General features: G+C 36.9%; 6 protein-coding genes and 1 pseudogene across 8 annotated transcripts; 5 read left to right on the top strand and 2 right to left on the bottom strand.

Annotated features, from left to right (window-relative positions):
• Positions 1-17815: 17815 nt before the first annotated feature.
• On the top strand, positions 17816-20761 carry LOC131525671 (uncharacterized). Its single transcript, XM_058753562.1, has 2 exons — positions 17816-19335; positions 19758-20761. The coding sequence occupies exon 1, from the start codon at positions 17816-17818 to the stop codon at positions 18767-18769; it is 954 nt and encodes a 317-aa protein (XP_058609545.1). The 3' UTR covers positions 18770-19335; positions 19758-20761.
• A 17843-nt stretch (positions 20762-38604) lies between these two features.
• On the top strand, positions 38605-44757 carry xkr8.3 (XK related 8, tandem duplicate 3). The gene is made up of 3 exons (XM_058754368.1): positions 38605-39243; positions 41463-41650; positions 43561-44757. Exons 1-3 carry the CDS (start codon positions 38906-38908, stop codon positions 44304-44306), a joined length of 1272 nt encoding a protein of 423 aa, XP_058610351.1. The 5' UTR covers positions 38605-38905; the 3' UTR covers positions 44307-44757.
• Positions 44758-44915: 158 nt separating this feature from the next.
• LOC131526207 (XK-related protein 8-like) lies at positions 44916-53441 on the top strand. The gene is made up of 3 exons (XM_058754369.1): positions 44916-47343; positions 49284-49477; positions 50708-53441. Exons 1-3 carry the CDS (start codon positions 47042-47044, stop codon positions 51442-51444), a joined length of 1233 nt encoding a protein of 410 aa, XP_058610352.1. The 5' UTR covers positions 44916-47041; the 3' UTR covers positions 51445-53441.
• Positions 53442-56541: 3100 nt separating this feature from the next.
• Positions 56542-59138, top strand: LOC131526108 (XK-related protein 8-like). Its single transcript, XM_058754217.1, has 3 exons — positions 56542-56859; positions 57381-57598; positions 58213-59138. The coding sequence occupies exons 1-3, from the start codon at positions 56552-56554 to the stop codon at positions 58929-58931; spliced, it is 1245 nt and encodes a 414-aa protein (XP_058610200.1). The 5' UTR covers positions 56542-56551; the 3' UTR covers positions 58932-59138.
• A 5429-nt stretch (positions 59139-64567) lies between these two features.
• Positions 64568-68440, top strand: LOC131525923 (XK-related protein 8-like; annotated as a pseudogene).
• Positions 68441-68583: 143 nt separating this feature from the next.
• eya3 (EYA transcriptional coactivator and phosphatase 3) lies at positions 68584-85514 on the bottom strand. Of its 3 annotated transcripts, none has more exons than XM_058753924.1 (19): positions 85376-85514; positions 82218-82332; positions 81880-81929; positions 80980-81086; positions 80624-80707; positions 80474-80543; positions 79328-79437; positions 78953-79090; positions 78651-78730; positions 78065-78245; positions 76927-77096; positions 76598-76681; positions 76418-76507; positions 76284-76342; positions 75924-76084; positions 73064-73178; positions 72754-72875; positions 71348-71448; positions 68584-70596 (listed from the first exon to the last, which is right to left on the bottom strand). In XM_058753924.1, the coding sequence occupies exons 2-19, from the start codon at positions 82248-82250 to the stop codon at positions 70516-70518; spliced, it is 1836 nt and encodes a 611-aa protein (XP_058609907.1). In that variant the 5' UTR covers positions 82251-82332; positions 85376-85514; the 3' UTR covers positions 68584-70515. The 3 variants fall into 3 exon arrangements, with proteins under 3 accessions (XP_058609907.1, XP_058609908.1, XP_058609909.1); XM_058753925.1 differs by having other exon boundaries at positions 80474-80540; XM_058753926.1 differs by lacking the exon at positions 78953-79090.
• A 4052-nt stretch (positions 85515-89566) lies between these two features.
• On the bottom strand, positions 89567-95604 carry si:ch211-195b13.1 (STKc_SGK domain-containing protein). The gene is made up of 12 exons (XM_058754337.1): positions 95183-95604; positions 94391-94466; positions 93429-93536; positions 93275-93332; positions 93103-93186; positions 92882-93013; positions 92666-92778; positions 92439-92562; positions 92083-92178; positions 91819-91974; positions 91642-91731; positions 89567-91267 (listed from the first exon to the last, which is right to left on the bottom strand). The coding sequence occupies exons 1-12, from the start codon at positions 95250-95252 to the stop codon at positions 91100-91102; spliced, it is 1275 nt and encodes a 424-aa protein (XP_058610320.1). The 5' UTR covers positions 95253-95604; the 3' UTR covers positions 89567-91099.
• Positions 95605-144179: the final 48575 nt, after the last annotated feature.

The following is a 144179-nucleotide window of genomic DNA, read 5'->3' as shown; positions in this document are numbered from 1 at the left end:
CTCGTTTTTAATATACTGCATGTTTTGCAACTGTTTTCTCATCTTTCATTCGTTGATCTGTACTTACAAATGCACTTCCAGAGTTTTCATTTACGCTTTTTAAGTTTTCGTTTACGATTCTGAAGTTTTCGTTTGCCATTCTGGCACAAATCTCTCGTGGGGGCGGGGCTAACAGCGGTGTGTTCTCATTGGCTACTGAGTTTTTGATTGACAGCTTCTTGACCTGGAAGTGAAGGCGTCAGTATCGTTGCGCCTGTGTGGATGTGAGCGTCTGTTAGCGGTTTCCTATTTCATTTTAATGATATAAAGTTAGGAGTTTTATTTTTGAATTCAATCTTTATTTATCTGTTGCTACTACTCTGTCAACATAAGCTTTTAGGAGCACGAGAAAACGCGAGAGAAAAAGGTCATATTGAGGTTTCATTATTAAAGTACTGTAATACTGGAAATATTGTATAATGTCCAGTGTTCTCTTATGATGTTTGTTTATTGCTCTTGATTCTTTTGCATTATAGGGTCTGATTAGGTTGAGCTGTTACATTTGAAATACAATACTATACTGTGATATTCAGATGTCAAGAAAGTCTCACTCCAACCAGGCAATCAAGCTTATTTTATTACATATCCCACACAATGTTTTTGCTGCCAATTGTTTTTATCATGCTGATCATTTTGTTTAGTTATTTTATTTAGTTTACATCATCATCTAACATTTAAAGTTTGAAATACATTTTTAACAATCATCAACTCAAGTGTGACTTTTATAAACCACTTGAATGAATGTAAATGAAAATATGAATTAATTCAAATAAATTGACATTCTTTATTGTCACTATAGCATATACACAAGTATCAAAGTGAAAGTCTTGGATGCAATTATGTTGTGACAGGAAAGACCAGAATCCACAAAACACTAACTGCATATATACATAATGCACAGTATTATTATAATTTACATTACCACACAAAATGCACAAGAACATAACATACATAGTTACAAAACAGTGAATGAGTATGTAATGTACTGGAGTGCAATATCAGTCTTTACGGGGATAGTCCACGCCAAAAAAAGAAAATTCTTTCATTCACATAACACAAGTGAACTGTAACCCATGCACATTTGACAGTTGAGTGGAAGCGATTATTAATAGTCAAAAGTTTATATTATTAATGTTTTTCTTATCTATTGTTTCACTTCAAAAGATACTGATTTAAAAACTAAGGTCAGATGGATTACGGTCACGGTCGCTGTGTGTGGTTTTTAAAGCATCTTTAGGACTCACAGAGATTAATTATTTACCTAAAAATCTTAACTTGTGTTTACCTGTCCAGTGAGCATGAGGGTGAGTAAAATTTAAAAAAAATATATATTTTTATTTTTGAACTATCCCCTTAACAATCATATGCTGTTGGTATGCCAATTCAAGATCAGCATAGACTAATAAGAATAAAGTGCAACCTCTTGTGTACTTGTGAACAGTGTTTGTTTTATCTAGAGCTCCAAAGAAGTAAAAATATTTGCATAATATCAGGTGTCTGAAGCACAAGATCCCAGTCATTCAAAGGTGATGTGTCTGAACACCATAAGATTCTTGTCTGATGAGGGCTCTCTGGTGCTATCACTACATCCTCTGGGTCAGCATCAGAAGTTTATGGAAGAGTTGCTCTTCTCTCTGGAAACAGAGAAAGGACATGTATCATAGTCTAACAATACAAACTGCTTTGAACTCCCATGGCACATTTCAATCTTAAAATATTTCAAACAAATAAATACACAATATAATTATTTAATATATATATTAGTATTAACTTGGAACTAAAATACCTCAAAGTTATGTACCATTAATCATCTGTAATACCGCTGTGTAACCATTAGATGGCTCTGAATTGGCCTAAATAATCATGACTATGTATACCCTAGTTGCTGGAAACCCTGTTGTTTTCAGTCATAATTATTTGCATGTATTAGGTTTTGCATTTGGATATATATTTAGGCATTATTTGTCAAAGTTTGTTTGTTTTCCCCCCGAAATGTTCATCTGAAGTGACTATTTTTTCATTAACAGAAAAAGCATGGTAAAAAGGCTTACATTGCTAAAGCTGACAGCGCAGTGATTGACAGCGTGCTTGTAAAATAGCATTGGTTATTGTCAGATACAGTAAATTTAGTACTGTACACTCTATGTGCTGGGGGAAAATATGAACTAATCGAAGCTAGGGATGCAACGATTATAGATTTTGTTGGTACGATTATAGTCTGAGGAATAATCACGGTTTCACGATTATTATGCATTTATTCATTTCACAACATAAAATCACATAAACACTCTTTAGATATTAAAGTGTTATTTATTGCTGCCTTTTGAAACAGAAATAACACAGTAACCAATAATACAGCACAAAATAATAATACTAAAGAAAAAAAAAAGGTGACCTCTGCTCTGTAAACATCCATGTCAGTATTTCCTTTGAAAATAACAAATGTATTTGGTGTTTTCATTTCATTCTTCTACATTTCTTTTGGACCTGAGGTACAGAACTTGGAAAGATGGTGAAAATAAATTGACTTATGAATAATACTATAACAGGGATGATAAATCACAATATTAATGAAGTATTATTAATATATGACTAATATTAACTTTATTTATCCCACAGAGGACACTGTTACTAATGAGGGGAATAAACTAAACTATTATTGTAATCAACTGTCATCCATACTTATTCATTTTAATAATCTTTATTCATCTGATTTTACATAAGGCCTGAGAAAATCATGTCTATTATTTTGGTTTGTGAGATCGAGATCGAGCTGCCCACACAAACATTTAGGAGGACAGAAACCTGTTGTCAACGCTGCCCAGCGACTTTCATTAATAAAATAGCTTAGATACTGGATCGCTACATTATATTAATCAGCAAAGAGGGGGTAAAATGACTGTTTAAATAACTAAACTCAAATCTTCATTGTTTGTAGTGACGCAGATGCAGGTAGGCTAAAGCCTCGTTTATACTCGCGCCTGGCTCGCTCGCGAGCCTCCGCTGACTGCGCGCGCTTCACACGCGCGCGCTCTCTCACTGCACTATTTCATCTCTGAAGCGGCAGAATGTTAGCGCTAACGAACGTCGCGTCAGGTGGTCCTTGCCTTCACGTCGTGCATTAAAATCGTTTATTGCACAGCCAGAACAGGTTGGCTAGCTGTGCATTATCCCTTATGTATTCGCTCTTTAACAGCGATTTTTACGGCAATATTGATGTACCCAAATTTAAAATGGTCCCACACTATCGACTTCTGTCATTTCTCTGGTGGAAATAAAGGATCGCTGTTTGGTTCCTCTGTCATAGTTAATCTAGTAGCCTCCGTGTCTCTGATAAGCACGGCATTTTAAGCTGGTGCACCGCTAGTGTAACTTTGTTTTCGTTTTGCTCTTGTTTCAACAGTTCCATTCCATACAACAGAAACACTCGGTGTAGCAGAGCCTTTACGATTAATTAACCGTGACGTTTTAAAGCGCGGTTAATCGTAAAACCGGTAAATCGCTGCATCCCTAATCGAAGCAAATATGATCTAATTGAAGACTGTAACTGTGTGTAGATAACCAGGTCCTGTGATTGGACTAAATCAAGACAACTTACCGTGAATATCCTGATAACGACGATGATTGATGATCATGATGATTATATCATTCATCTGTGCTATTCCTAAGAAATCATCTCATCAATGATAACAATTCTGTAGCAGCAGAAAAATACTGATAAAATAATAATAATAAATCTTTATATATCATTTTATATCATTAAAATGAAATAGGAAACCGCTAACAGACACTCACATCCACACAGGCGCAACGATACTGACGCCTTCACTTCCAGGTCAAGAAGCTGTCAATCAAAAACTCAGTAGCCAATGAGAACAAACCGCTGTTAGCCCCGCCCCCACGAGAGCTTTGTGTCAGAATGGCGAACTAAAACTTCAGAAGCGTAAATGAAATCTTCAGAAGCGTAAACGAAAACTTTAGAAGCGTAAATGAAAACTCTGGAAGTGCATTTGTAAGTACAGATCAACGAATGAAAGATGAGAAAACAGTTGCAAAACCTGCAGTGCATTGAAAACGAGGTCAAAGATTTTGCCTGTAATTTATTTATTTTTTTAGTTTCAAAGACATTTTATTCAGTTTCACTTGATATTTTCATACGTTTCTTGAAAAATTACATTCATTTTATTTGGCACAAATCTAATTCCATACAAACAACAAAGGTAATGCAAGTCCAGTCAGTTTAAAGGTGATTACCGTATTGACCCGAATATAAGAATGTTTTTTTCTTGGAAATACATCTGGAAAAACGCGGTCGCCTTATATTCAGGGTCTATACTTTGACATGTCAATAATACACCCACAACAATAGGTGCCGCCAAAAACGCATAAGACGAGTGTGCCATGAAATATAATGTGTGTTGTAAAGACCGCGAGTGAAAACGAAAGAAAAAGAAAAGCTTACAGCGGCATAGTCATGTTAGCCTGATGGGACCAAACTTCCTCTGTAAGTGATTTTAAAACATAAGACAGTACCCAGATTTGAAGACTACAATAAAATTTAACTTCTACGGTTAATACAATTTTGGTAAGCTTACTAAGCTACTATGAGATGGATAGCCTAAATGTTATATAATTCAGATGGGCTACCTGTTATTTTTATGGTATATCAAAAAGTGTATATTTTTCAATGTCATTGTTGGTACATTTTACCAGCATTTACCATACTTTCAAAACAAAAATTAAAATAGGAAAAATATGCAATATGAAAATAATTTAAGAAAAAATATGTTTTACAGAGAGGGAGGAAAAAAAGTTTTCAAAAAGCCTTTTTCTAAAGGGTACATCTGGAAGGGGGCGTCTTATATTCGGGTCAATACGGTAGTTCAAGGCTGCAGGATGTGAATCAACTATATAAGGCAGCTCTACCAACCCTAACTAAGCGAGCCCAACTAAGTTGATCCCTAGTATCAACATTTAATTTGTAATTTAATCAAGCTGGAAAATTGTGTAAACTTCATTAACATCTCTAATAATTTTCACTTAAGTAGGGATGTCACGAGAGCCAATACTACGAAATTAAGTCGGTATAAATTTAAAGTCCCGTTGGTACTGACGATACCGACGATACTGAAGGTAGCTAGCAAGGCTGCAATTGACGGTTCGCAAAGACCCACCCTCCTTAGTTACGGTTGCCATGACCGACAAACGATGCGGCTCTCACACAGTGAAAATACATCGGAGCAAAGAGGAGACTACCAACACGCCAACAGAAGATGGAGCAGGTTACTTCTGATATGAAACAAGGTCTCGGGACTCTCAAGCTTTTAAATTGTGTCATTAAAGAAATTCAAACAATAATACTGTTTCGTGGCTCTTTAATGTGTCGTGACAGATCACTGTATTACCTCAGTTCAAACACATGAACCGATCGCCTTTTCATATTTACTTAATGCATGAAATAAACATCAGAAAGTATTTTGTTTCAACTGCGGAACACACCATTTTTCAAATTCAAGTCCACTGAAGTTTATCTACTGTCCTGTCTGATTTGTGGTTAAGGCTAGAATGGATTCAGCTGCGGCTACTGGCCATGCTCATTTACATATTTTCCGAGCCAACAATATAACGTGAAACCTATGAAAATGGTTTTAAAAAGCACATAGCGCATAGTTTCATTACTCTAGAGCAGTGGTTCTCAAAGTGGTTCTTTTTTTTCCTTTTTTTTTTTTTTTTTTAAATCAAGTAGACCACTTTATTTAAAAGTGAAATAACATTTAAGTACAGTAACTTAGTTTAAGTACGATACATTTTCATTTAATATTTAAGTACAGTTTTTAAATATTTAAGTACAGTTTGTATTTCACTTATTTAAAATATTTTAATTTAATAATTACGTTTTTTATTTACCTGGAAGTATGCACAGTGCAGTGTTAATGTTCAAACTGTATTTACAATGTTTTAAGAGGCTGACAATAAATATACTTATTAGGAATAAAAAATATTAGAGGACTATTTTTTTTTTTTTTTTTTAACTGTGCATAGTGATACTGTATTTTAATGTTGATCATAATGGTGGTACTTGGAAAGCCAAATATTTTCTGAGGTGGTACTTTGTGTAAGAAGTTTGAGAACCACTGCTCTAGAGTGTCGCAGTGACCGTCTTTTTGCAGAAAAGGACCAGTCATGGTTTAATGAGTGGGAAGACATGAAACAACGGGAGGTTAGCGGCATTGAAAACATAAGCGTACATGTGCATATACACCTCTCTATTGGGGCGAAGTTCACGGGGTTTTGTCCACAGAATGATAGGAGCACACGTTTTAACATCATTTTATTTTTTAACACTCAGTATTTAACGTAAGCACTGTAAGCCATGTATACAGCGCCGGACATGACAGGTTTACTGGTACGCAAAACAAGTACCCAGGTAGCCAGCGGAATCGGGCCGAATGCGGCTGAGTGTCGGCACACTCGGCTGTGTGCTGGCAGCGGCTTGCCAGAAGTGAGCCAGGTCCGGCCCAGTAATGGTTGCCAGATTTGGCTAGGTTTTGGATCTGTGGATCTGGCCCGATTCTGGTTGAAAAACGGCGCATTGAGCCACATTCAGCCTGACTGTGGACCACAAGTGTCAGTCCTAAACTGTCAAAAATTCAGGTTTTACTCCTTGTGTGAATATTTGGTCCTCACAATGGAGGTTAAACCTGTACACAAACAAACAATCAATTAGGCTGAATAATAAAATTACAAAAATATATATTTTTTAGAGTTGTCTTTAGAGTTATCAAACCTTTTGCCTGTCAAAGTTATTTATTCAGTTTTATTATTATTTTAATTAATATTTCTATTAATTTTAGGCTGACCTCAAATGGACTTTGCTTGTAATTGAAAAATGTTCCTTAATCTAAATTGACACTTTCTGACTGTGTGTGATTGCAAAAACTGATACCTCAGTAAGTGGTAAACTTTACAAAATATGATTTCAGATGTTATAATAATGATTTTATTATGTCCAAATAAAAGTACCACAGCAAAACTTAGGCTAGTGGGTAGAATGAGCCAATAAGTGATTCTCTGCTGCCATCTTCTGAAATCAGTGAGTAAAACTTTATTATTAATAACTGTAACACTTATATATATATATATATATATATATATATATTTATATATATACACACACACACACACACACACACTGTCACGGATCCACCCACAACTTCTTCCACACCAACCACCTGCACCCGCTCACAATCACCAGAATACTAATTACCACCTGTCATCAATTACCAGCCACTATATCAGTCACTCACCACATTCCCTCGTTGGCTGGTCTCGAGGTCGCAAGCTACTTACCTTCTACTCACCTCATGGTATTCCAGGACCTCCTGTGCCGTACGCCTTCATGACCGACCTGTCTCTAGGAAGAGGAAAAGCCTGGGTGTTGGACTCATAGTCTATGTTTACCAATCTCTTAGATCGTCGTTTATGTTTTATTTGAAATCCTTTGAGTTTGAGTTAAGTTTGTGGAAAGGAAATAAATTAAGAAAAGTACTTCCACTAACCTTGTGTCTGCCTCTCCGTCCACACCTGACACACACCTGACACACACACACACACACCTGACACACACACACACACCTGACACACACACACACACCTGACACACACACACACACCTGACACACACACACACACACACACACACACACACACACAAAAAAAAAAATATGTATGTGTGTGTGTGTAATTTATTTTATTTAAGTTTTATTTATTTTGCCAGGGAAAATATAACATGAGGTAATGACTTAAATGTACATCTCACATGATTAAAAAAAATAAAATCAATAAAAGAGATATAAATGTAACTTTGACTATTTGACACCTCACGCAAAGCCCGCGAAAGAACCAGAGGTTATATAAGCTGCGGTCGTCACATCACGCGCACAGCCGGACTCTGAGTGGACATCGCCTGACCGGAGAGCTTTCACGAGGTAAAGTATATTTTGTATACATAAGTATAAAATCAACGGATCTGTCATTTAAATGTACCATAAGCCTAATGTTCACATAAACGAGTCTTTCCGTTTTTATTTTTTACGGCCCGCTCTTCAACACCGTTAATTAGGCTACCGTTAATGCCGTTATATCTGTGTGACGTCATTTGCGCAGATCTGCTAAAATTGAGAAAACCTCCTTTCGTTTCACATTCATGTCGGTCAAGGTAACGTTAGTTTATATATTCATTTTACAATTATTATTAATAATATTTTCACATTTAAGCAGTGTTGTCTCACAGATTTGTCTGAGTGAGAGCGCGCGACACTGACGCACACTGAACGCGCTCTCTCTCTCTCTCTCTCATCGTGTGTGGTAGAGCGAGCGAGCGAGAGACAGAAGACTCACACAAGCCAATGTAGCCTATTCTTATGAGATAATAACAATAAAAATAATTATGTTTTTTTAAGAACAAATAATTACAATAAAAGTAAAACATGTATGCATGTGTATAAACCAGGGAAGAAATAAAAAGGCATATTCAAATATTTATTCTTTTTTCTTTCTTTTTTCAGATTGTCATCCAATTGTTCTAAGTGATCAGTCTAGCAGTCATCTTGCATCTTGGATTTGTTCAGTTTGTACAGACATATGCATTATCTGATATTGAGTGATGCTTTTTCTTTTTCTCCCTTTTGTTGTCAGTAGCTGCTGCACCCCAAAGGCTCCACAGCACTTGTCACAAGTCTTTGGCTTTGTAAGTATATATTTAAGCTGACTGTCAAACATTTTCTACATTTTTTTTTATTTAGGTTCATTAAATATGTGTGACCCTGGACTACAAAACCAGTAGGCTCGACACGAGCCTGAGGTAGCTTGCAAATTGAGGTAAGACTAGTTAATGCTGATTAGTTTGCGCATTCGGCGCTATTTTAGACTTTGGGGTGAAAATTTACACGATAATTTCTGTGCTTCATGTCATGTTCTGTTTACTTAAGTGAACCACAAACGGTTAACTTAGGCGCGAATCTTTTATAAACATGCACACCGTGCGCACTGTTTCGGATAATGTTAGTCAAGCTACATGTCGCAGTTACACTCTTCTCCTATTGTGTAATTTTACTTATATTTACTCTATATTATGATATTTACTGAATATGGTATTATCTTACTTAAAATATGATGTATGATCATGAAAGCAATTCATATACTGACTAATATGCTGAATTATTCCAATACTAGATGTCTTAATACAGATTGTGAAGAAGCCATCCATTGTGCAGTACTGGTGTGGGAACAGAACCATAAGGGGAACATTTTCAAGGTTGAAAGTAATACAAAACAACACCACTGTTTCGTGAGAAAGCACAGAGAGAGTCTATCCCATAGACTTTTGAATACTGGTGTTTTTCCATTTTCGTGTAAACTAATTAAATGTTGCAGATTTGATGTAACCATTTTGATGTAGTCATTCTTAAACAATGGTGGATCTGTCCAAATCCCACCAATAAGAATAGCCCAAGTGGGCTGGTAATAAATTGTAGCAAAACCAGACAAATTTGGTTAGTAAAAAGGTATAAAAAAGATGTATGGACAGACATAGAATTAGAGGCAGTGGATGAGGCGGCGGTCTTCTCGGCTTTGTTACTTTGTTTAATAAAGTCTTATTTTGGCATCTGAAACTCTGCTTTTTGAGCTTCTCTGACTCCATTGAAGAAATCTACTCTCTCGAACCACGACATAAATTGGCGTCACGAACAGGATTGGATCGAGGTCTGGCGTCCATGAGAGCTGTTGCGGGCGGGGGGCTTGGTTGACACGCAAACTAATCAGAAATTAAAGGCGCCTAAAAAGGTAAGCAATTTATGCTTATATTGGAAATAAGATTGTTTGCGTAGTTGACTAAGAACACGCCTGTGATGGTGATCTAAGACAGGGCTTCACCAATCAACGAATTTAAGATTAATAAATATAAAGTGGGTGAGTATGGATTAAAGAGTTTCAGATGTCAAAAGATACGCCTATTAGTAGAACAGTAAAAAGAGAGCACAAGAGGTTCTAGTAGAATAGTAAAGAAGCACAAGAGGTGCATATGGCCTAAGAGAGGCATAAGTAAGCACAAGAGGTGCATGTGGCCTAAGAGAGGCATAAAAACCTGTGGTTACCGCTTCCTAAGTGGGAGACCAAGGGATGCCAGGGAGCTGCTTGTTGGTGAAGTGTGGCCCTGGTGGACTCCCCTGACAGAAGGGATGCTCGGACGGGTGTCTGCAGACTAGTTAGAGTTAAACTGTTAGTCTTTGTCTGTCCATTATATGTTGAGAGAGATATTTATGTGTGTGAGTGTTGATGCATTGGATCCTTGAATGAATGTTTGGATGTATCACTAAACATGCTGGCTGTGTTGCGTTGTGTTTACTGAAAGTGTATAATATGTAAATGTTTTTTTTGATTGATTTTTCGTTCTAGTTCTGTGTAAATAATTGTGAAAGTGTTAAAAATAAAGACAATATATTGAATGGAGTATGTTAACAAAATTATAAGAATTGAGAGAACAAAAAATACTCCAAAAAATTGACTTTGTCGGCTATTTGGACATCGTCCAAGTTGTCGACGATGTGATCCAAATTATGAAACTGAATTATTGTTAAAGAAAAAGGAATAACTGATTGTTTTTATTCCTGAAAGGAGAGAGGGAGAGAAGGTGGGGGCTTTGTGAATAGAAGCGTATGAGCTCATTGTGTGTGTGTGGATACATGAACTGATAGTGTGTATTTGCTCATGAGCAGAGTGTAAGTGTGTGTGTGTGACTGCAGCTGATAGCGAAAGTAGGAGCAGTAAAGGAGGGCGAAGCAAAGAGAGAAGCTATTCGGGTGATCACTTTCTGTGCCTGTCTCATCCAAAATAGAATGAAATGTACAGAGAAAAGAAAACATCTTGATGAAACAGATGAATGGGAAAGTGAGAGAAATTATCAGAAATTTCAGGAGACCTTGATAAAGACACAAGGGCTCCACAACCATTTTTGGTTGGAATCGAGTTTTGTTGATGTGGATGGACAGGTACAAAATTTGACAGAATTTAAGAAAAATAATCTTCTTGGAAAGCTGATTAAAATCACAAATTTGACAGAAAAATCAACTGAATGGCCAGGAATACCTTGGGAAAATGTGATTTTCAAACATATAACAATTTGTAAATTGGCAAATAAATTGTTGAATGCCTTAACTGGAAGCTGGTCTACCAAGTTAAGAGTAACTTGGTAGACCAGTGGTCAGTACTTGAAAGGGGAGCTACGATTCTTGGCAACATTCGTCTCAGAATAACAGTTGACACAAGAGAAGTGATCTGGACATCTAAGATATTGTTTAAATCAAAAGAAATAGGAAATCCACAGCCAATTTATATTACTGGCAGAACTGTGAGACATTTGTTGGTGACGATTGAGATAAGAACTCAACCACAGTACATGCAACACTTGTGGGTGGAGATTTAAAAAGAAAGAGCAGAAACATCACAATTTGACATGTTGAAATCACTGCTTAATTAATTCAAGATAGAGACAAGAGACAAAACAAATAGCGAAATGACAGAAGTAAAAGTAAATAAGAAAAAAAGAGGGGGAAGAAAGGGTAAATAACTTCTAACGATGTAGGAAAAAAAAAAAATTATTGCCTATATGGAACCCCTAAACCTAATGTGGTGTACAAGAGATGAATTGAACATTAATGTGTTCAAGATAAGAGAATTTTGCATAAATTTAATGCCATCTCTTACTCAATTTGGGCAGGAGGAGTGACAGCTACAGGTCACAAATTTCATTTGAGGAGGCTGTGGAGTTTTGAGGCATTCAGCTTGGGAGAAAACATCAGATGGACAAAAAGTAATCTTCAGAGGAAAGAACCACAAGGCCTTGTGTTACCCTTTAAATTATTAACTAGAAAACATATTGTGATTATTTTGAAATATCTGAGACAAACTAACCAGCTTTCATAAATAAGGTGATAAGTCCTCTGCCCAGCAAAAGTCCAGGTGGAAATCAGGGGTCGGATACTTTTAGTGATCCTCGTCTGATGAGCTTGGTGAAGATTAGATAGTAATTAAAATGCTGGGATTAGAGAGTTAAATCACTTTACAAAAATAAATAAATAAATAAAGAACTATTCATTAAACAGACTGATAACTCAAAATTTCAAAAATTATATCTACTCCAGTAGAATTATTGACTTCCAAAAATCCAGCCTGTAAAGAAGCAATCGGGGATCTATCAAAAAAGTGGGCAGAGAGAACAAAGATATTGGTTACCAAGTGGCCAGCGGAGGGAACATTTGATGTGATAATGTGTAGAGAAATGGAGGTCTTGTTAAAAAACTACAAGACTGATGACAAATCCAAAAAGCGAAATGGAAAAAGAGAACAGGAATTAGGGGTATTGACCTTGTTCAAACAATATGGAATTCAATTATTAAAATTGGAGAAACAAGAATGAGATAATAAAAACAATGAAGTAAAAGAAAGGCCACCTCCATATGCTCCTTCCTGTGATCAGACTGTAAACCAAATGCCTTTAGTACAGGGAACAATAGATTTAAAAGGGCCAATAGAATTTGAGGGATATGTACATGATTCAAATATAGAAACTGAAATAAATGAGCAGAGCTGCAAAGATGAGTTGAGGAGAAGAGCAGACGACAGGGAAGAAAGACACACAGACTCGCACAGCCATGAGGGAGGGGCAGGAGCCACAGGAGGTGAAGCTGAGAACATCCACACCATTGCTACAATCAAGGCAAAGAGAGAGAGAGAAAACACCCTACAAGGAGGAGCCAAGGATTGAAAGAAGGGGGGCCAGGAACTACAAAGAAGAGGAGAAAACAGGTGAGCCACTCACATATCATCATCTTTCAAGAATGCTTGAAGAATTGGAAGACTGCCACAAACATCAGACATCAGCTTGTGGAGGAGTGGAGAATTATCAAGAAAAAGAACCTGAAGAAGCAACTGAAGGAAGAGTGACACCTACTGACTCTATCCAGGAAGCACTGGATGATATGGAGGAAAGGTGCAACAGAACAAGAGAGAGTCTCAAGCAAGCTGTCAACATGACAAGAGAAGAATATGACCAAGCTGTGAAGTCATTGCGACAAGAGATGGATGAACTGTTGAACAACAGTCAAACAAAGCAACCACACCCAAGCTCACATGATCATGTCCAACAGAAGCAGGTCAAGCAAGTAGCTGGTACATTGATCATGCAAGATATATAATATCAGGATGACCTGCTGCAATCCTGCCAACTTCCAAGAAGATCAACAAGGATAAAGAGTAAGACTGAAGCTCCAAAGTATGAGTGCCCAATTCTCATCAAACAAGGACACGCCCAGTACATACCCTGGGCAGCTCAAGACTTGGACACTTTGGTTTCCTGTCTTCCAGACATTCATGAAGGAGCTGGAAAATGGATCAAAACAGTTGAAGAAGAAACAACTGGAAAACTTCTGGCTTTGGGTGACATCAAAGCTTTGCTTGCAAAGTGCTTGGGAGCCTCCAAGATGAATGACATTCTCAAGCAATCTGGCCTTCAAGCAGTAGACAGACCTCAAGCAGATGGAGCCTCCTTTAACAAGCATCGACATCACATCTGGAGGACACTGAGGGCTGAATACCCAATGCAAACTGATCCAAATTTCCTGGAGGGGGAGCCAATGGGAGAAACTGAGAACCCCACCACCTACATCCAGAAACAACTGAGAAGATGGAAAGAAGAACTGGAAAGAGATCCAGAACAAGACAGAGTACTGACAGCACTCTTCAGGACCTCCATTGTGGAAGCCATGCCTGCAGCAGTGAAAGTGAAGATGGAGGATGTAGTAGGTCTGAATTCAAAATCACACAAAGAATTCAGAGATCATGTGGTCCATGCTGTGGAACAATACAGAAGACAAGAGCTAAAGATGAAGAGCCAAGAAAAGGAGCTGCAAAGAAAACTAGCTCAGATGCAGCTGGAAGAATTACTCAAGAAGAAAAAGGTCCAAGCAATACAGAGGGAAGACCTCTCAGCAGTGATGGCACCTGTCAATACTCCAGTGCCTGTTAATCCACCTGCACCAATGAATGCGCCTGCTCCAGTAAATCAGATTGTAACAGCACAGGCGCCACCTGCTGGACAAGGACCAGTACCAATGGTCATCTATCTCAAGCCAGAACCGTCAAACCGGAACTGGAATAGACAACAACAACAAGGAGGACGTGGCAGAGGAAGATATAACAACAATCAACAAAGAGCTGGTGGCCCACCAGGAGTATGTTGGGGATGTAATCAGCCCGGACACAACCGAAGAGACTGCCCCATCAATCCTTGGCAACAGAACCAACCAATGGCTGCAGGAGTCAACTATGGACAGCAACAAATGCAAGCCCAAACTCTAGGTCCTATCAACCCATGACGTGGCCCTGACCAAGGTTACTAGGGCTGCCCAGAGAATCCTACGGGGAGGAACCAGCTTCCAAAGATATCATTTGATGCTGATCAAGAACCAATGCTGCGAGTTATGATCGAAGGAAAACCCATTACTCTTATGCTTGATACTGGGGCTTCATACTCATGTTTGAATCCAAGATATGCTTCACACCTTCCCATGTCTGGAAAATATATAAAGACAGTAGGATTCTCGGGGGTAACTCAACTACTTCCTATGACGGCCCCTGTGACCATAAGCCTGAAAGACACTGAAATAAGAATACCAATTTTAATCTCAGAACACACACCTGTCAATTTGTTGGGCAGAGATGCCATATGTAAACTAAAAATGCAGATATGGTGTACTCCAGATGGAATTTATGTAAATGATAGGGCAATAAGACAAATGAATGTCTCAGAATTACAACAAGCACAAGAGCCATGTGCTAACATATATATTGGTTAGGTAATCTAAATGAAGATGTAGAAAAAACAATTAGCAAATGGGGAAGATACATAAGAGAACAGCTTTCTGAACAAAGCCTACCAAAACTGAATTTCATTGTACAATGAAGTATGATGAAAGCAGAGACCCAAACTTTGAAAAAAAAAATGGTTGAAAGACACAAAAGAGTTGAAACTCTCTATGATATCACAAAACATAGTTGTAGGTCCAAAAGGTGCAGCTCTGCAGATAGATAGGGAAAAATTCATTGATGAATGGTTTGAGGTACCAAATTCAGTTCCCCATGTTACATTATATGTGAATAAAGATTGTGTTTCTAAGGACTTAGGCCCCATGATGCAAAAAGCAGAAAAAAGCAAGTGGGAAGCTACAGAGAATCCTCTAATTTTCCAATCAGCAGATAAAGCATATCTTAAAATTTTGTGTGCTACCCCAATGATGGGAATCCCCAGAATGATTATAAACACAAAAATTGAACCAAAAGTTAAGGGTTATCAAACAAAGCAAACTGAATTAATAAAAAAATATGGAGAAACAAGTACCATTAGAGCTATGGTCAAAGCATGATACAGATGTAGGTTTAGTAAAATCAGCTAATCCAATTAGAATAGCACTCAGACCTGGAGCTAAACCACCCAGAAAAATGCAATATCCTCTGAAAACAGAAGCAGAACAGGGAATAAAAAAGACAATTGAGGGATTGATTAAAGCAGGAGTGCTTATTGAAACTAATAGCTGTTGTAATACCCCAATATTACCAGTAGCTAAGGCAGACAAAACAAAATGGCGTTTGGTGCATGATTTGAGAGCAGTGAATGAGGTGGTGGAGGATTGGCCTGCTGAGGTTCCAAACCCGCATACGTTGTTAACCAATGTTCCATCTGCTGCTAATTACCATACCGTGATTGATCTCTGCTGTGCCTTTTTCAGCATTCCATTAGCAGAAGAGAGCAGACCATTGTTTGCATTCACCTACCAAGGTAAAACACTTACATACACGAGAATGCCACAAGGCTTTAAACATTCACCCCATGTGTTCAATCAGGTGCTAAAAGAAGATCTAAGTGATCTCAGGCTACGTAGTACATTGATACAATACGTTGATGATTTATTATTATCTTCTATGACTCTGGAACAATGCCATCAAGATTCGATTAAGGTACTCACTAAATTAGCTGAGGGGGGACATAAGGCCTCTAAAGAAAAACTCCAATATTGCTTACCACAAGTTGAATACTTAGGACGCACAATATCACATGGGATGAAAGCTATATCTCCCAGTCAATTAGAGGGTATTAGTAAAGCACGCCAACCACAAACAGTAGGACAAATTATGACTTTTTTGGGGATGACAGGTTTTTAGTGCAGATTGGATTGAAGATTATGCAATTAAAACAGCACCTCTAAGAGCACTAATGAAACAAGTGGGCCATCAAAATCTTAGAGCATCACTGATGTGGAGTACTGATGCATTAATAGCATTTGAATCATTGAAAAAGGAGTTACAGACTGCTCCTGCCTTGACCACTCCCACATATGATAAACCATTTCATTTGTATGTTGCAAACAGAAAAGATGGCTATGCATCAGCAATATTGATGCAGGAAACTTGCAGTGGAAGGAAAAAACAACCAATTGCCTATTATAGTACAAAATTGGACAATGTGGCTGAAGGTTATCCACCGTGTTACCAACAAGGGTTAGCTGCAGTATATTTTGCATATGAAAAAGCCTCAACAATAACCATGGGTTACCCAGTTAGAATTTACACTCACCATAAAGTAGCAGAACTGATCTGCTGATCAGTCTGAGATCTGCTAGTGAGCGACGCCTCGTGGTACCATCACATAGAGGCTCAAAATCACTCTCCAGAACATTCTCGGTCACCATTCCTGGCTGGTGGAATGATCTTCCCACCCATATTCGGAGTGCTGGATCCCTGTCAATCTTCAAGCAACAGCTGAAAACTCATCTCTTTCGACACTACTTGACTTCACCCTACACATAAAAAAAAAAAAAACCTCCTCCTTATTTATTCCTTCCCTTGCTAGCTTGTACTTATTTAAACAATGCCTGAGACTTGGTGTTACAAGCACTTTGTTTGTCGGATTGCCTCTTCAAGATGAATCGCTTTATGTATTCCCCAAATTGTAATTGATTATTTTGTAGATGGTTCATGCATTAGAGACCATTTGGGTAATCATGCTTGATTTGCAATTGTGAGACGTACTGATGATGATTTTGTCCCAGTGGTGGTGCAGCATTGTGAACAACCATGCTCAGCACAACTGGCGGAGTTGAAGCCTCTCATTGAAGCCTGTAAATTGGCTAAAGACCTAACTGTAAATATTTACACAGATTCTGCATATGCACATGATGTATGCCACCTCTTTGGAGCAGTCTGGAAGCAAAGAGGTTTTAAGAAAAGTGACGGCACGCCTGTCCAGCATGGTGACCAGATAATTGATTTAATATCAGCCATGATGCATCCTAAGAAGTTGGCTATTATCAAATGTCAAGCACACAAAAAAGGCAAGGGTTTTGTGATTGGGGGCAATAATATAGCAGATCAATATGTTAGACAAGCCTCTGGCTGCACAACAGCAATAATGGCTCCCTCTGTTCTAATTCACCCTCAGCCTCAATTGGCAGATGTTGCACGAATGCAACAACAAGCCACTCCATATGAACTCAGTGTGTCTCCTACACCTTTGCTTACAATCCTGATCTCTGACGCGCATGGTTTTGACCATTGCGCGAGGGAGGAAGTGATTAGAAAGGTAAAGCGCCAAGGTTTTTAGTCTCCTTATTTACAAGCAAGGTGGATATATAATGATGAGAATGACACCCTAATTTATGACATGGAATCATACCTAAAAAAGGAGGGGCTGTTAGATGCAGCCCATCACAATAATTGGTTTAAATGGGCAGAATATACCGCAGAGGGAGTAGGAATGTCTAGCTGTGTGCTTTGTTCCCAATCCCCTCTTAAAAAACTTGTAGTTGTACCAAGCCCATATGATTATATGCACTGTGGTAGATTTTACTCCCAGTACTGTGAAGATATCACTGGAAAAGTGTATCCTTATTGCCCAGCAGAATGTTTGACTATGCTTGGGAACAAACATTTCCACCAATTTTACAGACAGAAAGGGTGGGGGGATGAGTGTCAACGAATGGACATAAGAATTGATGTTAGGAAAAGAGAAACCCCAGTAGCCTATGTAATTGATCGCACGTTGAACTTTGAGTGCTTCAACAAATCAAAAGGGAAAAATGACATGGGAGAATTCAAAGGGAATTGTGTGGTGATTTGGCATTTAGATAAAGATATGTATTATGACTCAAGAGTGCTTAAATCATTCAGTCTGATTTATGCTACAGCCACTGTAAAGACAAACATGACAGTCATAAAGGTTAAAGATAATTGTACAGAAGCTACCATTAGCTTTCCCCTAATTAGCACCATGGAAGACCAATTAGAAGCAGTGGCAGATTACTATTGGGTGTGTGGAGGAAAAAGATTACGAGCCATACTTCCAAAAGACTGGAAAGGCATTTGTACTAGAGTAAGATTGTTACAGGGAATAACAATAATTGAAGAAGACATAGATGATGTGGAATACCCCCGACCAAACAGAAACAGAGTAAAAAGAGCTTATGAATTAGACCCAGATGTGTATTTAGACTCAATAGGCCAACGTAGGGGAATACCAGAGGAATTTAAAGCTAGAAATGAGATAAAGTCTGGTTTTGAGTCTATATTTATATGGATAACCCCAAATAAGAACTTAGAATGGATCAATTATATTTAATATAATCAACAGAGATTCATTAATTACACTGATGATGCCTTTAGATGCTCTAGGAAAACAATTGGGCCCCACAAGTAAAATGACCTGGCAAAACAGACAAGCTCTGAATTGGCTCTTGGCCGAGAAAGGAGGAGTTTGTGTAATGCTTGGTTCTGACTGTTGTACATATATCCCAAATAATACAGCTCGAGATGGATCATTCACCAAAGCAATGGAGAAACTGAAAAACTTGACAGAAGAAGTGACCAAGAACGCTGGAGCAGATAAGCATATTGGGGATTGGTTTAATTCACTTTTTGGGGCTTGGGGACAATGGTTAACCCAAGTGGGCATCATAATAGCTATTGCTGTTGTTGTGTTTTTTGTGTTTTTCTGTTGTATTGTGCCTTTCATCAGGTCCATACTGGCCAGTGCTGCAGCCAAACAGGTGATTAACGTGCCAGTAAGACCAACAGGAATTGACATTGGGTACACTAATGTACCTACGGTGGGACCTGGACTGGATGAACTGGATGATTTTGACCTGGATGACTTTGTGTAAAACCTTCCTGAAAAACAACGGAGTGGTAGGGAAGGGGTGCCTGTTTATTTTTTGTTATTTTTTTATTTTGATCTTTTATAGTAGTATTAGAACCCCTTGGATAGAGTAGGCAGAAGGTTAGAAGTACTTTGTATTTTACTTTGGCATATGCCCCTTCCTGGAGTTATTTACTCCTTAAATCATTTGTGTTGAAATTGTTCATTTACTAAATTAAATCAAATGTAAAATGTGATTATTGGAAGAAAAAGGGGACGTTGAAGGTTTTAAGTAGGTCACTGTCCATGTTATGAGACAGTGCAAACAGAAAAAGGGAACGATAAAGAAAGATTGTTCGATATCTGTGAGGTGACTGAGGGTCTGACCCATGTCAGGAGTGTAATAACAGTGTTTATTCATTTAGCCCGGCCTGCAGAGAATAATGTAATTAGTTCATTATACATTATATAGATTTGTTTCTTTAAACACTGGGAAACATCACTAAGAAAGTATGAAGGAAAGAGAGGATCGACGAGCACCTCAGTGCTTAGCAGCATGAGTAGATTCAACTGGAGGTTTAAAAACCCACCATCTACTCCAACACCAGATAGTGCTGGAGGGCAATGAGACTTGCCTGAGAGCTCCTCTGGCAACGAAGGAAAGCATCACCAGATAGCGCTTCAGGCTACCGGAAATGCCTGGAGTTCCTCTGGCCTCGTGGGATGAACCAGTGAACCATTTATTATGTCATTTTTGATTTTTGATCAATTTAATTATTTGACTAATCATTCATATACTCTACATAACCATGGCAACCATGAGCAAGGCTAAGATATCTCATGCACATGCTTTAATACATATTGTTGATTTGACTGATTGTTCATTGACCCCCAAGAGTGTATAGGTGGGGAAGCAGATTATTTTACTCTTCTCTAGTCAATTGTGAGGAGAGATGTTTGGGTCTGACTTCCTCTGAAGTGAAACATCATGAAGAAACCAATTGTTAAGCGGTAATGAAGGACCATTATTGGTTGACAGATGGATAGACGGATGGGTGGATTTATGGTGTTGCACTATGGGCAAATAGATTAAGTGGTGAGACTTAATAAAGTCTCAGAGGGGGGAATATATTGTGTAATTTTACTTATATTTACTCTATATTATGATATTTACTGAATATGGTATTATCTTACTTAAAATATGATGTATGATCATGAAAGCAATTCATATACTGACTAATATGCTGAATTATTCCAATACTAGATGTCTTAATACAGATTGTGAAGAAGCCATCCATTGTGCAGTACTGGTGTGGGAACAGAACCATAAGGGGAACATTTTCAAGGTTGAAAGTAATACAAAACAACACCACTGTTTCGTGAGAAAGCACAGAGAGAGTCTATCCCATAGACTTTTGAATACTGGTGTTTTTCCATTTTCGTGTAAACTAATTAAATGTTGCAGATTTGATGTAACCATTTTGATGTAGTCATTCTTAAACAATGGTGGATCTGTCCAAATCCCACCAATAAGAATAGGCCAAGTGGGCTGGTAATAAATTGTAGCAAAACCAGACAAATTTGGTTAGTAAAAAGGTATAAAAAAGATGTATGGACAGACATAGAATTAGAGGCAGTGGATGAGGCGGCGGTCTTCTCGGCTTTGTTACTTTGTTTAATAAAGTCTTATTTTGGCATCTGAAACTCTGCTTTTTGAGCTTCTCTGACTCCATTGAAGAAATCTACTCTCTCGAGCCACGACACTCCAAAGTACAGTGCAGAGAACGATCATGCAATTCAGCATTTTGCTGAACTATATTTTTTGGACGCGTATGAAAAGAACCGTTCCAACACCAGAGATGTGTCTGACGTGCGCGATTCATATGCAAACGTTTGTTTACATTGCATTATAAGGGTATATGGTTTGATATATGACAAATGGAGCTTCTGACTGTAGCTGCTTGCTGGACTTTATTTAAAATTGACGACTATTTGCGTTTTTCTTGACCAACAGCTGACCTCATGCTGGTGAAAATTCAATATCAATGAGTGAAGAAATTTGTGGAACTGCTTAACGATTGTGCATTCCATGCTTCACAGAAAAGGCTTAAGCCTAGTCCCAGACTAAAATTCATGTTATAGCTGTCTTAACTAAAAGCAATTTGCAGACATGTCTTAAAATATGTCAGTGCCATTGTGTTGTCTCAAGATGCACTTCAGTAATGTTTTTTTTTTTTTCTAAGGCACATTTATAAAAGCTATTTAAATGTTTTAATTTAACTAAGGTTTAGACCTGGCTTAATCTAAGCCCTGTCTGTGAAACTAGGCCATTAAGTTAGAGCAAGATGAGACAGTTAATATTGACTATTTGGACAAGGCCTGCTTTCATGACCATTTAACACAATCTGATCAGCCACCTCTCAACTTGCTCACCCCTGTTTTTGTTCTGCAAATAATTTGAGCTGACATCTTGTCATTGTATAACTGTAACATGCCAATAAATAATTGTTTATTTGTTTTTTGAAGATCGTCTTTGTGGATTCATCCCCTGTTGAGATGTGTGATGCCGAGTGATCATGTGTGGCTGGAACAGCACTATGCAATCATAATGTTGCACTTCTTTACCAAACTGTGCACTATTCCCAACTGAACCTTACTGCAGTCACCCCCTTACTGCAAAATAATAAAATTATAAATAATGATACATTTTTGCTTTTTACTTTTCTTTGTATATTTATTTATATATTTATTTATATTTGTGCTTTTATATTTCTTTGTACATTTATTCATTTATTTCTGATTATGTCAGGGATGGCATTCCATAGTAAATAAGAGGCTCATTGATTATAAAGGAACTTTGTGAGATCTCGATAAACTGAAGTGACATCTTTTTAGTGATTATAAAAGTAGGGCTATTTGTGCCCTATAGTAAATAGTTTTGCAGCACTGCAACAGTTATTTTACATAGCCTAACTTTATGATAAAAACACTTATGCTGCATCCCAATGTGCCTACTTATACTACGCCCTTAAAGTATGTACTCTTTTGGTGAAGAAAAAGTACACACTTTTGAGTGTGTAGTATAAGAGTAGGCAAGCTTTGGGACATACTATCATGTCACACAACTGTGTCTTTAACAGACCGCTCTGTCGCACCTGTTACACGCATCCTGTCACTGTAAACTGGCCTGTCAATCATCTTGTAACTGTTAACATCCTCCACATTTCATTTCATTTAACTTCCTACCGTATTGGAGAGAAAAGAAGTTGCTCGTTGATCTGCCAGCCGCGGGTCTTTCATGCAGAAAACTCTGCTCATATTTTCTGCATAATGATGCATTTAAAAGTTAACGACCAAATGGATGTTTATAAAAGTTCACATTGCTGTTGCAGATGAAATATACCATGGATAACAATAAATAAATAGTTTTACAAGTTTAAATGTTGATTAATAGTAACTCAGACCCCTTTTTGTAAACCGTTTTGTAAACGTTTTCTAACGTTTTATTCGTGTTTGTAGTTCTGGACCGAATCCTTCACCAAAGCGCAATGGATTGTGGGCAAATTTAGCCATTAGAGTGTGCACGGATCCACACTTCAAAAATCGACCTGAAATAGTAGACCATCCGGGGACTTTTGGCATACTCTTTTCAACATATATGCTTTGGGACACACTTATTGTAGTCTCACATACTATTTAGGATGGATAGTATGAACACTGGGACGCAGGGCCAATGTCCAGATGTCAGACAAAACTCTGCTGACAGGTGTTTTATGTAGCCTAGGCTATTTTTTGTATCAATAAATTATAACACAAATGGTCTTTAACGTTGTGTTTCGTGCAGTTGCTTTGGCAAAGTTTCCATCAAACGAAGCGTAATATGGCTTTACCCCCTCAAGTCTGTTTGGACTGCTTGTTTCCAGGGAAGCGCACACTTTAAAATACTGTACAGGCAGAGCAAGCTCACTGTTCATTGGAAGGTTTATATGAAGGTATTTCTGAACTAAAGGGAACTGACTTCAGAGAAGTTTCGATGGCATTTTTCCCTATTATCATGCTGTTCCATAAGCGTCACCTGCTGTTAGATGTTACTGCTCATGCTACATGTGTGTAACATCTATGTTTATATTGTGATTAAAATGCAGTGGTTGGTTCTAATTTCAAATGGCATTTTTTATTATTAAATATGGTTACATTACAAAAACAGTTTCATGGCCAGGAAAAAATATTTATGGCCGGTAAATTTTCTCAAATCACCAGAAAATTTTGCTTGTATATCATGATTAAAATGGCAGATGTGGCAAAAAGTTTTAGGCCCTGCTTGCGAGTGTAGAAATTAGGACAAAAGTATTGTAATTTCCCTACCGTAGAATAAGGTAAAATAATATACCTGTGAAATACTCATTTTCATTTATTTTACAGAATTGAGACACTATATCACCCCTTTAAACCTCAAGTACATGTCAGTTCACCAGCTTTTTTCTTTGTTTAGTTTGAACACTGAACCTGTATTGGCGCTCTTAATTTTGAACTCTCAAAGTACACCAGATAGATGACTTTAACTTTAAAATGTACTAAATCTTATTAACAGGGGAGCATGCGCCCGGACCCCCCCTAGAGGGACCGCTGTGGGAATTCTCACTCGAAGTTGGACTCAAAAGCTGGCAGCCCTGTATATGTGATATTTGAATGTCATGTGTGTACAGCATATATGTGTATGGGTTACAATTAGGGCCCTTAGGACTTTTAAGACAATAACCAACCAAATGTATGTTTTGTGGAGAATCACTAATTTCATTCCTCCTCTTTTGCTCTGTAAAAGCTGATCTAATATGAGAAAGAACAGCATGAAAACTCATTTACCACCATGTATTAATGAGGAATTTGGTCATGAACTTGCTTCAGAACAGCAGCAGTGTGTGATGAGATGCTATAAGCTCACAGTTTTCATTCAAAAGCCTGATAATACTTTCAACTAATTATAAATATGGTTAAGCCCAGCAAGTGCCATACATTTCTTGAAGCTTTGTTGAATGTTGCGTGTCACGTGATTTTGAACTTAACACATTAGCTTTGAAGTGTTAAACCAAGCAACACCAAATCATGTGACTGCTATATTTTCCACCTTAACTACTGCCTTTTAAGGTAAGCAAATGAAATTGGTATAAGCATAAAGGATATGACATGCTGCTATACTTTGTCCACTTTCAGCTCATCTGCTAAGAGGAGAGTCTTAAAAAGACCACACATTAAAAACACACACAGACAGCTTCCATCATCTATACGACTGAGGGAAAGCCACCCAAAAATGTCTGAAAATATTTACGGCAATATAAACACTGATAGAACATGGGACATGGACAGACGCACCCAGGGAAACCATACACCTCAACACACAGGTAAAATACAAGCAAACTTTAATTTTATTGGGTGTAGAAATTAAGAAACATTTATCTTTATACCTGTCACCTTCAGGAAGTGATTCAGTGCAGATCAGAAGCTTCAGAGCAGCTGCAGTGTGTTTGTTGCTGCTGTGTGTTCTTCTGCTGACTGCAGTCATAGTGCTGTGTGTCCACATCCACACAAACAACACAGAAGAGACACACCAGCTACTAACCAAGATTAACAACCTCACAGAACAGAGAGACCTGCTTCTAACCAAGTACATAAACATGACAAATGAAAGGGATGGATTATTAATCAAGAATGGCAACCTGACTAAACAAAGAGACCAGTTCAATCAAGAGAGAAATCAACTGCAGAGGATTCTCAATGAAACGGGTGATCTTTGAACTGCAACTAAGCAATATGCTATTACTAAAAGAAAGATTCATTATTCAGTGTGCTGTAGGTGGGAATAATGAGCTAATAACTGAACTGGTTGTGTTTACAGATTTATGGTTACACTCTAACTTAAACTTTTACTACATTTCCTCACTGAAGAGGAGCTGGACTGAGAGCAGAAGTTACTGTAAAGAAAGAGGAGCAGATCTGATCATCATAAACAACAGAGAGAAACAAGTGAGTGAGTATGTTTGTGGTGTCGAATGAAATGTGTCCCTTGTCGGTTCATGATATAAACATATAATTGCTTAATCTATTTAGGATTTCGTTACAAAAATTACTAATAAAGAAGAATTCTGGATTGGTGTGACTGACAGCGAGGAAGAGGGCAGATGGAAATGGGTTGATGGCACCAGCGTGATATCTGGGTGAGAAATCACTGAGCTGATTATTATGTAATAAATGATTCTCACAGTCAGGATCATATCACAGAGAGCAGCACTGAACATCTAATGCTGATCTGCTGTTGCAGGTTCTGGGCATCCAGTGAAACAATAAAAGAGCCAAATGGAGGAAGACTAGAGAATTGTGCTGTGACTTATTTAAAAAAGAACCCTGAATTAATGGGGTGGCATGATGTTATTTGCGATAATGCTTATCAGTGGATCTGTGAAAAGAGTACATGGCCCTAAGAACAGCACACGCTTATTTCACAGGTTTTTAATTTTGTTATGTGCTTTTATGTGTTTAGCTCAAATAAAATGTTTAGTTAAAATTAATGTTTAGTTTAATGTTTTTTTTTCTTCAAGTTTTAGTTTTAGCTAATGATAATAACCCTGATAAAACACATCTTAACCAGCAAATCAAGGTCTTCGGGATCACTAGAAGATTCCAGGCAGGTGTGTTGCAGCTCAAGTCTTCAGGATGGTGACCCTGCAGGAGCAGGACTGAACACTCCTGATCTAGAAGTAATACCTGTTTAGGCCTACAGTATTCATTTGTAGTCGCTTCCTAAAAACTGTTGTATTTTGCTACAAAAAATAAAAATAAAAAATCACCTGTGCATGTACGTACATTATTTAGATCTTTGCTTTTTTGAAAGCTAAACCCCAGATTGCTTTATTTTATTTACATTTAGCATGTTTACATGTTACCCTTATTAAAGATGATGTACGGCTCCACACTGGTCATTGTCAGTCTTGTGTTTCTTAAGAATCAAATACACATCTGTAGAGGATTTGATCTTTTGCAGCGCACTGTGACCTGCTTTAGAGACATGATTAAATACATGAAATAACAGAGGAACTGAAGCTCCAGAGCAGCTACAGTGAGTTTGTTGTGTTCCTCTCATGCAAAAACCTGGTGTGAATGTTGTGAATTTTGAAAAGTCAGAAAGAAGTCACTTACTCTAGTTATGTTAAAGCAAAACGTTTCTTTTAGCTTCTTTGAGAGTCGCATGTCATGTGACCTGGGCGTCACACAACTGTCCTCAGATCAGTGAAAGGATGTCACATGCGTTAATACAATGACATATTTTTCCACCCACTGGCCTCACCTGGGTCATTCTTCATTTGCGGTGGCAAGTTGTGTCCCTCTATTTTACGACAGTTGAAATAAACTTTAAATACCAATAAATTATAAAATGTTTGCATGTTTGTATTCTGTAGGGTAAACACAATTTGTGCACTATTAATAGTTACATTTTTGTTTTAAAATACATATTTAATTGAGTTTGAGAGATTGCATTTGTAACAAAATATGGGTGTTCCCGCTGTACCTTAGAGAGGAATCATGGAATGTAATCGCAACAATATAACATTTTAACACAAATTATAATGGTTATAATGTGAATATAGATTTTATTTAACATGTACAATTTTATTAAATTGTTTTAAAAAATACATATTTTGTTATATTTAAGAAAAAAGTTGTGTCCCCCAAATTCATGTCTGTGGTGTTAGCACAATGGATTTTGCCCCTTTAAGAAAAGGGGGAATGCTATTTGGACTACTTCCTGTGTGTAAAGGTCACTGCAGGTGCTGGATGATCTGAGGGGTGCATGGGGAATACATTCTTTCTTATTAATTTTCTTAAGTTTAGCTAAATTTCTGACAATTTCATGTGTCTCACTTTATTAGTGTCTGTGGTGTTATGTTGATAACTTGCAGATTTTACATATTTTAATCAAAATTTTGATAAATATATACTTATTAATATTTCCAAAATGTCCCCTGATCTTGAAATCATCATGATGGCAGCCTCCATTTGAGAAAAGTCTAGATTTATGCCGATTTGTCTGTGCTGTTACTGTCTGTGGTGTTACTGTCTTTTCTGGAAGCACCACAGAGCTTATAGTAACTTGCGATATAAAGTCTGTGGTGTTACTTCAAAATGACATAGACATACAGTAAGTGGCTTTGTCACCAGTGTTTGATTGAAATTATTTAAAAATCAAAATGTCCTTAAGCTTTCATTTTAATGGATATAGCATATTAAACTAATTTTAAATGCATAGCAATATATTTTATATATATATAAAAAAATAACAAGCATTTTTTAAAATTCTGCCTCTCATTTGCCACCCCAATTGAAGAATGACCCTCCAACTGAAATTATAGTCTCAAAATGCAGAGGACTACAAAAACACACAGAGCATCCACCATTTGCATGATGGAAATCATGGGAACAAAAATGTCTCAGCCTGACAATATAAACACTGATGGAGCATGGGATATGGACAGACGCAGCAAGAGAAATCAAACACCACAAACACAAGGAACACAAACTTTAGGAGAGTGAGAAAATGGTTCAAATTTAGTTTGGGATCAATTCTCAATATTAACTATTGGCATGCATTTTACTATGGCTGTTACCTTACTATTACTAACTACCTTACTAATTATTCATAAGCAGCAAATTAGGAGGGTTTTTTGGGGGGGTTTTTTGTTTGTTTTTTTGAGGCAGAAGTTGTAGTTAATTTTTACATTACATTTAGGGCATTTAACAGATGCTTTTATCCAAAGTGGCGTATAAATGAGGACAATAGAAGCAATCTAAACCAAAAGAGCAATCATATGTAAGTGCTGTGATAAGTCTCAGTTAGTCTGACGCAGTAATAGTTAATAGTGAGAATTGGTCACCAAACTAACGTGTGACCAAGAAGAAAAAAAATATATATATATATATCTGTCAGTGATTCAGTAAAGTTCAGAAGCTCCAGAGCAGCTGCAGTGTGTTTGGTGCTGAATGGTTACACTAACTTCAGCTTTTACTTCATTTCCTCACTGAAGAAGAGCTGAGCAGATACTGTACAGAGAGAGGAGCGGATCTGATCATCATAAACAAGTGAGTAAAAGAGAACGGAAGACAAAAGTAGGCCTATTTAATTTCCAAACTCCGTTTATAATCACTAAAAAGCTGTCACCATTCGTAGTTCATCGCGATCTCACAAACTTCCATTTTAATTAATGAAGCTCTCTACACTGCACACTGAATCTATTATTTACATCTTCTCTGCACTTTGTAATAATGAATGTCTGGATTCACGATCTGTGCTGTGAGGAGCAGGAGGCGCATCGATGGGTCAATTATGAAAATCTAGCCTAACTACAGTACAACACTGCTCTCTATTGGTCAGAAACAAATATGCAGATCATTAAAACTTTAAAACGACTCTAAAGCACTTTTACATAAGTGCTAAAAAATAACTACATCCAGGCTCTAATCATTTGTACAAACCCGATTCCAAAAAAGTTGGGACACTGTACAAATTTTGAATAAAAAAGGAATGCAATAATTTACAAATCTCATAAACTTATATTTTATTCACAATAGAATATAGATAACATATCAAATGTTGAAAGTGAGACATTTTGAAATGTCATGCCAAATATTGGCTCATTTTGGATTTCATGAGAGCTACACATTCCAAAAAAGTTGGGACAGGTAGCAATAAGAGGCCAGAAAAGTTAAATGTACATATAAGGAACAGCTGGAGGACCAATTTTCAACTTATTAGGTCAATTGGCAACATGATTGGGTATAAAAAGAGCCTCTCAGAGTGGCCGTGTCTCTCAGAAGTCAAGATGGGAAGAGGATCACCAATTCCCCCAATGCTGCGGCGAAAAATAGTGGAGCAATATCAGAAAGGAGTTTCTCAGAGAAAAATTGCAAAGAGTTTGAAGTTATCATCATCATCTACAGTGCATAATATCATCCAAAGATTCAGAGAATCTGGAACAATCTCACAATTTTCTCAGTTTAAACATTTGATATGTCATCTATGTTGAATTCTGAATAAAATATTGAAATTTGAAACTTCCACATCATTGCATTCTGTTTTTATTCACAATTTGTACAGTGTCCCAACTTTTTTTGGAATCGGGTTTGTATTTGTAGTGTAGTCTTCTGAATCGTTTTATTAGTATTTATATATGTATTTTGAATTTTCTACAGTAAACATTTCTGAGTAAAAGTATGGAAGCCTGTTTCCGCCACCTTGAGAAAAAATATAATTATGCAAGTCATAATGAGAGTTTTCTTTTTTTTTTTTCCATCTTCACAGGTAAAAGATTTACATGTGTGTTTAGGCTGGAGAATCTGACAATGACCATTGCGAACCACAAAACTGGCATATGACTCCACCACAAGACCCCACAAAATTTTCTTGGGGACATTAGGGGTAGTTTCAGGCAGGCGTTCAGGGGGAGCGGACTCTTGCGGGCGCTCTGGAAGCACGGAGCTGGACAGGACCAGCGGAGACTCTTGGGGACACTCGGGAAGCGTGGGCACTGGAGGGACTGGCCCTGGAGAAGCGGGCACTGGAAACTGGCGTAGCGGCAACTGTTGTGGTTTAGGTCGGCTGTTCTGTCACGGGTTCTAGGAGCCAGGGAGACGAGGAATACTTTTAACAACACAGACTTTAATGAATAACATACGTTGGGGTCACAGGAACACAGGAATGACACAGGGCTCATAAACAGAAGGAAATCAAACGAGGAGAACTGAAACAGGTGGGGAACAATCAAACACGGATGGAGACTAATCAACTCATAATGACAGGAACAGGAAGACCAAATATGGGCACGAGAGGAGGGGAAAGACAGGAAGACAGGACTGACAATATAGTTTAGTATCCAAAGCATTGTTTTGATGCAAGTATGATTTGTTATGCTTGAATGAGTATAAGATTAAAATATACATGTTTACAAGATCACTTGAACAGGTTCTGTTTTATTTTCCACAATACTTACAGATGGATGCTGCAGCAGGTGATGATACACACGATTGCAGTGGAGAGAACCCAACATCAGAGAAAAAGAAGATCTACCCCAGTGCTAAGATTAATAATGAAGAATCCCTATTGTCAATTTTATGTTACGCTCTGAGGCACAACACAACGAAATCTTCCATTAGTGACTTACTGGACCTGATTAATCTACATTGTCCAGAAGGAAACAATGGAGTACCTTTAAGTATTCTTCAAAACATTTGATTGCAGCTCTTTTGAAATGATGTACATCTGCCCTAAATGTCATCAGAATTAACCATGCAGTTCTTACAGAAAATGGGGCAGTGGTACTTGTGAGATCATTTGTCGATGTGGGGCTTGACACAGGCTACAGCTTTATCGATCCAGTTAGCACTGACAAATTGACCATGATTAAAGACAGACAAACAGGGGCTATTGTCTCTGGGATAGTCAAGGAGAGCTGTATTTTGAGTGAGGTCAAATTAATGAAATGCACTGAAATAAAAACAACTTGTGTTTACTTAAAAAATGTGCATGGAGTACATAATTTACTCTGCATTCAACCTAACAAATGGGAGGTTGATTGAATAGCTGTGTGAATGGTGATGCATGTATATAATGTTATATTGTATACTGTTGTACAGTCATTTGTATATATCTGTCATATATTCATACTTTTTATTTATAAGTTATAACTTTGTTTTAGCAAGTACACTTTGGTTACTGTATGACTTTTTTTTATTTATTTTATTTAACCTTTATTTTACCAGGAATTAATCCCATTGAGATTCAGAATCTCATTTTCAAGGGAGTCCTGGCCAAGACAGCAGAATAAAGATCCATATTTTATATATATATATATATATATATATACAGTGAAAACAACAACATTTAACAGAAAAAGACTTTAACATCATCTCAACATAATTACCAGCATCGCTCAGTAACAGCACATGTGCATTTGGTACTCAGATAGTCCTTTATCCTAATTTTAAACTGTGTCATTGTTGGTAAATAGTCCAATTTTAGCTGATTCTGCAATTTATACCAAGATAAAGGTGCAAAAACTTTAAAAGCACTTTCACCAAAGACAGTTCTCGTTCTTGGAATGTCATACATGATTTGCCCATCTGATCGAAGATTACATTTCCTGGTAGTGACTTTAAGAATCAGAAGTGAACATAGATAAGGAGGCAGTTTGTACAGTATGGCCTTAAAAAGAAAGATATACCAGTGCTCTAGCCTGCGATTGTGCAAAGATAGCCAACCAACACTCTCATACAAGCTACAATGATGAGTACGAAAACTAGAATTAGTTACAAATCTTAATGCTGCATGATATACTGAATCCAGCATTTTCAACGAAGATTGATTTGCATGCATGTATAAAATATCACCGTAACCAAGCATTGACAGAAATGTTGCTTGTATAAGTGTTTTTCTCGCACTAAAAGAGAAACAGCCTTTGCTTCTATAATAGAAACCCAACTTTACTCTAAGTTTTTTTTGTTAAACACACTATATGCTGCTTAAAGGACAAACTTTCTTCTAAAAGGAAACTGTCACGGGCCAGGGTGCCTCCCTGGCTCCCTCTGCTGTCTGTGTTGTCATGTCCTTTTCGGCAGCTCGTGACAGGTGCAATCAGCGCTGATCTGGCGGTGGGGCTGCGCATGTCACGAGCTGCTTCTATTCCACCTGTTGCTCATTACCCTTTCCTTTATATTTCTCTTCTGACTAGTTCCTGTTGTGAGTAGATTGTTTTGTGTTCTGTGCTTTGGTATTACACTCACGTCTGTCTGTACCCCAGAACGCATAGAGAGAAGGACTGCCACTCTCTGCCTCACTCCACTCTTTAGTCCTCCTGATCCCGATGGAACGAGTAACCGTCGCGCTGAACCACGGCTCAATCCTCCTGCCCCGTACTCGGGTGAGCCCAACACATGTCGCTCCTTTTTGTCCCAATGCTCTCTGATTTTCTCGCTGCAGCCGTCCTGTTTTCCTACGGAGCGGTCTAAGGTAGCTTTCACCATCACGCTCTTGGTGGGGCAAGCAAGAGAATGGGGAACGGCCATGTGGGATAACGAGTGGAGCTGCTGTTCCTCCTTTGAGAGTTTCTCGGAAGAGCTGCGCAAGGTGTTTGATCACTCGGTTCAAGGAACTGAGGCGGCACGAGCCCTGGCGCTGCTATGGCAGAGAGAGGGTTCAGTTTCCAGTTACTCGATCAAGTTTCGTACGCTCGCGGCGTCCTGTGGCTGGAACGACAAGGCTCTTTGGGATCACTTTCTCCACGGTCTGGCCGAGCAGATCAAGGATGAAATCTATTCCCTTGAATTACCCTCGAGCCTGGATGGGCTCATCGACCTCGCCATCGGAGTGGAGAACCGGATTTCCCTCCGTTCTCGTCATCGGAGGAGCGTGTTTTCCCCTGAGTTCGTCACTAGAGCCGCGTCAGGAGTGTCTCGTTTTTTCCGAGGAGGAGCCAATGCAGGTCGGGAGAGCACGGTTGACCCTAAGAGAGCGGCGTTATCGCCTGGACAACCAACTATGTCTCTACTGCGGGGAGGGAGGTCATGTGGCAGCGTCGTGCCCGGCAGTGGGGCGGCGCTCACCGCTCAAGGGAGCACGAACGGTGAGTGTCACTAGTACTCAACTGCCCTCTGGTGGTCGTTGTGAGTTCCAAGCCTCGTTACTGTTCAATGGGGTTGTTCATCAGGTTTTGACTTTGATTGACTCTGGAGCGGAGGGCGATTTCATGGATTCTGGGCTGGCCACACGCTTGGGACTTCCATCTGTTGCCCTGGCCGAACCTATATCGGCTAGAACACTTTGTGGCACCCTTCTCACCAGGATTACTCATGCCACTAAGTTTGTCACACTCACACTTTCCGGCAATCATGTTGAGGAGATTCGTTTCCTCCTCATCCATTCACCCACCGCTCCTGTGGTTTTGGGACACACCAGGCTGGTTAAGCACAACCCCCACATTGACTGGGCTCTTAACTCCGTGTTGGCTTGGAGCCCTTTTTGTTTAGCTCAATGTTTGGGTGCTGCATTTTCCCCTATAATGTCTTGTTCTGGGTTGCAGGAGGAGCCGGTGAACCTGGCGGATGTACCGGAGGCTTACCATGACTTGAGAGCGGTTTTCAGTAAGTCCTGAGCTTCATCTCTGCCTCCGCACCGCCCGTACGACTGTGCGATAGACCTGTTGCCTGGCGCTTCTCCGCCCAAGGGGCGCCTTTACTCTCTGTCCAGGCCTGAGAGGGAGGCCATGGAGAAATATATTCACGATTCTCAGGTAGCAGGCATTATTCGACCCTCTTCCTCTCCGGCTGGGGCGGGGTTCTTCTTCGTGGGGAAGAAGGATGGTTCGCTGCGCCCCTGCATAGACTATCGGGGGTTGAATGACATCACGGTGAAGAATCGTTATCCTTTGCCTTTGATGTCATCCGCCTTCAAGCTCTTGCAGGGGGCAACCATCTTTACGAAGTTGGACCTCCGCAACGCTTATCACTTAGTTCGGATTAGGGAGGGGGACGAATGGAAGACCGCCTTTAACACCCCTACGGGGCACTTTGAGTATTTGGTCATGCCGTTTGGGATTTCTAACTCCCCGGCGGTCTTCCAGGCACTCGTCAATGACGTGCTCAGAGACATGGTCGATCGGTTTGTTTTTGTTTACCTCAACGATATCCTGATCTTCTCCCAGAACGAGCGCGATCATGTCCAGCATGTCAGGCGAGTGCTCCAGCGGCTGCTTGAGAATCGTTTATTTGCCAAGGTGGAGAAGTGCGAGTTTCACGCACAGTCGGTTCCGTTCCTGGGATTTATCCTCTCTCCCGAGGGTATCCGTATGGATCCTGCCAAAGTGAAAGCAGTTACGACATCGGGAATAGGGAGTTACTTGCTGTCAAGCTGGCCCTGGAGGAGTGGCGTCACTGGTTAGAGGGCACGGGGGTTCCTTTTATTGTTTGGACTGACCACAAGAACCTCGAATACATCCGCACCGCCAAGAGACTAAATTCTCGGCAGGCTCGCTGGGCATTGTTTTTCGGGCGGTTTAGGTTTACCATCTCTTACCGCCCGGGGTCCAAGAATGGTAAACCCGATGCGTTGTCGCGGATCTTTGAGACTGAGGCTACTCCCACCCTCCCTGTGCCCATTCTGCCTCCCAAACGGGTGCTGGCAGCGGTCACCTGGGGGTGGAGTCAAATCCGCCGCAGCGTTCTGGCGGCACTGCTAATTCCAGCGGGATGCCCAGAGGGTCTGTTGTTTGTGCCGAGTCAGTCTGAACTAGCGTCCTACAGTGGGGCCACTCGTCCGAACTAGCTTGCCACCCAGGAGCGACTCGTACCTGCATGTTGATCAAGCAGCGGTTTTGGTGGCCGTCCGTGGCGCGGGATGCCCGTTTGTTCGTGTCGGCCTGTCCAGTTTGCACTGCGGGGAAGGGCTCCAATCGACCCCCAGCAGGGCTACTCCAGCCACTGTCAGTCCCTTCGCGGCCCTGGTCACACATAGCGATGGACTTCGTCACTGGCCTACCCCTGTCTAGTGGCATGACGGTAGTCCTCACTGTGGTGGACAGGTTCTCTAAAGCGGCTCATTTCATTTCCCTCCCAAATTACCTTCAGCGAGGAGACAGCGACTGTTGTCTTGGATCACGTTTTCCGTATTCATGGCCTCCCGGTAAACGTGGTTTCTGACAGGGGTCCCCAGTTTGTGTCTAGGTTTTGGACAGAGTTCTGTCGACAGCTGGGGGCGACTGCGAGCTTATCCTCAGGTTATCACCGCAGACTAACGGGCAGGCCGAGCGTGCTAACCAGGACTTGGAGAGGGTTCTGCGCTGTGTGGCGTCTGCCGAACCGTCGTCTTGGGTTCCAGATTAACCATGGTGAAATGCGCACATAACTCCCTTCGGTCTCGTCTACGGGTTTGTCTCCTTCCAGTGCTGTTTAGGCTACCAGCCACCATTATTCCCTCCCAAGAGTCCGGCTGTTGTTCCGTCCGGCGCATGCGTTTATTCAGAGATGCCTCCGTGCCGGAGGATCGCCAGAGAAGCCCTCACCGGACTGGCGAGAGCAACAAGGCGTCAGCGGACCGTCACCGTACTAAGCCCCACTTTACGTGTGTGGTCAGAAGGTCTGGTTGTCTTCTCAGGACCTCCACTTCAGACTCCCCTCACGTAAACTGGGACCCAAATTCGTTGGACCGTTCATCATTTCTAAGGTGCTCAGTCCGGTGTCGGTGCGACTTAAATTAACCCCCCCTTTTCAGAATATTCACCCGGTTTTTCATGTATCTAAGATTAAGCCCATTATACGCTCCCCCCTTCAGCCCCAGACCTCTGCCCCCCCGCCTCCTAGACTCATCGAGGGGTCGCCAGATTATACGGTACAGCGGCTAATCGATGTGAGGCGTAGGGGTAGAGGTCACCAATACCTGGTAGACTGGGAGGGTTATGGTCCGGAGGAGAGATGCTGGGTTCCGGCTCGCGACATTCTGGATCGCGCTCTCATCGACCAGTTCCATCGGCATCATGGTGAGTCCTCCGGGGATGCCAGGAGGCGTCCCTGAGGGGAGGGGTACTGTCACGGGCCAGGGTGCCTCCCTGGCTCCCTCTGCTGTCTGTGTTGTCATGTCCTTTTCGGCAGCTCGTGACAGGTGCAATCAGCGCTGATCTGGCGGTGGGGCTGCGCATGTCACAAGCTGCTTCTATTCCACCTGTTGCTCATTACCCTTTCCTTTATATTTCTCTTCTGACTAGTTCCTGTTGTGAGTAGATTGTTTTGTGTTCTGTGCTTTGGTATTACACTCATGTCTGTCTTGTCTGTACCCCAGGACGCATAGAGAGAAGGACTGCCACTCTCTGCCTCACTCCACTCTTTAGTGGTTAGTCCTGTGCGAGCGCTGGGTCTTGGGCAGTGATCCGCTCGTTGGGTCCGCATCTCACTGCCGACCGTAGCTGGATTACCCCAGAGACTTGCTCGCTGAGTTTTGTTAGTTTTATTTGTTTTGTTCACTTTTGGTAAATAAACTTGTACTTGAATCTATCCTCTGCCTTTGAGTCCTCTGTTCTCCTCGTGCCGTCACAGAAACCAAGATATTTATAGGCTGATACTCGTTCAATTACTTTCTCATCTAATGTAACAATTTGACAAGCATCGTCTGTTTTCCTTGATTTAGAAAAGCACATCATTTTGTTTTTTTCTGAGTGTAATAAGTCTCATTTTATGAAGATTCTTCTGAATAAAGTTAAAAGCAGACAGCAGATCTTCTAAGGCACTTGTTAAGGATGAGGCAGAACTATACAAAACGTTGTCATCCGCATAAAAATTACACTTTGCTTTTGTTACATTCTGACACAAGTCATTTATATAAATATTAAATAAAATGGGACCCAAAATGGACCCCTGGGGGACACCGTTTTGTATAAGTAATGAGTTTGAGGACACACCATCAACCTGAACACTTTGTGTTCGGCCACTCAAATAGTTGCTAAACCATTTGACAGCTTTTGGAGACATTCCAATATCCACCAATCTCTGAGCCAGGACATAGTGGTCAACTGTGTCAAACGCCTTTGAAAGATCTATAAATCTACTTTGAGGTCACACTTCTTGTGGTTTTGCATGTTTCAGTCTATTCAGTATGTAAAACGCGTTTTATTGGTCTGTTGATGGCTTTGGTTATTGATTAGACAGTCTATTTAGTGTATTTGTATGTTTTTCAATATGCATTTTTATTAAACATTGACAAATAATATTTTAAATGTCTATATGCGATACGTAATATGTTTATAACTTTTTAAAATATTTACAGTTTTTTAATATATTTACAGTTATGTATAATATGTACAGTTAATGTGTGATACAATAGATGCATGTATGAAATTATTTTACATGAATATATACATGAATGTGGGAAGAATGAAAAATTCTGTACAATGCAATATATCAAATCCACTGTGAAATAAAAGTGCAAGTAATACAACTTGTACTGTGTATATGTGAACAACTTGTTTGTTTTAGATATTATGTCAGTGAAATTTTTATTATATTTTTTATTATGAAAGTTTTATTACATTTTTATTAGTAAATTATATAATTGCAGGTATGTACTTGTGTCCATGTTTTAAACACTGTAGGCTACAATACAATATACAGACAGTAGGTTTATCCTGCAGGAATAGTGGCCTGTTTAATACGAGTCCTGCAGGAATGAGCAAGATGATTCCTGCACAATGCTTAAAAAAAATCAAAATTTTCCTACAGATATATATTGAATCCGTAGTGGGGCGGTCCTGCAGGACAAATGGGTGGACGATCCTGCAGGACACCTGTAGGAATGTCTCTGTCCTGAAGGATTCCTGCATGATTTTTTTGTAATGGCTTTCTGTAGGAAAACGCTAACGTGCAACTTTGGACGTTGTGTTCAAATTCTGGGCTCTTATGCTTGCCTGTATGCATGATCAATAATATTGTATCCTGAATTAGTCATTGTACTTTAAGCCACATTAAGCATTTTTCACGTTAACATCTGTAAGAAGCGGTGTGGGACGCTGAAGACCAAGCGGTTGCCGTGCACGAACAACTACTCTTTGTGCAAGCGAGATGAGATTGGGTTACTGTAAACACTGTGGGCCTATGCATGTGATGCATGAAAGTGACAGCTAATAAAACTATCAAATCATCGAAATGAACATCTGTTCATTAAGTGTATATGTGTAATGGCAATGGCTTTCATTTCTTTATAAAATGCGTGTGATTTTTGTTGGAATATTCCTCTATATCTGTTTGAAGCCATGAACTATTGTCTGGCAGAGTGACTTGTTGGTAGGGTAAGTGTTACAAATTAACAAAAGACTACATGCAGATAATCTATCTGAAATCGTTATTTAATGACAGATTAAACACCTTAGATTACAGAACAAAGCAATGTTTGCGGTGTTCCTGCATGGCTTTGACCAACAGATGTCGCTAGCGTGCGGTCACTCATGTATTGCGCAAAATAAGTCATTATTATGAGAAAATAAGTCATTATTACGAGAAAGTTTCTCATTATTACAAGAAACTAAGTCATTATTATGAGAAAGTATCTCATTATTATATTTTTTCTCAAGGTGGCAGAAACGTGCTTCCATATTAAAGTGTATTCATGAAACTGACACAATTACAAACGATTTTAAATGTAGCCAACTCCTTGCAAAAAAACAAAAAACATCAACAACAAAAAAACAAAAACAACAACACTGAGTCTATTTGTATTTAAATGTATTTATGATAATGAAACTATTTCCCTGTTACCCGTGTGACGTCATGCGGGCGTGACTTAAGTTCTAAGTCTCTGAAAGTTTGTGACTTTTAAGTGCTAGAAAATATCATCGTGTTTCTGCTGCTGTAGAAATGGCTCGGAAGAGACGTGTTTTCTCGCGGAGTTCTCGTTTGTGTGGATCAACAGTTAAGTGATGATTAAACCGTTCCTAGAATTTTATGTAATTTAATTGCAACCGTATGTGTGCTAACGGTATACGGCTACATGCATGCCGTGGCTGAACTTCAGTCCGCTGCTTCGGCTTTGAAGCTCATCCCATGATGAACTGCGCGAGGTTTCCCAAGTATTCCTTGCTGGATCTGTTCTTCACGCTCATCGGCGCGTGCATGTTTCTCTTCGACGTGGGCTCGGATCTGTGGGTGGCGAAGGAGTTCTACATGCATGGAGAGTTCATGTGGTTCGGGGTTTTGCTGGGATTCATGCTCATGCCATCTGTCGTCGTTCAGCTCTTCAGCTGGTTTTGGCTGCAGTATGATCGCGATTTGAAGGACTTTGAATCTCAAGCGTCCGCCGGGAACGTAGTTTTGTTCAGTGGAGCGAAAAGAGTAAAACTGTTGCTTTTCCTGCATGTGTGTCAGCTGGGCATCTTCATCAGGTGAGACTGCAGCTGCCTCACGAGAGTGTTACGAAAAGATTTATTTACCCAGATTTATTTATTAACAAAAAAAAAAGTGCGGTTTTCAGATGAAAACAACATTTCAGTTAAGTGTTTTAAATAAAATATAAATACATTTAAATATAAATCAAGTTAAGTGAAAGAATAAAAGCTTTTATATTTGTTTATATTTATTTAAAGACTCTTTTTTTTTTTAAAGACTTTTTTTTTGTCGTCGCTGAATCTGGCACATTTCTATTATGTAATAGCTGTCATTTATCTACTGCCTGATAACGGCGTGCGCTTGTGCATGTAACCTAGGTAGTGAGCTTATTTTCTTTCCTTTTGAATTTTTTTTTTTTTTTTTTGGTCAAAACATAAAAAATCTTTAGATTTGCATCCTTAAATGAGAGCCTACTTACCAATAAATAAAAACAATGGCAGTATTAAAATTCAGTGATGTATTGGATGATAGTATCGTGGAAACTGAATGAGCCTATATTCATATGCTTTCACATAATACTAAAATGGACTAGAAAAACATGGTAATGCGATGACCGCATAAGTTATGTTGACATTTCCCCTGATTTCCTAATACATGTTGCTCCGTTTATGTCACACTGATATATATATATATATATATATATATATATATATATATATATATATATATATATATATGTATGTGTGTTTAATTTAACACATTGTGACCCTGGAGCACAAAACCAGTCATAAGTAACATGGGTATATTTGTAGCAATAGCCAACAATACATTGTATGGGTCAAAATTATAAATTTTTCTTTTATGCCAAAAATCATTAGGATATTAAGTAAAGATTATGTTCCATGAAGATATTTTGTAAATTTCTTACCGTAAATATGTCAAAACGTTTGGCTAAGAACTTCATTTGGACAACTTAAAGGCGATTGAGGTATTTGAAGCTGCTCACTCTGTTCACTGGGGTCCCACCAATGATGAGTGGGGTGTAAATCTGCTGCTGCCGCCCCCTGAAGTCCACAACCAGCTCCTTGGTTTTACTGACATTCAGAGAGAGACAGTTTGATTGGCACCATGATGTCAATTTCTCCACCTCATTAAGGTAGGCAGGCTCATTGTTGTTTGAGATGAGGCCCATCACCACTGTATCATCCCCAAACGTGATGATAGATGTGGAGCTCTGAGGCCACACTGTCCTTATGAGGCTCCTGTACTCAGGGTGATAGAGTTGGTTTGGATGTTTTTGATAAGTCTCTCAAAGACCTTCATAATTAACGATGTGAATGCCTAAATAGTCATTTAAGCAAAAGAGCTGCTTTTTTTTTGGCACAGGAACAATGATAGATTTTTTTAAAGCATGTGGGGACCACTGACTGAGCAAAGGACTAAAGATGGATGTAAACAAGCCAGCCAGCTGATCGGCACATGATCTCAATACACGACCAGGAATGCCGTCTGGGTTGGCGGATTTCCTGAGGTTCGCATGCTTCAGAGCATTACGAACCTCATCCTCCGATATGGTCATCGTGCGCTCGTCACTGACGCAGCTGTTCCCTTCTCCAGTTTTGACGGACTGTTGGTAACGCCAGAACAGTTTGCCTCGAAGTGCGTGTAAAAGATGTTCAGATCGTTGGCTAAAGAAGAGTATGCTCTCACCGCAGTGGATGGTTTACTTCCGAAATCGCTGATGGTACTCAGTCATTCAGTTGGAAATGAGACTCCACTCACACTCTGTACTGTTGTTTAGCAGCTTTCACTGTGTGCCAGAGAGCATAACACTCTTTGTAATAGCTCATGTCTCCCGACAAGACGGCTGTGCCATCTCTATTGCCTAAGCTTGTTGGCTAGTTTTAGCAGATCTTCCAGCCTCACCGTAGCTGGTTTAGCTGGCTGGTTTTCAAAGGGTTTTGATCGCTTTTTTAGCTGGTCAGGCTGGTAAAAGAGTTGACAAACCAGCTAAACACCAGCTTGGCCAGGCTGGGAGACCAGCTTGACTATCTTAAACCAGATATGTAAACCAGTTAAATGGCATAGGCTGGATACTTCAGAAAAAATACTATGGCATTGTTTAAAAACCATTGTATAATGTACAAATAAAAGAAAACAAAACACTGCAATACCATGGTACCCTATTGTATATATTTGTTTGGTTCAAACTGCTGTTGTGAATATTCATATTTAAATCATATCTTCTGTTTTGTTTTGTTTTTTCTTTCCCTAGGCACATATCAGCTATCTGGCAGGGTTTTCGTGTGTGGTGGCGAAAGGGGTGTGGGTCTGAGTATGCAGTTTATCTGACCCATGACCTTAGCATGCTGCGGCTCATTGAGACGTTCTGTGAGAGCGCACCGCAGCTCACCCTCATGATGTACATCATGCTGTGCAGCAACCACGCAAGACTGGTCCAATGTGGGTAACCACCTCTACTCTAATGATGCTTATAACCACTTCACTATAAAACATATGACATCCAATCAGCTCAAAAGATGACCGTCCGCATGAGATTCATCCATTGTTTGTTAATACCATCATTTACATTAAAACTAAAAAAACTTCCTCCAAATTATGCCCAATTACCTCTTGACAGTTTGTGGTAAAAGCATTTCCTCTTAGTTGAAAGTCAGTTTTTTTCCAGTCTGATGCGAGAACATTGACACACAGGAAGTGCAGTAATGTGTGGTTATCTGACCCACTTTTTAAGACCGGTTCAAAGTGGTGGTCGACTTTTTTTATTTATTTATTTTTTTCTAGGCTTGATTGTGTTTATGGAGTGCAGTCTAACATGTGTTAATGTTTAGTTTGTTAAAAAACGCATTATTTTTCACATAATTTACCTTTATTCAACACCACTCTGTCCCTTCTCTGATAAATGTGCTGATCATTTCCTGCTTTTATGAAGCCCCTCCCTCAGAAATACGCAATGGGCTCAGATTGGTTAGCTTGCCCAGTGTGTTGTGATTGGTTAAACCGCCTCTAGTGTGCGTCTGAACGTCCCGCCCCTCACCTCATTCTGGGTTCTTGACGTAACGAACCCGGGAAGTAACTCGTTGTACTCCCTACCAGTCGTTTTTGTAGGCATTAAATTGCCAGAATTTTAAAAGATGATATCTTGGTTTGCATTGAACTCTCAGCTTCGTAACTTTGCAGATATTGTTTATGCTCAAACAGCAACATTACACACAAACTAACGTTAAAAAAAAGTAAAATCGCAATCAACCACCCCTTTAAGAGTGTACATTGGAATTCAAATGCTGTACCAATCTAGCTGATGTGTGTAGGGTGGGGGAGCAAAATGTCAGAGTGAGAGTTGACCTAGTATCACAGTGAAGAAGAAAGCCTCATTAAAAAAAGGAATTCTTGAAAATAATTTTTATAAAGATATTTTAATAAAACGGCCTCACTGCATGTTAGTATTTGAAAAACATTAGTACCAATACAAATACTAGTCCTAAGAATTAGTATTTGTTAAAAAAATTATTTTGTTTTTTGTCCACCAGATCAAAGTCGTGTGGTGAGACTAACAGTCAACCAAACCACAGGAAAAAGCCCTGATCCCCATAGACCCTCAAGACTGTATATCGTATCTAAAAATGTTAGTTATTTCAAGGTTGTAGCATGTCATTTGGTGTGACTCTAAAAATATATACACTTTTTTTTCTTTTTTTTTAATATATAATTTTTTTTCATGTTTTTGAAGTAAACTCTTTGGTGTTCAAGCTGTAAGGAAACTTTTTTTTTTTTTTCTATTTATTTTTTCTTTTAAAAGTTAATGAGCTTATTTATGTACTATTATAGTATTTATTAATATTTTGAATTAACGGTTGTTTTAAAATATTTATTTTTAGCTATATATTTAGCTAATTTATATCAGTTTTAGTAATTTTCAGTTAGAAATTATGTATTTAATTTTATTAAGTCAAGTCAAATTTATTTGTAGAGTGTTTTTCACAATACACATCATTTCAGATAATGTTCATGTTTATAATATATTAATATCTTCATGCCTTATAGTCACATTTTTCTGATTAGAGCTGGGGGGATAATATAGTGTACATCTAATAATATGGTTATTATAATAATATAGTTAATATCGTTTCTATGATACAAGCAATCAAGCGGTTGCGAAATATGAGAATATGTACAGTATGTTCTCATGCATATTCTCTGGATATATCTAACTTAAATAAAGAGCTGGGTGATTTCTGTTAACGTTATTGCGTGTTTCATGTTTTCACATTGCCTGCAATCTGTGACTCAGGATTAGAGAACCACTGATGTAAAAGAAACTGAAGTATGACACTGATGTTTCTGTTCTGCAGATGTGAGCGTGTGCGCCTCCACTACCTCAATAGCCTGGATGGTGGTGGATTATCATCGGTCGCTTCGTTCGTTTCTGCCCGACAAGGACAAGCAAGGTTGGTTGTCATCTGTGGTCTATTTCTTCTGGAACCTATTTCTGATTGGTCCACGTGTGGCTACGGTTGCTCTTTTTGCCTCTGTGTTGCCCTGCTTCATCGCGGCTCACTTCCTGCTTCTGTGGCCCGTCTTTGTGATATGGGCCTGGAGGCAGGGCACCGATTTCATGGACAGCCCAGCGGGGGAACGGCTCTACCGAGCCACCATAGGGCTCATCTGGTACTTCAGCTGGTTTAATGTGGCTGAAGGAGGCACCAGAGACAGGAGTCTGATCTACCACACATTTATAATCGTAGACACCAGCATCCTGTTGACCACATGGTGGTTGTACCGAGATGCAGAGATGACCCAGTCGTACGCCTTCAGTCTGATAATCTCCGTCCCGCTTTGTTATGTCTTGGGCCTGTTTATAAAAGTTCTCTACTATTGCTGTTTTCACCCCAAACTGTGGCGGCCTGCAGATTTGAGAAAAGCTAAATATGATGTAACGGATGGAGTGGAGCTGCCTGTTGATGTTCAGGCTGACGGTGCTTCTGTTCAAACCTTTAACAAGAGGATGGGCCGACATGCTGCTAACTTTTACACAACAAACACCTCGTCTGCAGTTAAAACAAATGAATGTGAAACAACTAATGCATCAGTACTGTAAAAATCAGTGGTATTTAGCTTGTTTGACTGTTACAGATACGTTATTACACTGCAAAAAGTGATAAGTTGACTTAACTTAAAAAATATTGAGGAAACCCATTGCCTTAAAATTAAGTAAATAATAAAAAAAAAAAAAAAAAGTTAAGTGAACTTATCGCTTTTTACAGTGTATATTTGTAAATTCTTCTACATAGTGTTGTTACAAATGATGTTCTTTGGATAATGTTTTGTTTGTGTTAAAGAAACCGCTCGCCCCAAAATAAAAATAAAAATGATATATGCTACAAATATACCCATATTATACCCATTTACTTATGACTGGTTTTGTGCTCCAGGGTCACAATGTGTTAAATTAAACTATATATATATATATATATATATATATATATATCAGTGTGACATAAACAGAGCAACATGTATTAGGAAATCATCTTTTGCTAATCGTTACTTCATTCCACATCTGTATGACTTTTCTTTTTTTTTTTTTTTTTTTTTTTTATGGAACACAAAAGGAGATGTTGGGTGGGCTGACAATCTCCAAAAAGGACAAAACAACATAAGATTCATAAAGGTGGTTTGTTACAACACATGCGCTGTATTTCATGTCTTTTAAAGTTTTCAGATGGAATCCGATTCTGTGTGTGTGTGTGTGTGTGTGTGTGTGTGTGTGTGTGTGTGTGTGTGTGTGTGTGTGTGTGTGTGTGTGTGTGTGTGTGAATTAGTCATGGTGTCAAAACTAAAATATATATAAATGTGTGTGTGTGTATATAAATATATTTTGCACATATATCTGTGTCAGAAAATTGTTCACAGAAAGCTAATGTAATTTTGTCAGAATTTAAAATCATTCACAATGGGATCAAACAGAAATCATCTAATAATCAAGAAAAAACTTCAACCCATCCTATAATCTTTAATTCTTAAATACATAGTTCATCTAAAAATGAATGTTCCAAACCTGTATGACTTTCTTTCCCATGCAGAACAAAAAAGAAGATATTTTTAGGAATGTCTTATTGTTACCAGCTTTCTTTAAAATATTGTTTGTGTTCCACAGATGAAATAAATTCATACAGGTTGAAGGTTAGTAAAAGATGACGCTAGATTTAAATTTTGGGGTGAACTATCCCTTGGTTCAGGATTTATCCCATTAGGATTTATTTTAAATTCTAAATTATTGGAATTATTTCCAATTATATTATCATTCCTTAAGTGTTTTTTTTGTTTATTTTTAGTTTTTTTACTAAAGTATGTTGGTACTTAAGCTATTTACTTGTAAAAGATTGGAACTAGATGCACATAAACAGCATATAATGCTACATTATCGATCGCATGTTATTTGACTATTATACATTGTGAATCTTCCTATAATCTGGACTGAACTGAAAGTTCATGCTTATGGTCAACACCTCCAATCTAAATTTCACTACATTAAATGACTCACTGTTGTCAACACAAATGTTTAAGGTATTTTTAGAAGATCATGTAGTATTGTAACATTACCCAATAGTGAATGTTCCCTTAGGTAAGTTATGTATTTAGTGTTTGAGGCTCTAGTTTCACTTTGATCTCAGTTATATGGAAATGCCTGCCATAGTCTGGAGATATTGGTTAGCCCTTTCAAACGTGTCTTGTCATGCAATGTGGATGCAAACTAATACATCATGGGTTCTGATGTTGCATCACTGTTCTGTTCAGCAATAAGGGGCTTTTTGACAGGTCTCCACTGAACGTTTTGTTGATGTATTAAACTCAACCAGACTATTCAGTGTCCTGTATTGTGCTTCCCTGTTTGTTTGTGCTCTTTGTTGTTTCCAAGTAACTATAGCCATGTGCTGCCTATTGGGTTACTTGACAGCAGATTTTGTTTACAAGCTTGCTGAGAAGCGCAGCTGAGAATGTCTTTTTCTAGCTACTGTAGGCTTAAGCAGCTAAAATAATTCAAATTATGTCTGGGACTTCTGGTATTCCTTTAGATCTCTGTTAGAGCGTTTAATATGTGCCTGAGGCAAACATCACTTTTCATTAGATTATGGCTGTTAAATTTAAATATTGAACTTGGTGCATGGCTCATTTGTGCCATGAGACCCCATATGGTGCAGTTTACTGAGGTTTCATAATACTTTCCTAAATACTTATTGATGATTTCTACCTGGTGGATAATAATGAACAATAATAAGGAAGAAATACCATTAAATTGGAGGAGGGTTTTGAAACCAAGTCGTAGAGACACAGTAAATAACCACTCAGAACACCCACTTTGCTTCAGGACGTTAACAGAAGTTAACAGAACATACTTCATGTCAGATTTGTACATTTTATGCATTTGGTGCCTTTTATGCCAATTGAAGTACATTGCATTCAAGGTCTACATTTTAGCAATTCGTATTCATTTTTGGCTGAGAATCACTGCCTACCACTTGGGCTTTCTTTTTTCAGAATATGGGATTTTAGATTTAAATTAAACATTGTGACCAAATATTTGGCTTTTTCACTGATCTCTATTATAGATTAGTGGGCATTCCCTACTTTGAACCAATGCGTGTGAGTCTGGTCACATGTTGAAGTGACTCACTCACTACATTCTAATCATTAAAAGACGTTACTTGGGAGGAGTTATGAGTGAGTTTACTTTCTGTTTAAGATATTTTTAGCAGTGTGTATGTATATATCCATGGCAAAGGGAGGTTTTTGTCTTTTTATTATCATGCTGTAAGGTTTCCGACACTCGGAATCATGGAGGAGAGCTTCCCTTTTCATTACTCTTTACTGGAATTCCTGTTTACTTTGGTGGGACTGTTATTGTTCCTGCTGGATATAGCGCTGGACATTTGGACTGTTGTGTCATTTTATCAGGATGGAGCCTATGTGTATATGGCAGTGATGATCTTTCTGCTGCTGGGCTCTTCGGTGCTGTTACAGGTGTTCAGCTGGCTCTGGTACTCTGATTCTAAGACTGAGACTAAGGTGGAGAAATTTGCAGACCGGCATTTATTGATCAAACCATTCCACTTCCTGCAGCTCGGAGTCTACCTCAGGTCTGTGACAGATTCACTTCTCTATTTTCCTTGAATACTCTTGTGAAAAAGAATACACAATAACTAAAAACATATGGTTTGATGATCAAAACTGATGAGTTGCTTCACAGCGAAACTGTCAAACTCTTCACAACTTCTAAACATTCTTTCATTGACATGCAAAATGATTTCCCAGAAATGTCCACCCCTTTCCAACCCTACTTGCCATTGTTGTGAAATAGAATCACAGTCTTGCCATCAGCCAAGTTTGGAAGCATATATTATGGAGTTTGTCTTGCATAATCACTGCCATTTTTGAACAAGGAATGTCACAACCCTAAACAGCAGCTATAAATTTATATTTATACAGTACATTTATCTGTAGAAATGTTACATGTAAACTGAAAATTCACAGTTGCTTGTTGTGGAAGAGCAATAGGTAGATATAAAGAATGTGTGGTGTTGGTGTAGGGGTACAACAATGAAGTGTGTAAAATGAATAGGCAATGGTGAATAGTTTACATATAACACATACCTACAAAAAATGTACTGTATGAAAAAAAAAATCATTTTCTTTTTGTGTACTACAGTATTAATTTTTCCCAATATATTTTTATGTACTGTTGAAATATGTAATTTAAAATGCCAAGTGATACACAAACAAAAGTGACATTATTTTATAGGATAGAAAGATGTCAACATGTCAACATAGAAGCAGAAAACATTTGCATATAACAAATATGAAATTAAATTGCATATAACACAATTAAATTTGTACATGAAATGCAATTTGCATGTAGCATTTCTACGGTGAAAATAAAAAAATCTAAACATTTTGACCTGTGTGGCTCACACAATGACAAAAACTGTTTTTATTTTGGTGGCATTGGCCGAGTCACTAACACAATAACTAGGTTTTCAAGCATGAATTAAATATTTTGGGTGAGTATACGTTTTGCAGACATGCAATCATGTTTTGATGTTATAGCAAACAGTTGTGACAAATACACTTACAGCTTAAAGAATGTTTCAAAAAATGTGCCGAAATTATATATATATAAAAAAAACCATAAATGGAATTAGTTGAACTAGAGCGCTTTTTGGCCCACTAAATCTTAATACAGTATGTAATTGAAATATGGTTAACTTTTAAGATTCAAATTATTGTACACGGAAAGTGCACATTTAGTGCAATTAAGCACACTTCTATTTCACAAGAGTAATGCTAAATGAGATAAATTTATGAGCACTTAGTCATTGTTCACCCAAACTCTGTCATCGGTTACTCGTGTCTTTCTAAACACTTTTGCTCATCTTCAAAGCACAAATGATTATATTTTTAATGAAGCCTTTCACCCAAAACTTTGATACTTCAGTATGTTCATAAAGACATCGTAAACATAATCTATATGAATTAAGGAGTTGGTAACACTTTACAATAAGGTTCATTAGTTAACATTAGTTAACAACATTAGTAAACATAAACTAAGAATGAACAATACAGCATTTATTAATCTTAGTTAATGTTCATTTCAGCATTTACTAATGCATTAAAACCACAAGTTGTGTTTGTTAACATTAGTTAATGCACTGTGAACTAACATGAATAAACAATGAACAACTCTATTTTCATTAACTAACATTAACAAAGATTAATAAATAGTGTAATAAATGCATTGTTCATTGTTTGTTCATGTTAGTTAATGCATTAACTAAAGTTAACAAATGACACTTTGTTTAATCAATTCTTTCTTAAGAGACACAATCACTGTATATGATGAAAAAAATAATAATTTAGGCTTTTATTCACATAAACTTTGATCAATATGCAACAGATGTGATTGAGAACTGGTATAGGAACAGCACTCAAACTGTTTGCACTTCTAAATCAACTGTGGCCTCACTGTTGTTTATTGATTTTTGTTGTTGTTGTTGTATTAATTGTCACTGTGTGTTCACAGGTATGCTGGGGTGATAGAGATTTCCACAACACATTTTCTTCAGCACACTAATAGTTTCACAGAGGGTGTAGCTGTATACCTGAACCATGATCTTCAGATGCTTCGTCTATTTGAGACGTTTTCTGAAAGCGCCCCACAACTCACACTCATGATGTCTATAATCCTACAGAGAGGAGAGCTGCGGCTTATTACAGGTCTGTTTCAGATCCAGAGCACCTACTTTTTTTCAGATCATAATTCTTATGTGTCTCTAAACCGCTTAAAGCGATAATTAACCCATAATGGAAAATTCTGTCATCAATTGACTGTCTTTGTGAGTCATTGGTTTATTCACTCAACCAATTCATTCCAAACATCAAACTATGGCACTACTGTGTTGCTCAGAATCTCTAGTGATGGAGAAATAAAGCTTTTCAGAACTTTGAATTAACTGAAGCAATTGCTTCAACAAAATGATTCACTTTTTTGAAGCAGCTGAAACACCACACAAACAACTTTTTAACCAGTTTCAAATGTTTATTGATAGTGTAATCTATTAAATGCAATTAATAAATCATACAATACCATATATTACTGTATAATCATATAATACCATATATTATATCTTTATAATATTATTTTATACAAAGTTCTGTCATGAAACTCTAGATGGCGCAGGCCAATCTCATATAATTACATCATTCACACGGCGCAACCGAATGGTTTGTTTTCGCATCCACAGCCAATGAGCTCACTGCTCAACATTCAAATACTTGGATGGTGCTTGCTGTAGCAGTTGCAGCACAGTTCAGAAACCCTCCACCTCCTCCAGCTCCACCTGTATAGATCTGCTACAGGGTAATTTCATGTATGATATATATGGGAGTAGCAGTATTTCCTACATGCTCACAGCAACATGTCTGTGAAGTCTTAGTTCTTATTCTGCCACAGCCGTGTAGCAGATCTGTTCCACCAAGACCAAATACATTAACATTGCCATATATATTACCATGATAAACTCTCCAAGAGTTATGACAGAAATTAATTTGTAGGGCTTGTTCTGTTTGTTTTATAGAGAGCTTGGTTAATCAGAACAAGAAGACTAATTCACTATTCCTTTTTTTACTGGAAAAATGCCTACAAATAAAACTGATCTGAGATCAAATGAAATATAAACAACACTGGTTCAGAAACATTTCAAAACAGTTATGAAGTACGGCTTGATTTGGCAGTTTGCCAAAATACTTACAGACATGATTTTGACAGTTAGATTCAAACTCTGAGTCACTGGTTCAAAACAAATTATTCATTTCAAATGAATCAAAGGTTTTAAAGTTTCACAAAGCAGAGTTTGAAAGCACCCATCGCTAGCTGTGATTATTCTGATTATTCACTACTGCAGCATGTGATATTGTTTAATAACATGCAATTTGTTTTTGTTTCAGGTTTTAAAATCCTCACATCAGCTGCTGCAATTGCCAGTAGCGTTGCTATGTACCACCGCTGCATGCGTGCCTTTCTTCCTGAAAAACGTAAGATGAGCTGGATCTCCACTGGCGTCTACTTCCTGTGGAACTTGTTGGCGATTATTCCCCGTGTAACTGCTCTGGCACTCTTCTGCAGTGTATTTCCATGCTACATCATAGCACACTTCCTGTCCCTGTGGATGCTGCTGGTTTTAGTGGCCTGGAGCCAAAAAACAAATTACATGGAACATGGTGGTTGGGAATGGCTCTTCAGAGCTGCCATTGGACTCATCTGGTACTTCAGCTGGTTTAACGTATCAACAAGAAGCATAAAATCAAAGTCGATTTTCTATTATAGTTTCATGTTTTTGGACACAGTGATGCTGCTGGGCTTCTGGTGCTGGAAGGTGTTTGAGTATGCAGGCTGCTGGAGCTCCTTAAATCCTTATATGGTGATCCCGACAGTACTAGGTTTGTACGTCATTGGAATACTAGTGAAAATGATATACTACAGATGGTTTCATCCCAACTGTGATGAAAAGAAAATCGCTGAGCCCACTGAAGAAGGGCAGCTAAGACTAGCGGCAGCATGTTATGACATGGAGACAGACTCGAATCGAAGGGCTTCACTTCAAGCTAGAGCTGCAGCTCCTGCTCAACCTTTCACTGGAGTTCCTAATAGACATAGGAAAATGGCTGCTAATTTCTTCTCTTAGTTCTTGGTTCTACCTTTAAAAGACTCTTCCCCTATCCCCTAATTTCATCAATTTATTAAAATTAATGTTTTATTTATAAAAATGTATTTATAATCCATTTTTCTACACGGAATACCTCGTTTTTTTAACAAAAATATTTAGATAAAATAGCATTTTACATAATAGGCTATATTTGAATAGATTAAATTTTTCTGAAAAAATAAATAAAACACTTTTGATGGATTGGCTCTATCGCTCTCTCTCCTCTCCACCTGTAGCTGGTGTGTGGTGAGCGCACTGGCACCGTTGTGTTGTGGCTGCCGTCACATCATCCAAGTGGATGCTGCTCACTCGTGGGGGTTGAGGAGAGATCCCCCCGTATGATTGTAAAGCACTTTGGGTGTACAGCATTTGAAAATGTTTAAGAGAGCAAGATGGGTAAATAAACTGATTCTGACTATTAGAGAGCAAAAGGCACTGTAAAAATAAATAATAATAATAATAAAATAATACACTGTAAAAAGTGATGTTGACTTAACTTAAAAAAAATTTAGGAAACCCGTTGCCTTAATTTTTAAGTTAATGATAATTAAAAAAATAAGTTAATTGAATTGTCAAGTTCACTTAACTTTTTTTTTTTAATTATGATGTACTTAATCATTTTAAGGCAACAGGTTTCCTCAGTTTTTTTAAGTTAAGTCAACTTATCACTTTTTACAGTGTAAGAGAAAGAACAACAGAGGCTAAATGAAGCTATAAGGAGCTGTCTTTAATTACTCGGGAAAGACCAGGGTTCTCCAACCCTGCTCCTGGAGAGCTACCTTCCTGATTCAACACACCTGTCTGTAATTAAGTTGCCCTGAACACCTTGATTAGCTGGTTCAGATGTGTTTGATTGGGGTTGAAGCTGAACTCTCCTGTATGGTAGCTCTCCATGAGCAGGGTTGGAGACCCCTGTTAAAAACATTTGTTGATACAGCAACAGTTGATATTAGTGTCGTTTCATTCGGTATGTCACTCCGAATCTAATGAGATTAATCTTATGATTTTTGGTCAAACTGTTTGAAGTTATAAACCAAAAAAATTTAAATTTTGACCAGTAGGTGGTGCTGTGCCAAAACTACTCATGTACCCTCAGATCATGCTTGTTATAACACGTACAAACTTTGGTCAGAATCCACTAAAGCGGTGCGAAGATACAGTATAGTGTCAATGTCCATTTTTGCATGAATTTCGTCAAATTCGTTAACACGCTTCACGAGAACACAGTTTGGTCTATCAGAAATGACCCTTAGAAATGTACATGTTGGTTGGCATTTGACTCAGCATGAGCCAAGGAATCAGAGGAAAAATTATTTTGCTTCTTGAACTTACAGTTCAAAAGTTATAAGCAGAAATATGAGGCCAAATTTGGCCTATTGGTGGTGTTTGAGATAGAGACTCCTAATTTGCTATGATTAATATTGAGACTGTCCTCTATCTGGGTGCCAAATTTCATAACTTTCCCGCAAGCGGTTCTATGGGATGCCATAGACTTTCAGAGCGGAAGAAAAACGGATACAATAGGTGCCTTTGCCCCTAATAACAATAATGCTCTGATTTTGTCACACTAACGGATATTTAAGACATTGTGACAGAAATACTGATTAGAAGGATAGTTCACTCAAAAATGAAAATTCTGTCATTATTTACTCACCCAAAAGTCATTTTGAAGAATATTGGTGACCAAACAGTTTCAGTTCCCATTACTGGAAGTCAGAATATTGTGCTAAAGGAAGAAATTCACTTAAATGGACATATGTCTCATATATATTAATATCTCTGTGTGTTCAAGTGTATCATGTCAAATAATCATGTTAAAAGACATTCTGTTTTTTAGGTAGTAGTTCAGCACTTTGTGTGTGTGGATTTGGATTTGGATGTACTTGATGCTGTATGTTCACAGTTTTGTAATGTGTTTTGAATTTAATGTAAATCCTTGTTGAAAAAAAAGAGAAAGAAATAAAATGTCTAATGGATAAAAATGAATTGAAAATCTTTGATTTCACAATATTTGATTCGTAAAGGGATAGTTCATCCAAAAATGAATATTCTGTTATTTACTCGCATATATTTTCAAACCTATATGACTCACTTTCTTCTGTGGAACATAAAAGAAGATCTTTGTCTCGGAAAACCATCTTCCTTCAAAATATATTTTATGTATAAGAAAGTCACACAGGTTTGGAACAACATGACGGTAAATAATGATGCGTGCTTAATTTCTGGATGAATTATCACTTTGCAGGATTTGGGTTTGATTCCATTAGGATTGATTATCTAAATGGTTAATATTTCCAATTCTATTAGCATTCCTTCAGGGCTTCTTGACAAAAGTGTGCTGGTAGTTGTCAAAGACTACACTGATGATACTCTAGGGGTGTCCCCGAATAGTCTACGATTCCATGCTTCGATTCGAGGAGCCTGATTCGACTCCCAGTCTCACAGTCGAATATTCGCGGGGTGTTATGATCATACCATTTGGCTATATGGGGGTGCTCTGATTTCACATCGAACTACCGGTTTTCTCCCAATAAGTTAATATACAGCCTATTATGATAATGCTGTAAATAAGAATCTTAAAAGAAAGAAGCTTTAAATAAATATGTTAACGTGCGTGAATAAATCCAATTTATCCCCTATAGATTAAAGTTTCGCTTTCTAATCCGTCACCTACAGAGGAGCATCTTGGCGGCAGGGATTTAAATCTTTAACAAGACTCAAATTGACACAGGCAGAGTGGAAGACTTCATTTTTTTCGATCAGGTAGGGTACAACAAGTGATTTCAAAACGTTTCAGTCGGTTTATTTATATAGTGTATATATTATTTATCTCGTATGCGTTGAGTTACGCTGCAATAAAGCGCGGTGCGAGCAGAACAACAATGCAGAATATTTATAACTATGACTGGCACTGTCATATAAATAGCATTATAATGAGAACACTATTATAATAAAACGCTGTAATAAAATGATGATAATTTTTTTTTAGTGTTTAGTTGTGTTTCTGCATGTTATTGTGCGAAGAACGCATCCAAAAAGGAATTCATTCAGAGCCGCGCAGACGCGTTCATGTGTATTAGGGACATTTTGTGCAGATAGCCTATAAGTTGTAATATTAACGTTATGTTATATAAATAACGAAGCGTATTCTATGTGAGATAAATTAGTTAAATCCCATTGATTAAAAACCTGCTATCATATGCTTCAGCGCGCGCAGCTCAAAACAGAAATGCAGAACGTTATAACTATATCATATACATAACGTTATAATGAGAGCACTATTGTAAAAAAATGTTGTGAATTCTTAAAGGGTTTCGCTGACGTTTAATGTTAACTATCTTTTAATCAAAACATAAAACATTATTTACCCCGTTTGTATCTGCGAGGCGTCCGTTACACATTTTCCCTGTGTATTTATGACTGTCGAGTGTCTGACTTGACTCTTAGTAATGTATTTTGCTCCGTCCCCAAATATATGATTCGACTATCGGTCGACTATCGGCATGATTCGAAAATTCCGATTCGACTGTGAAAATCCTTAGTCGGGGACACCCCTAATACACTCATTTATTTACCTCATCTGTAAATGCACAATGACATTTTTTTTCCAAAAAGATCTCACTTCTATTATTGGTCTATTTTATTGTGAGTACTGTATCTTATGAAATTCCTGTAATTTTATTTTTCACTGAATGGCACTGTGAATAAATTGCTTATGCTCACTTCCTGTCTATTTTTGACTAAAATGTCTGATTTATTGTCAGAACAAATGTTTGAGGTATTTTTATTACCCAATATTGAATGTTTCCTACTGTAAGTTCCTGTATGTAGTTTTTGTGGCTCTAGTTTCATTTTGATATCATGCGCATTGAAATGTCTGGCGTCACGAGTCTGACGCGTTAGATATTGGTTAGCTCTTTAAAGTGTGTCTTGTCATGCTTGAATGCAAGCTAATACATCATGGGTTATGATATTACATCAGTTCTGTTCAGGGATTTTTCTGACAGGTCTCCACTCAGTGTTTTGTGGATGTATTAAATAAATTCAGCCAGACTATTCTCAATGTCTTTTATGTGCCCTGATGGTTTATTTACTTTGTTGTTTCTATTGCCATGTACTGCCTGTTACTTAGCTGATTTTGTTCATCAAGTCTGATAGGAAGCACAGCTGGGAATGTCTTTTTCCAGCTACTATATGGCTGGCACATCTGTTATTTCTGTGGCTCTCTGTTACATAACTGAGCATTTAGTACAGAGAATATGTGACCCTGGACCACAAAACCAGTCACAAGGGTCAATTTTTCGAACTTGAGATTTATACATCATCTGAAAGCTGAATAAATGAGCTTTTCATTGATATACGGTCTGTTAGGATCGGTTAATATGTGGCTGAGATACAACTATTTGAAAATCTGGAATCTGAGGGTGCAAAAAAATCAAAATACTGAGAAAATTGCCTTTAAAGTTGTCCAAATGCATATTACTAATCAAAAATTAAGTTTTGATATATTTACAGTAGGGAATTTACAAAATATCTTCATTGAACATGATCTTTACTTAATGTCCTAATGATTTTTGGCATAAAAGAAAAATCACTAAATTTGACCCTGACAATGAATTTTTGGCTATTGCTATAAATCCCAGTGATTTAAGACTTGTTTTGTGGTCCAGGGTCACATTAGTGCTTTTTTTCCTGAGGCAAGCATCAGTAGCCTATTGCTATTGTTCATTAAGTTATGGATTTTAACAAGTCTATTCATATAAATATATATGAATAGTCAAATAAAAATCCCAGCAACACAGAGAATCACTGCTCAGTACTGGACTGTAGATTTATAAATTAAACTTAATGAATGAATATTTGACACTTCCCACTTTAAACCAATGCGTACGAGTTTGGTCACATGTGACATCACTCATTACAGTCTGACACATGACAGGTCATTCAAAGAAGTGACATGGGAGGAGTTTATGACTGGACGTAAAGTTTATTTTCTGTTTCAGATCTTTTAAACAGCATATATATGTATATCTCTCTCAACAGAAAATCATTACATGCTGTACGGTTTCTCACACTGGACTGAATCATGGTGGAGACTCAGGAGTGCTTTCCTTTTGGTTTTTTATTGAAATACCTGTTTACTTTGGTGGGACTGTTATTGTTCCTGCTGGATATAGCGCTGGACATTTGGACTGTTGTGTCATTTTATCAGGATGGAGCCTATGTGTATATGGCAGTAATGATCTTTCTGCTGCTGGGCTCTTCGGTGCTGTTACAGGTGTTCAGCTGGCTCTGGTACTCTGATTCTAAGACTGAGACTAAGGTGGAGAAATTTGCAGACCGGCATTTGTTGATCAAACCATTCCACTTCCTGCAGCTCGGAGTTCATCTCAGGTTTGTGACAGATTTGCTTCTCAATTTTAGTACACTTTAGGCTACCTTTAAAAAGAGTCCTTATTACTGGAATAAGATACTTCATCAATTACTCACTTCATGTATTACTTTTCAAACCCATAAGACTTCAAAATGACACTGATGACAATATTTTTAATGATACATTAGAGATTTTGTTGCTCTATTTACTCAAAACTTCAAAATATTCATAAAAACGTCTTCTGAAGTGACAAAAACACGTTTTATCTTCCACAAGAACCAATGATGACAGATCCCTTCAATATTAATTTTGAATCAAAATCAAATAGAGCTATTTTCTTAATTCTTAATGTGAACAATTGTATTGGGTTATCATTTAAAAACAAGCTCTCAATAAATGTGAATGAGAATTGGTATGGAAACAGTCTGGAGTCAATTTTAGTTCATAATGTAGAACAAAATCCAAACTGTGGCCTCACTGTTGGCTGTTGTAAAGTTTTGTTGTATTAAGTGTTTAAGTAAATGCAAGAATGTGTTCACAGGTATGCTGGGGTGATAGAGACTTCCACAAAGGATTTTCTTCATCGCATTAATAATTTCAGAAATGATGTGCAGCATAGTACCAAAGAGGATGGGAATGCGAAGCTGAAACATGATTTTCTGATGCTTCGTCTATTTGAAGCATTTTCTGAAAACACCCCACAACTCACACTCATGATGTCTATAATCCTACAGAGAGGAGAGCTGGAGCTTATTACAGGTCTGTCTCAAACCCGGAACACTCTCTTACTTTTAGGTCATAATTCTCATGCATCTCTGAACCACTTAAAGTGATAATTCATAGTTTTCAGTCATGTGACTGGTCACAAATTAGAATACGTAGAACTTCAGTACAGACCAGTCAAGTTTCCATTTGTTCATCTCTCAAAAGAAGAAAAACAAAGATATGTGAACAAACTGCAAGTTTTGGGCACTTGTAATCCATATACAGAACTCAATCAATAAAAACAGCAGGACAGGTGGCTTAATGTATTAAGTCCGTAGGTGCCTCCCATTTTGTGTACTTATGCACTATCCCATGCCATTTTTAGTATAATTAGTGTGATTGTGAATGATTAGTGAGATGTACTATGATTAGTGTGTTCACATTGAAAATTCCAAAAAAAGAAAAATTGGTGATATGGTAACAAGTCTTTATTAGTGAGTCGTTGGTTTATTCACTTAACCAATTAATTCCAAACATTGATTCATTCAGCAACACCACTACTGTGTTTTGCTCAGAGCCTCAGCATCACCATGGCTGTGATTATATACTCACTCGTACATTCATGTGATATTGTTTGATTACATGCAATGTTTTTTTTTTTGTTTCAGGATTAAAAATCCTCACAGCAGCTGCTGCAATTGCCATTAATGTTGCCTTGTACCATCGGGGCATGCATGTCTATGGTTCTAAAGGACGCAATATGAGCTTGATCTCCACAGTGATTTACTTCCTGTGGAACTTGTTACTGATTATTCCCCGTGTAACTGCTCTGGCACTCTTCTGCAGTGTATTGCCATGCTACATCGTAGCACACTTCCTGTCTCTGTGGATGCTGCTGGTTTTAGTGGCCTGGAGCCAGAAAACAGATCACATGAAAAGTCCTGGTTGGGAATGGCTCTTCAGAGCAGCTGTTGGACTCATCTGGTACTTCAGCTGGTTTAACGTATCAAAAAAAGGAAACATAAAAGTAAAGATGGCTCTCTATTATACTTTCATGGCTTTGGACACAGTGATGCTGCTGGGCTTCTGGTGCTGGAAGGTGTTTGAGTATGCAGGCTGCTGGAGCTCCTTAAATCCTTATATGGTGATCCCGACACTAGTAGGTTTGTACGTCATTGGAATACTAGTGAAAATTATATACTACAGATGGTTTCATCCCAAAATGGCTGAACCCAGTGAAGGGCAGTTTAGACAAGCTGCAACATATGACGCAGACTCGACAGACTCGAGAGACTTGTCCCTGGAAGATGCAGCTGCAGCTCCTGCGCAGCCTCTCACTGGAGTCCTCAAGAGGAGCAGGACCATGGCTGCTAATTTCTACTTTTAGTACTTGGTTGAACTTTTTGAAGATTCCCCCTCCCCTTTCAAAATTAAAGTTTGTATTTATAATGTATTTAAATTTACAGTAAACCACAGTGCAGAACCACAGAGTTTACAGCAAAACAGTATATTTTATTAACTGACATGATGTTAATGTGTTTTGATGTATGTTAATGTATTTTTGATCTGGAAGACTACTGCAGCAATATATAATAGGGCACAATACCACTCATGTTTCATTTATTTATTTTTTCCTTTTTATTCGAAACACTCCCAAACGCATTAACTATATCATGAAATATATCGATTTTCAACTTTATAGATTATGTTAGTTTATCTTTAGTGGGCGATGATCAAGTAGCCTAATAATGTAGTCTATTAACTTACTTAAGTAACTTAAGTAACAGATATGGGTGTCTTGCCATCAGAGGTGTAAAATACTTGAGTAATTTTACTTGATTACTGTACTTAAGTATTATTTTGGGGGATTTTTACTTTATTCAAGTACAATTTAAACTGACTACTTGTACTTTTACTTGATTACATTTCTGAAGAAAAAACAATACTTTTTACTCCTTACAATTTTATTTCAACTTAAAAAGTACATTACATTTTTATGTTATCTTATACACATTGAATATGGGAAACGGAAGCTCAAACGTGCGTGCTTGACATGAGAAGCAATGATCATTGTTTTCACACATCAAGCACACACACAGTTCTGCTTCAGTTATGACTTTCATCAGGTCAATGTTTGGCTTCAAACATTCATCATCAAATCTGAGGAAGCATGTTGAGGTAGCAAAGTTGCGTTTCCCCCCCAAAATGTTTATTCATTATTCTTTGTTTTGATAGAGCCATTAGCTGTGTAATACATTGGCTGAATGCACAAGATTGAGTGCAAATAAAATCATTGATACATTTTGTTTTTAAATATAATTAATATTTTTATGGGAATTCCTTTTTTTAATTAAATGTTATAAATCTCCAAAAAAGTGTTTAAATGAACATTGTACATTTACTTAATTATAATTCATGTTTAGTGACGTTCTTACCAGGTAGTGGATAAGTTGTATTAATAATATATCATTATATGACGCATTGAGTAGGAATTTGGACTCTCATTGTATATTTTCTTAATCTTAATAATTACACAATTTGCTCATTAATTCATATAATTAGTCGCAAATAATTATGTAGCAATATTTCCTGAGAAAAATCCCCCACAAAAAAATTCCCCAAATAAACAATTAAAAGATTAATTATCCTTTTAGACAGTGACGTAGACGACACACAAAAAGTGGCCTTTCAAAACGTTAATATTGTATGTTTTAATTCTATGACTCTCTTCATTAATTCAACCCATTCTTGCATTCTGTCTGGAATATGTTTCTAACCTCTGCATCACATTGTTATTAAAAGTGATATTTCACCCAAAAATTAAGATTCTCATGTCGCCCCAGATGTTTATGACTTTCTTTCTTCAGATGAACACAAGTAAAGATTATTAGTCCGTATAATGCAAGGGAACAGGACCACTTCAGAAACCACACAAAGTGAACACGACGGTCAAGTTTAAAATATTAGTATTTGTAATTTTCATTGTTTCACTTAAGAAGACACTGATTCATTAACAGGGGTTGTATGAGTTACTGTCATATTCACTTTGTGTAGTTTTTGAAGTGTCATTTTTGGACATCCCATACTTGTTATACGAAAAAAAGATGATTTAGTTTAGATGATTTAGATCTTAGTTTGTGTGTTCATCTAATAAATTAAAGTCTTTATATATATATATATATATATATATATAAATAATTTAACTGCATGATTTTTACTGTACCACCAATAACCTACTCCTAAATATAATGTAGAAACTTAAATTTTCTGTAAAGCTGCTTTGCAATGATTTGGTACAAGTACTTCTACTTTTTTAATACTTGAGTACAATTTAAAGTTGTACTTTTTTACTTTTCCTCAAGTATGTTTTTGGCCAGACACTTGTACTTTTAATTGAGTAAAATTTTCACTGAGTATCTTTACTTTCACTTGAGTAAAATTTTTGAGTACTTTTTATACCTCTGCTTGCCATAACATATTTTTAATACGACTAACTTCATATTTAATGTGAATTTAACATTGAAAGTTAATGTGAATAAAAACATTGTAAGTTAGGCTACTTATCATAACACATTCATTGTACAGAAAGAGAGCAAAGAACATACATTATCAAAGCACATTTTCACTGACCGTCTAGAGTTCAAGCACTCTCAAAAACTCCCATTAAAATCACTGAAGCTGTTTACACTATGCAATGAATATCGTACTTACAGATTTATACACACATCTGCAGTTTGTTGTTTCTAACGAGAGAATTCGCCAGAAAGAGGTATTCAGTCAACGAGCGAGTGAAGAAAACACCGGCATTTTAGCGATGACTCATCTGAACACCTCTGATTGGTTATTGCATTCATAAGCTCAACAGCATCGTGTGTGATTGGTTATAATGCGCAGTGCTGTAAAAACTCTGTCTCAGCGCCAGCCAGCAAATGCAGATTTGAATTTAGCAGCTGATGATAAGACGTGATCAACGATTTAATAATGCTGGTGTGACTGTATCAAATATAGAAAATATTATTTGGCTATTTTTTGTCTTTTGAATGCTGCATTCAAAATCCACTTGGCTCAAAAGTCTGAGGGGGCTCGATGCAGAGATGACCCAACTGTACACTCTCAGAAATAAAAGGTACAAATTGCTGTCACTGGAGCGGTACCTTTTCAAAAGGTACATGTTTGTACCTAAAGGGTCCATTTTGGTACCTTAAAGGTACATATTAGTACTTAAAGTGTACACATTTGAACCTAATAGGTACAAAAGTGTACCTTTTGAAAAGGTACCAGCCCAGTGACAGCTTTTGTACCTTTATTTCTGAGAGTGTAGTTGTAGAAGTTTGGGAAAAGTTATATGACGTATCGGATTGGGTGGAGCCACCTGTTGATGTTCAGGCCGACAGTGCTTTTGTTCAAACCTTTAACAAGAGGATGGGCCGACATGCTGCTAACTTGTACACAATAAACACCTTGTCTGCAATTAAAACAAATGAATGTGAAGCAACTAATGCAACAGTAAAAATCAATGTTTTGTTTGTATTATATCTGCAAGTTATTGTATTGTTACATTAATTAATTAAATGTTTTTTTTTTTGTAATGTTACTGTGTCATTTGCTCACCACCTGGCGTTACACACCTTGTGACTTTTCTGTCTTCCATGGAACTCAAAATGAGAGTAGGCTGACAAACTCCAAAAAGAGTGACAAAACATATAAGATTCATAAAGATAGTTCATTACGACACATGCACTGTATTTCAAATCTTCTTCTTCTTCTTCTTCTAACAATCTATTGCATAAAAATAAACTGAAAACCATCCAACCATATTTGATTCTTAAAGGGATAGTTCACCCAAAAATAAATATTCTATCATTTACTCACGTTTTCCAAACATGTATGACTGACTTTCTTCTGTGGAACATAAAAGAAGATATTTAAGGAAATGTCTTGTGTGTTCCCTATCGAACAGTCTCTCCGTTGCATTATCACGCTTATGGGGAAACTCCTGTTTAATCTGATAATAAAGCCTGATTTGTTCAATTTTGTGTAACTGCACGAACAAATGGTGCTTCAGCCCGCCAAAAGAGGAGGAGCTGACTGCTGTATAAGTTGTCCCAAAGCACCATTCATCAGAACTTTTCTCTTTCAGCGATGAAGATCATCTCCTCGCTGGACTATGAAGAAAGAAGTCAAAGCAAGAAGTTAAGCCTGCTCGCTGGCATATCACTGATCAAGCTTTCCCCTGTACAACAAAATAGAATGAGTTTTGGTGATAACTAAACAAATATTTAATTACTATAATACTCATTACTAATACTCATATAATACTCATCAGAAATATACATTTACGCACAAACTAACCACCAAACGCAACTTCCAGCCGCCATCTTTATTTTTTAGCTCAACCGTCTCGGAATGGAACACACAGGATTGTGGGATATCAAAGGCAGCGAAGGATACATCTATGCTGCCTTCAAAAAATAAATCGATCAGATGAAGGCATCTCAGGAGACAGGAAGTGAAGCTAACTTTGGATTTGGACGTGCCTTGATGCCTTCCTGCCTTGGAATGCTGCCTCCGAGCCTCACTTGTGACACTTCCACAGTGCAACAGAATGACAGTGACAGGACAAAAACAGGACACAGATAATAAAAGAACAAGTAAATAGGGAATAACAATATACAAATTGACAATTGTATATACAGGAATAGACAGTTTTGTATGTACAGGTATATTATGTGCAAATTTGAAATGTAAACCAAGTGTGTGTTAGATAAATAAGTGTATAAATAGTGTTGTGTGTTCCACAATTATTGTCAAGTGTTCATAAAATGGATTGCCTGAGGGAAGAAACTGTTCCTGTGCCTGGTGCTTCTGCACTGCAAAAAATGCTTTTCTTACATAGATTTGTTTGTCTTGTTTCCAGCCAAAATATCTAAAAATTCTTAAATCGAGAAGGTTTGATGCCCTGGCCCACGAACTTATCCCACGACTTATCTATAGTCCTCAGGGCCCTATGTGGCCTTCCTTTGAGCAGCTCCAGTCGGCCAACTATAGTCCTCAGGGCTCTAGGCACTTGACGCTTAAGACCGCCCTCCTTTTGGCATTAGCATCGGTCAAGCGAGTAGATCAGTGCTTCATACATTGTAACTGCAGCAACTTAATGTTTTCTTTCTTTAAAGTTTTCTTTCTTTAAAGTATTCTTTTTCTTTAAAGTTTTCTTTCCCTGTTTACTTTAATGCAAATGTGGTTCTCAACACGTTTTGCTTCAGGAACAGGTTTTTACAATGGACTTTGCTTGTTGTACAGAAATAAACAGAATCAGGGACATGCAGGGAGTTCCTCAGGGCAGGGACTCAAATGTAAAATAGGGGCAATGCAAAAAATTTAAAAAGGTTTGGATACATTTTATATTTTTGCAAGAAGCCACTTATGGTCATCAAGCCTGCATTTATATGATCAAAATTTAAATATACATTTTATGTAATGCAGATTCATTATTAATGTTGGAAACCTGTGATACTTTTTTTTTGTTAAATTGATAGAAAAAGTGATTGTTAAGATTTATATTGTTAGAAAACATCTCTATTTTGAATAAATGCTGTTCTTTTTAAACTTTTTTTATGTATCAATGAACCCCCAAAAAAGTATCACAGGGAAGTACTGATAAAAAAAAAAAAAAAAGAAAAGAAAGAAAGAAAGAAACCAACAAAACTGTTTCCAACATTGATAATAAATCAGCATAATAATTTCTGAAGGATCATGCACTGAAGACCGGAGTAATGATGCTGAAAATTCAGCTTTGCATCACAGAAATAAATGATATTTTAAGACTTTAAGACCTTTCTATATTAAAATAGAAAAACAATTTTTTAAATCAAATAAATGCTGGCTTGATGAGCATAAGACACTTTCATAATGCTGCATAATGGTAATAAACTAAAGTCCTGTCACATCACATTCCGCCAGCCTACACTTCACATATAGGCCTGTAGGTGGCACTGGGCTTCATTAACGATGATGGTTTCACGAAAAGTAAACGTGTATCATAAATGAATACTGCTACCATTATTGCGACTTTTGGTGCTGCAAGTAGTTGTAGTCATTCAGCATCCATTTTCTTAGCGATGCAATTTGATTTATAAAATGAGACAAACCGCATATCCAGATCGCTCCACAAATGTAAGCTCGTTTTGTCCCATGTAATTTTCGGAAACGGAAAATGACCACTCCACTTCACATTATTGTTCAATGAAATTTGAGCTTGTTGTGCTAGAATCTAGATCATGATTGGTGTATTATCCACGACATACTGCTGCTCAGCGCCTCAAGTCGAGCACACCTGGCTTCTGGTGCATGACTAATCATTCAAAGCAGTCACATGGGAGGAGTTTATGAGTGGATGTCAACTTTACTTTCCGTTTCACATCTGTTTAAAAGTATCTCTCTCTCTCTCTACAGAAAAAACATTACATTATCATGATGTAAGGTTTCTCACACTGGACTGAATCATGGTGGAGACTCAGGAGAGATTCACTTTATTTCATTTATTGAAATACCTGTTTACTTTGGTGGGACTGTTATTGTTCCTGCTGGATATAGCGCTGGACATTTGGACTGTTGTGTCATTTTATCAGAACAGGGCCTATGTGTATATGGCAGTGATGATCTTTCTGCTGCTGGGCTCTTCGGTGCTGTTACAGGTGTTCAGCTGGCTCTGGTACTCTGATTCTAAGATTGAGACTAAGGTGGAGAAATTTGCAGACCGGCATTTATTGATCAAACCATTCCACTTCCTGCAGCTCGGAGTTCATCTCAGGTCTGTGGCAGATTTGCTTCTCTATTTTCAGTACACTTTAGTGTATATTTTTAAGAAGAGTCCTTATTACAGAAATAAGATGCTTCATCATCATTTACTCACCCTCATGTATTTCCAAACCAATTAGACATTTGTTAGTCTTCAAAATGATTAAAATGAAGATATTTTGTGTTGGCTATTGTAAAGTGTTGCTTGAGTAAAAGCGAGTACCTTTTGTTCACAGGTATGCTGGGGTGATAGAGACTTCCACGAGGGATTTTCGTCATCACACTAATAGTTTCAGAGAGGGTATAGCTATGTACCTGAACCAAGATTTTCAGATGCTTCGTCTACTTGAGACATTTTCTGAAAACGCCCCACAACTCACACTCATGATGTCTATAATCCTACAGAGAGGAGAGCTGGAGCTTATTACAGGTCTGTTTCCAATACAGAACACTGTTTCTTTCAGATCGTATTTCTTATATGTCTCAAAACCACTTAAAGTGATAATTCATAGTTAGTCATGTGACCGCTGCAGAGACCTGGGGCCAGTTGCATAAACTGTTTAGACTAGTCTTAAAAAGTTTGTCATCTAATGTTTTTCTTCAAGACTGGTCATAACTTTTTTAATTCAGTTATGAAAAGGTAGATTGGTCTTATTTGTATTGGAAAAGTAAGACTGATTTCCCCTTGGCAGCTGCTGGTTTGTCAAACTAGTTCTTAAGACACAGTCTTAACTTGGTGGATAAGTTTATGCAACTGGCCCCTGGAGGGCAAAACATAGGATTCCACAGAACACATAAGGCTTCAGTATAGGACTGTAGTGAAATATTTTTATTCTGCTGTAAAAGTAGTTTTCACATGTCAGTAGTCTATCAGAGTGTTTTTCTTTAGAAAACTTTACTTCACAACATTCCAAAGCATAATATTTGACTTTTTACTGCACTACGTTTCATATTAAATATAATTTAATACTCAATTACATGAGTAAATTAAGAAAGTAATAAATTATTAATGGTAAAAAAACAAATGTAGTGCAGTAAAAAATATGACATTATGCTCTGGAATGTAGTGAAGTAAAGATTTCCAAAGAAAACCACTCTGATAAACAACAGATACTTTTTAAATTTACTCGATTAAAGTAAAAATACTTCACTACTCTCCACCTCTGTACCGATCAGTCAAGTTTCCATTTGTTTCAAGCCACAAATATTTTAGATCATCACTCAAAAGAAAAAAAAATAATAATAAGTGCGTCTCAATTTGTGTATTATTATGCACTGTTCTATGCCATTTTTAGTTTAAACAGTAATTAAATGTGATTAGTGTGTTAACACTGAAAATTCATTGTCCTCAAATTTAATTGTAAAAATAGCCTTCCAAGATCATCCCACTCATTCAGAAAAAAGTACCTATTTAGAAAGTATGCGATTTCGGTGGCAGCTATTGTTTTTATGAATGAGTCACTGGTTCATTCACTCAACCAATTAATTCCAAACATCAATGCATTCAGCAGCAGCACTACTTTGTGTTGCTCAGTGTTTCAGCATCAGCATGGCTGTGATTGTCTACGTATAAGCATATATATCACATGTGATGTTAAATTTCATGCAATGTTAATTCGTTTCAGGTTTAAAAATCCTCACGTCAGCTGCTGCAATTGCCAGTAATGTTGCTTTGTACCACCGCTGCATGCGTATCTATCTTCCTGAAAAACGCAAGATGAGCTGGATCTCCACTGCCATCTACTTCCTGTGGAACTTGTTACTGATTATTCCCCGTGTAACTGCTCTGGCACTCTTCTGCAGTGTATTTCCATGCTACATCATAGCGCACTTCCTGTCTCTGTGGATGCTGCTGGTTTTAGTGGCCTGGAGCCAAAAACAAATTACATGGAACATGGCGGTTGGGAATGGCTCTTCAGAGCTGCCATTGGACTCATCTGGTACTTCAGCTGGTTTAACGTATCAACAGGAAGCATAAAATCAAAGTCAATTTTCTATTATAGTTTCATGTTTTTGGACACAGTGATGCTGCTGGGCTTCTGGTGCTGGAAGGTGTTTGAGTATGCAGACTGCTGGAGCTCCTTAAATCCTTATATGGTGATCCTGACACTACTAGGTTTGTACGTCATTGGAATATTAGTGAAAATTATATACTACAGATGGTTTCATCCCAACTGTGATAGAGAGAAAATCACTGAACCCACTGAAGAAGGGAAGTACAGAAGAGCTGCAACATACGACATGGACACAGACTTGACCCCGGAAGATGCAGCTGCAGCTCCTGCGCAGCCTCTCACTGGAGTCCTCAAGAGGAGCAGGACCATGGCTGCTAATTTCTACTTTTAGTACTTGGTTGAACTTTTAAAGTTAAACTTTTATTTATAAAAATGTATTTATAATATTATTTTTTTTTTATATACAGAGAATACCTGGTTTTGGTGAAAACAGGAACATTATCATATGTAAAAAAACAACTTGTTTTCTAATGTTATTTTCATGTATCTGATGGTGTTTTGATGATATTACATTCACACAAATTTCACAGGTCTGTTTTGGTGGCTTTAGAAAAGCAGAGAAATACAAATGTATTCCAGTTGTTCTGTTTGTTCCAACTCTTTGCTAATTAAGTTAAGTGTCACAAGGGATGGCTAGTCAACTGAAATCAAAATATTTTGGCTTTAAATGTGTCCTGGAGATGTTTTCATTCTCATAATTCTGAATCAGAGATGAGCAAGTCAAGCAGGTAGGCCAGCCTCAAAGTATTTAATGAGCGTCACTTACACAAACCCAGAAACAGTGTAGGTACAGATATTTGCTTCTTCAGCCAGTTTCAATAAGCCAGAAGTTCTCCTACTGATCTAAAAGCTCAAGCTTAATTCCAGGGCTAGATCGAGCATTTATTCTCTGGCTGAAAGAGCCATCACATCCCTTGATTGTCTATGCATTAGTAACAAATCCCAAGATCTCACAATGATAGTGTCATGTATCTTCAGTTATTGTAGATAATAGACAGTATACAGGGACTAAATCACTTTTTTTCCCCTGAAAAATGCAGGAAACAAAGTAGGACAGAAAAAAGCACCAGAAGAGCAGTTTTTATGATTCAAGTTAAAGAACAACAGCATCTGATTGGCTGAGCTATGGAGAAAATGATTTCTGCAGAAATGAAGTCAGAACACATCAAAAGTACCAAACTAAAAGAAAATAACAGATAACAGCATAGGCCTATGAGTCAAAGGTAACACTTCACCAGAAAAACAAACAATACAAACATATGTTTGTCATATTGCATATGTTTGTCATATTTCAGTAATTCCCTTTAAGATAATACACTTACTGAATGGTGATTATAGATAAAAGGCACAATATAAATATATACAGGAAAAAAAAAAAACACAGACACACACATCTATGCAAACAAATGAAGATTACACATTCTTAATTGTCAAAGCTGCTTGAGTAAAAATGCTTTTTCTTCAGGCTCAGTAATGTTCAGTCAAAATCTCACAGCGGTTAGGAATATTACACCCAAACCTGCTCGTGAAACCACCTTCAACCAAAATTGAAACAATCAATTATCACTGACCAGAAATGTATTGCACACTATCACAGAGTTTTTCTCCCAAACATGTACAAATGAAAAAAAAAAAACGGTCACAGGCTGGGGCCCTGTAGCTTCAAATCCATGGGTAATTTTGGCTATATGCAAGAGGTAATTTTACAAAATCCCACTCAGCCATGTGACTTTCCTCAGGGGACGCAAATGCAGTTAGTTCATGTGGCTCATAATTGCATTATACACATTTAACATGGGACAGTATCAATCCAGAAACCTATGTTCCCCTCAAAACATCACCTTAATATGGATTTCTACAGAAATGGCTCAACCAAACAAAAAAAAAACAAAAAAAAAGTTGTTGATTTGAACCCTTCTTAACACAAAAATGCTGCTCTTTTCCATACAGTAAAACGTGACTAGAGACAGTTTGCTGAGATCCAGTAGTTTTCTGAAATCATCGAGATTTAATTAGAAGTTCACTGAAAATCTCTGCATTTGCGTTCATTCAAATTCAGCATGCCAAGAAATGTCACACCAAGTTTCAGCTAATAGCCGAGTTAGACTTCAGAGCTAAACAAAGGGGAAGGCTGTTTGTAAATGATTTAAATTTAAGTCTGTACTCATAATGACTTCCATCAGACAACACACAAGATGTATTTGAGTTTGAGGTTCCCTTTTCCATTCAAATTTCATTGTATGGAAAAGAGCAGCGTGGACATTCTTCTAAACATCGTCTTTTGTGTTTCATGAAAGTTAGTCGGGATTTGGAACAAAAGTAACAATGCGAATTCTCCTTTTTGGGCGATTTATTCTTTCAAAGAAAAAGAGGGACAAACTGTTCAAAAACAAATGGTTTCCGTTAGGCACTCTATAATTTGTCATGTTGCCTCATTTAAAGCAGAAATGATGAAGTGTGTATGAAGGGTAAATGAAAGTAGATCCCATAAACTGAGGAACATTTAGGAAAATCCATATATAGATACAGTAAAATTAAGTGGGATCTATACTAAACCTTATTGGTACAATCTGTACACAGATATTAAACAGGCCATGTCTGCGATCTGTTTTAAGAACTGAAATCATAGCATCATTTCTTGGAGGCTTCTAAAGCATGTAACCTGCCATCTCATAAGAACCAATGTCCTGACCTTTGGAATGAGTGCAAATCAAAATGACTCCAACTTACTTTTCAGCCCTTTAAAAAGAATGCAGAAAAAGACTTAAACTAAGTTCAATCCTAAGTTTCTGTGCCAGTGCAGACCTTTGGTCATCGGTTGTTCCTTTGGTGAATCCAGTTATGTTAAAGATGGTAAAGTACATCCTTTTTCCAAGAGAAAGATGCAGTAAGAGTGGGAGACAGTTTTTTTCCTCTTTTCCTTGTGTACGGTTGTGTGGCGTCCCAGTGCAAGATTCAACCTAAGGGGAGGATAGCTGCCATTGAGGGAATGGAGGGCTTGTGAGGTCGCGTCACAGACTGTCTTGAGTTCTTGTCTATGACGGCTAACGTCCCAGAGTCTATGTCAGCTGCTCCACGGCTGCGCTGGATCGGGTTAGGGGTGGATGGGATTGCTGATGGGTGCAGCTGGAGAGATCCATGTCTTACCTCCAGCTCCATCTATAAGAAGTCCAGTTCCAGAGCTTGGTGAAGGGAAATCAGGTCTCCGTGAGAAGAGATTCGCCAAAATGGCATGTTGTGCTAAAGAGTGATGGTGCACACGGATTAAACCAAACATACACAGATCAATCAAGAGAACATTCAATGAAAATGTAAAAAAAAATACAATAAAGCAACCTTTGTGAACCTTTTCGTCAGGCCTATTCAAATTGGAAAGTTGGAACGTTACTAAATGCGCTAGCTTTTAAAAGTTTGCGGTCAATAAGAAATTTTTATTCTTTTATTTCTAAGAACGAAATTAATAATTTTGTTCTGCAAGGAGGAATGAAATTAATCAAAAGTGACAGTAAAGACATTTATAATGTTACAAAAGATTTCTATTTTTAATCAATGCTGTTCTTCTGAACTTTATATTCATCAAGCATTCTTGGAAAAATAAGTACCAGTTTCCACAAAAATAATAAGCAGCAAATCAGCATATTAGAATGATTTCTATAGAGTCTTGTGACACTGAAGACTGGAGTAATGATGCTGAAAATACAGCTTTACCATCACAGAAATAAATTACATAGTTATTTTAAATGGCAATAATATTTCACAATATAACTATTTTTATTCTTTTTGATCAAATAAATGCAGCATAAGAGAATTCTTTCAAAAACATTTTACTCATGTTTTCTTAATGTTAGTGTATCTTATATAAATAATTTAGATCATAAAGTTTGGGAACCCCTGAATAGCAGTATCATCGGAAATATTTTGCAATGGCATAATAGGAGGTATTATAATGATAGGGGTATAAAATGTCAAAAAGCTGGTTTTGAGATTGTACCTGCTTTGCTGCAAACTCTTCATCACGACCGTCCCCTATAACAACATAGGTCACTTTCTTCCCAAAGCGAGAGATGATACGCTCAAAGCAGCTCTCTTTTCCTGTTAACAGGAGTTACATATAATGTGTTACACATAACAGGTACATTTATCCTGGTGCTCAGTTTCAGGTTGATACCAATGATTTCAAAACAAGAGTTCACCCAAAAATGATCATACTGTCAACATTTATTAACCCTCATGTTATTCAAAACCATTTTATACTGTGGAACACAAGATGAATTTCAAAGAACATCCTGATATTTGCTCTATATAATAAAAGTAGATGAAAGCTCCAAAATGGATGGAGCAAAGAATGTAATCCAGGCACTATACTAGAAGTCCTTTGAAGCCATATGATATCTTATGGTCTTTAGTAGAGTTGAAACGATTAATCGACATAAAAAAAAAATTAAAATTGATTGTTGACAAATAGTTTTGTTGTTGAATAGTTATTTGATCTCATATGACCTAATGTAAGAGCCTGCATTAACATGGTTTGACCAGTGTGGCGCTGTACAGCAAGCTTGTAATTCAGCACCTCCCGCATGCAATCCAATAGAATAAGACACATTTATGAGAAGTACAAATGAAATCAAACCAGTAGATTGTGGGAAAGTTTTACAAAACTTTTTTTTTTGCTCTTTGGTTAGGGGTTAAAAGACATTTGAACAGTGCACTGTTAGCAAATATCCTGATGCTGCTGAATGGCATTTAGATGAATGTGAAAATATGTGCTCTAATCGGTTTACTCAATAAAATAAACACACAACGAAAATGACAGCGTAGGCATGCAGCAGTTAAGAAAGCATGTGATCATAGTGATGTGGATGTTTGCACAAGGTCTGCAATCGGCACTCCAGTAAAGTCACATTTGCATTTATTTTTTATATTTTATATGTTACACTTTATTCAAAAGCAAGTAGCATTATAGTATTAAGCATGAAATAATAGTGTCAGTGTTGCATTCAGTTAGAATTACAACTCAGTATGTTAATGAACTGTAAAAGCTGAATAATCGATCAAAGCCCACTGATTAATTGGTGAAATAATCAACGATTAGTCAATTAATTGTTCTAATTATTGTCGATTAATCGAAATCAAGATAATTGTTGGTTGCAGCCCTAGTCTTTAGTCATGCCTAATTTTCACAACCCATGTATTCCAAAGGATTTTTTATCAAATGAAAATTTGAGGAAAGGTTTATTTTAGATTTTGACAGCTAGTTAGTGGCATATTTTGCAGCCCCTGGTCACTGTATAGGAAACAAAAATTCATCTTTTGTGTTCTGCACAACATCTGGCTTTGGAAAGACATGAGGGTAAGCAAATATTTAAAATGTAATTTTTGATAAACCAAACCTATTACCTATTTTAGTGGCGCTGTAGATGTTCTCGATGGGAAAGACGTCACCCAGGCCATAGAGAAGCACTTTAGCTAAAGCTGGAACCAGCTGAGTGGTGGTGACCAGAACATTCATACATCTGCCCCTGTGAACAAACACCAAAACAATTAGCCCGTTGTTAACGTGTACACTACATTAAAGCTGAAGGATCTACCCTGAGAAACCTGTTTGGCGTGTAGCTCCAGTACATCACAAACAATGTTTAATGCCTAAAGGCGGATCTGATGCTTTCCTCTAAATCACGCATGTTCTGGGAACAGAGACGGATCTCACCTTGACTGAATGAGCAAGAGAGATTTGAGGGCAGTGCTCAGCCAGGCATCTGTAACGGTCTCGATCTCAGAGCGCAGCCTGAGCAGTAGGTCTCTCTTCATTGGGCTCAACAGACCTGCAAGATCATCAGAAGATGCTGGCATTAAAATACATTATATATTAGGCTTGTTGATAAGCAGTAATTTAAAGATACTGCTGGACCTGGTCTGTATCGCTAGTTAACACATGTAACAACTAACAGCAATGCTCAAAATTCACACCTATCCTGATTCTGTATTCAGTCCTCACTGCTGTTTTCGACTCTTTTCATATATATATATATATATATATATATATATATATATATATATATATATATACACACACAATTTTTAAGATCGGAGGAACATGTTCACCTAATGTTGTTGTAGGTACATGATATGAAGGCTTCCTTAGTATTCATTGATTATTATCAGCATCTCTTCATGCCACATTTGTGCATCAGTGTCTGTATTGTATGTTTTAGATGCAAAACATCATTGTAGGAAACTTGTCCATAAAAGGCAAATAAATATTTGTTATTCATATACCACATGCAGGATCACAGAATGAAACAGTGACGAAAAAAAACCCTCAATAACTTAAGTGAATGAAAGGTATTACTTAGCAATATGCTAAATTCAGGATTCAAGATACTGTGACAAGCTTTTGTAACATTATAAATGTCTTTACTGTCACTTTTAATCAATTTTTATGCATCTTTGCTGAATTAAAGTACTAATTTCTTTAAACAAAAACCTTGCTGACATTAAACTTTTGAACATTAGTGTGCATCAGCAACAGTAATCAGTGCATGTCAAGTCATTTCATGGCATCAACAAAAGTGAGGGAATAATCCACAATAATACACAGTTAAAGGCTTGTAGACACCAAGAACGAAAATGATAGTGATAACTTCAATGCTAACTATATTAGCGTCCACACAAATGCACATTAATGTTTTGTTTATTATAAGCATGTCACTTTAAATGATAAAGCTCTTTAAGGCATGATGGATTCTGACTGGCTGTCAATGTTCTTATTCATAAGCTGGAAAAAAAATCGTTGTGAAAGTGATTCCAACAATATAATTCTTCTGTGCCATTAATGTTATAATTGTGGTGTGGGCTGTTCTTTTAGCCCTTAATCACTCCTTGGGGTCTATCTGACCCCAATGGAAGTTTCCTTTATTTTTAAAAAGTATTCCCTTCATCTCAGGGGCATGAGACTGTGACTTTTCCTAAATAATCTAAACATGCACAAAAAATCTTGGCTTGATTTGGTTGTTCTAAAGGTGTGTAAAATTTTTTTACCGGTTAAGGTCCTTGGGGACCCCACATTGAAAATGAATGGGAAAATTTAAAAATTGATTTTTTTTTTTTTTTTACATTTGTCCAAAAAAAAAAAAAAAAATTCCAGTATAAATCTGCTACATTTAAATAAAGGTCTGCTCCTAGACCATAAACACAAAGTGGAACGAACTTTATATCTCATACACACACACATTTTTATAGAAATTGGCAAATAAAATCAACAAAACTGGCATAAATCTGAAAAATGTCCATACATAAATAAAGGACTAATACTAGAGCACAAAGGCAACATGGAACAAGAATGTTCACACACACACACACACACACACACACACACACACACACAGGTGTCTGGGGCATTTTTAAGATTTTGGCAAATAAAATTAGACAAATGCACAACAGTGTGAATGGGTAGACACACACACACACACACACACACACAGAGAGAGAGAGAGAGAGACACATTTCTGCAAATTTATGTAACAATTTGAAAAAGCAGACAATTCAAAAGACATCAGACAACAACAAATTCTAACCTTTGACAAAAATATAGATTTTTAATATATTTTAGAATGTTTAAATATATATTCACAAAATATATATCATAAAGTTGTGAGGAGAAGTTGACACATGAAGAATAATGGACTTGAAACTGAACTGAAAATGAATGAGTCCCTATGGACCTCTGCTGGATATATGTGGTCATTGCACTTTCTTTCTTTCTTTAACTGTAGTTCCTAAAGTTTTTCCTCTAACCTGCAGGTGGCAGTATTCTATCCCTAACACATGGGCCAATATCTAGAAACCTTTTATATTTAATTTAGGTCATCATTTAAGTGATTTTTTCATAAAAAAAAGTTTTTTCATAAGCCAATTTATGGCGTAATTGTGCCGTAAATAGGAAAGAAAAAAAAAATATCCACAAAAACACAGCATAAATGCATAGTTGAGAAGTAAATTTAAAAAAAAATTATATATAGTTTATCATATAAAAAAATATTATATTTCCTTATGCAATCGCTCTGTAAAAGAATTTAAGTGTAAAGTCTACTTGGAGTGATTAAGGGTTAAATTTAGAAGAGCCCACACCACAATTATAACATTAATGAAATTAATTTAATTAATTATAACATTTATAACAAATTAAATTACTTACTTAACATTTTTAAAACTACATCTTTATAATTATCGCCCTTGGTGTGACTTCATTCTCGCTGTACCACTGCTACTGAAGTATGTGCATCAACGCTTCTGATACGTGTCGGCTTGTGTACAAGCTATAATTTGCTGGAACAATAAACCACCTCTTCCACATAACTACTGTCAGTTCAATCAGACAGCACACATGAGGCCGTCATGAACTTCATTCCAGTATTCTTGATTAGATATCAGCCAAATATGAGGAAAAAGTATGCTAGAAGGCAAGACAGGGAACTACTACTCGACTAAGTAATAATGGTACAGTAACAGCGCCACCCTGTGGGAAAATGCAGCACGGTTTGGAGCAAAGATATGAGACACACTCTCACCTCCCACATTCCCTTTGAATCCATTGTAGATCTCTTTGAGCCGGCGATATCTGAAGGCCAGCTTACGCATCCACTCCACTCCTCCCTGTACCGCTGTGGTGGACCCTGGACCACTGCCTGAACTGGGCCCGCTAAAGCCGTCGCTGGAGAAACTGTAGTTGCTAAACCAGAATAATCAATAGTAGATGTGTTATTACAGACTAAACAAAATAACAGTTACTTGAGCTTTTACACATAACCTCTGTTGTTAATGTAACAGCAATATATATGTTTTGAGATGTTATTGAAAAGCAATTGTCTAGTGTAAGTTGCAGCATTGCTGGAAAACTTGCCATAAAGTTTGACATTTGGTTTCATTACCTCAAGTCCTGGCCATTGTCATCTGAGGCAACATCATCAACATGAACCTGATCACATTCCTGTGTTGACAGGAGGGGTGATTGTTATTTACATGAACAGAAATCAAACTGAACCTTGTGTTACACTCTGCTTACCTCCAGATCGTTGAAGAAGAGATGAGTGTCTGCAAGCTCAAAGATCAGCTCCTCCATCTGAAGACCCAGATTTAGAACTGTTGCTGGATCCTGAATAAATAAAAGCATTCCAGGAAACATCAAGAATGTGAAAAAAAGCAGGCATTACTTCTGCAAGTGTGTAAAAGCAATTTGCTGTACCTTGCCAAACTTCTGTGCAAATGAACCGGTAAGAAGAGAGTGGAAAATGATGATGGTTTCATCCAGATCCCACAAGAAGATGCGCTGAAAAAAGAAAAGAGTTCCTTATTATGTTTGTACAACTGACCCAAATCCATCATGCTCATCTGATGATTCAGTACTCTACTCTCCATTTGAATATTCAGCAAAATAAATAAATAAAAAATTGTAAAGCTGACTCTGTTTAGTTGAACAAGCTCAATTTAATGTATTTTTTTTCTTTGTGTCTGCATTTGCATACTTTTTTGGACTTCAGAGTGTCGCTAAAACTATCCAGGTTGCGTCCTTACCTCAAGGTCATTGTCTGTGGACTGGGAATCATCAGATTTCTTAGCTTTGCCTTTAGCTTTGCCAGGAGGGTTTTTGCGGTTGGTCTCGTCTTGGTCCCGTGCTCCTGTGGGGAGGGCCATCCCAGCAGGCAGAGCCACACCTGTAGGGATCGTCACACCTGGGGATGCATCTGATGGAACGAGCATAAACATGAACTGCAGTGAGAGCCAGAAGAATGAGGGGCATCCACAATAACAACAACATAATCTAGTCCAGGAGAGGGCGACAGTTTTACTCCCATTTACTATTAAAATTACTATTGAAACAATTAATACTCAAATTAATATGAATTGTATCAAATTAATTCAAATGCATTTTAATATAGAAATATTTACTATTTTAGTATAATGTATGATAGCAGTATAATATGTGACCCTGGATCATCTGAAAGCTGAATAAATAATCCATTGATGTATGGTTTGTTAGGATCGGACAATATTTGGCTACAACTATACAACTATTTGAAAATCTGGAATCCTAGGTTGCAAAAAAATCTAAATACTGAGAAAATCACCTTTAAAGTTGTCCAAATGAAGTACTTAGCAATGCATATTACTAATCAAAAATTAAGTTTTAATATATTTACGGTAGGAAATTTAAAAAATATCTTCATGGAACATGATCTTTACTTAATGATTTTTGGCATAAAAGAAAAATTGATAATTTTGACCCATACAATGTATTTTTGGCTATTGCTATAAATATACCCCAGAGACTTAAGACTGGTTTTGTGGTGTAACTGTCATTCTAAAGTTTGGGATTTTTAATCAGTAAGATTTTTAAATGTTTTTGAAAGAAGTATCTTATGCTCACCAAGGCTGCATACATTTATTCAAAATATAGTTAAAAAAAGAAATAAATATTATTACAATTTAAACTTTTTCTATTGTAATATATTTATTCCTGTGATGCAGAGCTGAATTTTGTGTGTGGCTTTATATGCAATTTCGTTTATTTTATTCTAATTTTAGCTGTGAAAAAAACAAACAATTTTAAGCAATTTACAGTAGGTGGAAAAATGCTAGTACTAATATTTACAAAGTTCTAAATAAGTGAGAAGGTTTATTGTGAATATACAGAGGGATAATGCTAACGCACCTGTTGTGTTGGGCAGGTTTGCTGAGGCACTGCCTTCAGTTTTAATGGCTGGATATTCAGGTGCCACTACACCTGCTCCATCTCTATCACTGCTGGGCAGCCCAGCGGACAAGTAACTGGGAGGAGGAACGTAGTACTGCGAGAACTGACTCTGACCAAGAGAGTTGTAACTTGAAAACTCCTGGAGTAAAACAAATTAAGATTAAGAAGTTTAAATGGTTTGCTCAAAGCAATCTGACTGTTTCAAGCTGTCCTTTCTATTTGCCATACAACCTACTTTTCTGAACAAGTCTTTTACAATTTACTGGTCGAGATATTAAAGAACTGGTTGAAATTTAAGAATCTTTTCTTTTTCATGTTTCTGAATCACCTTTCCATAAGAAAATAGTATATCATAGCAACATATATCACTATCGAGAACATGATGATTTTGTATTTTTGCTCATATCAGAGCTCAAAGTCTGTAGATAATGTAAAACCAACTTCTGTTCATCTAATTCAAAAGCAGAGAACAACATCCTCATATTAGTAATGTCGTCCTTTCAAATACTGACTGACTTCCTCTTTTGACTGCAGGTGGACTCACCTGATGTGCGCCAGTAGTTGTGGTCACAGCAGTAGCTGGAGGGATGTTACTGTACACACTGGACGTTGTGAAACAGGAACCTGATTGGGGATGAAGAACAATTATACAGAATGTCGAACAACCAAAAAGTACGGTCATGGTAAGTATTACTGAATGCAATGCTGTATGAGTGTTAATGGAAGTGGTTTTGGCTGATGGAACTGGGCAGGTCTTTCTCCTCAGCGGTCCCATATTGCTAAGGCTGTGAGGTGCAGAGAGCGTGTGGAGACACACAGAGAGAGAGAGAGCGGTAGCAGGCTTGCCTTGGCTGGGATAGGAGTAGTGGATCTGGCTGGGTTGGGTTGAGGTATAGGCAGAGCTGAAGCTGAGAAACCCCGTCTGACCAACAGAGGGTGCCTCGGGCAGCCGCGACTCTGTCTTTAAGCCTGGCCACATGGCGCCTGAGGCCGTGCATGGATAGATGGAGCGGGAGAGGGCAAAGGGTGGAGGAGAGAGGGGGTGCAGAGATGAAAGAGGTGATTAGAGGGAGGTTGAGAACAGGATGTTGAACATTGAGACATAAACTGATCTGACTGCCAGCGTACAGAGTGAATGCAGGGTGAGGGTTAAGTGGAATGAGTTTGGGTGAAGTGTTCAGATGAACTAAAGCACAGACAGCAACTGGGTGAAGCACAGACCAAATGGTGGCAGTCCGTACGTCTGGCCGGACTGAGGAAAGCCGCTGTATACGGTCGACTGGCCCAGGGAAGGGAAAGCCACTTGACTGGCATATGCAGTGACAGCGGTGCTGAAGAATAATGGAGGAGAGTTACTAGCTGAACATTCAATAACACAGCTGAACTTAGGGAGACTGCTATAGACTTTAGGTAGACGCCATATTTACTTTGGACTTGAAGAAATGAAGGTGTAGTCCATTTAATATGTATGATCTGTGATATTTAGTATGATCTTCAAGTTAACATTCAAATTCAAAACTGCTACTCTTTAATATGCGTTTCAGGTCTTATGAATTTATCCGAGTATGTTATTTGAAAGGAAAACATGTTTAGCTTCATAGTCTAACTAATATATATATATATATAAATATAAATATATACATACATATTTTTATTTATTTATATTTTCACACACACATATATAATTTCTAGCTTTACTAATATATATATATATATATATATATATATATATATATTAGTGATGTCAATCAATTAAAAAGAATTAACTAATTAATTGCACATCTTTTCTGAAATTAATAAAAATTAATCGGGATTGATCCCACCTAATATTAAAGTTTATAAAAGTATATTTATATTGCAATAATTTTACATTCAATCTTCAAATTAATGTGCAAACAACATAAAGACAGCATATTATTAATATTCGTTTAATGGCATCTTTTTTATAACTGAAGGCCAGTATCACTGAGACCAATAATAAGCTACTGATGTCTCTATAAAATTGTCTTCCCCTTAATATTTTACCATTGACTACAGCCATTCAACATTACAGTATAACTGAGAGCTATCAATTTTAACATTTATTAGACTTTAAAAAATAACTTCTAGTTTAAGTGAACTTAAAACAAAATAAAATACAATTATAAATTATTATATACAATAAAATTAGACAAAGTTCAAATCCAAACCACATTATGTACTGAAACAACATTTATTAATGTATTATGCAAATACACATTAAGACCAGGAATGTGTATTAAGCAAGCAAACAGGGTCATTGATCCCATATTGATCCTTTACATCGACCCATGATCGACTGTATTTTACAAGATACTAACCCGTTTTAAAACAACTTTTAGTACTTACTTGCTTCCTTGGTAGATCTGTGAGGTATATTCAGTGGCTGTGGTTGTGGTGAGGTCTTTGCACGTCACTGCTGTTACGAAAGTAGGATGTTTTGTTACAAATATATTATGCTTTAAATATATCTCTGAGCATGACAGCAATGAGCCTTACCATTGTGATCATATGCATTTTCTGAGACACAGCCCTGGGATCTTGATATCGTCTCTTGATTTGACCGGTCTGGACCTCCAGGCACTGCCGGAGACATTGAGGGTTTACATTATGTTTACACATCTCAAAAACATGTAGAGACACTACAGTCTTTGGAAGAAATATCCAATATCTATTTAAAATAACATAAAAAGTGTTTCAATCAGAGGAACTATCAATACTTATAACTGCAAAGTATATTTAAATTGTGTAATACAAGTTAAGTAAAACAGTAAAAATTTATTGAGTATGTTTTCTACATTGTATTTATTTAAAATATAATGTTATATTTCGGATAAAATTTGAAAGCTACTTACTCGTGTGCAAGTGAGCGACAGATGACGGTGGATATGAATTGACCTCTGCCCGAGCTGTCGATTCGTTCCGGTTAGGGGAGTCACTGCTGTCATTAGCAGCCACACTTCTGCAAAATAACAACTTTTATAACCCTCTCCTGTGTTTCGCTTAAAGTTTAATAACACATTAACAATCATCAGTGATCACAATGGCCAACACATCTGAAATATGAAACAGATTTGATTCTGACTCACTGGTTCTTGATTCAATTCAGATCTCATTTCTATATTGATTCTGTTATATGTAAATTTTTCCCTTAACTAATAGTGGATTGTAAATTTAAATTGCTCATAATGCAGATTTTATATAAAACGATTCTATATCAAAAGTAGCAATTAGATGGGAGGCACGTTAACAAAAATGGTTTATTTTAGTTTTATTAAATAAAAAAACTAAAAAAAAATACAAGACTGATCTTGGGATTTAAGAATTGATATTGGTTTGTTAAAATAAAGACTGATTAAAATCTGGAAATCAATACTTTCAACCCAGCCTTTAAAGATAAGCCTTTAATCTTGTGCATGAGTGGCTGTAAGACGCAGTGATTGCAGCCCTTCTGATGCCTTTTTTTAAAATGTCTTGACATTCTACTAAAAGATAACGAAGTGTAACTGAAGATTGGCAATTGTCCAAAAGGAAATCATACTTCACTCTGACAAGACACTCTTTGTTCTTTCTCTTTCCCCGCATTTTTTCACCTTGCTCAAGGGCACAACGGTAGTAAAGCAAGATTACAATCTATCCAGGTCCTTGATCTGTACTACTTATAATGGCATCTTCACCCTTTATCCTAGCAGCCCGATCCTGCACTAGTAAGCTATAGCTATATGAAAATATAAAATGCACCTTGATGGACCTACCGTGAATTACCCTCCTGACTCACTTCTGGATCATGCCGAGCTTTCTTTGTCTATTTAATCAAAACAACAGAGAAAAAAAAAAAAAAAGTCACGTCTCTCACGGTGTTGAATGATTAACAGTTGCTGATACCATTTAACATAATGCGGAACATTTCAAGCAGTGGCAGCAGCATCGTTCAGAGTGACATTATAAAAGTAATTAAAATGATTAAAAAGTGATTTAAATTATGAAAAAAATAGTGTCCAGTTACAGCACTGAAAACATACACTTTTCCTTTTTTAACAGAATATCTCAATGTCAAAAAAGGAGAAGTTCATTCTTTTTGTCAGCTACTCACAGGTAGCTCGGACACCTCTTGCGACTCGTCCATGGCTGTGGGAGAGGACGTCTTCTCCGTCCGCCCTGGTAAATCTGCGCCGTCAGTCTCTGCTGCTTATGCTTTGGCCAAGGCCCTGCGTGAAAGACACAAGTCAACACGGTGAGACATCTTTATATATGCTCCTCCAGCCCCTGCCTCTCCACCTCGCTGGGGCTGATCCTTGTCAGGTGTGTGCATGTGCGTTCGAGGAGCTGAGCATTATGGGAAAGTCAAGGGAAAACTGGGTCTTACGGGTCCTAATCCCACAGTCACACTGGTAGCAGGTGAGCTCAGCCCGGCAGGTGAGGCACGTGAGGCTCCCCCACAAAAGCACCAGATGTTTCCCCCGAACCCTCCCACTTTCCAGCACACATGCCTGGATTATATGGCCGCATCTCCTTACATGTATACTAACCTACATTTGGTGAAAACAAGGAAGCTTGTATTCTTTCCTGATTATATCAAAGGCATTAGGTGTTTCTGCGCAAGCTGTCACATTCAAAGGGTGGGCGAGGATAAGATCTAACCTAATTTTATTCACCCCGTGCCTTCTTTAAACTGCATTTATATAATTGGAATATGAAGCAGGAAAGAGAGAAAGCGGGTCAGACGCTCGCTTACACTTGAGCCAATTTTGCAGACGCTTCATTCACGTAAATGTGAGACTACAATGTTTAGTAAATCACGTGTAGCCCCGAGCGATGCTTATGCAACGTCCAGCTTGATGTTTCAGGAACGGGATATTGGTATGAAAAACAACTTTAATGTGGCTGGAAAATGTGATAAAAAGTGACAAAGATTAAAACATCTAATTTCGGTCAACCTACATAGACCAACTTTAAAATGATAGTTCACTCTCTAATTTACACTTTGGTTGCAAAAACAGAGCTGGTAAGTTTAAGTCATTTGGGTTCAAAGTTCAAACTATGCATTTCAATTCATTACATTTTTATTTGCTTTTCAATATTACAATATTTTCATTTTTAATTAATGCTGTTATATTTGTGCAAATGGAGGAAAACTTTTAAATATAATTTTTAAAATGCTGTTAATTCCATGAGTCTAAAATACACACTGCACTAAGGTTTTCACAAAAACAATATGCTAAATTTCTCCTTTTTGTTTTTCACGTACAGACAACAACGCTGTCAAAACAATCCCTGTTCACACGCATCCGCAAAAATGACGCTGTATTATTCATGCCAGGTCAGTAGTTGGCAATGTCACTGTGAAAAAACACTACGCGAACGTGTAATACATTTGCGTGACATCACAAATTCGCATTTTTGCACACAGGGACGGTAGTGGTATTGTTTTCAAAAACCCATTGTCAAAAGTTTAATTTTCAGGCCCCAAAAACGCTGCTGTCGTGTAAACGTTTATTTATTTTTTTATCTGTACTTTACTCTTTTGTACTTCTTGCATTAATCATTTTGAATTTGATTGACAAAAATTACTATTTGCTCAAAACTTTCAATAGTCTTTGTCTTATAATTACCATCGTATTCTATGAATATTTTAAGTTGCTTTAAATAAAAGCGTCTGCAAAATGCATAAATCTAAATACATATTTCCAATGAATGAAACAGCCCCTTTAAAAGTATTTCAGATCAAACAGATAAATACACTGAATTTCAAAATTTCAAATCTATGGTGTGTATTAAAAAAACACACACACACACACATTTGGAACCTTTATTTTAAAGAGTGGAACTACTGCAAGCAAGGTCAATGCTCATTATGTTTGCAAGTATATATGTACGCGCATATAGGCCTCATGCTCAAATCCACCAGGTATAACAGTATTGGGAAGATGAAGAGGGCCACTTGATTTAAATAGTTTGCTATCAAAAATTAATTCAGTAAATAACCAATTCAAATAACATTAGATCAATCTTTAGAAACATGTTAAAAAAAAAAAGTATGAGTGAATTAAAAGAAAGCAATTCCATTACCATTCAACAGTTTGGGGTTTGTAATTTTTTTTGTAGTCTCTCTTATGCTCAAGGCAGCTTTTAATTGATCAACAATGCAGTAAAATAGTGATATTGTGAACTATTCTTACCATTTAAAACTGTTTTATATATATATATAAAATTTATTTCTGTGATCAAAGCTGAATTTTGAGCATCATTACTCCAGTCTTCAGTGTCACATGATCCTTCAGAAATCATTCTAATATGCTGATTTGCTGCTCAAGAAACATTTATTATTATTATTATTATTATCAATTTTGAAAACAGTTGTGCTGCTTCATATTTTTGTGAAACCAGGATACATTTTTCCAAGATTCTTTGAATAGAAAGTTCAAAAGAACAACTTTATTTGAAATGGGTTTTTTTTTTGCAAACCTCTTCACTGTTTTTTTTTTTTTTTGGATCAGTTTAATGCATCCTTGCTAAACAAAAGTATTAATTTCATTAAAAAATAATTAAATAAAATCTTACTGACCTCAAACTTAAGAAAGTGTATACTATTTTTAAAATCTTCTGCATACACATTCCATCTTCAGCATTTACAAATTATGACCAAACTTATTTTTATTTTATTTATTTTTTTATGTTTAGGTATACATACACACATCCATAAAAGATGAATAAACATCTATGTCAGATGTAAATATATGTAGGACAGGTCAGCTCAGCTCAACTAGGAGTTGGTGGATGTGTTTGCATGAAAGTGTACAGTCAGTCCAGAATTAGCCTATCAAACAAAACTCAATAGCAGGAGGCTCTCAATGGCAGAGGCTGAAGTAAAGTGAATGTAATATGCACTGAACCGCAGTGACTCAAGGACGGGTGACCAATGAAGTTGAGGATCCCACACTGCTTTCAGACTCTCGATAGGGTTTGAGACAGCCAGTGTCTCTCTTCAAAACTGTGGCTAACTAGTTCACCGAAGATGTCCAAGATACCACACACATTAATTGTGTTCATCTTTGGAAACGTACATACTATAAGTGGACCCAACATAAGCCGTTTTCCAGTGTTAATGTACTCGTTTAACACAATTTGACCAGTTAGCCAACGTGTGTTATTTAGCTCGCGGCTCACTGACCTTACCATTACACACTAAACCGTTCATCAAAGCGCTCAAATGCACAGTGTACGGCACACAAATGAGAAAGAAACTCTTACCATTTCACCAAGTGCTACTTCCGAGGAAACTTTATGTTTCCTTGAACTAAAATTCCCTCGGTGATGTGCTGTGTGTTGTTAGGGACAACTATTTGGCAGGAAGTCGCTACAATTCGCAACGCGCATGCGCAGAAACGACAGCCGTTCCTTCAAATCACAAAACGTTAACCCCTTGCAAAAAAAAAAAAAAAAAAAAAAAATTATTAACATGTTATTTTTTCCCCGCTAAAACTTTGTAGTTACTGCAGACATAAGAGGTGACTACTGAGGCAAACATTAATATATTGTTTCATGATGTAAACTTACTTTAGTAACCCCCACTTACTGACTGTTTGTGGTCAGTAATATTTTTTTCATTAAAAAAAAAAAACAAAAACGAACAATTTCATTCAGAAAGAGCGATTAAATTAATTAAATGTGATGCTGCATTTCGCACTAACTGTAAACATGAATACAATTTGTTTGCCCCAATTATAGCTATTACAATAATCCAGTCATGAATAACAATTTCTATATCTTAAAAAAAAAAAAAACATAAATAATCATAATAATAGTATTTTAGTAATAGCTCTTAGTTTCCTCCTCAATATTTAAATTAGTGGATAGAGGAATAAGATGGTTAATTATTTGTTAGTCCAAATACCACCACTTCTGATTTTGAATCATTAAACTGAAGGATATTAAAAGCCATCCATCTCTTAATGTCATCCAAACAACCTAGCAGAGACCTTAGTTTGGAGTTATTTTTACACTTTAAAGGTTGATACAGCTGTCATCTGCAGAGCAATAATATGCTCTGCATAACATTGACAAATTAATCCCAACGGAAGCATATATAAAGAAAACAAAACAGGACCAAAAATAGATTAGATTTAGATTTAGTCATTTTGCAGACGCTTTTATCCAAAGCGACTTACAATTGGGGAATACATAAAGAGTACATAAATTCATCTTGAAGATTGACAGGGATCCAGCACTCCGGAGAGGGGTGGGAAGATCATTCCTCAAGGCAGGAATGGTGAACGAGAACGTTCTGGAGAGTGATTTTGAGCCTCTCTGTGATGGTACCACGAGGCGTTGCTCACTAGCAGATCTCAGACTTCTGGAGGGGATGTAGATTCGTAATAGTGAGAGGAAGTAGGCGGGTGCTGAGCCTGTGGCTGTTCTATATGCAAGCATCAATGTCTTGAACTTGATGCGAGCTGCAACCGGTAGCCAGTGCAGGGAGATAAAGAGAGGTGTAACATGGGCTCTTTTGGGTTCGTTGAAGACCAGTCGTGCCGCTGCATTCTGAATCATTTGTAGAGGTTTGATTGTGTTTGATGGAAGTCCAGCCAGAAGAGCATTGCAGTAGTCCATCCTAGAAATGACAAGGGCCTGGACAAGAAGTTGTGCAGCATGCTCTGTCAGAAAGGGCCTGATCTTTCTGATGTTGTGTAGTGCAAACCTGCAAGATCGAGCAGTCTTTGCAATGTGCTCTTTGAAGGTCAGCTGGTCATCAAAGATTACACCAAGATTTCTGACCGAAGTTGATGGGGTAATTGTAGAAGTACCTAGCTGGATGGTGAAATCATGCTGTGGAGCCGGAGTGACAGGGAAGACAAGAAGCTCAGTCTTTGCCAGGTTGAGCTGTAGGTGATGTTCTTTCATCCATGCCGAGATGTCCACCAGACAGCCTGAGATCTGTGTAGCTACCGTTGGATCATCTGGTTGAAAAGAGAGATAGAGCTGTGTTTCATCAGTGTAGCAATGGTAGGAGAAGCCATGTGCCTGTATGATGGTACCCAGTGATGTAGTGTATGTGGAGAAGAGGAGGGGTCCAAGAACCGATCCCTGAGGAACCCCAGTGACCAGTTGATATGCTTTGGATACCTCCCCTCCCCAGGCCACCCTGAAAGACCTACCAGTGAGATAGGATTCAAACCAGCGAAGTGAAATCCCAGTGATGCCCAGTGATGAGAGGGTGGACAGGAGGATCTGATGATTGACAGTGTCAAAAGCGGCAGATAGATCCAGCAGAATGAGGACTGATGATTTGGAATTGGCTTTTGCAATTCGTACGCTCTCAGAAATAAAGGTACAAATGCTGTCACTGGAGTGGTACCTTTTCAAAAGGTACATGTTTGTACCTAAAGGGTCCATTTTGGTACCTTAAAGGTACATATTAGTACTTAAAGTGAACATATTTGAACCTAATAGGTACAAAAGTGTACCTTTTGAAAAGGTACCGCCCCAGTGACAGCTTTTGTACCTTTATTTCTGAGAGTGCAGGGCTTCAGTGACTGAGAGTAGCGCAGTCTCCATTGAATGGTCACTCCTGAAACCTGACTGTTTAGCGTCCAGTTTGTTGTTCTGTGAAAGAAACAATGATAACTGGTTGAAGACAACTCGTTCGAGTGTTTTCGCTATGAATGGAAGGAGAGAGACAGGTCTGTAGTTTTCTATCAGAGAAGTGTTTAATGTAGGTTTTTTTGGCAGTGAAGAGGGATGTGTTGATGATGTGTGTGAGTGGTAAGAGTGTGGGAGAGATTGCTTGGAGAAGGTGTGAGGGGATTGGGTCTAGAGGACATGTTGTAGGATGGCTGGAGAGGAGAAGTTTGGATACTTCTGCCTCAGTGAGGGGGCAGAAGGAGAAGATGGGAGTTTTAGCTGTGGATGTGATTGGTTGGAGGTTGTGTGTGTGTGGAGGTGAGAACTGACTAATGATTGTTTTAGTTTTGTCTGTGAAAAAAGTGGCAAAGTCATCAGCAATTATAGAAGTGGTGGGAGATTGTGGAGGGGGACAGAAGAGAGAATTAAATGTTCTGAAGAGATTACGCGTTGATCTTGTTGTGGAAATGTGAGGATTTGGCAGTGTGGACTCAGCAAAGACTGATACATACTCAGGTTGTTTGATTTGCGCCATTTTCTCTCTGCCACTCTGAGTTTGGTCCAATGCTCACGAAGAACATCGGATAACCAGGGGTTAGAAGGGGCAGCCCGTGCTGGCCTGGAGGAGAGAGGACAAATGTCGTCTAGACAAGAGGTTAAAGTAGAGCATAAAGTGTCAGTAGCTGCATTCACATCCAGAGATGAGAAATGGGTAGGTGAGGGAAGAGAGGAGGATACTACAGAGGAAAGATGGGAGGGAGAAAGGGAGCGTAGGTTTTGTGTAAAAGTAACCGGTAAAGGGGTTGGTGGCACACGGATAGCAAAATGTAATGTAAATGTAATGAAGAAATGGTGAGATATGTAGTGGTTGTACCAAAATGTTATCTGCAGTACAACTGCATGTGTAAATTAAATCAAGTTGGTTGCCTGATTTGTGCGTGCTAGTAGTGGTAAGGCCCTGAGGAACCATGAGAAACCCCAAAAGAGATGGGGGCAGAGAAGATAAAGCTCCTTTAAATAAGAAGAGAATCACTTTAATGCAAGCTTCTGAATTCCCACTGACTTAAGCAGGCAAGAAGAATCTCATGGTCCACCATGTCAAAAGCCACACTGAGATCAAGCAGCAATAAAATAGCACAGTTCCCTTAATCTACCGACATCAACAAATCATTAGCCACTTTGAAACGATCAGTTTCTGTGCTATGTTTTGATCTAAGACCTGATTAAAATTGGTCAAAAATCTTATTTGAAAATTTAGAAAGCTCATTATAAACAACCTTCTCCAGTATTTTAGCTAGGAATTTTGGAATAATATCTAGCCAACAGTAATCATCATATTAGAATGTTTTCTGAAGGATTATGTGACACTAAAAACTAGTAATGATGCTGAAAATTCAGCTTGCATCACAGGAATAAATTACATTTTAATATATATAAAACTGAAAACAGTTATATGAAATTGTAATAATATTTCACAATATTACTGTTTTTGTTGTATTTTTGATCAAATAAATAAAACCTTGGTGAGCATACTTCTTTCAAAAATTAAGAAAAAAATTAGAACATAAATAAGACTCAAACTTGGATCTTCATGAGCAGCAACCCACCACCCTCTTCAACATCTCCATCTAGATAGATGTTTTATGTATATATACTGTATACAGTATAAAAGATTCCTCTCATCCATCCATTTTCCAAATTGCTTGTTATATGAGTGAATATGTTGGTGCCTATCCCAGCGTGAACAATAAACAAAATCAATGCAGGTGAGAAATAAGTACACTAAGACATACAGATTCATTTTTACATATTTATTTTGCATTCATATAGATCATTCTCAATATTTCATTATTCTAAGAATTTAATACTCTGATCATTAGAGGTAAAATATGCAACATGTAAATAAATATACATGGAAAAATATAAAACAATATATGAATAACTTCCAAAAATGGAAGAAAATAAACTTTATCCATATTGCCATGTTTGCAGTTATCTAAAGAACAACGTATAGCGCATTATTGGTCCAATGATATGAAAAAATATTACAATTAAAACAGGGATGTGTTTCATGAGGGCATCCAAACCCTTCTCCTTCATTAAGTCGATACCACTCAATCGTCCCATGACAAATTGTTCACATCTCTATCAAGTCACCATTTCTATTGCACAGCATTCCATGTCCCTGTCCAACCCAGAGTGATACAGACAGGAATGATAGACACACATGAAAATGTATCACAATGTACATAAATTACCTGTACAGGCACATTTTGAACAAAAAAAAAGACACAGTTCCTTCTGGGCTCCTACATAACTTCTGTAGATGATGCAAAGGTTTAAATACAATCTAATCGACATGCTGTGTTTGCAATGGACAGCAATCGCTTCAGATAACAATGATAAACAGATGTATAAAACATACATCCATCTCACTAAATGTAACAGGATGTGATGTGCAACTACTAAAATTGCCTTCCCAGGAAACACAGTGTCTGGCATTTTGCGTAAAAGTGCTGGCATTGGAGAAAAAAAAGGAGAGAAAGTACTTGTAAGACAAAATATTGATTTTAGGAGGAACACAAGATGTCTTCTAGTCATTCAGACAAATAATCACAGCTAAAAGTCTTGTTTAACTAATTTTCCTTCTAATATAAACCTAAACGTAGCTTGGGAAGTTTAAAGTAGGACTGAAAATTTAAGCCAAACCACACTAATATAATGCAGTATGATAAATAATGCAGTTATTAAATTAACATTTGTCAATAGGAAGAAGATAATAAATGTATTCAGTAAAAATGTATTGATATTTGAGTCGGACAGCCTGTGTATCCTCTTGTACTGGTGGGGGTTGATATAATAACCCCTTTTTCGGACCATTCGTGACTTTTGTACTTTTCTTGATCCTTTACCTCCACTGTGCAATGATGCATGAAAAATGCAATTAAATAAAACATCATCCAACGACATTTTGATCAAATGTAAAAGATCACAAAAGGCGTTTCGCCTAGTAGCTGGTGCCATCGTCTCTGGCAAGCAATAGTTTGTTGTTCAAATTTGCCTGTTTTTTTCCCCCTCAGATCATCAGTTAAACTCTCAGGCACTTCTAAGCCCTCTCTCTAGGAGCACAGGTCCTCTCTGCATCCATTGGCACACATTGCATCTTTTCTGGAAGTTGTTGTTACTGTAGTTTGTGTCCTACAACATCCCACATTCCTCTTGGTAATGCATGAGTGTCCCTTGTGCTGCCAGGTCGTGCATGCAAATAAATCGGAAGAGCTCAGTGTCCCACACTGTGGTCCTTCTTCTCGATGCGTCTACTGGAATGGACGTTCCGGAGGGTCACGGAAGCCGTTACTGGAAGGCAAGATCAGCCGGAGGACCATAAGAAAAGCCTGGGAATGCTCCGGCTGCCTCCCGTACGCTGCTGGTCACGTGCAGGTTATCGGTGTTGCATAGGGAGGTCGACACGGGTAAGTGGGTGAACTCTGGGTCAAAGTGCCGGAGATCAGTGGGACCAGACTATAGATTCAATAAAGAGAGAATTTATTAAATACCCAATCAGAAATATTAATCTTAATGTTTCCACCTTGTATTGACAATGATTTATGGTAAACTAAGACATGCTTTCAAGTCATTTCTGTTGAAACTTATATGTCATGTATTTAAATGTACACATTTGTAATAATGAAGTAGCAATTTAGTTAATTTAAAATATATTAACTTTAAATGTAGTTAAATAACACACTACATTATGATCAAATACTTTATGTGTTTAGTCAACACATCAAAATATGTGTCCTTCTTTAAAGCACAACAGAAGATTATTAAAACATTTAAAATGTACTTATGTAATTACTTGTAATTTAACCTTTGCAGCTAAAGAGTTAACTTACCACTGTAGGAATGAAAGGAGGCATGATCTTTTTGGCCATGAGGTCGTCCCAGTTGATAGGAGAGAAAAAGCTGTGGAACTTCATTTCCAGCTACAAATAAGCAAAAGCTTGTATAAGAATCTGCATTCTCAGGAAAATAAACCATGCATATGGCACTGGTGTGATGTGTCCACTTACAAAATCATCTTTGGACCCCAGTCTCTTGGTACGGTCCTTGTGCAGCAGACCTTCCAGCAGGTCACGGCCAGAGTTGGACACATTGGGCTTCAGGACTAGAGGCTTGTGAAGGATGTTGTTGTACATCTCAGCTGTGTTGCGACTGTAGAATGGAGGCTAGAAAAACAGACACAGAGAAATAAATTCACATTGTTTGCAAAATATATCCTTTGCTACAGTTGATCTAGTCATTTTTCAGGCAAAAGATTTGATAGGTCTTCTCACCAGTCCATAAAGCATCTCAAACAGCACTGATCCCAGGCACCACCAGTCCACTGTACGATCATATGCCTGTTTCTGAAGCACCTCGGGAGCCAAGTACTGTTGAAAAAGAAAAAAATTATATATACATCAAAACACTGTTTTGTGTTATCTTGTGTTAGCATACTTTTAAAAAGAGTACTTTTATAAAAAGAAAAGAAAACACTTAAATGTGAACTTAATGTAATGTTTTTAGAATACTTAATTGCATGTTAATTGCAATTTACATGTATATTAAATGCAATTAGCTAAACTTTATTGATTCACTTAAGGAGGACACTTCTTTTTTACAAGGGTTAATCTATTCATGAATGACTGACCTCAGGAGTTCCACAGAACGTTGAGGTTGTGTCGTTGGGTTCCAGTCCTTCTTTGCATAGACCAAAATCTGTCAACACAATGTGGCCCTGAGAGTCCAGGAGGATGTTCTCTGGCTTTAAGTCTCTGTGAAAATTGACAGAAAACGATAAGACCCCATTATAATACACTGAATTGAGAACACGGTTTAACTGTGTGTCCACTAGGGGCACTGAAGCCAATCGCATACCTGTAAACTATGTGCAGTGAGTGGAGGTAACCGAGTGCACTAGCGATTTCAGCAGCATAAAACCTCGCCCTGGGCTCCAAAAACACCCGCTCACGTTGGAGGTGGTAGAACAGCTGCAGGAGAAAAAAACATACAAAGTCAGTCAGCTATTTTGAGCTGAGGTGCGGCCTCTTTTGAGCTATATGCTAGTATGGTATGAATGCATTGTTTACAAACCTCGCCTCCATTGACGTAGTCTAGCACAAAATACAGTTTGTCTGTGGTTTGGAAAGAGTAGTGCAGCCCCACCAGGAATGGATGCTTGATATTTTTCATTAATACACTCCTTTCTGCCATGATATGCTTTTGCTGAAAAACATATTAAGTGTTAATTGTTACTATACAGCAATTGTGGCAAAGTGCTTTCACATCTGTGTGAACACTGCATTAGGACTTACTTCTTTCTTTTTCAGAATGATTTTCTTCTGCAGCACCTTCACAGCATAGTATTGTTCATTTTCCTTGTGCCTTGCGAGCAGAACCTGTGAAATATGACGCCGTTAGCATTCTCACTTGAAAATATGACATAAGTATTGACATCTTGACTGTATGAAAGCTGTTTGTGCCCACCTTTCCAAAGCTCCCCTTCCCAATGATCTTTAAGTAGTCAAAATCTGAAGGTTTGATCCTGTTAAGGAAATTAAACAACATTAGTAAAGCAAACAACAAGCAGCCTGGCTGACTGAAATCCAATTAACCAAACAAACAAAGAGTAACAACGTACTGAGTCTCCTCAGCCAAAGAGCTCCTGGGATTGGTCAAACACAGGTGACTCTCCTCCAGCTCCTCGTTCTGGTTCTCATCGATTTTTAAGAATGAATCAACCTCAGCACTAAGGAAAAGAGATTAAGAAATGTTACGGATTTTATTTCAGAGAGTTAACTTTGTTCAAGACCCACTGTTTGTATAAAACAAAACAAAACAATGGAAATCTATTGGAGCATGATTATGCAACGATTGCTCAACATACTTCCAATAAGTGGAATTGTTTCAAAATCTCTATGAAATGAGTCAAAATGTTTGTTTTTGTAACTGTACAGTGTGAATTTAATCCAGAACTTTCCTATGAATTATTTCCTGTAATGCGTTTGCAAGCAGATAGATGGCAGTGTTGGTGAAGTTTATGAGGGGCCGTTTCAGGTTTGCCGGAAATTCGAAATTTCTTTTTGACTTGACAAGATAGCTGTGGAATATAGCTATTGAGTATTGTGGAGCATATGGAGGGTAGAGATGACGCGGTGAGAAATTTTCCGCTGGTCCGACCTGAATGACTCTAAGACCAAATGGGCCGCACTTAATTGAATTAGGCCCTTATCCTGGTCTAGGGGACATTAGGGATTTTCTCAAAGGTGCTTACTGTGGCGGCCTGGACAGCTGCTTTTCGTGGAGCACTATTCTGGTGCTTGGCTTTATCTCGCCGGTACAGATTAACCTACACAATTAGCAGAACGCACAGCTAAACTCAGATGATGGGATTACATCCTCTAGTACAGTCACCTGAGTGAAGGCCTATAAATACACTACAGGTCACAGAGTTGCCTTAATGAATGAATGCTGGAATTTTCCTGAACCACTTTCTTACTGATTTTGAAACACAGAAATCATCTATGCTCTTATTTGTAATTGTAAAAGCATCATGCAATTGTTTATTTCAGTGCTCATATTATTAAGCATTGGGATACTTACTGTTGACAGATGGGAGGGTTGGAAACAAGCTTCTGGATGAAGTCGTTTAAGCCCATCTTCCTTTCTTTAATAAAAGCTGAAAAAACAAAACAAAAAAAAAAAAAACAATCATTTACGTCAGAAGGAAATCCACAGCTGACGTCACTAACACCCCGCATTTGATCTGAATGAGCTGTCAATCATATGTGATGGGAAACCCTTCGACATCTGAAAGGTTATCGGTGAAATAATCATTTCCACGTCGAGTCTATGCCAGAAAGCGTGTTTTAGAGGCCGTGATCCAGAGGATCCGTGCGAAATGGTTTAATGTCAAGAACAGTGTCAGTGTGTTACACAACAGACCGCATTGCTCACTGTATCGGCACAGATCTGCTATTTATCAAGAACGATCATTTCATAATTTAACATCATTTAGTAAAACAGTATAAACATATTTAAACCCGAAAAACTCAATATTTTTAACCATGCAATCATTTTTGCATGGATATATAAAAATAATATTAGTATAACAATAATAATAATAATAGTTGTAACGTTATGTCTAAAATTGACTGTACAACACGCAAAAAAAAAAATATTTTACACCCCTAAAAAGCATATTTCTATTCTCTCATTTGTTTTTGTTTGGTTTGTTTTTTCTTTTCCCATATTTGAAATATCGCACCCCTAAAACACACACACACACACACACACACAAAAACATATGCAAACAAAAAAAAAAACATAAAAAACCCCAAATGCAAACAAAATCTATTAGAGACACCAGAATAACTCAAATCTGTTAAAACGTACCGGTAAGAACGGACACGATGCCCCTCATCCTGCAGTATGTCAAGTCACATCCAGCCTGAGTTACTGCCATCACTATTATTATAAGTATAAATCCACAGGAGGAATGTATTCCTTCGGTTAAGCCTGTGTTTTATTGCAAAGCGCTGATCTCCCAGCGGCAAAACTCGGCTTGACGGAGCGCAGAGGTGTGTTCAGATGCTGGCAGCGCTACTGTCTTCCCCGCCAGCCCTGGACGGATAGTTTTATACTGAGCACGTGGTTGTGGAGGCGAGGCTCTGACATCACTCGAGTAACCGAGGAGACTTGAGATGTGACTTCACGGGATCCCTCCGGTCTCCGTTCCGCCGGTAGAGGGCGATTCGAGCAACGGAAGCGCTTCCATTCATGTGAGCCAGATTAAACACTCGGACTCTTTCTATCAATGGAAAATTACTACACAGCTGGCTCTAATCTCATCACCGTGTAACATATTAACCTCTAACGCTTATCACTAATGATGAGGAAGAAGGTGAAGCAGTGAAAAATTAGAAATGAAAAGCATGCAGTGAAACCAAGGCTGGAGGATCATACCTGAGATTAAGGTCTCTGCAGACATTCCTGTGCTGAACAGATGTGCTCAAATATTCACCCTATTGCTTAGTGTCTGGCATTTCCGATAACGACGCACATTATTAATCCGTTAAAGCCTGTGTTTTACCAGATTCTCGTCTCTGAACAAGCCACCATCCGACCAGGTCAAGGGTGTGAGGAGGCTTACGTAAAGCGATACTCTCAGAGCCACATCATTTATTTTTCAGCCTGTTCTCCAAATGTGGTCCACTGACCCTGTAAGTTATATAAGTGTGCCATAATATGATGCCATCCTGTCCTTTAGTACAGAATTTTCCTGGTTAGACAGCAACTGTACAAAAAGCCGGGATAACCCAGTGTTTTCAAACTGGGGTCCACAACATATTTTAATTATACAAATTCTGAATAATATTTTATACGTATTTATGTGTCCTTTTACATGAACGTGTTTTAGGAAAGAGGTCCTCACAAATGGATCATCATATTTGAGGTTTTATAGAATCAAAAGTATAAAAAGAAAAACAAAATGTGCTCAAATTGTACCTTTAGGGGTACAACAGCTTGTCACTGGGGCAGTACCCTTGAAAGTACACTTTTGTGCCTTCTTTAAAGGGTGCATATTAGTATATGAGTAGTAATATGTACCCTTAATGAAGTAATGCACCCTTTAGGGATAAAGGAGAGGTTTTAAGGGTACTGCCCCAGTGACAAGCTGTTGTACCCTTAAAGGAACAATTTGTGCACATTATTTCTGAAAGTTTATAATATATATATAAAGTATAGCCTCAGAAAAAAAAGTGAAGAGAGAAATGAAAATGCATTGTTCCATTAGTGCTATTTTATCTCATTGAGATACTAGTTTATAACATTTTGAAAAGTTTATATATATATATATATATATATATATATATATATATATATTATATTTTCTTTTTAATTTCTTTTAGTTAAAGTTTAGGAAATTTTGTTGTGTTTTGTAATTTTTATTAGTTTTTGTTTAAATATGTCTGTATAAGTTTGATTATTTTTTATTTCAGTTTTAGTTACATTTCTCATTTAAATGAAAACGAGAAATGTTGCTTTGGCAACTAGCAGAAATATTTATTATTTATTTACTTTTTGGTTTTGGTTCTAGTTTTAGTTACCTATAATAGCCCTGGATCATGTGTAATTTGCATTTTCACTTGATAAGCCTGGAATGCATAACCTGTTCTATCTGTAAATCCAGTCTACATATGCGTAATACCCTTGTCATCCTTTCATTTTACACAAAGAGCTCGAGTACTTTCTGAGAGGTTTAAAACTGCCTGACCAGTGGAGCGATATCTGGTGGGCTACTGGAGCCTTGCCAGAGTCTGTTTACACGATCAGGTGGCATGATATCAAGCGACTTAAGAGTTATGCTTTGTATTAACCAAACATCCTATCTTTCCGATAACAGTTAAGAGGAACCATGGAGGGAAATTCAGGTTTCAAATAACAAAAACGATGTGAAAGATCTTCAGTGGAATACCACCTATTTCAGAGGAATACTGGATAGTGCTTATCTGGTTCCACTGCACAGTCAATACATTTCAGCTCATAACTCAGAACCTGATGAATATTAGACTGAAAAAAGAGAGAGTAAAGTATATATTATTTTACATATATTTTTTAATTATTATTTCACAACCAATAAATTTGCTATATATAATAAACTGAGTAATGTAAAATTGTAGTTTTGTGGCTTTATTTATTTATTTTTTTTAAAGTATTTATTATACTTTATTATTATTAATTTAAAATGCATTGTGTAACAATGAGATTGTACAATGCATTATAAGGTGCATTACAAGGCGTAATTAATGCATTAAAATGACTTTTGTAATGCATTACACTTAAATGCTTTAAGCAAAGTGTTACCGAAAGAATTTACTAAAGTTTTTTTTTTTTTTTTTTTTTTTTTAATTTAAAAAAACTTTTTATTTATTTGATCAGATAACTAATGACTGGTTCAGCTTTATAACCTTCTCTCTATTTGTCTGCTTCTTCCCCCACTAACCTGTCTATGTTTCCACATAACATGGTACAGTAACAGTATCTCATATGCCAAGCGGACAGGTGGCAAAGTCTTTCCACTGCTCACCGAAGTTCCTCTCAATGAGTCATTCTGTCATACTTGTCACAGATCCAATTATTACTATTTATTTCCTGTTACTATACTTGCCCCGTTACCGTGGAGACGCAGGTCTCTGCAGCGCGACTGAGAGTGCAAGAGAGTGTGCATTTGCATAACAGGCCGAGTGTCATTCGGTCAGAAACCGTCTGCCACACTCTGGTGGGCAGGAAGTGAATCATCCGAAGAGAAGGGGGAGTTTATTCTCGACTTCTGCACCTCCTCTCACTGCTCAGGGCCCATTGGACCCATAAGGCGCTTTACCTCCGTGCCGGCTCGCCAACATAAATTAAGTGCCAATCTCATGTCCACACACTCATGTAAATCAGATCAAATTATCTCTAGCTGCTGTTAGCCCTGTTGGACCCATGGTCTTTATGTTTGATATCTCAATTTTGTGTTTTCTTGACTGATTTGTTCATGACTTCCTCCCACTACTTCAGTTTTTCTCTTTCTCTTCTCATCCTTCATATGCTTCATATGTATTGTTGTCTGTAGTGTGTTTGTATTGTATAGAGCTCAATAGGAGCTGTCTAATGGGGATTGACGTCTCTGTAAGTGGGTGTTCTTCAGCTCTCTACTCTAACCGTTTACACTCATTACTATTCGGTTAAGAGAATGTTGATTATGAGGAAGACATGATTTAGAAAGCAATGTGAATATAAAAGCTAATAGGTCTGTACCATTGGTGGAGCACAGAGGGGTGCAAAGGAGAAAACCTTGCGTTAGGATGCTGCATAATTACATAAGCCTATATCAATAGCTGCAAAAAGAAATTGAAATAATTATAAGGTTCAATTTGATAACATTATGCATTATGTATCATGAACTAATGCTAAACAACATTTTTTACACATTTACGCTGAAGATTAGAAACAATCTTCACTTAGAAATTGCTATTACAATTAATTGCAAAGAAACAGCGAGTAACATTGAATTAAATGTGAAATTTCAAGTAGAAAAGCTGAAATATTTTCTTGTAAAACATACTCTAATAATCTTTTTTTTACTTTACAACTTCAAAAAATTTTTTTTACAGTGTAGTAGACTAGACTGATATTAGTTAATACATACTATTGTTAATTAATGTTCATTCTTTAACTGGTATGAATTATACAGTTTAAAATATTATAAATGTATTAGTACTGTAAATATGTATAGAAATTGGTTGATTTAATATCAATTTTAGATTAAATGTATTTTTAAATGTATTAAAATAAATTAAAATTAAATTAAATAAATGATTCAATATAATTATAAAATCATTAAATTCTAAATAAATTTAAATAAATTGTATTTATCCATTAACCTAAATTAATGAATGTAAGAGTATTATTTCATGATACCTATTAAATTGAACCTTATTGTAAAGTGTGAGTGAGGACATCCATTGAAAATGGCCTAAAATAGTTATTTATAATTTATTTGAAAAATAATACCATTAAATAAATAAATACATACATACATACTATATATTATATATTCCAAAGCCTTATCTGCTTTGCTAAATATGGACAGTGAAAGTCCTACAGATTTGTGTGTTTGTGTTCAGTTCAGGGGTTTCACGCTACAGTATTTCCCCTAAATTATCACTCCTTAATGTGTGGTGTGGTTGAAATAACTTTTTTGTTTCTCTTTCTGATCCATAACCCATTTTACTTTCTATTGTGCTACAGGCAACTGCTTCCAAATGAAACAGCATATTTAACAAGGAAAAGTAAGATGGGATTTGATTTATCTGGAAGTAATCAAACACTCTTTTTTTCTTCTTCTGTGGAATAATGTCCACCATTGGATCAAGCACAATTAGACAATATGTGTGTATTTATATGAAAGGCTTAAGTAGCAGGTTGAATGTAAAAGTGAAAGAGAGTCCTGCTCACTCAGGTGACAGATGAAACAAACAGAGTCAGAGAGATCAAAGCCTAGATGACTGGATCAGACTAAAGTGGATTATGTCTGTTGTGATGGATGAATGAATGGATGGGCTGGCAAAGCTGATCTACTGAAGACAATATGTGCCATGTTAATGATTTTTCTCTGTAATGTCTCTTTTCTTGTTGCAAAATGAAGGACTTCAAGTATTTACACTAAGTGAGGAAAAATAGGAGACAATATACAGAAAATAATTCATATATTGACTCTGTTATGAAGAGCTTTAGTGTGAGAGATTCAGTTGTTAGTGCAAACGACTAGTCTTGTGATGAACAGTTAATCCGTGCAAGTAAATCCACAGAAAAAACTTGTTTGCATTCATAATTTTTAGACAAAAGATTGTCCTCTGGAATGCCATTTCTTCTGTATAAAGGTGAGCAGGAGCCCTAACATCAAGCCCTGCCCTCTACAAAATATTTGGTTTCCCTCAGAAATACGTCACAATACTGAAGTTGCAACTTGCGGTTCACACATACTTTTACATGGAAATATTTTTGTGTGTATCTTACCTCAGAGGTTTGATCTGTTCACTCGGATCCAACAATTAAAATCATACAGCACCATAATGCATAATCTGCTGATTATTATGACCGAAACCTGTGTCATACACGTGCCTTATTCCGCGTGATTTTCTCTCATTTTCTTTTCTTTTAAATATTGAGGTGTTCGCTGAATTTGAAAGATATTCAACCCTGTTACACAAGTGATTATAAATATTGTTCTTACGATCTGTATATATTTTTAAATACAGTCCTAAACCAATACTGAGTGACAGCTTTAGGCCAATTGTACAACCCTGTTACTGTCACCCTGTTACCCATATAGTGTGTGTGTGTGTGTGTGTGTGTGTAACGTTATAAGTATTGTTCGTGATTATAAGAATCATATAAATCAGAGCTTTAATCTTTATTTAGACATGTCCCATATTCTTGTAAAAGGGTTGCAAACCTTCAAAATCATAAATTTTGCAAAAATATATATAATATGTTTTTTTTTTTTCATTTTTATGCCCACTGCCCACTTTTTTCTGACCCTTGTAAATAAATGGTCAGTTTACTAAAATAGGTTGATGATGTGTTGAAGTATTCATAGGGTATGTCTGACATCACAAAGATGCAGTTTATGAGATATACGAAAAGTGAAGATTTCAGTTCTGAAATGTACTTAATGTTTTCAGAGTATGTGAAGCACTTTTAATCAAAAAGAACCAACCTTGATGAATCTCACAAAATGGGAGATTTAAAAGCTACATTTCACACAGTTAAACAGAACAGAGCAATACTCTGTAGACGGTAACACTTTACAATAAGGCCGCATTACTTAACATTAATGCATTAACTAACAATGAGCAACACATTTGTTACAGTATTTCTGTAAACTTTGTTAATGTTAGTTATTAAAATTCAACTGTTCATTGTTAGGTCATATAAGCTAAGGTCCATTAAATAATATTATTAATAGATATCCTACAGATTTTAATAATGTATTAGAAACTGTTGAAAGTAAAATGAAGTATTTTTCATTGTTAGTTTGTATTGACTAACCTAATGTCAACAAATTGAAACCTTTTTATGGTAAAGTGCTACCAGTAAAATTGACAAACTTTAGTTTTTAATAGAAAAAAGTTCTTACCTATGAATGATTTCTTCCCAGTCTTCATGTTCATTTAACAGCGTATATCTCACAGTCCAGAGTGGATCCTTTTTCTCAAGTGTGCTATGACAGAAATCCTTTTAAAAGCTGATTTTAGCACCGTATCCTCAGCAGTTCTTCATTTTGCGTGTGAACATGTATGTGTGTGGGAGTGTGTAGGTGTGTGTGTCTAAATGAGCCTATCTCTGTCCTGCTGCAGTATTGTTAGAGGCAGTCTCATCGCCTCAGATTCAAAGATCAGCAAATTATTGGCCTCATCACTCTTCGCTCTGTATCCCTCTGTAGCCTCTCTTTTTGCTCTTTCCTTGTCTTTCCCATAGTTCAATGATAGCTGAAACTGAAGACCAGTGACGCATCTACTTGCCCTCCCAGCTCCCTTGTTCCCGAATCTCGCAAACAAAACAAAGCGACAGGTGTCGGATGGCAGCTCGTCTCACGAGCGTCCTGGTCCCGCCCTACAGGGAAACCAGTTTCCAGGTTACAGCAGTCACTAGGGCAATACCTGCACTGACTTTTACACTCGCTTAATTGTGCCATAAGCTTCTAATGACTTCCCAAGTCCCTTGCTATGCCCTGGAAACATCTTACATAAATAAAACTAATAAAAAAAAAACAATGACTTGGCAAGTTTTTCTAGATTCCTGCTGTCAGGCAAATGTGCAGCTACACCTGGCCAACATGATTTGTGCAAATGGGCCACAAGAGAAGCTACAGAACTACCAACCTGAATTACCAGCAAATGAGGTGCGGTTATATATGAATTGAGTGTGAATCGTATGAAAACTCTTAGTTAATAGTGAATATGTGACACTGGACGACAAAACCAGTCTTAAGTGTCAATTTTCCGAAATTGAGATTTATACATCATCTGAAAGATGAATAAATAAGCTTTCCACTGATGTATGGTTTGTTAGGATCGGACAATATTTGGCCGAGATACAACTATTTGAAAATCTGGAATCTGAGGGTGCAAAAAAATCTAAATATTGAGAAAATTGCCTTTAAAGTTGTCCCAATGAAGTTCTTAGCAGTGCATATTACTAATCAAAAATTAAGTTTTGATACATTTACAGTAAGAAATTTACAAAATATCTTCATGGAACATGATCTTTACTTAATATCCTAATGATTTTTGACATAAAAGAAAAATCGATAATTTTGACCCATACAATGTATTTTTGGCTATTGCTACAAATATACCCCAGCGACTTAAGACTGGTTTAGTGGTCCAGGGTCACATATGTGTTCCTAATCTAAAGTGTTACCACTCGAACATTAGCCAAAACCCCCAAAATAGCTACGATTTGCCATGATATTGCATTGGAATTACTGTGATGGTAAAATAGTTTATGCAATTTATTTAAGAAGCACGGAAAATGGTTAAAGAGCTACTTGCATATATTAAATGCATATCCAAAGATCTCAAATGTCCTAATGACCTAAAATGGTTACAATTTCATTCAGCCTTATTCAAATCAACACATGCAAATTCAAGAAAGCTAAACGCTGCGGTGCTTCAATGAAAAGAAGCACATTTCCTTTTGCGCTAAAGGCTTCCTCATTAAATCACGAAGACCATCCATAGATAACAATCATTTTTAAAGAGACAATCAAAATTTTTATTACTTATTTCCTGCCCAGTGCACATTCTGGAGAGCAGTTTTCTGTTAATGGCCTTTTGGGTAATAGAGCCCAACTCAGCAGCGTCCATAAATGGCATCTGCTAGGCCGTGCTTTCGAAACGGCTGGCTTAATGACACACAGGAAGTTTAATGAAACCATTATATCCTTATTATTGCCTACCCCTTTCCATAGGACACCTCAATATTTATGTCTTCCTGTGTTCTGCAGACCAATTCAGTTAGCCTGGAATCAAAGGAAGGACACAAAGGTAATTTCAGCAATAGCACTGCAGAGCTTTCTTATCAAATGGCAAAAAGTGTCTCCACACGCAACTATAAATCAGGATTTTGTTCAATGTTCATAATGTTCTAATTCAGCTTTTACAGAGAGAGAGAGACAGATTGTGAGCAACAGGCGCATATAGTTCCTCAGGGTGCACAGTATCTATTGACTTCCTTATGATTACTGTATCTATATTAAAAATGCTTTGACTTTTAATATTCTCACTTTTAAACCGAGAACAGATTTGCAGAACTAATATGATCTGGTTGTCAAACGGAGTGGATTTTCCACCTTTAGTTGACATTTTCACATCATAAGGTCACAGTGTGTTTTTCAGCCACTCTGTAATTAGCGCATTGTCCCATGATGCTTTTAGCAGGGGAACCGAAAGTGCTGGTACTTTTTTTTATCAAGCAATGGCAGTCGTTTACTACGTTGCTTAGAACTTCCTGTTTAAATAAATTTAGCTCTATGTGACAATTCAATGTGTATGTTTTTTTGTTTTTTTGTGGGGGGTAACTTTCCAAAGATTCTTTCTAAAGACAAATAAGTAAATAAACAAATAATAATAATAATAAAATTATTATTATTATTATTATTATTATTATTAATACTAATACTAATAATTATTTATTATATTGAGCTACACTAAAAATGTTAACCTAAAATGTAACACTTTACAAATGGGTTTCATTTGTTAACATTATGAATGAACGAAGCATTTATATAGCACTTTATTGTGTATTGCTATACACCCAAAGCACATTAGTTAACTACATTAATTAACACAAACTAATAATACACAACACTTCTACAGCATTTATTAATCTTAGGCAATGTTAACCTTAACATTTTAGTCAAGTCGTCATCTTTATCTATATGTGCTGCAGATTGTTTTAAAGCAGCATCACATTTTAAACATCAGTAATGAGACAAATGAAAATTCTGCTGTAAAACAACTAACAATAGTGTCATTATCATTTGTTATATAATATATTTACTAATACATTTTGTGGTGTTTGTTGATTTAAGTTAATGAACTAACATGAGCAAACAATAAACAATTATATTTTTACTAACATTAACAAAGATTAAAAAAATGCATTAGGTTACACTTTATTTTAAAGTGTCCCTTGTTACAGTGTAATAATACATTTAAGTACTGAGTAATACTAATTAACTACACGTACTTACTATATGGCTAGGGTTAGGAGTAGGGTTCGGCTTAGGGCTACTTGCATGTAATTATGCATAATTAAGTGTTATTATAGTAAGTACATGTAAATTGAGTAACAAGGACACCTTAAATAATGTTTTACCATGCTTTAAAATATATTGCTCATTCTTTGTTAGCAAGTGCATTAACAATGTTGACAAACAAGACCTTACTGCAATGTGTTAGCCATTTTATAATATTCTGTATTACTGAATACATTAGGTTATAAACAAGTAAATGTTAGGTAGAAATAGCTCACTGAGCTAAAAATCACATTACCACTCTTTACAGTGTATTTATACTATGGGATTTTTTAAGAATAACAAGACAAAGTGAAAGGTGATTTCCTCAAAACTCTCCACCACGATGCAAGGGTTTTGTGGGTAATTCCACAGATTGTTAGGGGGTTTTGAGGGGGTTGCTGTGCTGTTGATTACTGGCCTAAATCAAACAAGTTTCTATGATATTCTAGTCTAGATAAGTCTTAGATAAGTCTTAGATAACAGCACCTCTTTATTAAGCCACACCGTCACTGAGTTGTCTGGAGCACAGATACAGGAGATGTTACACAACTAAGTTTAATACTGAGGTAGGAGTTGGTTCAAAATCCCTGAGTAATGAAAATAAAGAGGTCAGCCGTGTCCTGGGACTGTGAAACACCTACAGCGAAGATGTTGTTACATCATACTATTACAAAGAGCTAATGGCTATAAATCAAAACAGAAGCATTTGGCAGCAAACTAGAAATGCAATATTTTTGTAATTAATTGTTATGTGTTTCAGATTTTCAGACTCGTGCTGTGATCACGTGAAGGTAATGATTTGTGGAAGAGAACAGGGGAATGTTGTCTGCTGTGGAATGACAGGTATTTGTGATAAACCGTGACTGAGGCTGATGATAGGCCAGCTGGAGTTTCTTTGTAAGTCCAAGAGAGTAACTTCTGTTTGTTATCAAAGTTCAAACAACAGCAACTATTTTTGGTTCCTTCTGAAAGATACCGTATTGTGATCTAATGATTTAATCTGAGAGGAAAGAAGTCAAAGAGATGAAAGACACACTATATTCACTAACAAAACAAAGTGTTTTTGCACAATGTCACTTTGACATGTTTAACTTTTGTGTGCAACTTATCTTGTACTGTTTGTCACTGACAGTGCACTAAATTGTATTGAATGTGTGCATGTGGGGTACTTTAAATCTTAAAAGTTTATTTTTGAAAACTGTGCTTGCAGATAATATATATAATGTATTATATAACAAAAAAATGATCAATTAAGTGGAATTAAAGAAAGTTCATTTTCATGACTGTTTCTTAAGTAGACTTTAAAAAGTGCACTTTATAACAAAGTCAAATTAAAAGCTTTACTTTAAAGTACATTTCAAACCATTACATTTTTAATCAGCTTTTGTTGTGCTTTAATGGAGTAAACTTATTTTGATGTGTTGACATACTAAAGCACATGCAAAGTTCTTGATTATAATTTTAACTGTAGTGTGTTTTTTGAAATGACATTAAAAGTTAATATAATGTAAATGTACTAAATTGCAACTTCGTCATTAAAAATGTGTAATAAAAATATATTTAAATACATGATATTTCAATAGAAATTACATTGAATATATTTTAGTTTTTCATAAATGCTTGTGCATTTAGCAGTACGCTTTAACTTTCAAAGACAAAAGTAATTAAGAAAGTACATATAGGCCTGGTTTCACAGACAGGGCTTAGACTAAGCCAGGATTAGGCCATAGTTCAATTAGGACATTTAAGTCATTTTTATTAACATGCCTTAGAAAAAACATTACTGGTGTGCATCTTGAGACAAAACAAAGGCACTGATATATTTTAAGATCAGTCAGTGCAAGTTTCTTTCAGTTGAAACGGCTCAGAATTACATTTTAGGCTGGGACTAGACTTAATGTCTGTGAAACTGGGGGACAAAGTTGTACTTAAGTCCTACTTAAGCGGGTTTAAAAAATCTCTCCAAGTTCAGCTTTTTTTTTGCATTTAACATGCAGTTAAGTGCCCCAAAACATTTCACATGTAAGTATATACTTTATAATATATTAGAGTTATTTACAAAATAATTCTCTCTTTAAAAGTATGCTAAGTGAACTTTAATGCCATATAGGCTGAGTAATTACTTAGCAACCAGCCATCCCACAATAGATTCCACCTAGCAACAGCACAGAACACCCTAGCAACTGCATATTTACAAACAACACCCACAACCATGATTAGCATCGTTGATGGTAAGCACCACTCATATTTTTCTCAGAAAATCCAGTTGTCTTTTAACACTTACTTGAACTGTGAACTCATAAATAAAAAGTAAACGCTCTGAGTGCTGCACTTCAGCAAGCAACATCTAATCATTCAGTGTGACAGTCAGTTTCGAATCATTCAGCGCTATATGGAGCTGTTTGAGGATTGCTCACTTATGCTTATTCATGATGAAGTGTGGGAAGCAGAGGAGAAGAGAGAGAAAGAGAGGGTCAGAGATGACATTCTGAGGCTGTACACTGTCTAGGACACTCTTTAAATAGCCTTTGATCGTCTCTGAGTTTGTACTGATGAGACTTATGGACAGGATTGATTGGACTTATGGACAAGCACATGAATCAGGCTTCCCTTTTTAGCAGCACAAAGCAGCTAACGCCAACAATTCATTCACTTTTAACTAGCCAGTTCCATTTGAGTTAAGTGTTTTATGAAACTGAGTTAGCAAACTGAAATTGACATGTGGCCCTCTAGCTCAGTCCCGACCTCACGCTGACCCACATTTCACCTGATCTAGAGCTGCAGAACTGTCATGTGCCAGAAATAGCCTCATACTTTTTTCCTGTCACTAAGATAAGCTGTTCCCTTTGAGAATAATCTAAGTTAACACACAGTCAGAGATCCATGTGAAGTCCTTAGAGGCACTGAGTCAAAGACAGATGTTAATTAAACATCTATGGCTGCTTGACATGAGACAATGCAATATGGGCTTAGATTGCAATGATTGTGGTGTATACAATGATATATATAATTGACATAATTTATGTAATGTATCGTGTATATCATGATATGATGATATTTAACAGATAATATAGGGTAAAAGAAAAAGGACCCAATGGCCAATGAAAAAAAGGGATCTTCTTAATTTTAGCGTACTTTTTGGTTGTAGTTTTTAAGGTGTACTTGTTACAGTATAACATATACAAAGTATATAGTTTCCTAAGAGTAATAAAGGTGAATCCAAAATTGGTAATATTGGTGTGAAACAAAAATGAGACAATGGTATTTACTCATTTCAATCACCAGATGCCTTTTTTACATATGCATGCTAAATGAGTAATTATGGAAAGACAATTTTGAACCTGCATTGCAGCAGCTCATGCTCATGCAGTGCACATAAGGTGTTAAAATATAGCATTTTTCATATTAAATCAGTTGCCACTGCAATTTAGAATGCTGCAGGGGCCACTAAACATCTTTTGGGGATATTTATAGGCCAATAGCCATGGCCTAATCACACCCTTCATTCTTAAAAATACAAATGCGATAAAGAAACGTTTTTGGTTTTTCAAAGGAGCTTTCAGGGGACCGTTTTTTAAAAGATCCATTATTTTTTTTCTTAGAGTTAAGAACATGTTAATTTTCTAAAGAAAGTTTTTCCACTGTAAAGAACCTTTTGTGGAATGGGGAAGGGTCAATGGATGTTAAAGGTTCTTCATGGAACCACAGATGCCAATAAAGAAGCTTTATGTTTAAAAAAGTTTTTGGTATATATGCTATATTTTGCATTTGACAGTTGTCTGCACGTGCATCAGGCTTTATGAATCTTTCCCCTCGGGACATTGTTGAGTTCTAAGAAAGACTCGCCATTCAGTCCAGATTAGGAATGCAGGATTATTGTAAATCCATGTGAGAAGCATGTGCTAGTCTTCAGAGAGGTTATGTCTATGTCATTCTCTCTTGTACTCTCTCTCTCTGTCTCTCTCTCTCTCTCTCAGTTCAACGTCTGTTTTGTCAGAATTACAATTTTGGAAAACAATTTATTTTAAACCTGTTTATATAATGCATTTTAAAGGCATTCGTAATCCATTCATTATTTCATTTTGTAAATAAATGTACAACAATTATAAAACACTGTAAAAATATTAGCAGGTCAGTGTTATTTTAGTGTCATTGAGATACTATTGTCATAGTTTTTATTAATAGTTTGAATTATTTTTTAAAATTTTTATATTTTCCATTTATTCATTTTATATTTTTCCATTCATCCTATTATTATATTTTTTTCTTAAAGTTTTAGTAATTTTGTTGTGTTTTTGTCATTTTTTTTGTCAAAGTTTTTTATTGTCAAAATATTTAAAGCAAATTTTTTTTGTTCTTTCAGTTTTTGTTTTAGTTAGTTTAGTTCATGACTGTGCAATACTTGTCCATGAATATAATGCATTAATTAAACAAAACCTGCTGCACACCTCAATTTACAGCTGGCTCTGATGTCTCTGTAGTGGTTAAACATGAGATATAATTAGCTTTGGGTAAATTTAAAGGGCAGTCTTTGCTCTCATTAATCTATTATTTGTTCCACAAAAAAACAAAAAAGAGAGTTTTTTTTAAAGACACTCCATTGTTGTCTCTTTTTTATTTACATCAAACTGTTGTATAAATGCAATATCACACGAGTAGCAGTGCAATATGGCTGAATATAAGTACGCTGCGATTACCTACAGCCGAATTACAGCCATGCTGATATACAGCCATATTGCACTGCTACTCGTGTGATATTGCTTATACACACACACACACACACACACACACACACTCATATACATATGCATACATGTGTGTGTGTGTGTGTGCGTGTGTGTATTGCAAGATTTTTTTGTATTTTATAACCCGAATTCCGGAAATGTTGGGACTTTTTAAAAAATTTAAATAAAATCACATGAGCCAATATTTTATTCACAACAGAACATAGATAACATAACATTTGTTTAAACTGAGAAATCTTTATAATTTTATGCACAAAATGAGCTCATTTCAAATGTGATGCCTGCTACAGGTCTCAAAATAGTTGGGACGGGGTCATGTTTACCATGGTGTAGCATCTCCTCTTCTTTTCAAAACAGTTTGAAGACATCTGGGCATCGAGGTTATGAGTTTCTGGAGTTTTGGTGTTGGAATTTGGTCACATTCTTGCCTGAAATAGGTTTCCAGCTGCTGAAGAGTTCGTGGTCGTCTTTGACATATTTTTCATTTAATGATGCGCCAAATGTTCTCTATAGGTGAAAGATCTGGACTGCAGGCAGGTCAATCCAGCACCCAGACTCTTCTACTACGAAGCCATGCTGTTGTAATAGCTGCAGTATGTGGTTTTGCATTGTCCTGCTGACATACAAAAGGCCTTCCCTGAAATAGACGTCATCTGGAGGGGAGCATATGTTGCTCTAATACCTTTATATACCTTTCAGCATTCATAGTGCCTTCCAAAACATGCAAGCTGCCCATACCATATACACTTGTGCACCCCCATACCATCAGAGATGCTGGCTTTTGAACTGAACGCTGAGAACACACTGGAAGGTCTCCCTCCTCTTTAGACACGGCGTCTGTGATTTCCAACAAGAATGTCAAATTTGGACTCATCTGACCATAGAACACTTTTCCGCTTTGAAACAGTCCATTTTAAATCAGCCTTGGCGCACAGGACATGACGGCGCTTCTGGACCATGTTCACATATGGCTTCCTTTTTGCATAATAGGGCTTTAGTTGGCATCTGCAGATGGCAAGGCGGATTGTGTTTACCGACAGTGGTTTCTGGAAGTATTCCTGGGCCCATTTAGTAATGTCAATGACAGAATCACGCCAATGAGTGATGCAGTGTCATCTGAGGGCCTGAAGACCACGGGCATCCAACAAAGGTCTTCGGCCTTGTTCCTTACGTACAGAGATTTCTCCAGTTTCTCTGAATCTTTTGATGATGTTATGCACTGTAGATGATGAGATTTGCAAAGCCTTTGCAATTTGACGTTGAGGAATGTTTTTTTTTTTTTTAAGTATTCCACAATCTTTTTACGCACTCCTTCACAGATTGGAGAGCCTCTGCCCTTCTTTACTTCTGAGAGACTCTGCCTCTCTAAGACATTCCTTTTATAGCTAATCATGTTACAGACCTGATGTCAGTTAACTTAATTAGTTGCTAGATGTTCTCCCAGCTGAATCTTTTCAAAATGTCTTGCTTTTTCAGCCCTTTGTTGTCCCCGTGCCAACTTTTTTGAGACCTGTAGCAGGCATCAAATTTGAAATTAGCTTATTTAGTGGATAAAAGTGTAAAATTTCTCAGTTTAAACATTTGTTATGTTCTTTATGTTCTATTGTGAATAAAATATTGGCTCAAATGATTTGAAAGTCTTTTAGTTTTCATTTTATTCAAATTTAAAAACGTACCAACATTTCCAAAATTTGATTTGTATTATGAAACGTCTGTCTGAAAATACACCATCAGTAGCTCTCAGGATTTTGTTAATTTAAAAAGAGTTCAATGATACTGTATTATGCATAATGCTTGAAGTCTACTATTAGCAACATCACATGGATGCTGATCACATGAAAACTCATAAGACAAAACTATTTTTTTTTAAATAACCAAAAGTTTAACTAAATTCAAGTAGAATATATTCATATTCATAATATTATAAATATACCAATATTAATTAAATATACTATAATCAATTAATATAAAAAATTCTTCTTAGTTGCCAAGGCAGCATTTCTCAATTTCTCATTTTCATTAATTGAAAAAAAAAAAAAAAAAATCAATAAACTTTAACTAAAATTTAAATGAAAACTGATCATATCTGTTACATGTCTGCCTGTCTGTGATCCCCGTTTTCCTTATTTGGTTTAGTTCCTGCCCTCATTAGTTAATTATCGTTTGATTGTCTCCACCTGAGTTTGATTATGTTGTTTTGCTCTTTGGTTCTCTCCCCTTTATAAGTCCTGAGTTCTCCCTTTGTGTTTGTTCGGTAATTAAGTTTATTAAATGGAAAAGTGTGTTGAAGCCATTTGTTCTCTCACCGTTCTTTTGTATCTACTTTATCTACGCCACAACCACGCATCCGCGTAACAATATCAGTTAACCCATTCAAAATATTAATCATAAGTCATAAGAGTATCTCAATGATATTAAAATTAAATGGATGTTTTTCCAGCATTTTGTTTTAAAAACTTAATCGAACCATTTTACTATGTATTATAATGTATTATAACTTTGCTAACAATTAATTACAATAATAGAGTGTCTTTATTTGGCAGACAGGTTTGCAAGACCATTTTCTCTGTGTCTTTTAAGGGTTGACTTTTAAAAATCCTGCTGATGTACAGTGTGATCCTGACATGATGGAAACTTCCTTTTAGAGATGAGCATGTCTCTGAGAAGAGATGACAGCTTAGCACTATGCCATTCAGATTAATGCTTTAATTTACTGTGCGTCGGAAGAAGAGTGCTGGGTTTAGCGCTGTACACAATGTAAAGGATGACCTGACATTAAAATAGCCCGGGCCTACATGTTACTCATGCGTCAGCAGTTCTCAGAAATCCAATAAATTCTCAGACTGGCCTGATTAATAAAGCGTAACATTATCATTACATCATGGTTTTCAGATGGTCTGCAGAGGTTCTGCTGCTTTATCCCCCATGAAAAATCCCAAATATCTTCTTAGTATTGGTAATCATCTTGGCATTGGTTAAATATGATCTGCCAAATGTCGTCATACCATCCTGAATAGGCTCTGGGGTGAGTAGGGAGGGTCTAATGTAAAGCATTATGCAGTGTAATGGTTTTGATGTTATACAACAGTCCTTCAGCTATGTGCTCATGTAGCGAATGGGATTATGGGTTTAAGGAGGGTTAGTGAGTGAGAGAGCTGTGTCACACCGATGCTAGTATCACAGCCGCTCCTCATCCTATTTGCATGCAGGCACTGAAACGGGTGTGTTGGCGACAGTTCAGATTGCAAACAGGTCACTTGGTGTTATATCACAGAGTAAATTAAATCCTCGAGTCAGTATGAGCATGCAATTAGTTCAACTGCGTTTAAACTATATCAGTTTTGGAGAACAAATTAGTTTGCACCAGTGTTATTTTAGTATTATTTATATTATCTTATAGTATTATTTAATATTTTAAATCAGCTTTATTATTATTATTATATATATTTTTTTGGTTACACTTTATTTTGGTGGTCTCATCGAAACTACATGTCAACTCTCATTAGAGTATTACTAGACTGTTAGGTTAGGTTAGTAAGTTGACTTGTACTTGCAAAGGTACTTATAGTCAGTAGAATGTCTAATGGGTGATCATTAAAATAAAGTGTTAGCAGATATTAAGCAGACAGTCGAATATTCTAATGACTGCTAGTTGACCATCACAACAAAGTGTTACCAATATTTATTTGATACTAACTGTAGTTTAATTATTATTATTATTATTATTTAGCTTTTAGTATTGTTTTTTTTTTTGTATTTAGTTTTTAGACCAATGCTTATCTCTATTTTTTATTTTACTTTTTTGTAATTTTAGTACTTCAGTACTACTAATTTTAGAACCTCAGATAATTTTACTTCAGTTAGTTGCCAAAACAACATTTCTAATTTTTATATTTATATTATATAGTATTTATATTTTACTTCATTTTGTTTCATATAAATAACGGTTTTTAATAGATTTATTTTTTGTTTTAGTTAACAATAACAACACTGGTCAGCACATCTTACTGTTATTTATTATTTACTTACTGGCTTACTTAAGCCTAACCAGGGAAAATGGTTGCATAATGTGAAGGCAGCCTGTATTTTGTTACAGTGATGACAGAAGTGAGTATGTCAACATATTAAACATTTAGAATTTTTTGAAATTCCAACAGAGAGAGAAAGAGAGAGAGAGAGATTGGTCTCTGTGTGTGTGTGTGTGTGTGTGCGTCTGCGTGGCTTTTGTGTGTAGATGATAATATGGCTTTTGAAGGAGAGACACTAGAGGATAAAATGAACCAAACCAAAATGAAATTTTGTCAGTTTAAATGCACAACAATTTATTTTGTGTTGTGACCAAACATTTAAATAGTTAAAATGACAACAATAAAATGATTTTATTAAATATGTAAAAATGCATATTACAGCAAGTGTTTGTATGTGTTCCCCCAATAAACACCTAATTTGCTGCTTATTGATGAGATAGTAAGGTAGTTGTGGTTGTAGTTCTGTTTAGGTATGGTGTACCCTGGAGGCTGGTGCAGGACGGGGACACAGAGGAGGTCTCCAGGGCGGATCAGGCAGACCCGGGCGGCCATGGCGGAGCTTCCGTGGTCTTTGCCGGCTCGGCCACCACGGCCACGGGCATATGGCCCCCCCCCCAAAAAAATGTCTTGGGGAAAACTATGAAGTCTGGGGCAGCGCTCTGGAGGGCACTATGGAGGAGCGGGATCTGGAGAGCGCTTTCGAGGAGCTGGCTCTGGAGGAACGGGCTCTGGAGGAATGGGCTCTGGGGCTGGAGCCGACACTGGAGCGAGCTCTGGGGCTGGAACCCATGACATCCCCTCATACTCCACCAGCATTCCTAGGGGCACATGTGAGGTGGACGGTGGGCTTGAGTGAGCCGCGAATGGCGGCGGCCTTGACTTCACCGCGAACGGCGGCGGGCTTGAGTGAGCGGCGGCTGACAAGCTCGACTGGGGAACAGCTGACAGTCTGGATGGCGGGCTGGTCCTGGATCGGGGCCGGACACTCTCCAGACACTGGAGGATCCCTTCCCTCCAGCCTAGTCCAGTGGTTTCTGGGAGGTCCACAGGGCGATGGTAATTGGCCCCGATCCAGAACAAGGAATTCACCGTAGCGTCATCCAATGCAGTGATCTCGGACAGCCCACAGAATTCCCAGGCGTACTCCACGAATGGGAGATTTCTTTCAAAAACGGGAAAAAACACGGGGGAAAAGGGGCGTCGCTTACATTTAGTTCGGCCCGCTGTTCTGTCACGTTGTGCTGGGGACGAAGGAGCGAGGAGACGAGGATAATCTTGAACAATACAATCTTTAATAATTTCAAACATAGGATGACATCTAACAGCGGACAAAGAACCAGGGGAGAACACAGGACTTATAAAGACAGGGAAACCAAAGGAGCAAACAAGAAGATTAATAAACACAGATGATCAGAATGAACGATGATTAACTAATAATTAGAACAGGAACTAAACCAAATAAGGAAAAACAGGAAACTCAACAGGAACACACATGTGACAATATTATCACATGTATTTATTTTAAAATATGATATCCTTAAAGTTAGAATGGATATGATTGGTTTTGCAATATTATGCAGTATTTTGATGTTATGTGTTGTGGTAAATATTGAGTAAAACTGCCTTTCTGTTGACCATTTTTCACATTGTTGTCACCTTGAGCAGCTTGTTTTCTTTGGCAGCAACACAAATGCTCCATTGAGCAGAAGCAGGAGGACTTACTAAATCAAGCGTATCAGTGAGGGAGGAGACATTTAATGATTCCAATTACAATCTGTGGCTCTACAGTCTGCCTCAGTGCACTCTGGGGAAATGAGCCATCTCTCTTACTTGGCAAGCGGCAGGTCAGTGCATTACGTTGAGAACACACGGCACACATCCCCAGTCTGTTTTGACTTTACACTCCGCTCTTGCATAAGTTCCCATCAATGATGAACTAAAGAAAGAAAAAGGTTGTGACCCCTGCAGGTGCTGTGTGGACAGGGAAGGCTCTATTTTGGAGACCCTTCATACACTCCACCCCTCAAAACAACTGTGAACATGTGGAATCTGACAGAGGGAGAGAGAACATTAACAACATAATCCGGTGTGCTCGCTCCGGTAGTTGAGGGGATCTAGTTTTGACAGGCTGGGGTCTGGTTCCAACCCACCGGAACTAGTGATGTGCAAACAAAGCATGCTGTTACCACAGTCCCAAGACTGAATATAAACACTATGATGTTATTGGTAGTAAGACTAAGAAATGAGACTTAAAATGAGTTGCATAAGGCTCATTTCTCAGTCTGATGCATAGTTGGTGGCAAAACAGTTTAAAGGGGTCACTTGTGAAAAGAATGTATATATATATATATATATATATATATATATATATATATATATATATATATATACACACACACACACACACACACACACACACACACTAATATTAATTAAATAAAAGGCCACTTAAAGGGATAGTTCACCAAAAAATGAATTTATTAATTACTCACTCATCGTTCCATACCCGTAAAACCTTCTTTCAACTTCGGAACACAACTATTTACTTGTTTACAAGCAGAGGAAGATGCATGCTGTTGCACAACCTGATATTGCCGAGTGCGACGTGTTCCTGGGTCAACATCTTTGTTGACCCTGGAACAACATTGTGATTAACCAATCAGATTTCAAGAACCAGTTTATAATTTTTGTGAAGTTTAGGATTACAATCAGTGTTTGGTGCCTGTACATCAGTGTAATTCATCTATCAGTTCCTCTGATTTTAGGGATTACTCATGGGTAAGGTTAGGTTTAGGTGTAGGAATATGGTTAAGATTATATTTTTGGATTAAAATGTTGTTCCAGGGTCAAAAAATATGTTGACCCAGGAACACGTCTAACTCAGCAATATCAGGACGTCTTTATAACATTTCGACTGAGAGGATGACTTGCAATTTTTTGCCCAGCCTTACTTATTTGAACCAGAATATACAGACAAAGAAATAAGAGAGATGGACGTTTTACGTCAGAATGCCGGCTCCTGCGTCAGCAGCATCACGTGCATGCGTCGTGGTACTCTCGTGAAAACACGTCGAAGACTGACACAGAACAGAAGAAATTGTAGAATAAAGTCATTATTCTCTCGGATTTCATCAAAAATATCTTAATTTGTGTTCCGGAGATGAATGAAGGTCTTACAGGTTTGGAACGATGTGATGGTGTGTAATTAATGAGAATGTTCATTTTTGGGTGAACTATCCCTTTAAGTTTACTTAACAAGTTCCTTTCGTGACTGTGTCATACCACACTTAAATACACTTTTAAAGTACATTTTACATTATTTTGTTATAATAATATTTTGTTGCGCTTTAAACTTATTTTAATGTGTTGACTAACATACTAAAGCAAATGTGAAATACTTGATTATAATTTTAAGTGTAGTGTTATTTGAAGTATTACATTTGAAGTTAACATACTTTAAATGCACAACTTAATTACAAATGTTACAATTACATCACATTACAAATGTGTAATTACAAATATATTTAAATGCATGACATGCAATTCTCAGTAGAAATTATATTATAGTTCAGCCAAAAATGTAAATTCTGTCATCATTTTTTGTCATCATCACCCTCAAGTTGTTTCAAACCTGTATGAGTTTCTTTCTTCTGTTGAACACAAAAGAAGATATTTTGAAGAATGTTGGTAACCAAACAATTGATGGTAGCCATTAAATTCCTGTATTTTTTTCAGTAAAATGGATTCCGTCAACTGTTTCGTTACTAACATTCTTCAGAATATCTTCGATTGACGATAAATACAATATAAGTAATTAAACTACGTAATTGAGTCAGTCAAAAAACACTCTAAAGTTCAGCTAATTGCGATTAATATACACTTATACAATAATACATTTTTATTTAAATGCAATTAACATGCAATTAATTGTTTGAAAACATCACATTTGGTTTGCACATGAGTATATTCTTTTAAAATATTGTATTTCCATAATATGTACTAAGAAAGTATGCTTAAGTGTGCTTCTTTTTTGGAATAGTTCACCCAATTCACCTGTCATCATTTTCATAATTTACAAAACAATTTGAGTTCCACAGCAGATTTGCGATAAGTTTTATGCTCCTAAATAAAACATCATACAAATACTGAACGTTGTTCAGAAAATGAAAGGGAGAAAAAAAGAGAGGGGCTGTTCTGGAACTTTCTGACAAAGAAAAGTGGAGAGCACCTCTTCATTATTCACGAAGAGAACATTGCGATACATGAGCTGGTAGAGCGATATCTCCAGGGGTATCACTGTTCTGTTCCTCCCTCGACCTCCTCTTGTCTTCTCACAAATAATTGCTATCGTAGTGAGGTCGTGTTTCACATTCATGTGAAATATGCAGTTGGAGTGCCCCAGCGGAGGAAGAATGTACACGTCACAAACTGACGTCACATACACACATATATAAACATCCCTGGGGGTTTGAAAGTAAACACAAATGTGCAGATGGGTCGTCACATGCGCGCCATCTGAAATGGGCCTTTCATGCATTCATGAAAACATCTTTCATTTAAACGCCAGAACTTGACATCACAGTGCTTGAGGTGGATGAATTAGTCAAGCCAGACAGTATGGATACATGTCGTCACACAGAGGTTTTTAACTCTCATGTGCTTACAGTTTCTTGTTATTATGTTATGCCGGAATACTAAATGGAGACGTCAGTGAGTGGAAAGACACACTTTGGCACATTTAGGGCTTTAAGAAACTTGTTTCTACACTTACATTGAGATCCTTTTTACATTGAGTTTTGCATAGTGCATACTATGTGATAGAAAATTACATGATAGATAAATAAAGTGCAATGTTCTATTCAGACATTCTCAGGTACTCCAAGGTCATGTACACACTATAGTCTCAGGAGTCACAACCACATTTAAAGTGCCCCTAATATGGGTAATGAAAGGTTCATATTTTGGTTTTGGGGGTCCCCAACAACAGGTTGACATGCATGCAAGGTCAAAAAACACTTTCATTGTCTTATAATATGCATTTATTTTTTACCTTACTTGCAGAAGAGACACAATTCTGATACCCGTTTAAATGTCATTAATAATAGTTGCTGAGTTCAGTTCTACACAGTTCTAAAAAATAAAAAATAAAAATAAATAAAAAAACAAATCCAAATGAGTTATCTTGTAAATAAGCCACATACCAAACTATGTTGACATGCATCTTCTACTTTATTAACTCCGTAAACTGGATCATTTTATGAACTGAGCCCAAACAAGAAACCCAAAGATACTTATTATAATAGGTGGACATGGCAACCCTTCAAGAGCGCTGCTAAGTAGCCTTATAACATAAACAAAACACAACTGCTCTGCCGACACTGGTTTAGTTAAAATCGCTGAATTTAATGAGTCTTTGGACGCTGTAACATTGCTTTGGTCAAAAACAGTGGATACCAAAGGGCAAAATGTATGTAACCATCTGCCATGGTTACCAGAGTGTCAATCATCACAGTTTCAAGAGCAAGTTATGTTCCGTACACACATGAGATTATAATGTAGGGGATTCACTACTGTATTTAAATGTGGTTGTCACTCCTGATACTTTACAGTGTGCATGGCCATAAGCATACTAGCATATGAGTATATCCAACATTTTAAATCCCTAAAGTAGAGGATCAAAACAGTCAATTTTACTAGAGAAGCCTGCAGGCATGGCAAAGCATTAGTCACAATCCTCACTCCCCCTCACAATCTTGGCTGGCACAAAAAATGATAACAATGTTACTGAATTGTGTGATGAAAGACCTGAGACCCAGTATGCTGAGAAATCATGCTTCAGTGTTGCAGGAACAAAGAGCTAGAAAATCTGCTCTGTGACGTAACACTGTTTTATGTCTGTTCTCTCAAATATTCAACATACCAGCTGGATTTTCTGAAGATGATACCAGTGATGTTTGCCTGTGCAAAACTTGCCACTAAAACTTTAGAGTACTTTTCTATAATATTCACATATAGTCGCTAGACAGTTTCTAGGCCTTTGCTAAGGTTGCTAGGTTGTTGCCAGGGTGTTGCTATGTGGCTGCTGTATGAGTAATCCGTAGGGCATTAATAGGCAGAGGATGGTTGCTAGGCAGTTGCTAAGGTGTTTTTTGTTATTGTACAGGAAATTGCTGTAAGATTGCTACGGTGCTTGAGATGTTTGCTAGGGAGTTGCAGTTGCTAAGGTGCTCTGGGTGGTTGCTAGGAAGTCGCTAAGGTGTTTTGGGTTGTTGACATAGCATTACTATGTGGTTGCTAGGGTGTTCTAAGTAATCACTAGGATATTGATAGACAGTGACTAAGGTGCTCTGGGAGGTTGCTAGGCAATTGCTAAGGTGTTTTTGGTCGACAGGGAGTTGCAGTTGAAATAGAATCAGAATGAGCTTTATTGCTGGGTATGTTTACACATATGAGGAATTTGTTTTTGTGACAGAAGCTTCCACAGTGCAACAGAATGACAGTGACAGAACAAAAACACAGATAATAAAAGAATAAAAATAGAACAAGTAAATATACAAATTGACAATTGTATATACAGGTATATTACAACAGACAGTTTTGTATGTACAGGTATATTATGTGCAAATTCGAAATGTAAACTAAGTATGTGTGCTAGATAAATAAGTGTATAAGTGTACAAATAGTGTTGTGTGTTCCAAATTGTCAGGTGTTCATGAGATGGATTGCCTGAGGGAAGAAACTGTTCCTGTGCTGGTCGTTCTGGTGCTCAGAGCTCTGTAGCGTCGACCAGACAGCAACAGTTCAAAGAGGGAGTGTGCTGGATGTGAGGGGTCCAGAGTGATTTTGCCAGCTCTTTTGCTCACTGTGGATGAGTACAGTTCTTGGAGAGTGGGGAGGGTTGTACCAATGATTCGCTCAGCAGTCCGGACTACCCTCTGTAGTCTTCTGAGGTCAGATTTGGTAGCTGAGCTGAACCAGACAGTTATTGATGTGCAGAGGACATATTCAATGATGGCGGAGCAGAACGGTTTCAGCAGCTCCTGTGGCAGGTTGAAGTTCCTCAGCTGGTGAAGGAAGTACAACCTCTGCTGGGCCTTTTTAACAATGGACAATTTAACATAATTTCTATGCAATTTCTAAGGTGCTCTCAGTGACCATTAGGGTTGAAAGATGGTTGCTAGGGCCTTGGCAGGCAGTCACTAAGGTGTTTATGGTTGTTGCCAGGGCACTGCTATACAGTTGCTAAGAAGTTTGAGATGGATGTTAGGCCTTCCTTGGATGCTGTGCAGTATCTATGTCATTTTTAATGTGTTCTGAGTGACCATTAGGATATTGATAGATGGTTGCTAGGGTACTGATATGCAGTTGCTATGGTGTTATAAGTTGCTAAGTTGATATGGCATAACTGTGTGGTTGCTAAAGTTTTTGAGTAATCAGTAGGATACTGATAGTTGATAATAAAACAGTTATTGAAAAAACACTGGTGTCTTGTAATTTAGAGCAGTCAATGCAATTTGGAAAATAAATCAATTAAATCTGTATGTGGGTGTATGTGTGTGAAAATATTCAGATGTAACCCCCTTTGTAATCGTTAACAGTAAGTAACTGTAATTTAATTACAGTTTTTTTTCTCAGTAACTGTAACTGATTACAATTATATTTATTGGTAACACTTTATTTTAATGTGTCCTTGTTACACATGTTTCATACTTACTGTTATAATAACAATTAATTATGCATAATTACATGCAAGTAACCCTAAAACAAAACCTAATCTTAACCCTAACCATATAGTAAGTACATGTAGTTAAGTAATATTACTCAGTACATAAATTTATAATTACACTGTAACAAGGACACCTTAATAAAGTGCAACACATTTATTTTGTAATTATGCAATTCTGTTACATGTATCTAGTTAGTCCCCACATCTGTCCAGCTGTATTACAGTGTGACTCTGGCTGTTTCGCTCTCGGAGCCATCACATCATTCACTCACTGATAGCAGCAGAGCTCTAAATGAAAGCTTATATAAATTCTTAGGCCCTATTATCCCTTCCAGTAAGACTGCGTTTTCATTTGAACAGATTGTCCAGCCTGCTGCTTTAGCTGGGAGAAAAGCACACTTTCCCAACTGTATTTCATTACGTTACGGTATAATGTCATCATATGTGAGGGATTACAGCCATGCAGACTATATAGCATTCGGCAATCAGCAAAAATCTGTTTTTGCCCTCTGCATGAATTCATGTGGTGTGAGTGCTGTGATTATGAGCCGTCAGTGGACAGTTGAATGTGAATGGGATATCTTTGGGTGACCTAGTCAAGGCGAAGTTTTATCTGGCACTATCAGAAATTGAGTCTCTGAGGTTGCTATGAGACTCTCAAGAGACACTCAATGTCCCCATTTATTGCTACACAGTTTTCTGTGGATGTTTATTGTATAATCCAGTTTTAAATCTCTTTTAATTTGTCAACTAAGTATCTTGATTATAGTTAACTTGTAAATTTCTGTAAAAACATCTTATCTCCCCATACCACTGACGTCAGTTTTCGCTCTTGCATAAATGTGTGGCCTGGGACCGCAAGACATTTTAACTACTGCTTTTTGCAGTGCATTTGCTTCAGAGAGTCAGCTATGTTGCCTTGAGGTCTCAGCAGCACAGTTCATTGACGCTGTCGTTCTCTACGTCTTCTTTTTCATTCCCGCTCTCTTCATGTCCTTCTGTTTCTATCCGCTCTCACTCTGGGGCCTCAGGTTAAGTTGAGTTAAACTCAGTGGTTGCATAAGCAGGATGTGAGAGACATTGCTGTCAGTTTGCCCTGAGCTTATTATTATTATTATTATTTCTGGCTGTATGATGGAGACATTAGAACATAAGATCCAGTTGAGCTGATTGTGAAATCAATTATCAATCAAACCTGATGTATTGTACAGAATAAAAGCCATTTTATTGTAAAAATCACACATTATTTGTGTAAAATCATGTTTATTTTAGCATTTAGATATATTTGAAAAAAAAATTATATTTTTATTTTTTAAATTTGTTATTGCCATTGTAGTGCTAAATTTTGCTCAACGTAATATATATTATATATATATATAATTTTATTTTATTATTTAACTTAATTTTTACTTAATTTATAATGGACTTGTGATGCCTCATCAAATCCTGGTTATATTAGATTAGAGATTAGTGAGTTGTGAGGAATTTCACACTTTTTCACTCATATTTCCTAACTGGTGCATATCTTTTTGTTTTGCAACTATGCAAATACTTGCTTTTGCTAGTCAAATCTTGTTTCCATTTAAAAATGAGCTGAATTTGTCCTGCATTTCTTTTTATAGGCAGAAGTAATTCCAGAGGGAATTTGACCTATTTTTGTACATTAACTTATTGAATCACTTTGAGTATTCAAGTGCGATGATAGCTTTAAGAGCTTGTGATGTAAGACGACTCTTTGCGTACCACACAAAGTTTAATGTAGGACTCATGAGGTCACTTCATCATTTGGTGGATGTTATCTAATAACCAACATGTCACTATTTTCTGCTTGAACTATATAGAGCATGATATGCCTTCAGGAAGAAAGCAAGAGCGAATGGGACTGTCCATTTTGATTTTTAGCAATGGAAGGTTTTTGATTGATTATATCAATGAGCCAGAATACAAATACCCTTCACCCAGAGGGTGACTTTAATGGGTATGATACACTTTTGCTGACGTGAACTTTTGATGATTTTCGTCATGGCAAATTAGTAGATATGACTTGATTGCTGTTGATTGCTCGACATGATGTTCACATGCAGCAGCAATCAATGGGGAATTGTGTGCAAATGTGCCGTCCAACCACACACACACACACACACCCTTTCACCATGAATAGAGCTTTTATTTATAGGCCTCCAGACTGGGGCGATGGTGTGGCTATGGAGATGGCATCACAGCGCTCCAGCGGCCCTGCCACACGGGACTGTTCTCATGGGGTGATGTGGATATGAACAATCTGATCTCATTGCCATGCCAAAGAAGCACATGACCTTGAATCGTGGAAAATCACAGCTGAATTACCCAGAATCCCACTGAGACAGCGACCAACAGAGAGATAGGGCCTATAAATGGAGGAATAGAGACAACACAAATGGTAAAGGCACAGCTGGGTTTATGAGGGAGCTCAGCTGGGGCTGAATATTATAAATGATGCCAATGCAGACAATGTTCCTGCAGCACCACTCGGCTTTATTTTATTACAGTGAAAAGTGATGATTCAATAACAATAACAACAATAACATTAGATGGATATGTGTTTTCTTTCTATTTCCTGCAGCATTAGCAAACACTGTGGACGGGATTGTGTCCAAGGAAAACACTAGAAAATAGTGAAATATTTCATTATATCCATTTTTATACACTTCTGTTCAAATTTTGAGGGTCAGTATTTATACTTTTTTTTTTTTTAAAGTAGCCTATTTAATACTTCAATTCAGCAAAGAAACACTTTTAATAAACACCGACAATAAAGACTGTCACAATTCTATTTCAATACCATCAAGCTTTCTACAAAAACATGAAGCAGCACAACTGTTATCAGCACTGATAATTATAAGAATTGTTTCTTGAGCAGCAAATCAGCATGTTAGAATGATTTCTGGAGGATCATGTGACACTGAAGACTGGAGTAATGATGCTGAAAATTCAACTTTGATCACAGGAATAAATTACATTTGACATTTTTTTAGTCTTCTATGAGTAAGTAAATGCATGGTGATTTTAGGCTAACCAAGCACTATTAATGACACAGCAGTTGTATGTTTGTAGTAGTATTGGTATTAGCAAAAGAGATCTCATGATTTTTCACTCCAGTGCCCAAACTCCACACAAAGCCATCAAGCCCAAAAAAGAGGCCACAGTAAATCTCTTCAGTCAGGAGCTTAAATAAGTGATTTCTCCTCTGAGCTCAATCTCTGAGCTCAATCTCTGAGCTTACATATGTTATATCACCACAGGCTCTTATTCAGCAAATTGAAGGATCCCCCCCGTGCCTTTTAAAAAGTTCCTTTAAAATGAAAAAATCAGATTAGTGTCATTCTAATTTGTCTTCACTGTAATGTTCTCATAGCATGTCCTCACAAGAGAATTTGTCTGATTTATCAGTGTTTTGGAATTAGATTGCAACTAAGATGTCATCATTTAGCTGTCATGCTTTTCATTGTCACTATATTAGATAAAGAAATAGTTCACCCAAAAGCAAGCTCACCCTCAGACCATCAAAGATATAGATGAATTTGTTTCTTCACCAAAACAGATCTGGAGAAATGTCGTTTCACATCACTTGCTCACCAGTGGCTCCTCTGAATGGGTGCCGTCAGAATGAGAGTCCAAACAGCTGATAAAAACATCACAATAATCCACAAGTATCCACACCACTCCAGTACATCAGTTAATGTCTTGTGAAGTGAAAAGCTGCTTGTTTGTAAAAAACAAATTCACCATTAAGAGATTTTTTAACTTCAAACAGCTTCTGCCTAAAATGCGAGTCCTCTATCCATAATATTACTTTCTCCAGTGAAAAACTCATCTGAATGAGTGAAATATGCACAGATCAAGCACCATTTACAAATGAAGACAGTCCAAAACAGTTCCAATTAAACATGTTGGTGGACTTTGTGGTTAGAGAATAACAGGAGATGGAGAAAGTGTTATTATGGATTATAGACTGATATTTTGGCCAGATGAGATGGTTTAAAATGCCTCAGTGATGAATTTGTTTCTTACAAACACACAGCTTTTCCCTTCACAAGATATGAATTGATGGACTGGAGTCATGTGAATTACTTGTGGATTATTGTGATGTTTTTATCAGCTGTTTGAAAAACAAACCCCTGAGAACACTATAGCAATATAGCAGAACACAACCTTACACACCTTCTTCACCACTAAAAAAAACATTCAGAACACACCAAGTTTATTTATATAATACATTTAATAAATGGTATTTCAAAGTTCTTTATATTTGCATTATAAACAGATACAGAACAAAGAACATTTAAAAGTTCATTTAAATTATTTAATAACATAGAAATAAGAAAGAAAAAATTAATTAAAACAACTGAAGGGAAAGAAGCATAAAAGGATAAAAAAAAAAAAAAAAAAATAGTGCAGAGTGCAGTGTATTCAGTAAAGTGCAGCTGTACTTTATAGAGGGAGAATGCACAGGTAAACAGATGTGTTTTCAGTCTGGACCTGAATGTTCCTACGCACATCTGACGTCATCTGAATCTGCTTCCAGCTGTGGACTGTAACTAAATGCGTTCATTATGTTTGGAATAAACCCTGGTTATTTCTAAATGACTTATTTTGTAATTATTTAATTTATTATATGCTTGTTTGTTTCAGGGTCCTGGTTTATAAAAAAAAAAATCTAAATAACAATCCAAAATATTTCTTAATCTTCAATCTTTTTTGGAGACAAAGCATAGACATTAATTTTTATTGCCAAATGCATTGAATGCTATTTTAAAAGGAAGTGATAGAATGTTCAGTTGTCAATTTTCATGCAATCATGCACACTCACATTTACTTCAAACAAACAAACTGACATAAATAAATACACACATACATACATAAATGTGCTTGCATATATTTTCCATAGGTGTTTCATGCTTTCATGGAGGTGATATCATTGCACTCACACAAGTCCTTCATAACAGATTAGCTGTGCGTGAGACAGACGCTACTGCTAGAACAGATTGTCCCAACTCTGTCCAGTTCATTTGGGTTTCATGCCAGACCATCAGACCTCTATCAGCATAAATGCAGTTTCATATTACAGTGATGCACAGATATATAAGCACATGCTGTCAAGTATCCTGGCATCACTCTCACGAAATGAGTTATTAAGTAAGTGCAGATACACTTTATCTATAGCCACGTGGATTGTATTCATAACAAACACTAAGGGATCGTTTCTGCAAAAATTGTAATTCTAGATCATCTTTCATCACTACTCACCCTCATTTCATTACAACCAATATAACTCTCCTTCCTCTGTGGGACACAAAAAGAGACATTTAGAATAATATTCAAATAATAATATTCAATATTCAAGTCATCATGGTCCAAAATGTTCAAAAAGCACCAGAAAACTAATCCTTACAAATTGTGTACCTTATTCCAAGTTAAGCTGTTATTCATTGAAAATATTGCTGTAAGTCTTATATCCCTTGTGAAAAAGAAGTGTGCACTTGTAGTGTACACTTGAACTGTACTTCAGTGTAAAGTATATGTAAAAAGAAAAACTACTTAGTATTAATGAAATGAAAAGCCACTTAAAGAGAGCTCACTCTTACTTTAAAGCACATTTTAATTAATTATGTTTTAATGTCCTTCTTTAAAGCTTTACATTTAATTTTATGTCAACTAACAAAGCACATGTAAATGATTATAATTTTAAGTGTCTGTTAATAATTAGATTATATAATTTTTTTTAATGTATTAGATTTAATTATAAAAAAATTTAATTACAAATATCATTGTATAGAAAAGAGCAGCATAAACATTCTGCTAAACTTTTGTGTGTGTGTTTCCCAGAAGAAATGACATTAGAATGATTAATTGATTTTTTTTTTTTTTTTTAGTGTAATTTTAATATATATTTTTGAGTGAACTACTCCTTGTAACGTGGGGTTTGGGTTTTGTTTCTGGTTAAGGTTTTCATGTCTTTTATTTTGATATTTTGCCTTGTTTCCTGTTCTTGCCATGTGCTCCCTTAGTCTGTGTGTCATGTTCTCATTGGTTATTGAATACTGCTGCAGAACCTTCAGAGGAGGCAGCGTCCACTGCAGAACCCCCCCGAGGTGGTTGCGCCCGCTCATGAACTCACTGTCTGTCCTGTCACAGCCATGGAGGCTGTTCATGAATTCACTGTCTGCCTTGTCACAGCCATGGAGGCCGCTCATGAACTCACTGTCTGTCCTGTCACAGCCAAGGAAACCATTCACGAACTCACTGTGCCACAGGCCACGGCCATGGAGGCCATTCATGAACTCACTGTCTGTCATGTCATGGCCAAGGAGGTCACTCAAGAACTCTCTACCTGTTCTTTCTGTCCATGTTTCTGCTCCGCCATGGCTCCCTGCTCTGCCTGCACCGCCATGGATTTCAGCTCTGCTGGCTCCGCCATGGCTCCATGCTCCTATGGGTCTGATCCATGGCCCAGGTCCTCCATTAGTCCACTGTCTGCCACTGCTTCATGGCCCATGCCCCCTCCTCTGCTCCATTGTCTGTCACTGCTCCACGGCCCAGGTCCCCCTCTGCTCCATTGTCTGTCTCTGTTTCACGGCCCAGGTCCACCATGGTTCCACTGCCCAGGTCTGCCATTGCCCCATGGTCCAGGTCCACCATTGCTCCACAGTCCTGGTCCTCTGCCATGCCATGATCCAGGTTCTGTTCCCCTACATGGGCCTGGCCCTCCATCCCTCCCCCAGTTCCACCTCCGCTCCACCACCCTCCTGGACTTTTTGGGGTTTATTTGGGCTAGGTGTTACATTAGGGCGTCTGGAGCCGCCCTTAGAGAGGGGGATATGTAACGTGGGGTTTGGGTTTTGTTTCTGGTTAAGGTTTTCATGTCTTTTATTTTGATATTTTGCCTTGTTTCCTGTTCTTGGCATGTGCTCCCTTAGTCTGTGTGTCATGTACTCATTGGTTATTGCCTTGTCATGTGATTATCAGTTCTGACTGCTCATTGGTTGCTTTTGTTATGTGTCTTGTCCCAATTGGTTTGTTCATGTCATAGCCCATTTGGTTCCATTGTCTCTTGTCGTGTATTGAAGTTGTATCCCTGTAACCTCTGTTGGTGAGTTATTGTTTCTGTTTACGCCAAGTCTGTTCATGCCACGCCATGCCAAGTCAAGTCAAGTCAAGTCAAGTCAAGTCAAGTCTTTGGTCACTTTTTTGATTTAAATAAAGCTGCACCTGGGTTCTTTTCAACCTGACTCCAGTGTACTCATTTCTGTGCCATAGAAGAAATATGATCAAGGAAACTCCTCAGTTCCTGGTTGAGTCCTACTTGAGACTAAACCTCCACCTAAGCCATGAGTTTGTGTGTCAGACGCCGAGTCAAGGGGGAATGAGGGGGAATTAAAGTTTGCGCAACTACAGAAAGAGTGGCATTATAAGCCCCCTCACCCACACACCCCTGTTTTTAGAAGCACAAACAAGTTTTCAGACGAGCGGTGAACTCTGCCTCCAGCCAGTGGGAACATTACAGGCATGTGTGAAATGTCTCCTCTGTGTAAGCTAGCTGGGTGCAGGATTTGCAGACTCTGAGGTTTTGACCTCTTTGCTTGGACCTGATCTTTTTTCCCATCAGGCTCGGCCAGCATGTGCAGGTGTGTTTAAACTCCCCACGAGACTGTGAGATTAATGTTTTGTGCCAGAGAGATGGCATTATGTTCTACATGTTGTCGCTGTTCTAAACGCTGTATGATTGCTGAACATTACGTCACCCTCAGCTTCACAAGTATCTGTTAAAACTCTGTCCTGAATGATTACAGGATCAAAAGACTTAGATGTTTGTACAAAGTTGGTGGGTGAATAAATGAATGAATGAATGAATAGAAACCCAGTGTTAAAAGTTACAGATTACAGAAACAGTTTAGGATTCCTGTAGCTCAACTGGTAAAGCATGGTCATATTTCAAAGCAAGGGCATATTTCATTTTTAGAGAACAAACATACACAAAATTGGTGTCTTTAATGCAGTTTCAGTCACTTTGGGTTAAATTGACTAAATCTACCAAAATACATTAAAGTAAGTGGAACTGTGGCTTTACAGGGGTTAGTGCATGTTGTGGTTTGAATCATATTCCTTAAACTTTATTTGAAAATGAACATTTCATTCATTCATTCATTCATTCTTCCCTAGCCTTGTAAAAAACAAGTGTGCGTAACTGTATTGAAAGTGCACTTTTAATCTTAAGAGTATAATATTTAAAAATCTGTACTTGTAGAGGACATTTTTCTTTTTTAACACACTTTTTAAAAGTGCACTTTGTAATAATTAAAAGTTTTACTTTAAAGTACATTTTAAGTCATTTGTGGTTTCATAATCTTTTTTTTTCATGCTTTAAAGTGCACCTATATGTAATAGTCTATTATTCAATATTACATTTGAAGTCAATATATTTTAAATGTAATAAATCTGTAATTACAAAATATTTTAATACGTACAAATTTTACAACAAGTTTTAATATAAATGATAAATAAATATAGTATATTTTAATTTACCAGAAATGCTTGTCATTCAACAATACACTTATCTAATTTTAAACATATTTCAAAGACAATACAATTATGAATTTACATAAAGAGGTGTTCTTAAGTTCTTCTTCCGTAAGTCAAAAAACACTCTTAAGTTCAAATAATTACAGTTAATATTAGTTTAAACTATAATACATTTTCATTAAAATTGCATTTAAGGCGAGACACCCCATGGGTAAAAAATAAATAAATAAATAAATAATTATAAAAAAGTTAATATATATCAGCATACTTACCAAGCTGATTGATTATGTTAAGAATTACCAACATTTTTTTGTATTACATATTTTCTGAAATGATTACATACGCAAAGGAGGTGTTATCTAATTAAATATGCACTAATTTGCTTACATTTCTAGAACAAAAATCTTAACATTGGATGCAGGTTCAAAATTCTTTTTTTTTTTTCATTTTGTTGACATAGTCTCAAAAATTTTTGGATATCTCTTTTTTTATCACTCTATGAATCAGAAAATACTGACAACAGTCAGGTAAAAAAAAAATTTAAATAATATATATATATATATATATATATATATATTAAGAATGAAATGTTGTATAAAAAACAAGCAAATAATAAATGAACAAACCCCTCTGTAAAAACTTTCAAAATATAGACGGTAATAAAATTGTAAAATCTGTTGTATGTAAATTTTACTGAAGTAGAGATTTTTAGCTCAATGTTGAAGAGAATGCAAATACATAAAGTGCCGTAAAATAAAAACTTAAAACTGCATTTTGAATGTTTTCTTTCTACTATAGGCATAAAATAATTGAAGAAAAAACAAAAAGCCCAAAATCTCAAAACTGACAGGTGCATGAAAAAACTGCTTTTGCCTGCAGTGTCTCACATTGGATTCAGTTCACCCTGAAGGGCATTCTTTTAAAGTACTTTTTTCTGTAACAAGTACTCTTTTTTTAAAAGTATGCTAAAATGTACTTAATTTTCCACAAGAGTATATTCTTGAGTATAAGAATACTTCTCTTTACCCTCTCTGACTGAGTTACCCGAAGCACTATACAGAATTTAGAAGCATGCAAGTTGTATTTAATCTTCATTGTATATTTCCCAAAAGCACTGTTATATAAGTAGCATATAAAAGCTTTTGTAAATTAGTGAGAGCACTCCAAAGTCCACTCATAAATCCATTGCATGAATCTTTCATTTTTATAAGATAAATAGACACTTTATAGATGATTACAATGCATTTTAATAACTGTAAAGCCATTCTCACACAAATCACAATTTTAAAATGTCATCAATAATAAAAATGACATAAAAGATAGAGTTGGTTTTGAAGTTCAGAAGATAAATGTGAGAGCACTAGACAGGAGGCGGGGGAATGAATGCTGTGGCTCAGTCTCAGTGTAGGCTGCTGGTGATGTTCTGAAGAGGCCGACATTAAAGACAACTGTTCCACCTCCACAACACAGACCCCGTCCTCCTCTCCATCTCCCCCTCCATTCATCCACCTCATCTGTTCATCACACCTCTCCCTGAATCATCTGTCACATCACTCCTCCACACCCTATGGCCTGGACGCTCTCTCAGAGCTGCTAGAACATTCACTGCTGTGTGAAGAACCGTCCTCATCTCTTTAACATTGATCTGCAAAATGTTTGTCAGGGAACTTCAAAAAAATCGAAAAATTATTATTATTATTATAGATTTAATATGACTGAATCATCTTCATTACATCAGGTTACACTAACAAAAGTTTTAAGGGTCAAAATTGCTATAATATCTTCTTAAAGGGATAGTTCACACAAAAATGAAAATTCTGTCATTAATAATTATTCACCCTCATGTCGTTCCAAACCCGTAAGACCTTTAGTAATCTTCGGAACACAAATTAAGATATTTGTGATGAAATCCGAGAGCTTTCTGACCATGTATAGACAGCAACGCAACTGCCACGTTCAAGGCCCAAAAAGATAGTAAGGACATTGTTAAAATAGTCCATGTGGCATCAGTGGTTCACTGAAAGTAATGTGCAGGGATGTAAACAACTCAGCTGGAGCCATTTTCAGCATATTTGGCATAAAATTAAGGATGAATGTGTGCATGTTCTGAATTAATTTAATAAACTTGGTGACACTTTCCTGATAGCCTTTCAGTAAATTCACTTACCATTCTCAGACCAGCACTAGAACATGGTAAAACATGTGGCGTTGGTTAGGACAGTCAATTAGTCTATTAAAATAAAAATATTTGCAAATAGATCAAATGTATTGCTTTACAGTACATTCTATTTCTTTAACTCTTTATTTATTTCTTTTAATTGTCTCTTTTTGACAATAAAACTATTTCTATCATGACAACTCTCAGAGGGATTGGCATGGTGATGTATATGACAATGTTAATGTATTTGGTCTTGGCGTAATAGATCTGCTACGCTGCTGCGGCAGAGCAAGTACCGAGACTTGCTACTGCCAAAACATCCACAATATGCTGCTGTGAGCATGTAAGAAATACTGCTGCTGCACATATAACATATGAATAACCCCATATAGCATACATGGATCACCTCGTAGCAGATCTATACAGGTGGAGCTGGGGAAGGAGGAGGATTTTTGAAGCACTCTGCAACTGCTACAGCAAACACTGGCCAAGTATTTGAATGTTGAGCAGCGAGCTCATTGGCTACTGATACAAAAAGAACCGATCAGCTGTGCCATGTGATGATGTCATGTCAGATTTTGACCTATTGGACTGCGCCAAATAGAGCTTCATGACAGAACTTTGGATTTATCTTTAACCTTTGTATACTGATATGTCCATGGCTGATCTGTGCTCAAAATTTAAAGGGGCAGTTTATTCTGTTACTCATGGCCAAAAATACAGAGGTCCAAAAAACAGTTTGAACAATGTTCTGTCTGCTCTTGTCCATACAATGAAAGTAAATGGGGAAAAGTAAAAATAAGTGATAAAAATCATGTAACTACTATGCTATATTTCAAGTCACCTGAGGTCAGATGTGTTCACGTCATTTCAAAATTACCATAACTTAAATGGTTCACAGTGTAAAAAGCAATCACTTGTCATCACAACTTTTAAACTTGACATTTTTCAATTTATTCATTCTCAAAACCCTCTGTAGGGTTGTGGGAATAACCATCCCACTAAGTAAACTCTGACAAGTTTATCAATGAGACATTAGCATAATGACTGTTACTTGTATTGTGTTTTTTGTCTGCTGATTACTCAAATTACGCAGATTAATTTTGCCGTTAATAATATATTGAAATGCATAAGTTATTTCTCAATTGTATGTTCAAATATGGCGTATCAAGGCCTATTTTTGGTCGTTTTAAGGATGTTAGCCTGTCATTCAGTTGGAGTTGTTATTCACTGGACAGTGTATAGGAAGCTAGAGCAGTCTGCAAACATTTCACTCTGCCCAGTAATTCTAACGGCATAGAGACGAGTTCACTTCAGGTCCACCAGAATATCTTTTGGTTTGTGTTATATAACATTGGAGGGCCATGTCAGTAATCACATTATCCTATGAAGACCAATAACAGATGCATCTTCCTGTTTACTTGTCCCAGAGCTTCCCATGGGCTCACCGAAATACGTTATCATGACTGTGCTGTAAAAATAGTAATGTGAGACTTGAGCTTGTTTGCGTGAGGGAATTATGTGATTTTGGTCCCATTTCTTAACATAATGTTATAAGAGTAAAACAAGTTAAACTCATCATACAGTCAACTACCATAGAAAATAATGATTTAACTTGAACCCACACCATTCATTTACATTTAATATAAAATTAATAATACAATTCTAATTAATATGCATGTGGCGGGGGCACATCACAATGCAGTTAAGTGTCAAGAAACCATTGCATTCAGTTCACCCTTAAATAATATTCTTTTAAAGAATTTTAAAAGTGTGCTCAAGTGTAATTTTTCATAATGTTTGTTTCTTTTACAAGATTTTTAACTTGTTTGAAGTGGGTGAAAGTGATAACGCCGGGTTAATGAAGTTAATTATTATGACGCAGGTATTGTTGACACCTCTATTTTTGTTCTGCTTGTGATTTCTTGCATTGTCATCATTGTTCTTTTTGTCTGTTTACTCTCTAACCTCATTTATCTTCTCTGCCCTCTCATTCTGGAATGTCCATATTAATTTGCAGAGCTTTTTTTTTGTTTTTGTTTTTTTCGGACACCTACTCTTTTGCCACCGCCCAAAGATTCCTCAGATAAAGGAACAATACAGAGTTTGTCCAGTGTTGCATGAGCCTCGCTATTCATGTGAGGTATGTGAGGAGATATTTTCCTCACTGGAAAAATGAGCTTCTCTTATCAGTTTTATTGATTGGGCAAACTTTGATTTCTCAACACAAACATTAGTAGAGATGTAGGTCATTTAAAGTTATAATGAAATCATCTTGATCCTATTTATTGTCTCAAGTTTTGGCTTTACTGTGCACAGATTATTGGTGCATATTATTCCATCTTCATAAATTTTCAACAAATTAATTCCATCCCTTGTGAAAAAGAAGTACATATCAGCATACTTCTAAATTATGGAAACAATATACTTTAAAAGAATATACATAAGTGTGAATTGAGTGCCAACACACCAATGTTAATTGCAATTAAATAAAAATGATTATAGATTAAATTTATATTAAATTAAATTTGTTAAACTTTAGAGTGCTTTTTTGACCAACTTGTAGAACTTATCTTTAAGTTCTACAAGTTGGTCAAAAGAACAAAGTGAACAGATGAGTTTTAAGTTGAGACTTAAAGGTCTGGAGAGAAGAGGCAGCATGAATATTATGGGGATATAAATAAATAAAAAGAAATATTTGAAATGCATTGTTGCTTGATTATTAAATATACTGCACATCAATGAAAAACCATCATACATTATACTTTTTAATAGCCGGTATTGGAAAATGTTCAGCTTACTGCCAACACTAACCAATAAAACCTTGACCCATCTGCATGCTCCAGACTTTTACAAATGGATATAATCAAATACCACCCTTTTTGCCAAGTTTTTTCATACTTCTGTTTTACACAGAAATATGTAACATTCCTGAACTAAACGAATGACGCTTCATTCATTTAAAGCATGCTGTTTGATGCGTCACTATTCTCTCCTCGCAGGCAATGTGCATGTCTCTGCACAAAAAGGCCCCAGGCAGGTAATGTTGCTTTAATGGTTTTGAAAGGCGGGTAAAATCAGTTTCACACACAATACCACTTTCAAAGATAAAAATACTTTGAGGATGTGTAAAATACCACTTATTTTTACAGCTCACATTCCACTCAGCAAATTGCAGTGGTGATCATTCAAACCCTTTTTAAAAATAGCCCGTTGACGTTCAACTGACGTAACAGACAACTTTCACTCTCTCAGCCCAGCTGTCATTAATACCGGGGCTTTAGATGATAAAAGGTGACATTTGAAAAAGGGAGTGTTTATTTTCATGCTTCAGGATACAGCATCTCGCCTTGAAGGCTCTGTGTTACATAAAGACAATGTTGTTAGCACAGATACATTTTCTCAAGTGCATAGACATTGTTTTGGAGCATTCTTGCTAAACGCAATGCTTCATTTTCCCAGGCCTTCAACAATAAGTGGATTCCTGTTGTGCAAAGCACAATAAAACCCTGCTCGATGTTGCTGAAACCGAATCTGCTCTCCAGGCCGAGCCAAACCAGAAACAAGCTCAGACATCGCAACCGCAGAGAGACCCCCCTCCTGTTTCCAACAGTCTCACATGACAGGAGGAAAAAGAGGGTTGATCATGTTCACAAGCATGTTGAACAAAGTATTTGTGTTGCAGCAAGCAGCATACTGTTCAGATACAGCTGATATGGCCAGCCAGGCCTCTGTCAGAAAACCTCAGACCCTTTGAAGGATGTGCGATTGTCATTTATAAAGTGTCACAGTCAGCATGAGTCTCGCTGTTTCTTCTGGCTTTGATGACCTGAGGTATATTTAGACATTTATAGATAACCTAGTATTACCCAACCCCTGCAGCTTTACAAGACTGTCATGTTATTGGGAATAAGTCATATTAGTGTTCTGGTTTACTGCTTAAAGGCCTTTACATTTGCTCGCAACTCAAGTAACATCTTTAGTTTGTGTTAAATTAAAAATCAAATTTAAAAAAACTTGTTGCTTTCAAGAAAAATGTGTCACTGAATGTGTTGCATAGATAGGTACAGAATGTATTGATGAATCATACACAATAAGGCATGCATGTTTTAAGAAAGTCAACATCAAAAAGATATTTTAAAGAATGTCGGTAACCAAACCGTTTCGGTTCCCATTGACTTCCACTGGACCCAAAACTGTTTAGTTACCAACATTCGGTCACACTTCATTTTAAGATCTAACTCTCACCTTTAACAAACCATTAACTCCGACTTTTGACTCAATAAACACCTAATCTGCAGCTTATTAATAGTTAGTAAGGTAGCTGTTAAGTTTATGTATTGGGTAGGATTAGGGATGTAAAATATAGTCATGCAGAATATGTGCTATATAAGCACTCATAAACAGCCAATATGTTAATAATAGGCATGATAATAAGCAACTAGTTAATAGTGAGAACTGGTCCCTATACTGTAAAAAAAAGAAAAATTTAAGGCAACCTCCTTCAGCAGATTTTTTGAGTTTGCTCAACTTATTTTTGTGGGAGGTTCTCAAATTTTTGTTGTATAAACTTAAAACGACAAGTTGAGAAAACTAAAAATCTGCTGAAGCTGGTTGCCTTAAAATTTTAAGTTGGCTCAAATTTATTTATTTATTTTACAGTGTATATTAAAGTGTTAACTGACATTTTGTGTGTGTGTTCAGCATAAGAAAGAAAGTCATACAGATTTGGAACAACATGAAGCTGAGTAAATGATGCCAGTTAACCCCTTTCTTCCATTATATAACACTCACACAGTATCCCTCTCCAATAGGTAGATGCATTATGCATCTCTGTTACACCTCTGGAACAGTCTGCAGACAGATGTCCAGTTGATGGATGGTTGAAATCCTGCCCTATATCCATGGGTCCCCCTTCCTGAATCCTGCAAACACTATCACCTTTCACAGGCACAGTTTTAGAGTCTGCACTGAAACACTCAGTAAGATATGAGATGACCTTGAAGGTCAATGTCAAAAACAGCTTGATACTGAAATGACATCTATACCAAATTATATGAAATGTATATATATTTTTTAAATGTATTCGTTAAATATATCAAAGCTTATATATTCTTGAGCGCCAAATCAGCATATTAGAATGGTTTCTGAAGCATTGTGTGACTGAAGACTAGAGTAATGATGCTGAAAATTCTGCTTTGATCACAGGAATAAATTACATTTTTAAAATATATTCAAATATAAAACAGTTATTTTAAATTATAATAATATTTATTATTTTTAGAGTTGTTGTTTTTTTTTGTTGTAAAAAGTCAAATAAATTCAGCCTTGGTAAGCAAACTTCTTTTACATTATTATAAACTTTTACATATTATACAGTTTATGCATGATTATGATTATCTTTTACATGAAACATTATTGCTGTACTCATACACCAATAACCTTATTCCATGGACACATACAGGAGAATAAGCATTTTATGAGCGCTACCTTTCCTGTGCTCACAGTTATGTGAGCTTCTTCTTAGCACATTCCTTGTGCTATTAACTATACTGACTGTAAAGAGTCACATGAGCTCTGTTATCCTGATATTCACAGGAAGGGCCTTTCATAATCACACAGAATAGTACAAAACTTGAGTGTACTTCAGATGGGAGTTTCTGAGCACGTGGGACCCTGTGCACAGTCATGTGCCACAGGAATGTATGCATCTGATTATTTTGCGTTATCATTTATTCATAAGTCAAACATTTATAAATAAATAATGAAAATAACAAAAACCTGATGATGATGCATGATTTGAGAATGAGCATTTTGTGCTTCAGTTGGACCAAGAACATCTGATCATCTATACAAGGTAGTTCACATGCTCAATATCACAAATGAATTTGCTTAGTGACCTAGAAATGGTAAAAATAAATGGCCATTTCTGCATCAAGAGCATTCAATGAACTGCAAAGGATTCCAGTTTTCAATTTTAAAGATTAGCTTGGGTTGTTTATGACCTGTTCTGGAAGTGTTTGTTGAAACTTAATAAGCAATAACGTTTACCAACATGGAGTGTAGAGGTTTACATTACAGAAAGTTGTACTGTGTCTGTCAGTGGTGTCTGTCTGATATTTAAACCAGGCTACAGTAAATATGTTTGTAAGATGCAGCGCTGGCAGCTGGCCGTGACTGCATTCCTCTACAGCAGCAGGAGATTTTCCAGTGGACTTCAGAGTGCTCTCACGCTCACACGCTCACACATGTTTGTGGTCAGATGATTCAGAACACACACAGCATAGAAATACTGGTTTCAGAATAGAAGTCTGGTTTAAAGAATTATGAACACTACGGTGACCCCAAAATGTATTTAGACCCTAAGTCATAATTAAAATGTCATTGCATTGTATCACACAAATAGCTTGTTAGGATGTGTTGCTTGAAGGAATGGTTCATCCAAAATTTGCTGAAAATGCCTCAGTCTATCCAAGATGTAGATGAGTTTGTTTCTTCATGGGAAAAGATTTGGAGAAATGTAGCTTTACATCATTTGCTCAACAATGCATCCTCTGCAGTGAATGGGTGCCGTCAGAATGAGAGTCCAAACAGCTCATAAAAACATCACAATAATCCACAATTAATCCACACCACTCCAGTGCATCAATTAACGTCTAGTGAAGTAGTGAAATATACAGAGAACAAGCACAATTTACAAGCAAAAGTTCAAAACAGTTCTAAACAAATATTGTAATATATTTATCAGCTGTTTGGACTCTCATTCTGACGGCACCCATTCACTGCAGAGGATCCATTGGTGAGCAAGTGATGTAATGCTAAATTTCCCCAAATCTGTTCCCATGAAGAAACAAACATCTAACAAACACATCTACATATTGGATGGCCTGAGGATGAGTAAATTGTCAGCAAATTGTCCTTTTTGATTTAACTATTGCTTTAAGTGTCCATATGTACTTTGGGTTGCTTTATCTAGCCTACGTTAATATTAATGCACACAAATGTACTGTTTACACTCATACAGTATATAGGCTCTGTATCCTTTTAGACCTCTGGGCAGTTAAATAGATGAATGAAGTGGCTGTGGAATTAATGAGTCTCCGTCAATGGGATTACAAAGGATTATTCCATCTTCATTGAGAACCCATCAGATTAATCGAGATACGAAATCTTCATTCAGAAAAACTGAAATTTCAATAAAAAAAAAAAAAAAAAAAAACTGAAGCTAACAAGACGATAGTGTTAAGTACTGGGCATTTACATAAGCATTTACATACTGGGAATATATTTTCACACATCTTGAATCTTCTTACAAAGAATGAATGAAGTGACAGAAAGGTATGAATGAACGACAGACAGGAGATCACATAATGGATGTTATTCCTGCATGAACAGAGAGCTTCAGGAGAGGGGATTCAATGGATATGGAATATTGTGTCCCCGAAGACAAATCACAACCAACATCTGGATGTCACATGATAACCCATAAAGAAGATTCATTCTCTGACACATTTTAGCAAATGTCATCAGTACTGTACATCAAACACATCTCAACATATAATATTGTCCATCATTATTCATCTTTTTGAAACCAGTTTACAAATTCAACATATGCTGGATTCTTACTCTAACCTAGTATTATTATTCTTGAAACAACCCTTAACACCTACAATTTTTTATCCTTAGAGTGAAAACTTTGCCTGCATGAAGAATGAGTTAACTAATGCATTTTATGTATGAATGGATGGAATATATGGTTGCCTAGCAACTAAAGGTTAAATTTGCAATATTCAAACATCAGATCTGCCACCTCATTTGAGCTAGACACTTAAATTTCACATGAGAGTGTCTCTCCTCATGGAGAACACATTTGAAGTCCTTGAGGACCTATATTTCAACATTCATTTCAACATGTCATGTTTGACATTTTGGGTAAAAGCATAGATGTTTGATTTTTTTTTTTTAGGCTTACTGAATTTAAAAAACATTTTTTTTGCAGAAGTTTTTTGAAAAAGTTCTTTTTTTTTTCTTTCCTACCTAAAGGTTCCTAATCTATGGTTCCATGAAGAACCTTTTACATATATGGAACCTTTCTATTGTACAAAAGGTTCTTTATTAGTGGAAATGTTTAGAATATTACGTTTTTCACACTAAGAAAAAAAAAGGGCTCTTTAAAGAACTGTTACTGAAATGTTCTTTTTAGGAACCCAAAATGGTTCTTCTGAGGAATCTCTGAAAATAAAAACTCCCTTTTGGAACTATTATTATTAAGAGTGTATACTTTCTGTATTCTTCTATTTGCTGCTATTATTAAAAACTAATTTTAGTATAAAAAAGGCAAAAGCCAAAAATATAATGTCAGTTAGCAAAAATAATATAACAGATGTTGCTATTATGACACTCAGTGTTAGTATTTACTCTGCTAAAATAGATATCTCACCGGGGGAGCCTTTTGCGGACGTGTATTAGGAGAACCGACCTGTTGATTCGTTTTCATTCTCTTCTTTATTCAATACTAATAATAGCTTTGTCTCCCGTGGAGGGGTCTTTAGACAGCTGGTGTTGTGAATGCTCCTCACTGCTCGTTTTTAATGGCATGTGTTGTTTCCAAAGTTCATTCTTGACACAACAGGTCAGTCTTTTCCTTTGGTGGTTCTGTGAGAACCTATCAGTTGGAGAGCCCTTGTTCAGTCCTGTTGAAACCTGAAATCAGCGCTGTCATGAGCTGGAGGAATGAGGTTCACAGATGTTCACAGTCTGCTACATTCTTCTGTCATCTCTATGAGCACGTCCATCTTTAGTTTATTCAGTGATTCTGAATGAGATCAGATAGTCTTACAAAGCCAGACTTCTCACTCTATAAATTTACTCATTTATTACATATTATTATTAAGTTACAAAGTACGGTCCATGTTGTAGCTTAATCTAGCCAAGAACTGCCGGTAAGGCTTTAGTATAGGAACCAATTCTCACTACGCCAGTTTCTTATTAGCACGCCTATTATTAACATATTGGTTTGTTAATAGCAACAATTGGACCTTAAAATAAAGTGTGACTGAACTGCCCAGATTGGAAGGAAGTGACTCTCAGCCTCAAGTCAATCCAATGGGCCTTCCACAGTCGGTTCACTGACCATCTGATGCATATTGCACATGAAAAAGGTAATCACATTTGTGAACTGAAAATTGCAAGTTAGAATTACACTAACAGCGACGCAACTTCTTACAATGGTTCTTAACCACCCAGACTTGTTAACTTGTTACCTGTGGCTACATTTCTGCAAAATTACGCTATATCGCTTCTTGAACATTTTGCAACACTTCCAAATTGAAATGTCCAGTAAGTGGTGCTACAAGCTGGTTTAGTTTTATACAAAACAGATTACTGTAACATGAATCTGCCTGTTTATTGCATTGGTTGTTGTATGTGTTGCAGCAGTTTGAAAATGAAATTTCCTATTATTGGAGCTAAATAGATAATGCTTTGTCTATTGCATTTGAAAGTAATCTTAAAAATAAAGGTGCTTCACCATGCCATAGAAGAACCTTTTTGTCAAAATGGTTCAATAAAGAACCTTTAACATCTGAAGAACCTTTCTGTTTCACAAAAGGTTCTTTGTGGCGAAAGAAGGTTCTTCAGATTATAAAAAGGTAAGAGAGAGAAGGTTCTTTAAACAACCTTTGACTGAATGGTTCTTTGTGGAACCAAAAATGGTTCTTCTATGGCATCGCTATGAAGAACCTTTTAAGCACCTTTATTTTTAAGAGTGTACACTAAACCTAACTGACAATGTTAACAAAAGAAAATATGAGATAGAAATGAAATTGTGGAAGCAAAATTTTAGTCTCTGAGCTCTTTTGTTGTGATTTAAGTTTCACAGGACTTGTACCCAAACATTTTGCATTGCAATAGCAATTCTGCACCAGGTGAGCTACCAAGCAAGCTTACTATGCCAGAAAAGCCATAGATATGTCTCTAATTAGGTGATGTACATGTAAAAAAATTTTCATTTACAAATTATGCACTAAAACTATTTTCAGGTCATAACATAGTATTGTGCAAGGAGCAATATATGTATATACTGTATATATATATATAAAGATATATATACAGTGCTGCTTGAAAGTTTGTGAACCCCTTGCAGAATCTGTGAAAATGTGAGTAATTTTAACAAAATAAGTGAGATCATACAACATGCATGTTATTTTTTTTTTATTTAGTACTGTCCTGAGTAAGATATTTTACATAAAAGATGTTTACATTTAGTCCACAAGACAAAAAAAAAAAAAACAAATAGCTGAAATTATTAAAATAATCCCATTCAAAAGTTTGGGAACCCTTGGTTCTTAATACTGTGCGTGGTTACCTGGATGATCTACGACTGTTTTTTTGTTGTTGTTTTTTTGTGACAGTTGTTCATGAGTCCCTTGTTTGTTCTGAACAGTTAAACTGAGCACTGTTCTTCAGAAAAAATCTTCAGCTTTCCAGCATCTTTTGCATATTTGAACCCTTTCTAGCAGTGACTGTATGGTTTTGAGATCCATCAAAATCAAAAACATTTGAAAACTTCTTGAATTTGAAGATCAAGGTAAATTGTACTTAATTTGTCTTCCAGGGAAACATGCAAGTATCTTCTGTTGCTTCCTAAGGGCAGTACTAAACGGAAAAAAATCTATATATTTCTACAAAATAATAAAAATTTGGACATCTTCATCCTGTTGAAAAGTTTTCACCCCTGGCTCTTAATGCATCGTGTTTCCTTCTGGAGCATCAGTGAATGTTTGAACCTTTTTTAATAGTTGTGTTTGAGTCCCTCAATTGTCCTCAGTGTGAAAAGATGCATCTCAAAATCATTCACTGCTGGAAACGGTTCAAATATGCAAAATATGCTGGAAAAGAATCTGCAGGACATGGAGGATTTTTCTGAGGAACAGTGCTCAGTTTAACTGTTCAGAACAAACAAGGGACTCATGAACAACCATCACAAAACGTAGGTTATAGATCATCCAGGTAACCAAGGGTTCCCAAACTTTTGAACGGGGTTATTTTAATAATTTCAGCTATTTTTTTGTCTTGTGGACTAAATGTAAACATCTTTTGTGTAAAATATCTTGCTCAGGACACTACTAAATCAAATATAACATGCATTTTGTATGATCTCTCTTATTTTGTTAATATTACTCACATTTTCACAGATTCTGCAAGGGGTTCACAAACTTTCAAGCAGCACTGTATATACATGCATACATATATATATATATATATATATATATATATATATATATTTTTTTTTTTTTTTTTTTTTTTACGATAATCTACTCCTGTAATCATAGCTAGCGTTAAAAGGAATAGAAGTTGTTGGTGTTTTCCTGCCACTATAGTGTTCATTTCAGCTGGGATCTGAAGTGAACTGTATGTGACAATTTGTACAGTATGTGGCAAAGAGATTAGCAGAAACAAGACAAATAAAAGCTAGTGGGACTTTTTTCCAATAAGCCTTGTTTTTATCAGTCCATTGTGTTTTAAATGTTCTAGGCTGACATATAAACACTTGGAGGAAAAACTATTCATATGATGTGTCATGCTTACTGATTACCATTTATTTGCCTTTGTGATGAATCCTTACCTCGGAAATGTTGACAGTAACATACATTTTGGATCTCAGTCTGCAGTGTGACTGCTCCTATGACAGCTGACTAACAGAGAAACAATAAGAGCACAGAAATTGATGGCGTGTTCCCTTTTTTCAAGTCACAACTCACTATAGACACTCCAACGCTCTTTTTATGCAGGCAAAATATTGCCAGGATTATTTGAAAATTGAAAATTGCGTTTGTGCATTTCATTTTAAATCCAGATGTCAGATTGAACGTGGGTGGTCACATAAAAATGTCAGTTTAATGCAGCTAGTCTTAGCTAAAATGTATATCTACTGACACAATCATGACAAGCATGAATTGTAACATAATGTTTGCATAGTATACAGGTGTGTTCAAGGGTGTCTTTGACTTGATACTTAAAGGGGTCATGGACTGCCTTTTTTATTATTTTGTACTGAGGTCCACTTATAATGTTATCGAGATTTTTACATCAGAAAATATAATTTAGAAGTAATAGTCTACTTTCTGTACTGTTTTGACCCCCCTCATCAGATCGCTTTGTTTGAATAGGCTTGGCGGATTGCAGACACATAAGTAAACACCCACTGCTTTGATTGGCTAATAGTTGTATGCATATTTGACAGCCTGCTGGTGTGATTTAGGTTAAAAACCATAAATACTCAGTACATGTCAAATTATCTGTAATGACAGACAAAGCAATAGT

This window comes from Onychostoma macrolepis, chromosome 19, assembly GCF_012432095.1.
Source record: "Onychostoma macrolepis isolate SWU-2019 chromosome 19, ASM1243209v1, whole genome shotgun sequence".
Taxonomy (NCBI): Eukaryota; Metazoa; Chordata; class Actinopteri; order Cypriniformes; family Cyprinidae; genus Onychostoma; species Onychostoma macrolepis.
Note: the sequence above shows the minus strand (reverse complement) of the source record. Positions and strands in the feature narration are given on the sequence as shown.

Coding starts and splice junctions, on each gene's coding strand:
- LOC131525671 (XM_058753562.1), top strand. CDS start 17,816: ATGGAATCATACCTAAAAAAGGAGGGGCTGTTAGATGCAGCCCATCAC.
- xkr8.3 (XM_058754368.1), top strand. CDS start 38,906: ATGATGAACTGCGCGAGGTTTCCCAAGTATTCCTTGCTGGATCTGTTC. Junction 39,244..41,462: donor CAGCTGGGCATCTTCATCAG/GTGAGACTGCAG, acceptor TTCTTTCCCTAG/GCACATATCAGCTATCTGGC. Junction 41,651..43,560: donor CCACGCAAGACTGGTCCAAT/GTGGGTAACCAC, acceptor TCTGTTCTGCAG/ATGTGAGCGTGTGCGCCTCC.
- LOC131526207 (XM_058754369.1), top strand. CDS start 47,042: ATGGAGGAGAGCTTCCCTTTTCATTACTCTTTACTGGAATTCCTGTTT. Junction 47,344..49,283: donor CAGCTCGGAGTCTACCTCAG/GTCTGTGACAGA, acceptor GTGTGTTCACAG/GTATGCTGGGGTGATAGAGA. Junction 49,478..50,707: donor AGAGCTGCGGCTTATTACAG/GTCTGTTTCAGA, acceptor TTTTTGTTTCAG/GTTTTAAAATCCTCACATCA.
- LOC131526108 (XM_058754217.1), top strand. CDS start 56,552: ATGGTGGAGACTCAGGAGTGCTTTCCTTTTGGTTTTTTATTGAAATAC. Junction 56,860..57,380: donor CAGCTCGGAGTTCATCTCAG/GTTTGTGACAGA, acceptor ATGTGTTCACAG/GTATGCTGGGGTGATAGAGA. Junction 57,599..58,212: donor AGAGCTGGAGCTTATTACAG/GTCTGTCTCAAA, acceptor TTTTTGTTTCAG/GATTAAAAATCCTCACAGCA.
- eya3 (XM_058753924.1), bottom strand. CDS start 82,250: ATGGACGAGTCGCAAGAGGTGTCCGAGCTACCT. Junction 80,708..80,979: donor TGTCGCTCACTTGCACACGA/GTAAGTAGCTTT, acceptor TGTCTCCGGCAG/TGCCTGGAGGTCCAGACCGG. Junction 73,179..75,923: donor ATTCAAAGGGAATGTGGGAG/GTGAGAGTGTGT, acceptor ATGATCTTGCAG/GTCTGTTGAGCCCAATGAAG.
- si:ch211-195b13.1 (XM_058754337.1), bottom strand. CDS start 95,252: ATGGCAGTAACTCAGGCTGGATGTGACTTGACATACTGCAGGATGAGG. Junction 93,333..93,428: donor TCTTTGGCTGAGGAGACTCA/GTACGTTGTTAC, acceptor TTTCCTTAACAG/GATCAAACCTTCAGATTTTG. Junction 92,563..92,665: donor TCACTGCACATAGTTTACAG/GTATGCGATTGG, acceptor CAATTTTCACAG/AGACTTAAAGCCAGAGAACA.